This window comes from Uranotaenia lowii, chromosome 3 (assembly GCF_029784155.1).
Source record: "Uranotaenia lowii strain MFRU-FL chromosome 3, ASM2978415v1, whole genome shotgun sequence".
Lineage (NCBI taxonomy): Eukaryota > Metazoa > Arthropoda > Insecta > Diptera > Culicidae > Uranotaenia > Uranotaenia lowii.
The window spans coordinates 300,133,454-300,277,632 of record NC_073693.1 but is presented as its reverse complement, the minus strand read 5'-3'; the positions used below and the strand labels follow the sequence as shown (position 1 = coordinate 300,277,632).

The 144,179-nt window shown below is 37.0% G+C and overlaps 2 protein-coding genes across 3 annotated transcripts; one reads left to right on the top strand and one right to left on the bottom strand.

The window, feature by feature from the left end:
* Positions 1-16,146: 16,146 nt before the first annotated feature.
* Positions 16,147-60,507, bottom strand: LOC129757347 (mucin-2-like). Of its 2 annotated transcripts, none has more exons than XM_055754542.1 (5): positions 59,963-60,507; positions 20,722-23,395; positions 19,084-20,652; positions 17,602-18,436; positions 16,147-16,317 (listed from the first exon to the last, which is right to left on the bottom strand). In XM_055754542.1, the coding sequence occupies exons 1-5, from the start codon at positions 60,107-60,109 to the stop codon at positions 16,311-16,313; spliced, it is 5,232 nt and encodes a 1,743-aa protein (XP_055610517.1). In that variant the 5' UTR covers positions 60,110-60,507; the 3' UTR covers positions 16,147-16,310. The 2 variants fall into 2 exon arrangements, with proteins under 2 accessions (XP_055610517.1, XP_055610518.1); XM_055754543.1 differs by lacking the exon at positions 59,963-60,507 and adding an exon at positions 30,710-31,144.
* A 20,233-nt stretch (positions 60,508-80,740) lies between these two features.
* Positions 80,741-138,580, top strand: LOC129754149 (uncharacterized). Its single transcript, XM_055750033.1, has 2 exons — positions 80,741-81,028; positions 137,684-138,580. The coding sequence occupies exons 1-2, from the start codon at positions 80,923-80,925 to the stop codon at positions 138,313-138,315; spliced, it is 738 nt and encodes a 245-aa protein (XP_055606008.1). The 5' UTR covers positions 80,741-80,922; the 3' UTR covers positions 138,316-138,580.
* Positions 138,581-144,179: the final 5,599 nt, after the last annotated feature.

The following is a 144,179-nucleotide window of genomic DNA, read 5'->3' as shown; positions in this document are numbered from 1 at the left end:
CAGCCGGTGGTCTCTCTGGTCGATACTTTCAAGAAGCCAGCGGAGAAATCAGGGCGATCGAAGAGCAAAACCAACAATGGCAACGAAACCGACGACTCCACTGCCTCCACGGGCAGCAGAACGAGCCAACGAATAAGAAATAAAAAATCTCGACCGAATCCCACCGGGGACGGCATGGCTCTCCGAACCTTCATCAGCAGCCAAAACCTCGACATAGTGTGCCTGCAAGAAGTGGAAAACGAACAGCTCTCCTTGCCTGGCTTCACCGTTTTTTTCAACGTAGACCACACGAGAAGAGGCACAGCTATCGCACTTAAGCAGCACATCCAGGTCACTCACGTCGAGCGTTTCGAGGAGATTTTCTTCAAGGAAACACTCCCCTACTATCTCCGTCACCGCACTTCGCACGTCATCCTGACCGGCGACTTCAATTGTGTGCTTCGAGCATGCGATTCAAGCAGCCCAAACACCAGTCCCGCTCTCAAAACAGCCATCCAACAACCTAAATTATCCGACACAATTTACGAATACGATTTTATAGATTCACTTATAAAAAATCGTAAAAGAATTTTGATGAACCGTAACTTCATTTTAAGAAATGGAAGTAACATATTTGAAATCAACCAACCTTGTATAAAAGACAAACCCTTCTACATTTGTGACGACCGTCAGTTATCTACACCCAATAATTGCATACAGCATCTGGTTCAAGGAAAACATACAAATTGCACGTATGAAAAAGTTTATCTCCAAGGAACCGTCAAGAGAATAAACGACGTTTCGGTCTTGATTAACGATGCCATCGTAGATATTTCATCCAACTGCTCCGATACCAATAGAGTATTAAATGGATCTTATTTGATACAATTTGAAGATTGCGACTTAAAAATAGATGGAGAAGTTTATACCAATTCCCAGATTTCAATTCCAGGAAGACCAGAATTCCCAGCCATAGGACTCACCGTCAACCCGACAGAGTTAATCGACCAACCGCCCATGGAATACCTAAATAATCTAACACTCCAACATCGCGAACACTTGAAATACTTGAATCTACAAACGGACTCACTAGCATTCAAGTTACATCTGTTTGGCGCATTTGGATCTCTATCCATCATAATATCTATCGCATTAATATTGTACATTCTAAAACCATTCACATGTCTCCATAGAAGAAATACAGTCGAAGTTCTCTACACAGCGAAGAAATCTACAAGCGAGCCAACCGTCGAGATAAAATCAACAATCAACAAATCTTCAAGCGAATTATCACTCGAGAGGAAACGCAGCATAGACGCCTACCTCAACTTGCCAACGCAGTACCGACCAAGAAACAAAGTCTAAGAAGGTCATCAACTAACATCAACGAGAGAAGCTGAAGACGATATCCATTTTCCATGAGCCCATCAGTGTCATCTTGGGACAAGATGAATTTAAGAGGAGAGGAGTTAGGAAACCAAAGCTAGGAAACTAAAATAGAATACCGTTATAACCAAAACACTATAAAGTTAGTCACTAGGTCATTAATCAAAGAAACATAAACTATTCCATCATTCCTCTTAATTAAACAGTGCCGATCCGTCGCGCTATATTAGATAAGGAAAGTAAAACATCCCAGAGTAATCAGCATAAGGAGGAATGATTCATTGTCAAGAACGCACGGCCTCATCCAGTGCCGTCGCATCTTATCAGTTAGGAAAAACAATCCTTCATCCATCGGAGAGATGCTTCTTCGATAGCATCGAATTTTATAAACAATTTCCTTTCACGGTAGGATGGCAATAACATGCCCCAGTGAGTTTACGACTTTCTCGCGTGACGATGTCACCCTGGCGCGTTTACGACTTTGTCGCGTGGCGATGTCCACCCTGGCGCGTGCCATCAAATCTTAATCAGAAATCAGATGACTTCGTCATCTTGATTATCTGTATAAATACTCGTCCGAAAGATTAAGGATTGTTCAGTTCAGTTCAGTTCAGTACAGATAGTCCAGTCCAGTTCAGTTCCGCAGTTCTACTCGATAGTTCAAATTGTTCATATGTAAAACATAAATAAAGGAACACACTAGGTGTTCAAATAAAGTTAAGTGCAAGTGAAAGATCTGTGTTGTGAAAAATAGAATAAAAAGAAAAGTCCCTCGGAAAACTCCATCAACTTCATTAACTGAAATACGCGAGTGAAACTGATCCGCTTGCACAAAGGCGAAACAACTTTGCATTTGGCTGTGAATGAGATCTGGTAAAATGGACCTCCGTAACCAACATCAATAAGATAAGACTGTATGTAGGTATGGTTTTCTTGAGAAGCCATCTGGATCAAGTTCAGAAGGCCTACAGCCATTGAAACTCCCTAACAAAATTTTCAGTTTAAGGCGCTTCTCTTTGGCTTCAGCATCAGTCCTAACAGCCTTCGCCGGATGATGACTGCGAGTTTGAGAGAATGATCACAAGTAAATAGCTTAATCAAGACTGAGACATAGATAAAGTTTCGGAACATGCCAGCAGTTACTAAAGAAAACATTCTTCGAGTAAACGAGTTTTAAGTTCCACCAAACCTTCGGAGCTGAAAGAATGTTGGCCTCTGCCATTCTTGTCAGGTCATTTGCTGTTTCAAGTTTGCCGGTTTTGTACATAAAAACCCTGTAGACTTGACAGGCAGTTACATTTTCTCGGGAGAGCTAGTAGAAATATCGTCAGGAACATTTCCTAAGGAGACTTAGAAGAAGTATCTACAAGTTCTATTTTGTCAGTAATCGCAGATAAGTAAACATAATTCCCTCTGGCTTCTCCAGAGGACTTGTTGTAGTATAATAAATATCCCTAGACCTTAACTTTCATCTTAACATTCATTTGCATCCTTAAAATCTCATTCCGAGCACTAATGACATAAAACATGTACGCGAACTCAGAACTTCAAAGATCAGCATTTTCCCACAATATAACCCTTGTCTCATCACACTTACAAACCAGACATTCCCACATTTCAAAAATCCATGTTCCCATACTTGAAACCACACCGTCATTAAAATCAATAATTAATTGCCTTATGCACAAATGTGAATTCCACTTCAAGCGAAATCACTACAAGTACTTTTTCCATAGAACCTCTTAGAACGATGACCCATGTCATCGTCCCCTTAAAAAAAACAAGTCCTAACGTAATTCGAGTCTTTCTTCACATTCCCACACAAGACAGTTAGACACAACCGATATTTCTCGCTTACACATTGTAACCATTCATTTAATGGTTACAATAAAAATTGTAATTTTTGGGCCAGTTTGGATGAAAACTTTGTAAATATTGTAAATAAAAATTATTGTTCGTAAATGTCTAAAATTAGGATAAGATATCTACATGTTGGTGTGGTGTCTTGTCCTAATTTTAATAGCAATCGGCTGGTGTCACTTAGGGATTAAGTTTTTGTTTATTTATTTATTTGTTAAATTTGTTAAAAAGAGAAGATCACTCACCGCTCGTCAGTTCATTTTAAAAACAAAATAAATCATGGCCAGAAGGCACAGATTTAAGGTTTTTAAAGTTGGTGGCATTTAGTGAGCTGTAATCCGTTGGGAGTGGTGGGTCCCGAGTTTAGGTAAAGATGACTTCTCTGATAATAATCTATTTGACTATAGCTGGGTTTATCCCTGGAGTATATCCGTTTATTGCTTATGACTGTGCCCATAAGCGCACGAACTTTACAGCATTATCGATATGGTCGGTAGGAGAGTGCCCCGGTATCCCTGACAACGTATCAACCAGTACGAAACAAGTTCAGCTGCTGCAGATTAATGAGCATTCTCTACACGTACCTATATCAATGTAAAGCGTCTGTTATACGAACAATCTACCATTGCGGGAGCTTCTCTCATTCGTCACTCGTGTCGCGAGGAATAACACAATATGTAGAAGATGTGTCTCGAACTGCCTGTATAGGGATGCATGTTACTAAATCTTGGAATCTTTATGGCACTGTAGTTGACCGTCTGCGAATGAACTCCACGCAAACGTTTCACAAAGTTATAGCAGGTGACAACGACTTCAGGGGTAGATGTACAGGAGGGACATATACAGCAGAGGGAGCAGTGTATAACGATGTAGTGGTTGAACTATCCATCACCTTAACTTTATATGATTACGAGACGACCGTCAAAAAGGATGACGGACTCGTGTCTTTGCGTGGGGGTTATACGTGCCCTTACAATAAGGATGGATGCATGGACTCTGAAGGCGGAAACACTTATTGGGAGTATACCCCACAAGACGATTGTCTACAAAACCAATATAATGTCCTCTATTCGGGAGAGGCGACAGAAACTATTGCACTGGTAAATGGACTGACCCAGAGGATGTACTCTGTAAAAACAGGCGAGGTTATCTTTAGTCTCATGACAACCGTGGCTGCACCATTGTGCTATCTTAGGGGCTTTTCCACCGAACACCCAAGCTTGTTTATATATGTCTCCAAAGATGGCGAAAAACCATTTTCTAGGAAAATAAAATCCGCCAAAAACATGGATATGTTTACGTATGTGAATAGCAAATTTGTTCACGTGGAGAGACATCTTAGGTCAAGCATAGAAAGCCTTTATCGAGATGTGGTTAGGCATCGATGTGACCTAGAAAGAACGGTCCTGGAGACTCGACTCGGACTAGCAAGCTCTAACCCAATAGAGTTTGCTTATCTCGTTATGGGGGGTCCTGGCTATACGGCTCTTCAAATGGGAGAGGTGGTATATATTATCCAATGTCAGCCCGTCGATGTTCAGTTAAGAGAAACTCCATCCTGTTACCAAGAGATCCCTACGTACTATCAGAACAGATCGGTATTTGTGACCCCTAGGTCTCGTCTAATCCAGCAATATGGAACCCAAGTAGACTGTAATGCATTGATGTACCCTACTTATTTCCTGAATGAAGATTGGTATAAGGTCCATTCTGGCCCACATCTAGTGAAAGCCCCCGGGGCATTGAATCCACGAGTCAGAGACACCTGGAAATACACTGACCCAGGGTCGCTGATACAGGCTGGCCTCTACACTAAGGATGCACTAGATAAACTGCGCCACGAGGTGATGTTTCCATCAGAACGATCTGCAATTACTAATATCTTGACTAGGATTACAACTCAGACGGGAACCATCCCTCAGGGAGTCTCCATCCACGGCTTACTGGATGATGAAACATTAGAACACTTGGCTGAGTCACTTACAGGGAAAATGTGGGGTTGGTTTTCGTGGCTTGGAAACGTAGTATCTGGTCTCATCGGGTTCTGGATTACAGCAAAAGTACTAAAGTATTTGATAGACACAGCTGTTCATGCCTACTCCCTCCGCGAAGTGTTCGGGTGTTCATGGTATCTCTGCGGAATGTTTTGGGATGCTTGTACATGGTTCTTGCTTCGTCAAAAACCTGGGGCGGAAAAGAACAAAGATGAACAGGAGCCTATGACACTACGATACTTGACAACCTCTCGGGAATACACTGTGACCGATGAGCCCAAAGAGGCAACCCCTTCGGCTCCTAAGTCTCCCTATATATACCCGGTTCTCCCTAGTAACTAAGAGAGAATCTCATCGTAGTATAGCTAAAGCATTTATCATGCATTTATGTGTTAAGCATTACAGTGTAAGAATATTAGAGAATAAGCAGACATATATTATCATATACTTACGATAGAGATATGGCTACATATATTAGGATCCGCATTACAATATACTAACCTCTATAGTTAAGATCATTATATAATCAACAACCTTGTATCGCTAAGATTAAGGGCTTCTTATGCAAGTTCCGGTCCGTGGTTGAGCTGCAACAGCGACGTCACACACTCAACGTGACCCTTACGTTTCAACCCGTAATTAGGCGGCTTTGACCCCTTTCCCCGTTAAAAGTGTTCCGGCAGTGACCCGGAAGAAAATCAACGGCTAGTTGGAAGACTACACTTCGTTTTTCCCCAGCTAGTCGGTCGAGGTGGCTTCCGTGTAGTGAACCTCGGAACAATTGGATTCCCCCAGTGCTGCTAATCATCATCAGCAACTCTGTGAACACACCGGTGTCCCGTGAGTGCGTCAGGTCGTGCCAGTGAAAGTGCCCCAACCCGTTACAACCCCCTTCGGGGCACTCCGCGCTGTGGTGAGGCCTGGTGGGAATTCCGTCCGTGTGTTCTAGGGCCGACCGAAAAGCTAAAGCCCCTCGATAGAGTGAGACACTCGCGTGGTGATAGTGCACACAGAACGCTCCCCGGACCGTGTAGTGAAACGTAGGCCTACGCTCCACAGGCCGAGTTGTTGCTCGAATTGCTCACTGAGCATTTCGACCTGGTTCCTGAAATCGCCCTGTTCCTGCTTTCGCCATTGATCCCGTTTGACGTCCTAGCCAGTCCCCCAACGAGTCGACCACCGAGAACGGCCGCAACGAGACCCGTGTCAACGATCGAGCTCAGAATAAATGCGCAAGTACTAAAATTAAAACTCCAAAATTTTTCCTTAGTTTTGCCTGGGTCATTGACCCCCCCCCCCCTTAAAATTGCAAGAAATCGTGCATTAAAAAGAAACACGATATTCGAAAATTTTAATAAATTTTGTATGGTCTTTTCTTTATCCAAATTGTAGAGTATTTTTAATTAAATGTGCATTCCCTGAATTTTCCGAATAAGTCTTGATTTTCCTGTTGAAAATTTGGTTAGGTTGTAAAGTCCGCTCAATAATCACAGTTTTCCTAAGTGTTGTTCAATGTTTCTCCAGTGATCAATTATATTTCCCCTGTTGAGCTAGCGCAGGGAAGTAGGGTCTAAACGAACCTAACAACATAGATAAACAGAACCATCGCCAAGCGCATCGTGTTACATGGCTTGGCGCCGTACTCTCTTTATCTATTTGCTTTGGCGTCGATTTCTCTCTTCTAGAATCGATCGCTGATTGGTTAATTAGCAACTCCAAACATCTCCCACCTAATTGTAGAGTTGAGAAAAATGTGTAGAGTTTAAGTAACAAGTTAGGAAACTAAAGCTAGGAAACCAAAGTAAAATACCACTATAACCAAAATATTATAAAGTTAGTCACTAGGTCATTAATCAGAGAAACAGAAACTATTCCATCATTCCTCCCAATTAAACAGTGCCGATCCGTCGCGCTATATTAGATAAGGAAAGTAAAACATCCCAGAGTAATCAGCATACGGAGGAATGATTCATTGTCAAGTACGCACGGCCTCATCCAATGCCGTCGCATCTTATCAGTTAGGAAAAACAATCCTTCATCCATCGAGAGAGATGCTTCTTCGATAGCATCGAATTTTATAAACAATTTCCTTTCACGGTAGGATGGCAATAACATGCCCCGGTGAGTTTACGACTTTCTCGCGTGACGATGTCACCCTGGCGCGTTTACGACTTTCTCGCGTGGCGATGTCCACCCTGGCGCGTGCCATCAAATCTTAATCAGAAATCAGATGACTTCGTCATCTTGATTATCTGTATAAATACTTGTCCGAAGGATTAAGGATGGCTCAGTCCAATAAAGATGGTTCAGTTCAGTTCAGTTCAGTACAGATAGTCCAGTCCAGTTCAGTTCCGCAGTTCTACTCGATAGTTCAAATTGTTCATATGTAAAACATAAATAAAGGAACACACTAGGTGTTCAAATAAAGTTAAGTGCAAGTGAAAAATCTGTGTTGTGAAAAATAGAATAAAAAGAAAACTCCATCAACTCATTAACTACAGATTCGGTTTAACCTTCGACGTGATAAGTGGTTTATCTAACGTATGTGAATATCACGTCGGTAAACACCAGCAGATGTTAAATCTTATTACATTGTCAAACAACTTTGCATTTGGCTGTGAATGAGATCTGGTAAAATGGACCTCCGTAACCAACATCAATAAGATAAGACTGTATGTAGGTATGGTTTTCTTCAGACGCCATCTCGATCAAGTTCAGAAGGCCTACAGCCATTGAAACTCCCTAACAAAATTTTCAGTTTAAGGCGCTTCTCTTTGGCTTCAGCATCAGTCCTAACAGCCTTCGCCGGATGATGACTGCGAGTTTGAGAGAATGATCACAAGTAAATAGCTTAATCAAGACTGAGACATAGATAAAGTTTCGGAACATGCCAGCAGTTACTAAAGAAAACATTCTTCGAGTAAACGAGTTTTAAGTTCCACCAAACCTTCGGAGCTGAAAGAATGTTGGCCTCTGCCATTCTTGTCAGGTCATTTGCTGTTTCAAGTTTGCCGGTTTTGTACATAAAAACCCTGTAGACTTGACAGGCAGTTACATTTTCTCGGGAGAGCTAGTAGAAATATCGTCAGGAACATTTCCTAAGGAGACTTAGAAGAAGTATCTACAAGTTCTATTTTCTCAGTAATCGCAGATAAGTAAACATAATTCCCTCTGGCTTCTCCAGAGGACTTGTTGTAGTATAATAAATATCCCTAGACCTTAACTTTCATCGTAACATTCATTTGCATCCTTAAAATCTCATTCCGAGCACTAATGACATAAAACATGCACGCGAACTCAGAACTTCAAAGATCAGCATTTTCCCACAATATAACCCTTGTCTCATCACACTTACAAACCAGACATTCCCACATTTCAAAAATCCATGTTCCCATACTTGAAACCACACCGTCATTAAAATCAATAATTAATTGCCTTATGCACAAATGTGAATTCCACTTCAAGCGAAATCACTACAAATACTTTTTCCATAGAACCTCTTAGAACGATGACCCATGTCATCGTCCCCTTAAAAAAAACAAGTCCTAACGTAATTCGAGTCTTTCTTCACATTCCCACACAAGACAGTTAGACCCAACCGATATTTCTCGCTTACACATAGATAAACAGAACCATCGCCAAGCGCATCGTGTTACATGGCTTGGCGCCGTACTCTCTTTCTCTATTTGCTTTGGCGTCGATTCCTCTCTTCTAGAATCGATCGCTGATTGGTTAATTAGCAACTCCAAACATCTCCCACCTAATTGTAGAGTTAAGAAAAATGTGTAGAGTTTTAGTAACATGCAACCAAAACATTTCAACAATAAACAGATTCGGTTTAACCTTCGACGTGATAAGTGGTTTATCTAATGTATGTGAATATCACGTCGGTAAACACCAGCAGATGTTAAATCTTATTACATGGTCAAACAACTTTGCATTTGGCTGTAAATGAGATCTGGTAAAATGGACCTCCGTAACCAATATCAATAAGATAAGACTGTATGTAGGTATGGTTTTCTTCAGACGCCATCTCGATCAAGTTCAGAAGGCCTACAGCCATTGAAACTCCCTAACAAAATTTTCAGTTTAAGGCGCTTCTCTTTGGCTTCAACATCAGTCCTAACAGCTTTCGCCGGATGATGACTACGAGTTTGAGAGAATGATCACAAGTAAATAGCTTAATCAAGACTGAGACATAGATAAAGTTTCGGAACAGGCCAGCAGTTACTAAAGGAAACATTCTTCGAGGATACGAGGAGCACCAGAATGACCATATCAGCAAAATGATCCAATAAATCGAATTGATCACTCGATTTATTGGTCAGTTATTTTATATCCGGACAAAGCATGTGGCCATTCGGAGGCGACACCAACGTGGAGAGTTCGATAACGATGCACGATGTGGCATCGTATTCGATGGACGGGGCCTTCATTGTGGCCCTAATAATTGCAGCGATCATCTTTCATTGGCGGCGCAGCGCAGGAGCAGGCCAAGCGTGTGAAGCTTGGCATTGCTCAAGTAGAAGGAGCCCGCGCACATTTAGTGCTGCCGCGGGCCGCATATTTACTGCTGATGTCAGCAGCAGTGAACTGTGAGAAAAGTATAATATGTATGGAATTATTTTTGGAAATATAGTTCAGTTAGTTATTAGAAGCGAGTGAGTTCGGACCTGCCGAACGAAGATATCACATGTAGTAAAATAATTCATATCAAATTTCTATCCCAGCTTCTTTAATTTACGAGCTGTGAAAAACGTTTCTCCAGAACCAAACTTTCCAAATTCCACTCATGCTGACATACGAGAAATCAAACCATAACAATAAAACCATCAAGACCGTCTTCAATGCAGCAAGTGCCTGGCCAACCCCTTTAAAGGCGTTTATGATTCCGTATGGTCTACGGAAAATAACGAAATTGACTCTGACTATCAGAGCCTTGAAGATGGGAGATCACGTAGATATTTCCTAGAGTTAGGAAATTTCTGGGCTATGATCTCGCAACCAATTCTGGATACTCATCTATACAGTTTTCGCGTCTTAGTACGCATTTAGACTTCTGTTTGGGCATGCTACACACAGTACGAATCGCACGTCGATGCGATATGATAATTGAAATTATGATTACCATAATATTTGGTAAAAACATAGGCGACTATAATCATTATACTCGTGAAAATTATACAGAAAGCAACAACACTCAACACTCAAATTTATGTTTACCACTTACTTCTTTTCCGCTTGGCAAGAATGCAGGCCAAGAACAAAAAAAACTGATACTCGTATGACGGCTAAATACAAACCAGATGGTCTAGATTTTTGGTTTGACGAATGAGTAAAGCTCAAGAAGTTACCATTACTCGTGTAAACGAAGCGTGATCGGTTAACTTTGTTTGGAGACCAGTAAAGCCAACCCGCAGGTTTAAGTTAAGCAAGTGTAGACTTAAGGTTTCTAGTTTTAAGTTGAACTGAATAAAAATCATTCTTATTGGTACTGAGACACGAACTGGTAATGCCTCCTCCATCATCCGAAATCCCTTGGAGTTGGAATATTACATGGCGACCGTGATCAGTAAGAATAGTATATAGTTAAACTGTTAAACCGCGAAGTAAAAAAAAAAATGGGAACCGATAAATCAAAAATTGATTCGGCAAAGACAGTGTGTAGCGAATAGGAATGTAGGAAATAAGAAAACCCGAAGATTGCTCATATCAGTTGTTAGTATTTGGATAGGATGTTTTCATGGACATGTTTATTCAGCGATAAAGAATATTCTAGACTAAATTATAAACCTTCAAGTCAGATAATGCTGAATAAACAGTTTGTTTATTATCCCACGCCGACTGTCCGACGCATGGGAACGAAGAAAAGTATTGCGTCTTGTAAATGAAAGACTGTACTGGTCAATAGCTTAACTAAGAATGAATTTATTTCTAATGACATTGTTAGAAGTGAAAACCATGGATTGCCTAGATTTCCACAAACTCATCATGGATTGCTTGATCTCCAACATCTCCCCCTTAGAAAAGTTCGTAGTACTGGAAATAGGATGGTAATGGGCGCTTTCGGAATCAGCGGGTTGACCAACGTCTTCAGCTTCAAATGGTTACAACGATCAGTGATCGCCAAAACCAGATAAACCGCGCGTCACGGGCAAAACGGCCAGCAGCGAAATCGCCGAGGCAACAACCGCCCCCGTCAAGTCAGGGCAGAACAACCCGTTGCACAGGCAGATGCACCAGCAGAAGTTCTGAAACCGAATCGACAACAACCTGCACCAGCTAATCGTCAACGTATCGGTAACCCTCAGAACCGAGGCCTCGCAGCCTCCCTTGGTCCAAGATCCAATCCGGACTTCGCTCCCAAAGCCCTCAGCACCACCGCTACCGCCGAACGACGCGACGTATTGCTCACGGACGCCATCCTAGTGGAAGGCATCTCCGGAGGAGTCGCCATCGAGAGAGACCGACACCATCTACTCGATTTCTCCCAATTCATTCAGGTAGTTGAGTCTTCCTACCGAGTCATGACCCGACAGGATCGTGGCATGCAGAAGTACCTTTCGTTGTCCATGTACCAGTACTACTGCGTCACGTTACTATGGAAACGCCTCACTTATGTCCAAACTGCGCGAGGTGACAAAGTAAACGAGTTCGAGGCATTCAAAAGGAAGCTCCCCCCGATGTCCATCCCGGACGAAATCGGTTACTACCTTGACGGCGTAGGAAATGTATCCGACTTTAACGATCGGAAGTTCTTCCTCGCCCTCCAGGCTCATCTTCGCTGTTATAATCAAACATGAGTAAAAATCTGGTAAAGTGGACCTCCGTAACCAACATGAATAAGATAAGACTGCAAGTGCAGTATCCGACACAATTATTAACCGTTGGATTAAAAGTAGAGAATTTGTACACAGTCTTTTCAGCCTCTCAAAAATATTTTCAGTTTTAAGGGTTGCCGTTTGGCTCCAACAATAATCCTAGCAGCTTTCGGCGGATGATTACCCAACGTTACCCAAAAATACTCTCGAGCTATTTTCGGGGTATCTACACAGCCCGCTGTAACCACAAATGATTGGGGCTGTGAAATCTAAAATAATTGACGAAGCTAAAGAAATATTCATAGCTTCAGGAAACCTCAGCCTGACTACAGAACATCAGTATACCGGTGCTGCATCACTCAAGGCAGTGTTTGAAGGTATTACTGAGGCAGAGGCGTCAACATTTGAGCCTCAATCCAAGGCTTTACAAGATCTTAGTGTGAATACCAACAATGTAGCTGATTTAGCCATGAAGTCAATGACTATAAATGACATTGTGGCATTAATAGGCAGCCCTCAGTTAGATTACGACAAGCTTTTGCGCGAATTTGCAAAGCTTGTCCCTGATGTTTTTATCAATAGAGGAAAAGTCCTGCCATTTTTGTCACTTTTGTCATGTCATTTGCTGTATTAAATATAAGGATATACATGAGTAAAAATCTGGTAAAGTGGACCTCCGTAACCAACATCAATAAGAATTAGACTGCAAGTTCAGTTTCCGACACGATTATTAACCGTTGGATTTAAAGTAGAGAATTTGTACACAGTCTGGTCAGTCTCTTAAAAATATTTCTTGTTGAAGGGTTGCCGTTTGGCTCCAACAATAACCCTAGCAGCTTTCAGCGGATGATTACCCAACGTTACCCGAAAAAAAAACCACAAACAGTCAGATCTAGTACGGGATGTTCGTACTGAACTTAGTATGGGCTTCCAATCGACCTAAGCCTATCTCGACAACAGAGGTCAATAAGGTTGAACAACCGCATAGTGCAGTTCCGCATCAAGCATCAGCAGGATGGCAAAGTCGCACTTCGTCTCTGTCGAGACCAGTTCATTTCATTCAAGAAGTACCAGATTGTGATAAGACTTCTTATATCTGTTATACAAATAGTGGGTTGTGCCAACGTAAGAACTTAACCGCCCAAAACCGCTCGACAAAAAGGTAATTTTAGTTCCTTTTTTCCGTTAGTAAGAACGTGAAGTGTTGTGTCCTGTAATAAGTCGTGTCCTGTAATATGTCGTGTGTTATTAATCTAGACTGTCTTGAAGAATAAGATGCTCAATTACAAATAGATAATTTTCTTAATCTAAAATTGTAACGAAGTCTAAACTGTGTTTAAGAATAAGATACCCTATTATAAAACTAAACATTCTTTGGGCAGTTGTATATTTTGCTCAGAATGTTGAGAATATGTCATAATTTTATATAGCTCTCGAGTCTCGACTTCTTTTGCGAAAAGCAATCCAAACTGTGTTTAGGAATAAGATGCTCGATAACAAACTGATATTTTTTGGCATTTATCAATGCCGCTCAAAATGTTGAGAATATGATATAATTTGTTTATAGTTCTCTCCTTTCTTGCCAAAGGCAATCCAAACTGTGTTTAGGAATAAGATGCTCGATTACAATTAGATATTTTTTTCTGGCATTTACTCACCTCTCTGGGAATGGTGAGAATATGCTATATTTTTTATAACTTTGTCACACGTAATCTAGACTGTGCTTAGAAATAAGATGCTTGATTACAATTAGATATTTCTTCTGGCATTTACTCACCTTTCTGGGAATGGTGAGAATATGCCTTATTTTTTATAGCTTTGTCACACGTAATCTAGACTGTGCTTAGAAATAAGATGCTTGATTACAATTAGATATTTCTTCTGGCATTTACTCACCTCTCTGGGAATGGTGAGAATATGCTATATTTTTTATAGCTTTGTCACACGTAATCTAGACTGTGCTTAGGAATAAGATGCTTGATTACAATTAGATATTTCTTCTGGCATTTACTCACCTTTCTGGGAATGGTGAGAATATGCTATATTTTTTATAGCTTTGTCACACGTAATCTAGACTGTGCTTAGAAATAAGATGCTTGATTACAATTAGATATTTTTTCTGGCATTTATTCACCTCTCTGGGAATGGTGAGAATATGCTATACATTTTATAGCTTTGTCACACGTAATCTAGACTGTGCTTAGAAATAAGATGCTTAATTACAAATAGATATTTTACTGGCATTTGTCTATGCCGCTGAAATGAATAACATGCCAGAAGAAGGGTCTGGCATTTACTTCATTCAGAGAAGAGATCAGCGTCCAACGCCGCCGCTCAGGCCTCAACAAGCAACAAACAATGACTATGCTACGAATACGTGTTCTTGGCAACGGCCGAGATAAACATAAAAGGGGCATCCGATTGGTATCTAGTAAGTTGCCTGCTGGATTCGGGAAGCCTATAACGGAAGAAGCCGCAGAGACTCTAGGGCTGTCTTTTTTGAGAAACAACCTACTAATCAACGGAATTGGCGGAAGCGTCAGTGCTACAAGTAAGATTACGACTGTAATCTCATCTAGATGCGGTAAGTTTGAAATCGAGATAAGCTTAATCGTAGTTCCTCGACTCTATTGGAGCTGAACGCATCTAACTGACTGCATATTTTCGAGTGCTTTATGCTTTAACTACGATGAACTCCAAGCTCCTCCTCCAAATATATGTTTATGTAGAGTTAAGAATTGTGTGTAGAGTTAAGTTGATATAAGAACCGATAGTAACGGAATACACGTTGTTATTAAAGAGTAGACTTTTCACAGTGTTAGAATCATTGTGATGACAAGTCTTATAATAAGACGCTCCTTAAAAATGCCTGATTGAAAGCAACTCAAAATTCACGAAAACTCCTACTAGGTTTTCATTTCTGAGTTTTGCCGTTCTAATCAAAGTTTGAGTTTTCCTAGTTTTGGCGCATTTTGAATTGTTTCCCTTCAAATCAGTGTCAAGGAGAAATAGAGTGTGGATTGATGATTTTTAAACTGAAGATCTGGTCAAGTGGACCTCCGTAACCAACATCAATAAGATTTCACTCAATGTGTGAATGTGTTTGACTCCAAGTTGTCAGGGACCTTTCAGATTTTTTTTACTGCAAGGTTTAATCTAGACTGTCTTGAAGAATAAGATGCTTTATCACAAATAGATAATCTTCTTTATCTTCAATTGTAACGAAATCTAAACGGTATTTAAGAATAAGATGTTCGGAAACGAATAGATATTTCTTCTGGCATTTGACTATGAGACTGAGAATATTTTGAATATACTTCCCACTTTTTGCGGAAAGCAATCCAAACTGTGTTTAGGAATAAGATGCTTGATTACAATTAGATATTTCTCCTGGCATTTACTCACGTCTCTGAAAATGTTGAATATTTATAGCTCTCTTTGCTGTATTGTCACACGTAATCTAAACTGTGTTAAAGAATAAGATGGTTAATTACGAATAGATGGCATTCGTCTAGGCCGATCAAAATGTTGAGAAAATGCTATAATTTGTTTACTGTTTTCACCTTTCTTTGCGGAAAGCAATCCAAACTAAGAACAAAATAATAATTCTCTTATTCAAAATTAAACGTATTTCTGATGAAGCAGTTTTCAATGCTCTTAATAAGCAAGCGTCAGTCGCACCAGAAAAAAAATTCAAGTAGGTACTCCATTGCCCACTGGGTGGTCCAAGGATGAGTACAACTCGTATCTCGGGAAGACTCCAAATTTCGTCAGGCCCCCTATGGATCTAGCAGCCTTGTGTGCTAAAATATTTTTGTCCTGGTACTCAGGAGCCCAAATTCCGGCATCTGAGATATACCCAAAATTTCTCGGATCTCGCTTTCGTGTTCGAAATAGGAGAAGCTGGAGAAGAAATCCCTCTCTTATCTCAGACCCTAATAGGAACGGGTTATCACACCGAGAAATCGAATCGGGTGACCCTTAAAGCTTCAAATAGCATAACAGGTATTTGTAGAAGTGTTTATTTTAAAAAGAAAATTTTTATAGTCAAGCTCAGAGAGGAAGAAGCTAATAAACGGTCTAAAATACTGTGCTGTGATTGGGATCCATTGGTTTGAGTCACTTCTCCATTGTTTAAGACAATCATGTTGAAGTCGTTGCACAGCTCATAAACAATGTTAGCACGATCATTATCACGTGAGCTACCCAGCCTCAAAATATTGATCAAATAGTGATTTTGGACGGCAACTTGGTAGTAATCAAACGAAGTTCACCTCCTAAAAATTTTTGAACAACATTAAAAAAAAGAATGTCAAGTGATTGAACTTAATCGCAAAAATCATTAAAATGATCGAAATAGCAGACGCTGCCAAGTTGAAGTTTCCTAAACTGTATCAGAATAAGCTGCTAGATATAGTACGATATAGTATGGGAGAGTGGGGAATCATGGGCCACTTTTTGTCGTTGTTCCAAAACTTCTTTATTATAAAAGATAAAATGAAAATAAAAAATGGTATGGTTTTCTACATTTTCAAGGTATCATAAGGTATTTTTTCAAAATTTTTAATAAGTTATTTTCCCCAAATTCTAACTGTTTGAAAAAAAGCATTATTTTTTGGATTTTGAAAAATGGTGGGGAATCGTGGGCCACCAAATCCAAATTGACCAAATAACATGCAAAGTTTATGAATTGACCCAAAACTGTGATTTCCTAATTCATTTCGTTATTTTAAAGCAATTTCAGATGATGAAATAAAAAAGAGAGCTGTATATGATCGCATAGATTCCAAAACCTGACTCGTGAACGTTTTGGCAAAAATTCTTATATAGGATGGACAAAATATTTTTCATAACTCTTCATTTGGCAAAAGAAAACTTTGCAAATAGGTAAAACGTAGTTTAAGTTCTGAATGTGTATAAAAACATAAAAATATAGGTGATTCAAGATATGTGGCCCACAATTCCCCACAAGCTATGATTTGCAAGTTGGTTGCGTTTGTGTGACTTACTGATGTTTCATCAAAAATTCCTTTTCCACGTGAAAGATCATGACAAAACTAAGATCATAAGCGTATGAGCATATTTTTGTTATGCACTTTAGGCTCCCCATCGATGAAATTAGTGGGTGTTTTTTTAATTATGCAAGTAAATTTTTCTAACTTTTTTTAGCTTGATAAATAAAAGAAGCATATGATGTGTATTTCAGTCAACAACATATAGAAATATATGCTCACGCAAAGCGACGACGATGTCAGTTGGTTTGAGATTTTTATCTAAACACACATCTGAGATATTAAAAGTTGCCCACGTTTCCCCATGGCCCACGATACCCCACTCTCCCCTATAAAAAACGATGTCGTTTGTTCCAATGGCTCAAAATCGGCTGCGCACAATCTTATACAAGGCTTAGACATAATAACGCAAATCGGGTGAAAAACTTAGAACCTACTCTAGGAAATAAATGCTTTCGATGTTTGCGGAAACTACATTTCAACGTACGTTAAACCTAAATGACTAATCGCGTTCCGGGTTTCGTATCATCCGCTAGAAAAATAACTTACCAGCGCCGCTTCTTTCGCAGTTTACCGTAGCCTTTGCCGTACCAACCGGGCTTGACGCGAGACTTTTTCCCGATTGGACGATTTCGGAGAGTTTCCTTAATAGCAACAGCGGATGACGTTGTGGTGGTGATATCACAGGATAAGGGAACGACTGTCGCTGCTGCCTTCGGTGTCCGCCTTTGTTTCTTCGAATCGTCACTTTCCGATGCATCCTGCTGGGAGTCGGACTCCCGTTTGATCGACACCGCCAATGGTTTATCTTCGGAGCTGTCCGATTCCAGTTCGCACTTGATTTCCGGGTCCAGAGATTCTCTGGAGGTAGACGGTAGAACGATGGGAGAATTTGCTACCACTTCTTTCTTGATCTGGCTAAGGGGTTTGCAGTCATCGTCGTCATCATCGTCGGTGACGTTTTCTTCCTTCACTGTGGGCGGCTGTGCCAGTGCGGCGACTGTGATAACTGGTTCATCCTCCTCGTCCGAGAAATCGCAGCACTCGCACACTACCAGCTTCCCACGCCGATTTGATCTGATGGCAAACACGGCCGGTTGAGGAGCATAAAACTGACACGTGGTTTGGCGATAGTTCTCGTAGCAGAACTTACATTCGACCACGACGGTGCTCACCACGGTCGACGATTCCCGCTTGATCGGCGATCCCCAAAGATTAACGTTTGGTGGAGGTGGGTGTATAATGCTGTGCAGTCCGGAGTACGCATAGTTTACATCGTACCACTGGGGCAGATTTGGAGCACCGATAACGCCCGAATGGGATTGCTGCTGCAGAACCTTACAGTAGTTGAGAATTCGCTTCACTTTGTCCTGGGGTGATTCGGCTGCAAGAAGGAAAGTTTTTTTCTTCAATAAACCGGTTTTGTACCAAAACATTAATACCTATTTTGAGTCAAAAAGAAAGTTAATGTCGAGGGAGAAACCCGTATACACCCCAGATTTGTAACACTTCTTGGAGTGTTAATTTGACACTACTGATTAAAATTGTACCTCGTGTGCTTCTTAACCAATTTGAAAAAAAATTCCTAATTTTGAAAATATTGTAATTTAATCCAAATATGATTAGGCATTTGACAAAATTCTGCAATAAACAACACAACCGGGACTTAAAACCTTTTATTAGATCTCCCATCGGAATCAAACTTCAGTCGAAACTCCCATTACGATTGGAAAACTTAAGCCTTTGATTTGAATCCTTCTCGCATTAAAACCTCAAGCCTTCGATTGGATCTACCGTCAGCATCAAACTTCAGTCGGAAACTTATTTCGACCGGAAAACTCAAGCCTTTGACAAGAACACCTATCGCAATCAAACTCCAGTCGGAACTCCCATTATGATTCAAAAACTCAAGCCTTGGATTAAACCTCATACCGCAATCAAACTTCAACCGGAACTCCCCTCACAACTGGTAAACTGAAGCTAAGGGCGGAACATGTATCGCTTATTTGAACAAAATTGACTTTTACTTACGTCCTGAGGGCGCCGGAACCACCGGTGTCACGAGCTGCTGTAGGAAACCGCCCGGCGGAGTGAAGGCCAGAAAGCTCCTAACCGGAATCGTACCGGTAGAGGAAGCAACAGTATTGGTAGCAGTACTTGGAACTGCTGCTGCTGCTCCTGCTACTGTATGGTGGGGTGTTTTCAAAATGCTACTAGCAGCCCGTATCGACGCGGCTACGCCTGGGGACACTACCATAACCGTTTGCTGAGGGGTGGTAGGGTTCAGTGCGGTGATGTTGGTGGGTATCACCGGAACCGTGGATGTAATTGTGTCGGATACAGATACCTTCGCTGGTTGATCATTGATTGATGAAGATGTTTTCACTTTTGTTGCGGGAGTGTCGCGCCCATCGTCTTTTTTAACCTTTTTCTTTTCCGGGTGTTTGATGTTGAGAAATTCTGTCTTCTTGCGGATCCGCATACTTCGCGACCGGGCTCCACTGATAGGTGAGCTGGATTGTTCCTCGGATGATATGATGAGCGGGGAATCTAGCAGAGGTTGCCGAGGGGGTGTCTCTTCTAATCGCTTATCCGGAGATGCTTCCGGTGTCGTTGTAGGAGTATTTTCGTCAGTCTTATTCAGATCCCGACGTCGGGTTCTACGGACCGGTTTCCCGGGTGAGCTGTCTGGATCTGGTTCAGCAGAAGGGGGTGGAGTATCTAGAATTATGGTTTTATCGCTTTGCGGCGTCGATGCTGTTGGATCCAGAACTAGCAACTGCTTTGTAGGGGTTTTAAGGCTATCGACCTGGGTAGGAATATTTTGGGTAAGTATTTTGGCAGCCGTAACCGGTCGCGGTGGTGCTGTTAGTAGCACAATGTTCGCCGTTTGGTTAGCCAAACCGTTGTTCAGGACATATGCTATGGGAAACCGCTGGACGGGATTAACCGGTACTGCTTTTGAGTTAGTTCCAGCTCCCACTAGATTGTTAGTGATTATTGCTGGAATTCCGTTGATCATCAGTTGCGGTGGAATATTCCCATTTAGCACCATCGGGGGTCGAATCGAAATGCCATTCTGCGGAGTTGAGGAGGTTTTGGACACTTGAATCACAGGAGTACTTGGGGGACTTGTAGGACTGCTGGGTGTTTCCGTTGGAGACAGAGATCCATCCAGTTTGTTTCGATGCAACCGGAAGGTTTTCAAACTATCGATTTCCGATGATTTTGGAGGGCTCACTAATCGAGGGCTTATGGGCTGTTGCGTACCCAAAATAATTCGGCTGGCAGCGAGCAGCTTCCGTTCGGTTGGATTGGTAGGAACCTGCGGGACAGTTTTACTGTTGTAGTTTCCGAGCACTTTAGTTCCAGCTAGCAGCGGTGATTGTTGACATGCTGCAGAGTTAACATTGACATTGGCCACAGGCATAGTGTGGTGCGTCAGTGGAAGCTTCAGCGGGTTCAGCAGCGTCAGTGCCGGCGGGTACCCATCTACGAATTTCGGTGCACTTTCAAACAGATGATACACTGGACTGTGACTCAGGACAACTTTGACGGTGTTTTGAGGCGGGTTCGGATTGCTGTTGATCGATGTGGATTCTGGAAAAGTACACAAATGTAAATGATTGAGTAAGGTTTTCACTGTTGGGTCCATTAATTTATCTTTACCTTCCGCTGCTGTCTTGATGTGATCGACAGTTCCATTGCCAACATCGTCGTTGGACTTTTCAGCAACTGTCGGATCCTGGGACTCATTACACTTTCGCACCTGCTCCTCAGTAGCAGCAACGGTTTCGTTAATGGTTTCCCTTTTGTCACGAGCATCATCAGCAAAAGTTTGATCAGTAAGATCGTTAGAAATCTTTTTGTATTCTTCTTGTACCACACTAGAATCCGGTGACGGTTGCTTATCTTCAACCACCGAATCCTTCTTGTCAGGCACAACGGGTTCGACAATACTTTCTGTTAGGTTTTCCCCAGATTCCTCCTTCTTTTTTTCTGCAGCACCGCTTTCCTCCGTTCCGAGAGATGGTTGAGGACCGAAAGGAGACGCGTTGGATAACTTCGAATGAAGACTATCACATATCTCAAGATCAACTAAATTTTCCACCGCTGGCTTGTCGTCCCCAAAAACGCTCGACTTTTTCACGTCACTTTTGTTTGAAGAAGGACACAGAATGTCTCCTTCTTTTTCTGCTTCTGGTGTAGATTTTCCAGAAGTTGTTGCGCTGGCTTGAGCATTACCCTCCGTAGTGGAATCTGAATCAGTCATCAGTTGATTTTTTGCGTCCACGTCCGGCGAAGTTTCAGGTAAAGTCGTTGAAGGATGGTAAGCAGTTGGCAGTTGAGTGCAATCAGATGTCCGAACCGGCGTTTTAAAATCGCCTGATTGCACAGTTTGTTGTTCACTTTGATCGATAGTTTGCGCGTCAACTTGCTCATCATTCACACGGTTGGCACCATTGCCTTGTGATTCGAGCGAATCCGCCTGCAAAAATTGCTCCGGAAGGCTTTCACTAACGCATACGGGATTATCAACATCGCAGAGCGACGGAGAAGGAAGTTTTGTGTTAGGCTCTGCCTCCGAACTACATTTCGATTCGGTTCGGTTTGACAACGCTAATGAATCACAACCAGATTGAGGTTCTTCCAAGTAGGTTGAATCGGTTTTCAGAGGTTCAAGTGGTATTGGACCGGGGTCACTAACAAAATTTTCGTTGCTATGTTTTTCAGCTACTTCTTTGGTTGTTTTTTCGTTAACAGTAATGTTAGGATTCAGCGGGATCAGTTTGGGCAAATCTTCCGGTGCCGGTAGCACTGGCTTGCATCCCTGATCCGTAGGTCCTAAGTCAACATGACCAACACTATTGGATGGCGAAGTTTCGGTCGTCGTGTTGAACATGTTCTTCAGATTGCCGAACAAACTAGATTTGGTGTCTATTTTAATGACCTTCATCATTGAGGACGGAGGCGATGGTTGGGTTCCTATAGGTTTGGCTTGCACTGGCAAACGGATCCTCACAGTCGGACGGAGACCATTCGGCGGGCTGCAGGGCACCAGTGGAGGAACGGGAAGTTTCGAAATCGGCGACATTGGAACGCTACTGGATTCAGGTGGCCGAACATTGAACTGGTGCGATGCGTTGAGCACCAAGTTGTAGTTGTTGAGCTGCTGCTGCATGAGCAAATTGTTTATCAGTAGCTGTTGAGGCGATAGCAGGGTTTGGGGACCGATCAGCAGAGGAATTTGCTGAGGTGGTTCCCTTTTTACGATAGAATCTTCTTCCTTTGGTTCGATCTTTACTTCACTACCTGTTGAACTATTTTCGCCACCTTCATCTTTGTTGACCTTTTTCAACATCGGCTGCGAGGCTGTATGCTGTTCCTCCGGTAGCAGTAAGGTGGCGTGAGCAAAAATGGGATCCTTCAGTCGATTATAGTCGGACACCGGTATGTTCAGATGGTGCATTACCAGTCGCATAACTTCGTCACATTTGCCGTTGATTTTGAGATTAGATACTCGATCCTTCGGCGTCCACTGGAGATTGACGATGAACAGTTCCGGGCGTTTCTTGATTGGCCGATCGGTGGCCCACAACCAGGTGTATTTGCGCAGAACTTTTAGGCTAGAGCCCAGGCAAAGGATGGCATCAGTCTTTTCTGAGTGTGGCACGGCGCCTCCCCAATTTAGCGGCCACTTGAGGCAACCTCGCTCGCCAAAATGCACTATTGTATCCACTAACGGTTTCCCGCACTTCCGGCAGCGACGATTGGTTTTGTGCTTGTACAGTGCCGTTAGCTGCGTCGTATCGAACAACCGCCAGTATTCCACATTAGGTTTACAATTCTTACACACCTCAATGTACATGTTCCCGTGAACCTCGGACAGACTCATGCGAGGCAAGCCGGACCGCAAATGTAACCCGTCGCAGTTTTGTGACACGACGTGTTTCAAGATACCCCTCCGGTGTAGCTCGAACAGCGCCATATGGGTGTAGGTGGGGTCTGCCAGCGACAGATCGTAATCGCCGATCGTCTTGCCCTGGGCCAACAGCGTCCAGATACCCTGGCTGCCCCGATAGTCTGGGATTTTGGCTGACGTACTAATGCCCGCCCCGGTGTACACCACCAGATGTTTGGACCGGGCAATGGCCTGGGCGAGGCGCAACGCCTTTTCCCGGATCAACGCGGGATCATCTTCCGTTTCCAGCGTACGCTCCTTGTACTCTAGCCGACGTTTGCGCCGTTCCAGGATCTGCTTGACTAGCGTTTTGTGCGCGGCCAGCAGCCGTTCGTCATCGGGAGTCCGCTTCGATTCGGATTTGTTGAACACGGCCACCACCTGGGGATTGGAAGAACACAAAGACGAATCGTTAATGCAGGCCGGTTGTAATAATAGGTGGAGAAATACAATCCACAACCACCTGAGAATTCCATTATTAATTTTGGTTTAAAACCAGACCATATGAGATTATAAATGATAAAGGATTATTTCAGTGATAAGCCTGATTATGAGCTTGAACTTTGAATTTGGTCATACACCTGATTTTATTCAATATTCAATAACTTCAACTCGTCATGACCTCAATCAAAGGCTTAATTTGTTTTTTTTTCATTTTGCTGTCAAACCTGACCATGAGCTTTTACTCGGTTCATGTGCTTTTCTTTTGGTATCTCAACTCTATCAATTTCTTCATTGAGTTTCTTCATCTAACCATGATCTTGTATTCGGGTTCAGAAATTTGTGATAAAGTACTGTCTTGATTCGGGATTTAGCGATTTTTCTTTAATTTTTGGTTTTAATTTGACCATGAGTTTGAACTTGGGTTAAGGATTTTGTAATTCAGTAACTTTAACGCATCATGAATTCAGTCAAAGGATCATTTTTTTTACAGACCCCGTTCGATTTTGGCAACATGCCTGTACATTTTGTGTTGCCAAAATCGAACGGTTTTTTTTCTCATCTTGTTTTTTAGTTATTTTTTTAAATATCATGATTATTATCAAAAACGTTGTTTTCAGTAAATTTTCGACCATTTGTAGTAATTTTTGAATTTTTTCATCATGTTTTCGATGCATTTTGCACTTTTCTTGTTTTGTTTATATTTTTTTTTCTGTCATATTTGCAGTTTTTTTTATTCTTCATCATTTTTCAGTTGTTTTTTGTCATATTCAGTCTTTTATTTGAATTTGTTTTTTAACTTTTTGAATTTTTTATCTTTTTATCATTTTTGAGTACTTTATAAATTTTTTAAAATTCTTTGGTTTTTATTGTTGCATTTTATCACCATTTCAGAGCATAGAAACGTTTTTATGATGTTTGTCTGCAATAAATTGTTCCTGTTATAACAAAAAAATGGTCCTGTTATAACAAAAACTAAAAGGTAATGTTGTTTCTGAAAACCGTTCGATTTTGGCACATGTGCAAAATCGGATGTTGCCAAAATCGAATGTTGCCAAAAACGAACGGGGTCTGTATTTTGTTTTGCTCCTGATTATGAGCTTTTACTAGTTTCAGAATATGGGAACTAATTTTCATTTATTTCTTGTTCATTTTGGAGTTTATTGACCTAATCATAAGCTCATATTCGGGTTTTGGTTTTCTTCATCTTGCGTTTCATTTTTATTTTCATTTCATTTTCTAGGCACATTTTCCCGTGTATTTGGATAACGTGCTTGCCTACCCGTTTTCTGAAGCTTTTACTTGGTTCAGGATTCTGTCATTTATTATCTTTATCTGACCGTCAGCCCAAGGATCCGAAATTCGCTCATTTCTTTAATCATCAAGCGAGCCAACTCATCACAGGAACAAAAATTTTATTTTTCCTCCTGCTGCAATCAAGTTTGCCACTTTTCAGCCAAAGGGGAAGGCGTATGTTGCATCTATCTTCCTGTATGAGGCAGTCAAGCGAATGCAACAATATTGTATCAACAACGAAGACATTCAATGGTAATCTGCAACATTCAAAATTCTAGTTGTCGCTGATCATTGCTGAGACCAAACCCACCGGGCGTTGCTATTTCGGTCGGTATTTTAGATGTGTTGATTGGTTGCGTTTTATCTACTTAGAGCACCTGCAACGGTTCAGGCGTAAATATTGGTTTTAAGTATACCAGTTTTAGCACAACTTGAAATTTTAGAATCGGCTAAAACACCCACTCCCCACCGGTGTATGAGCAAATTTAAAACGGAAACACTTTCATTGCAGACACTCAATAATTGAGAAGAAAAAAACCCATTTTATTAGAAAAACTGCATAAGTTTTGAGTTTCACGGTTCATTGTCTCAAAATTAATTCTACGAATATTCTTTTTGACAGAACAATGATTTCAACTATTCTACCAGGATTTCATTAATTTAAAAGCAAAAATAACTACACAACGAGGAAAAAAGGTCAATTGAAACAATTCTTCAATTAATTCAATCAAATGGCTTTGAATCAATGTAATAAGGTTTTGTTAAAATGAAATGAAAAGCAATTTTTTTTTAAAGTTATTGCTGACATTGATAAAGGAAATGAGTAATGTTTATTCCAAAGTCAAAGGAAATTTTCCTTTGATTTGTCGACATTTTTGTTTGAGAAAAACTTTTTTCGCTTTGTAAATTTATGTATGGATACAGAAAAATATGCTGATATTGACGAAAACTCCGAGCACTCTACACGAAACTTAAAATCTCTCAATATCTGAAATAAAACAAAAATTATAGAACAAACAATAAACATTTATTTTGCCTCATCGAAAAAGTATTAAAATTTTCTTTACGTTTATTTTTTTTTTAATTCAAACTGGATTCACAATTCGTCGAGCCCAAATGAAAAGCATTTTATTTAATTATATTAAATCGAGAATAATGTGACATCTATTATTTATACTTGATATGGTTTTTATTAACATATTTTCTCAATTTATGTAGCGTATAGGCTGGTTGAAGCGGAAAAAAAACATTCAAATAATATCTCAAAAAGAAACTATTATCACACCCAATGTTACCCAAACATGTGTGAAAGAAATCATTGTTGGCTAAAATTTTCTCACCGTGAACTAAATCGGTCTGTCGTATAATTTGAAATCCTGTTCCAAATTTGCATGAATTTGGAACAAAGGCGTATAACTGTTGGGAATTTTGAAATCGATAACTGTGCTAAAACAGCAATTTACGCCACCGGTGCCAGCCGGATTGTTTTAGCGTGGTCGAAAACCGTGTTTTGCATCTACCGTTGGGACAGCCCTTACTGATTTTCGCACCCTTTGTTGCCATCCAGGTTGGTATTTCTGTTTGTTTATTTTCATATAGCGAAGACCGACTGCGTTGCTACCAGGTTGCTATATAAACGCATCCTGTAACAACCTACTGCTCGAATGCTATTTCTCGAATCAAGTTAGCGACTGTTGGTGCGATGATGGGTTGATAGATATGTTGCTAAACGTACCCGGTTCGTGGTTTAGCAACCATTGGTGGGCCTGGTCTGAGCGCATCGTTGGTGAACACGAAAAATAATAAAAAGGAAAAATTTACCGAGTTAGCAAAGGTGAACGCTCGTGAAAGCCAAAAAGGTAACTTCTACCTCTTCGAGGTGAAACTCACCTCACAGCGAGGTAAAATTTACCTGAATCGTGGTTGGAAAAAAGGTACAATTCACCGAGAAAAAAGGTGAATCCAAAAAAGGTAAACTCGCTAACTTTCAGCTACTCAGTTCAGAGTGACGGTTACTCAGTTGTCGCCAAAACCGCACCTACTCAGTTCTGACTAAACGGCCTTTACTCAGAACTGACTAACAGCCCTTTTCGCGACAACTGAGTCATGGTTACTCAGAATGCGCGAATAATTCTGAAGCGGTTTTTGGCCGCTTTTTTCATGCTAAAATACTTAAAACCTGTATTATTATTCAGACAAATGATGAATTGGTTGATTTTATGAATAACAAAAGTCAAAATATTGTTCATACACCTTTATTTAAAAAAAAAATCGACAAACTTATTGAATTTTATTTTCGCCCGTCGGGTTTCGTCTCCCGGGCTGGGACCCATAATGCCGTACCAGATTTAGCTATGGACCATCAGCACTTCGTCTCAGAACCCTGTAATATGAAGAAAATCGGATTAATATCTATAAATTAGCTTAAAAATGAATATTCACCCATGTAAATTCTGCTACACGAAAACAAACTAAGTCCGACCGCCTCGCACAAACTGATCAACATTTACTCAGTTGTCGCCTTCAAGCGCTCGAGTTCTCTGAGTGCCGAATTTTCTAACGTCTGAGTAATTTTTCCGCTGATATATGAGTTCATTAAGATCAGCCGTCGGCTGCTTCATACATGTGGCGACGTCTGAGTAAAAAGTAGCCGGGCTCTGAGTATTTCAAATTTAGCGAGAATCTTACCTCGTAGCGAGGTGAAGTTCACCTGAATTGAGCTCAATAAAAAAGTATAATTCACCTAGACAAATAGGTAAATCCAAATAAGATAAAACTTACCTCGTAGCGAGGTGAAATTGACCTGGATTGAGCTAAACAAAACGGTACAATCATCTCGAACAAAAGAACTATTTGCCGAATCCGTTTATTGAGGTTAAGCTGTTTTGTCGTTCAGAAGGGAAGTTTTGTTTCGTGCCAATATGCTTAGCTATTATTTAGTTGTGCTGGTTCTCATCATAATAATTTGCTTTTGTTTCAGATCGGCCCAGCTTCGAGGTGTATCCACGTCATCCTCCAGATATCATTCCGGAAAAGCCGGACCTGACTGGATAAGTCGCCATTATGGCGCGGAAGAACGAGAAGCCGAATTGCCACGAGCCTGGCGAAAAAAGGACTTACCTCAATAATTTTTAAGCAAGGTGATATATTTAAAAAATAATATAATGAATTGTTCATATTTATTTATAATATAATATAAATTTTTTAAATGAATTTTGTTTTCATTTTTATTGAAGAAACCAACCAAACCAACTAGCATTTACCTTTCAAATCAGTGAATGGGAAAACGATTAGAGATGTACCGAATAGTGGTATTCGGCGAACGGCCGAATAACGAATAGTGACCTTTTCAACTATTCGGCCAAACGAATATTCGGCCGAATATTCAGTCGAATATTCTGTTGAATTTTCAATACAAAACAATACAATAAATTCGTTTTTCTTCTATTTCTGCTATCTTAATGCCCCTCATGTTTTTAAGTCGATTATTTCCAACCAGATGTATAATTCATCAGATCTTTTTTTAAGTAGAGATCTCTTATATCTTCAAAATGTCGCCATTAGTTGGAAGGACATCAGATGACTTGTCGCTTCTAGGACGTTTATCACAAAAGAGATTGGGTTCCAGTGAAATCGTGGACAAAACATTTAAAAACAGGTGTCTAGCTATTTGAATTTTCTTTTTTCTATATCGAATTTGATGAATGTCTAATTTTTGATAGATGTCTTAAAAATAGTTTCAAAATAGACCGATGATCTTTAACCTTAAGCATACAACACTTTCTACGACACGTTTCCACACGGCTGGGTCGGGTCTTAACAATTCTTTGAAAAACTTGTAATAAAAAAGGAAAATCTGAACAGAAACTAGGCATCATTCTCAAACATACAAAAGCAAAAGAAATAAAACTACTTGAAATTTAAAGTTTTTATCGAATCACAACAGCAGTGTTCAAATCGTAACTAACGAATAAATTTACTCTAAACAATCGTTTTGTAAAGCAAACTTTAAAAATTTTCAAAGAGACATTTGAGTATTTTATTTGATTTAGCAAAAATCTTAATAAACCCGGGAAAAATCCGAAAAGTTTAAAAAAATATGTGTCTATTCCGGTCAGATTTAACTTTTCTCGAATTCTTTATTTGGTTTATGGACAAGCCTGAAAATATCAAAAAATATAATCGATATATAAAGCTATCTAAAGTGAAAAATACACGGGAACACCTAAAATGTTTTACTGAAATCATAACTTTTTGGTTATTTTAAAGCTTTTTCAACATTACTTTTGGATATCTTATAAATAATCCAACACCAGTGAAAAAATTGAAAAGTCTGTATTTGTTTAAATTTTTAAAAAATAAATATTCGGCCTATTCGGCCGAATACCTTGCTCAATTATTCGGTGAGCCGAATATTCGGCTTAACGGTTTTTTTGCGGTATTCGGCGCCGAATATTCGGCCGACCGAATATTCGGTACATCTCTAAAAACGATATTATTTAATATTTTGCTAGGTGAATGCGAAAAAGATAAAATTTACCATTTTGCTAGGTGAATTGAAAAAAGGTAAGATTTACCTTTTTGCTAGGTGAATGAAAAAAAGGTAAAATTTACCTCGAAAGAGGGGTGGAAAAAAATCACCTCGCAAAAAGGTAAATTTTACCTTTTTTTTATTTTCCGTGAACTGTTCACGAGCAGACTATCCGAGCTGTTTTTGTTTTCCTGATTGTCGCAGCAATCTTTGGTCCGAATTGCTTGTAGCTTTTAGCAGGAGTAGTATAAATTTTTTACCCCCCAAACATTCCCGCCTTACCCGGCGTCTACGATTGGTATATAAGCGATACATTTTGAGCAGTTCACTTCCGAATGTTTCACTGCTGAATAATACATAGAGACGATCGCGAGCGAATGCAACAAACGAAAAATTTCCCCTTCTAAGATCGCTTAGCAACTATGCATCAGACGGAAAATTCTGTTGTGAGTCGTCCATCAATTTGTATTTTGGGCAGAGCCTTCCCCTCATCCGTAAACAAGAAAACGGAAGGCCCGCTTTGATAATTTGAAAATGAAATGTCGCACAGCATTTTTTCGGTTCGTACAGCAAAGGCAGGGGCTAACCAACGCTGCCTGAGGGTGCTATGAGAAAAGTGTATAAATAGGAGCTATCGCGAGCGAATTTCGGAACCTTGCGTCAGCCTTTATGCGGTTAGGGATTTTCTCAATGTTGGTTGAGCTTGGACTCGGGTGTACGGTTTTGTCAGAGTGAGTCCTACCTGCCGCTGGTAGTGTTCGTGATGTTATGCTGGTTGCTTCACCAACACTTTCCAGTTTTAGGAAACACAACCTCCAAGTTTGCATAAGAGATGTCAAAACCAACTCTATTCAGTAATCCTAGCTCATCATAAACTCATTCAAAAGTTTAAATTTTATTATTTTGGAGGATTTTATATTTCTGGTCAGTTTTTCCTGTAAGTTTCTGCATTGTATATTAGTCATTTTGGCTACTCTTTTTCTAGACCATTACATAATATGCATTCGGTGTAGAATTTTCTCAACGTTCGTATGCACTTTTGAACTGTCTAACAATAGTAGATATTTTTTTGGCTTTAGCCTGTTCGTTTAAATTTTCGATATTTGTCAATCCGTGAAGTTGTAAATCCCAAGTATTTTCTGGTTAACTTATTTTGAATTGGATTTCTTGAGTTTTATCTCACGAACACGTGAGAAATTCCATACTTAATAAAGGAACCAATTCATCGCAGAATCAGTAGGATTCGAGTTTTTTTAATGTTGCTCATATAGAGTTCGATATTTTTTTTTTGAATAAGCCAATGCATTTTCTCGGATGAGAATGTCAAGGGTTTTTTTTTTCTGCCATTTCGAGTTTTTATTTTGTCTTGTTATCTTTCCAAATCGCATTATCGGTTTTCATTTTTCAATTTTCTACTCTTACATTACCTCCATCTTGGAACACGTTTAATCAGCATGTTGCAGCAATTTTCAATTAGCTACAGGATTCAACCAACTTTCGTTCAACATAGATTATTAGATGTTCAACCTCTCGGACTGCTCCTCACTTCAAGCCGATGATGGGGTCGTTCCGGATGAGGTACATTTCGGCCTGGATCTTCCAAGCCGGGTTTCAAATTATGTGCTCGCAAACGCCATTTTGGACTTGTGAAATGAACGATTGTCCAAACACGGTTAAAATTCGCAAAACACGCCATTTTTCTGGTCATGGACAAAATAAAGACCACCACTTTCACAGCACAGACTTCGGAACTCTTCCTGGCTTGGACCGGCCATTGGTTTCCGTCAAACAGCAGGAAACGATGCAAACTTTCCGTGGACTAAAACTTTTCACATGTTTTCTCGGCCGAAAACAGACTAGAAATAAAGTGATGGTGGCCCTGGCTCAGTCAGCCAGCAGATGTATATATGTATGGATTTCACTTTTGGCCAGAGTTTTATACTCTATCACAATTACGTGGCTGTGCTTTTACTTATGTGCCTTTGCCGGTATTTGGCTGTATATTTCCGAGTGTGTGAGTGAGTCTATACACCCTCAGCAAGTGTGCGTAAGAAATGTCAAAAACATCTCTATTTCGTAACATTAACTCATCATAAACTCAATTAAAAGTTGATTTGTTTATTTTGGTTTGAAATCTGACCATTAGCTTTGACTCGGTTCAGGATTTTAAATTTCTGGTATTTTCACCAGTTTTTTCTGTGAGTTATATTATACTCATGTTAAGGTTTTTGGCATTTTGGTAACTCTTTTTTTTTAGATCATTAGTTTGCATTCGGTGTAGAATTTTGCACCGTTCGTATGCACTTTTGAATTGTAATAATGAATATAGAAATTTTTAAATCCATGGAGTTGTAAATCCAAGTGTTTACTGGTTAACTTCTATTGAATTCAGGCTTCTTGAGCTTTATCTTACGAACACGTGAAAAAATCCATATTTGATACATGAACCAAGTCATCACGATTCCAATTTATTTCGTTTTGCTTAGTCAGCAAAATTCGAGTTTTTCTTTAATGTAGCTCATAAAGACTTCAATATTTTTTTAATGAACTTAATTTTTTTTCTTGTTTACCACACATTTCGAGTTTTTCTTTATCTTTTAATTGGTTATCTTTCCAAAGCGCATTATCGGTTTTCATTTTTCAATTTTCTACTCTTACATTACCTCCATCTTGGATCTCGTTCGATCAGCATGTTGCAGCAGTTTTCAATTAGCTACAGGATTCAACCAATTTTCGATCAACATAGATTATTGCACGTTCAATCTTCCGAACAGCACCTCACTTCAAGCCGATGATGGGGTCGCTGCGGGTGAGGTACATTTCGGCCTGGATTTTCCATGCCGGGTTTCAAATTATTTGCTCGCAAACGCCATTTTGGACTTGTCAAATGAACGATTGTCCTAACACGGTTAAAATTCCTCAAACACTCCATTTTTCGACAAAATAAAGACCACCACTTTTTCAGCACAGACACCGGAACTCTCCCTGGCTTGGACTCATATATGAGTGGAGAAATAATGGTTTCCGACAGGCAGCAGTAAAAGATGCAAACTTTCCGTGGACTAAAACTATTCACATGTTTTCTCGGAGAAAACCAGACTTGAAAAGACGTGGTGGTGGCTCTGGCTCAGCCAGCCGGCCAGCAGATGTATGTATGTATGTATGTATGTATGGATTCCACTTTCTGGCCAGAGTTTTTTTATACTCTACATCACAACTACGTGGATTTGCTTTTTCTTGTTTGCCGGTATTCGACTGTATATGTGCGAGTGAGTGCAGCAATGATGGTGTTCCTGTCGGCCGGCCTGCCTGCCTGCCTGCCTGCTGGTAATTAGTAGGTGTGTTCAATGAAGTTTGATCGAAATTAATCGAAATAGATTAACAGTTAATGAGCTGTTATTCCAATTGACTTGGATCGATTTCTGCAAGGAAATTTGGTATATTCCGAGATGGTCATACCACTGATCACACTGACATGACATTTAGAACAAAAATTCTCTAATTTATTTTGACAGATGTTGTAGGTTCACAATACCGACGGCAGGTGGCGAACCTGAAAAATGTGACAGATAATGCCCTGCCCGATAGGAAATTTGACAGCTGACAAATTTCGCCGTTCACATATTTAGTAGGGTGCCGATTTAGTCTGGCTACGAATCACCATACTAAATCAATGACCCTATTTAGTATGCCGATTAATCGGGCTACACTTGAATATGAAATAGGTGCCATACTAAATCGGCTGATGAGTAGGCTCATACATTAACGCATGATTTGGTAGCACGATAAGTTGATCAACGTTATCGAGGGGGATCGGTCAATTTAGTTGGTGTTCGTAGGACTCTATTTAGTTGGCAAACTTTAAGCGTATTTAGTATGGAATGGTCATAACTGAATTAGTTTCTATCGGTTCCGTCATGACGACGTCAACCTGACGAAGTTCCCGAAGTGCCTGAAGCCGTAATAATCGAAGGTGTACATGATTCAGATGGATGTTCTGTTGTGTGATGAGTTTGTTTTAGTGGCGAGCGCATTTCTATCGATTCCGCCATGACGAACAAGTTCCCGGACGTTTGCCGGGCATGCTTGAAGCCGTAATCGAAAGTGTTCGCTAACGACGCCCTCGCCGTGGGCCAGTTTCTGGATGAGGTGCCGCAGGTGAGTTGATGGAATAAAAAATTTGTTTGGAATTTAGTTTGATTGTTTTTTTTTATTTTAATAGAAAAACATTCAGCTCTCGAAATCCGTTTGTACCGGTTGGGTGGAGGAGCTGGAACGGATTTCCGCCTTGAGGTGCGAGCTGCTGTTAAATCTGAAGTTTACGGAAGCCTTGGTTCGTGCCTCTACCATCAGGCTACCGGCCAGAAATTTAATTCGCCAACCACTGGACATATTTGTAATAAAAATTAAAATAAAAATACCTCTACTGGACTCGCTCCGAGATACAAAAATGAACAACGTACCTAAATCGCCCTATTTAGGCGGATGATTCGATATTCTACGGTCTATCAATCCGGCTATTTAGTTGGTTTGGGTAGGGTGGTAGGAAAACATCGATTTTTGCGGTTATTCAATTCGGCTATTTAGTCGGTTTGAGTTGGGTGGTAGGAAGAAAAAACAATTTTTGCGATCAATTAATCCTGCTATTTAGTACGATTGGGTAGGGTGGTAGGAAAACAATCGATTTTTGAGGTCAATTAATTCTGCTATTTAGTCGGATTGAGTTGGATGGTAGGAAGAAAAATCAATTTTTGAGGTCAATCAATCCGGCTATTTAGTACGATTGGGTAGGGTGGTAGGTTTATTTAACTAGATCATGTGACTAATAAACCTATTTAGTCGGGTGGTTAATACTAAATAGCTCGTTTGATACCCCTATTAAATAGCCGAACGTTGAATTTCTCATCAACTTTATCGCCCTACTAATCAGGCGATTTAGTCGGTTCCTACACAATCAGGCTACTCATCATCCTATTTGATATGCCTACGAAATCGGCTTATTAATCGGTTGATGCCCAGCAAAAACTCCCATAAGCGACGTTGCAACAATAGGCCGATTAGTATGAACAAAAATCGGCCGACGCACCCTTCGCGAGCCGACTAAGTATGGTGAATAGTAGGGTGTATTTCCTATCGGGGTAGGAAAAATGTACCTGTTTAGCCCGATTTTATCGTAGAAATTGCCTGTTTTTTTAAAAGTTGGGTGGCATTTCCTAACTTGGATAGCATTTCTTCAAATCGATCGATGCGCACTCTGGAATCGATATTCTCGGCCATCATCGATGTCATATCCTGTGGAGGCGTCACTATCTGGTGATGGTGCACGGAAAATAATAAAAAGATAAAATTTACCGAAATAGCAAGGTGAACACTCATGGAAGCCAAAAAGGTAACTTCTACCTCTTCGAGGTGAACTCACCTCACAGCGAGGTAAAATTTACCTGAATCGAGGTTAGAAAAAAGGTACAATTCACCGAGAAAAAAGGTGAATCCAAAAAATCTTACCTCGTAGCGAGGTGAAGTTCACCTGAATTGAGCTGAATAGAAAAGTATAATTCACCTTGTAACCATTCATTTATTGGTTACAATAAAAATTGTGATTTTTGGGCCAGTTTGGATGAAAACTTTGTAAATATTGTAAATAAAAATTATTGTTCGTAAATGTCTAAAATTAGGATAAGATATCTACATGTTTGTGTGGTGTCTTGTCCTAATTTTAATAGCAATCGGCTGGTGTCACTTAGGGATTTAGTTTTTGTTTATTTATTTATTTGTTAAAATTTTTGTTATTTATTCATTTATTTATTCATTTATTTATTTATTTATTTATTTATTTATTTATTTTTGCCGTAATCATTCATTATTTATTTAGTTAGTTATTTGTTAGGAATTAGTTTTGTTAGTCTAGTATAATTTGTTCTGGAATGCACGCTATAAAAAGAGATGTTAGAAAATAAGACACCAGCCCTCTACATGTCAAGTTCCTGTTTCGTTCCTGTCATGTTGCTGTCATCGAAGGGGACGAGAACATCACAGACGGGAAATGGGAACAGGGCTAAAATGAGAGGCATGCCTTTCGGTGAAAAGTATAAATAGGAGGAGCTCGCAAGACGCGGGGCTTTTTATGCAAGTTCCGGTCCGAGGTGGAGCAGCAACTGCGCGGTCACACACCAAAACGTGACAATCGTTCGTATCCGCAATTGGGTGGCTCTGACCCCCTTCCCACGTTACATTAGATCCAGTTGTGATCTGGATAGTTTTTTCAACGGCCAGTTGGAAGACTTCACGCCGTTTTTCCCCAACTGGTCGGTCGAGGTGGCTTAGTGAAGGGAGCCCCAGTACATTAGTTTTCCCCCAGTGTCGCTAATCACCATCAGCCCTTTGTTAAAGAACACCGGTGACCCGTGAGTGCTTTAGGTCGTGCAAGTGACAGTGCCCCGACTACGTTACAACCCCCAAGGGGCACTTTAGGCTGTGGTGAGACCTGGTGGGAATTCCCTCTGGGAGTTCCAGTGCCGACCAACCGTTACAAGCCCCTCGATAGTCGTGAGACACTCGCGTGGTTTTATCGTGCACGAACTCTATAGCTCCCCGGACCGTGTAGTGAACGACAGGCCTACGCCCAACAGGCCGAGTAGTTGCTCGGATTGCCCGAAGTGCAATCCGACCTGTTCCTGAAACTGCCCTGTTCCTGTTTTCATCCGGATCCCGTTACGTCGTTCCTGCAGTAGTCCCCCAACGAGTCGACCACCGAGAAACGGCCGCAACGAGTTCGTCGAGTTTGAAAAATAAATGCGCAAGTACAAAATTAAACCCCAAAATCTTACCACATTTTCTCTTGGTTCATTAACCCCTAAAATTGAAGAACACTCACAAAGAAAAGTGAATTGAAAAGTTTTTAAAATAAAAGTTATGTATGGTCTTTCTTCATCCAAATTGTTGCGTCTTAATTAAAAGTGCATTCCCTAAAATTCAAAATTATACTTTCTTGTTGTTTGTTTCTGTAAAGTTCAAATTGGTTTTAAAAGTCCGCCCAAGAATCACAAATTTAATTGTTATTAGTGTCCAATTTCTCCGGTGATCATCCAAAGTTCCCCTGTTGAGCTAGCGCAGGGAAGTAGGGTCTAAACGATTCTAACAATTGGCGCCCAACGTAAAAAAATTTTTTTGATCAAATTTAAATTTTCATTATTAAAATAGAAAGAAAAAGTGGTCTACTTCCTAGACCAGAAGTAAATCCCTTTTTCTAATTGGTCTCCCGGAGAAATTCAGTTAAATTTAACCTCATTAAAATCGCGTAGTTGTTGAAGCAAGTTTTTCTAAAGTCATTTCACGAGGAAGTTTTGGGGATGAAAATTCACTGATTGCAGCGAATGATAATAACTATTATACAAACCATACTCTTCTCCCGAATTGTTGATCAATCTGAAATTGTTACTAACCATTCTAAAGTACCTTCTTATCCAACAGCAAAATTATAAGTTCATATTTGCCAAGACTAATCTTGCATTTAGTTGTGTTCATACCAGATATTGCTTACCTCTTGGCGTTTAAAAAAACCCCAAAGCCACCCACATAAGTAGCATATTTCTTTTTCAGCTCACATATCCAAAATTATCAGATTAGTTAATTTATTACTTACTAAGCTAGAGTTAGTCAATGATGGAGGACTTGAATTTCAATCAAGCGATAGATCGCTTGGTGAAGTGGTATCATGTCATGCGGGTGGAATTATTGGAGGAAGATGAACTTGAGCAAGAGCTCAAATGTCGCGACGTGATACTATCTGGGTTGGATTTATCTCGGAAAAGAAAATGTTTGCGAGATGCCTTAAAAAGGGAAAAAGAATCCGGTTTAAAGTTAAGTTCCTTAAGCCTAAGAACGGATCCCGAGAATGAGCGGGAACTTTGCCTAATTAAATTTAATCAATTAAAAACACTTTTGAAATCTAACAGTACGGATGAATCACAGAAAAGGATTTGCTTAGCCCGCCTAGCCCATGTGGGTACACGAGTGGCTACCCTTCTGTGTTCGTCGCGTGGTTCACCGAATCTTTTAACGCAGATGCAAAATGTGTTGGTGGAATTAGTCCAGCTCATGCAATCTGGATACGATCCGACGGGTATCGAAACTCAGGAAATCGTGGTCCAAAATCCATCGCAAGCTATCACCGAGGCTAACACCAACACGGAGGTCGAGCTTCCATCACCCTCTGTTCTGGGCCAGGACGACCTGGATTGGATCCACAGCTTGCAGGCGAGGATAGTTGGCCTAGAAGAAGAATTGGCAAAACGAAAAGAAGGAAGAGAAGTTGAGACTCAAACGGAACAAGAAGTGTTCAATGTTTCGAACCCACTGGAAAGGGATTCCAGAAATTACTCTGAAAACTTTTCTGCTATCTCCAGTTTTCAGAACAATTCTTTCCCTCAAATTTCCCTTAATCCTACTTATCCTCACCCACATTTATCTTACCATCAAACTACCAATCCTTATCCATACCTAACAGCAAATATTTCTCAGTCCCACAGTGAGAATAAACTTCCAAATATTCCGTCCAACCAGCCCACCATTTCAAATTTTCATCTGAATCACACTATCAATCCTCAAAACCCATATCCCACTCTTACCAATCAAATTCCTGTTAATCCTAGCAACCCGAATCAATCCCTTCCCAATGTGAATTTCTCACATAATGTCGGACAGCCAAATTCCTGGTCAAACAATTGTCCAAATCCAAATCCTTCTCAGTCTCAGCACCCTTATAACGCGTTTCCAGGTCAGTACCAGGGACCATCCGGTCTACCTCAAGGACTTTGGGGATCGCCGTACGGGAATCCCGGGTTTCCTCATCAGTTTCAGACCCCTTTTCATCCACGACATACCTTGCCAGTTTCCAAATGGAATTTGGCTAAGTACAGCGGAGATGACCAAGGATTGAAACTGAACGAATTCCTAGAGTTGGTCCATACTCTGTCATTGGCCGAAAAGGTTTCCGAGCAGGAGCTTTTTGAATCGGCCGTGCATTTATTTACCGGATCTGCCCTCAAATGGTATATGACCCAGCGATCCATGGGTCGTCTCGTCAGCTGGCAGCATCTTGTTTTTGAACTTCGCAGGACGTATATGCACCCAGATTTGGACGCTCTCATCAAAATGAAAGTGTACCAAAGGCGTCAACGACAGCAGGAGTCATTCTATGAGTTTTACAGCGAAGTCGAGAAGTTGATCCGAACGATGAGCGTACAGATTCCAGAATTTGAGAAAATCCAAATCATTCAGCAAAATATGCGAATGGATTACAAGAAGCTAATGGCTTTCATTCCTATTTTGAATTTGGAATCATTACTCTTGGCGGGTCAGAAGCTTGATGCGCTTAATTTTTCGGCGTACAGCAAGGTGTTCGGCTCCGATAAGGGGGTTCACGGGATTGAAGACCAAGATACGGAGCCTAGGTCGACGAAAACCAAAAAGCAGTCGTCAAACTCTGATTTCGTCGTACCGGTTCAGCAACATCCAAGGGGAAATTCAGCGGGTCCTAAAGCGAATGTTGTTCCGAAGAACCAGAACCAGTTCACGCAAAATTTACCTGGCCCATCACGGCAAATAGCCAGTAAGCCTACAGCAGTCGGGGAACCATCTGGCAGTCAGTCGCAACCTCAACTCACGTTGGAGATGGTGGTAAGCAACCACAAGCCTCCTCCATCAAATCGGTGCTACAACTGCAATCGGGAGGGACATCATGCAGCAATTTGCCGTCAACCACCAATCATTGTCTGCTTCAAGTGCGGGCTTCGTGGTTTTCCGACTGCTATGTGTCCGTACTGTTTAAAAAACCACGGTACTGCGAGCCAAAACCGCGGTTCGCAGGAACGCCAGGCGTAATTTCTTCTTCTGACGATTCGTCAGCTCCTCCGTGGTTCTGGGAAACGGTCCCGAATCATTATTATTCAGCAGATACTGAAATCTGTAACATTTCATATCCATTCCCAAATGATCACCGTCCGTTTGTAGATATCCAGATTCACGATATTCCCGTTTGTGCCCTACTAGACAGTGGCAGCAATTACACCTTGCTTAACCAGAGGGTTTTCCGCAAGACAAAGCACGAAAAATTGAGTCCACTGAACAAATCGCTGGATCTCCGTTCAGCTAGTGGTGACTCGATGGAAATTTTAGGCCAGGCCTTTCTGCCTATCCAGTTTGATGGACGAACCAAAGTCATCACCACTCTGGTGGTGGCTAATTTGTCTATCGACTGCATTTGTGGGATGGACTTTTGGACCAAATTTCAGATCGTTCCCACTATGTTGTCTGGAGATTCCGTGAATGCAGTGGTCCTGGAAAATGTTTCTTCGCCCTCTAACTGCTTGTCGCTAGAAGAAGAAGGAAAATTAGAGGAGATTAAATCGAGCTTTTTAGCAGCAGGTCACGGTAAACTCACCATTACTCCTATGGCCACTCATCGGATCGTCTTGAAGGAGGAATTCAGAGGCAAGCCACCAGTTCGTCAATTCCCTTACGTGATGTCTCCGAAAACCCAGGCGTTGGTAGCTGTCGAGCTGGAACGGTTGCTCGAGGCTGGCATCATTGAGCGTAGCGAGTCCGACTGGTCGTTGAATTGCGTGCCGGTCATTAAACCCAACAAAGTTCGGCTTTGCTTAGACGCACGGAAGATCAACGAAAGAACTGTCCGTGATGCTTACCCTCTACCCCACCCTGGAAGAATATTAAGTCAGTTACCAAAGGCAAAATATTTGTCTACAATAGACCTGTCCGAAGCATTCTTACAGGTTCCCTTAGAAAAAGAGTCCCGGAGGTACACAGCTTTCAGCGTGCAGGGTAAAGGGTTGTTCCAGTATACCCGGATGTGTTTCGGGTTGATCAACAGTCCTGCGTCATTGGCCAAAATCATGGATTCCGTACTGGGTCATGGTATACTGGAACCGAATGTTTTTGTATACCTCGACGACATCGTCGTGGTTACAGAAACATTCGAGCATCATGTACAGCTTCTTACGGAGATCTCCCGTCGTCTACGTGAAGCCAACCTAAGTATCAATCGGGAAAAATCACAATTTGGGGTATCCGAAGTACCTTTCCTCGGTTACCTTTTAGGAACGGAAGGTTTACGGGCGAATCCGGAAAAGGTGCGGCCGATTTTAGAATACGAACGGCCCTCAACTGTAACGAAGCTCAGAAGGTTTCTTGGAATGGCCAATTACTATCGGCGATTCATTCCAGACTTTAGTGGAACCACGGCAGCTCTGACTGATCTGCTGCAAACAAAATCTAAGCTGATTCGCTGGAATGAAGACGCCGAAAGTGCATTTGTCCGCATTAAGGAGCTTTTAATTTCCTCACCCATATTGGCCAGCCCGGATTTCAGCCGCCCTTTCACTATCCAGACAGACGCCAGCGATGTAGCCGTAGCCGGAGTGTTAACGCAGCAGCAGGAGAACGGAGAGTGCGTTATCGCGTACTACTCCCACAAACTAACCACTCCACAAAAAAACTACCATGCTGCCGAAAAGGAAGCATTGGCAGCTATGTTAACCATAGATGCTTTTAGAGGGTATATTGAGGGTTACCATTTTACTCTGATCACCGATTCATCCGCTCTTACTCACATACTTAATGCAAAGTGGAAAGTCGGATCTCGTTGTAGTCGGTGGGCGCTCATTCTGCAGCAATATGATATGAGAATAGTGCACAGGAAAGGCAAAGAAAACATCGTTCCTGATGCACTGTCTCGTAGCATTGCAGCAATTGACGGCTCACCTACAACGTGGTACGATTCCATGATGCATAAAGTTGTGAGTAAACCGGATGAATACGTCGATTTTAGGGTTGAAAATGGTAACCTTTTTAAGTATATCTCGGTACCTGACTTTCCGCACGATTCGAATTTTGAATGGAAGATGGTTCCACGAACGGAGGATATCCGAAAGATAATACAGGACTCCCACAACTCTGCATTCCATCCCGGATACGAACGAACGTTGGCGAGGGTAAGACAGAGGTTCTACTGGCCGCGAATGGCGGTGCAAATCCGAAATTTTGTCCGCCAATGCACTACTTGTAAGGAAGTGAAGCCGTCCCATGTAGCTATGGTACCCGAAATGGGAAAAATGCGATTGGCCGACCGTCCCTGGCAAATAATCTCTGTAGATTTCATTGGCCCTCTTCCGAGAAGTCGTAAAGGCAATCAGTATTTGTTGGTGGTTTCGGATTACTTCTCTAAATGGGTTTTAGTTCAGCCTGTGAAGAAAATCGCTAGTTCAACCCTGTGCGTTATTTTGAAAGATCAATGGTTCATGAAGAATTCTGTTCCTGAGATAATTATAACCGATAACGGTTCTAGTTTTCTCTCGAAAGAGTTCAAGTCATTGCTTGATCAATTCAAAATAACACACTGGTTGAACTCACGGTATCATTCGCAGGCGAATCCCGTGGAGAGAGTAAACCGAACCATCAACGCAGCAATACGCACATACGTGAAAGAGGATCAGCGCCAGTGGGATACAAAAATCGCGGAACTCGAAATGATTTTGAATACCAGCGTTCACTCCCCCACTGGATTTACCCCGTTCTTCATCATCCACGGACAGGAATATGCTGAGCAAGGAAACGATTATCGCCTTGCCCGCCACGGGGAAAGTCTAACTCCTGAACAGTTTGAGAAACGTCGCAAGGAACTGTTTCTTAACATCTACGAACTGGTAAAAAAGAACCTGGCCAAAGCATACTCCAATTCACAACGCACCTATAATTTACGTATTCGTCCAGCTGAACCTTTCAAGAAAGGGCAGTTGGTTTATCGGCGGAATATGAAACTTTCCAACGCGGTGGAAAGTTACAATTCCAAATATGGACCGCAATTCTTGCCCTGTCGAATTAAGAGCGTACGAGGCTCTTCTTCTTACGAGCTAGAGGATTTAAATGGCAAAGATTTAGGTATTTGGCCAGCAGCTCACATAAAGCCAGCCTAGATAATAGTTAACAGTATTTGTTGCCGAAGTAAAAAAATAAAATAGGAACAGTGAATAAAAAGACTCACCTCATCACAGTTCACCACGACGAAGCTATCTAGGCCAGAACTAGCAGTTTTTTTTTACCGTCCGCATTCTAATCCGGCCAATATCAAACCACCGACCTCATCGAGACGATTCCTTTTAGCTAGGTAACAGGGATCTCACTGTCCTGCACGGTGCAGGTGTACCAATTAACAATCTCGGTGGGTTTCGAGCAGAGGAACAATTGTGTTTCCGGGGTACCACGGCGGAAAGCAGGTCTCTACTGTTGAGCCTTTTCCTTATTCTCGAAAGCTATGGCTACTTTTGCTTCTCAAAATCGTAGTTTTGGGATGCTGCGCTCAGGGCATAACCCACCTTGATCTGCGGATTGATCGGTTCAACCAACCGGTTCACGACCTCACATTCGATGAATATGGCACAAGATGCCTTCATTGTTCACTGCGTTATCAACATATTGTTCGCTAGCTTCTCGAAGGAAGTAAACAGGAAATTATTCCCCGGTTTAGGCATCCTTCCAGACAACAAAGTCAGATTCCGGTCCGGGCATTGCCTTCGTGTACGTAGGAACTAGCAATCAGTTACCTTCGAGCTTGACTAATGAACCACCTAAAAACATAAGCACCACCTGATTTGAAGAAAATAGGAAATATTTCATTTCGTACCTGCTGTTCATGTGTCTCCTAAGGTACCAGCGAGCCATCCGTAGCGTTTTTAATAGCTGGTATCGGCTCTTGGAAAAAAAAATGTGGAACTGCGAGCCAGAACAGCACCAGTCAGGTTACCTCCTAGGTAGTCAATCCTTCCCGAACCAGCGAGCCGCTCAGGAGAAGCTATCATTTTGACGACTTTGTAACACCTGAAATCGAATTTTGATTAGCACAGGGCTCGTAAATTCACTTACTTTCTCAATTTACTCTAATCTTCCTGCCATCGTTTTCCACATGCCGAACTAAAATCAAAATAAAACCACGCAAGCATGACTGACGTTTAAATGCCACGTCATCATCCGTCCGTCATCATCAACCACCAGCAGTCATCATCAACGAAAGCGAGTTTCGTTCAGTTTGGCTCAGGACGCAGCCAGTTAATGCGATGTTTACACACGATGAAAGAATTAAACCCAATTCTGCGTTATTTCGCTATTTTGCACTCAAAATTGAGCGATAAATGAAATTACGTTTCGAGTTGGTAATTCTTCTAATAAAATCAATCGTTTCAGTTGCGTACGAACTGAAACTGATGAATAAGTTTAAGTTTTCTGTTAGTAATAATGTAATAAAGTGTTGGATGTTAGTTATAGGGATTGAAGGGTGAATGATAGCATGAATGGGAGTATGAATGATTAAAGGAACGAAAGATAATACTAGTCGGGTGAATGAAGAAAGAATGCGTGATTTAAGGTATCATTAATTTAGTTAATTATTTTTGGCTTATTTTGGGTAAATACGGAAATAAATCCGTCGTCACTGCAAATCTGGTATTGAAAAACATTTGATAAGAGGTGTTTTGGCAATTTATGATCTCTTAATTTTCTGAGAGCCTGCTGGATGAGATCGCACACTGAATGATTGGGGGGGACACTTTTGGTTTTGAGAAACGATTTGGATCAGAGGAGAGAAAGATGGAACTTTTTTGAGATGACGCAAAATGGTAGTCAGTGATCAGTAATTCCTATTATGGACTCGTAATTTGGTGGAGGGAAGACTTTGTTTTGGCGACTAGTTCGGGATGACTCCGTTGAGGAACGAACAGAAATGGGCGTCTTTCGGGAAAAATCTTGGGTCATTGTTACCGTGCTTTGTAACCCCGTCTTCAAATCGGCTACGTGAGAAGATTCCTCTGCAAGCATGAACAAATTAATGTAGCGATCCTAATGCTAAGGGAGCCGCGGTAGGTAAGGCGCAAATTCCTGCCGTGCATAGTGACCCGGCATTAGAATCGACGACATGAGGAGATTCCTCTGCTTGGATATGACTCAATTACTCTAGAATATGTTGCGAATTGAAGACCAAGGGAGCCACGGTATGTGAAGTGCTTGCACTCTTACTTCACAATGGCTACGAGGATATTCCGTTACATTTCTGTGAAGTTAATCAGCGGAGAACCCAAGGAAAAAACCCTCGTTCGAGACAGGAACTTTGCAACCGTGTCTAGTGACCCGGCCTTAAAATCGTCTACGTGAGAAGATTCCTCTGCAATGATGACCCAATTACCCTAGAATATGTTGCGATTCTAATGCTAAGGGAGCGGCGGTAGGTTACGCGATTACACATGGTGTGTTGTGACCCGGCATTAGAATCGACGACATGGGAAGATTCCTCTGGTTGGCTATGACTAAATTACTCTAGAATATGTTGCGATTTTAAGGCTAAGGGAGCCACCACGATGCATTGGTCCTCGGGTTTTTTCACCCCCGACTCCGGGAAGATTGTAACCATTCATTTATTGGTTACAATAAAAATTGTGATTTTTGGGCCAGTTTGGATGAAAACTTTGTAAATATTGTAAATAAAAATTATTGTTCGTAAATGTCTAAAATTAGGATAAGATATCTACATGTTTGTGTGGTGTCTTGTCCTAATTTTAATAGCAATCGGCTGGTGTCACTTAGGGATTTAGTTTTTGTTTATTTATTTATTTGTTAAAATTTTTGTTATTTATTCATTTATTTATTCATTTATTTATTTATTTATTTATTTATTTATTTATTTTTGCCGTAATCATTCATTATTTATTTAGTTAGTTATTTGTTAGGAATTAGTTTTGTTAGTCTAGTATAATTTGTTCTGGAATGCACGCTATAAAAAGAGATGTTAGAAAATAAGACACCAGCCCTCTACATGTCAAGTTCCTGTTTCGTTCCTGTCATGTTGCTGTCATCGAAGGGGACGAGAACATCACAGACGGGAAATGGGAACAGGGCTAAAATGAGAGGCATGCCTTTCGGTGAAAAGTATAAATAGGAGGAGCTCGCAAGACGCGGGGCTTTTTATGCAAGTTCCGGTCCGAGGTGGAGCAGCAACTGCGCGGTCACACACCAAAACGTGACAATCGTTCGTATCCGCAATTGGGTGGCTCTGACCCCCTTCCCACGTTACATTAGATCCAGTTGTGATCTGGATAGTTTTTTCAACGGCCAGTTGGAAGACTTCACGCCGTTTTTCCCCAACTGGTCGGTCGAGGTGGCTTAGTGAAGGGAGCCCCAGTACATTAGTTTTCCCCCAGTGTCGCTAATCACCATCAGCCCTTTGTTAAAGAACACCGGTGACCCGTGAGTGCTTTAGGTCGTGCAAGTGACAGTGCCCCGACTACGTTACAACCCCCAAGGGGCACTTTAGGCTGTGGTGAGACCTGGTGGGAATTCCCTCTGGGAGTTCCAGTGCCGACCAACCGTTACAAGCCCCTCGATAGTCGTGAGACACTCGCGTGGTTTTATCGTGCACGAACTCTATAGCTCCCCGGACCGTGTAGTGAACGACAGGCCTACGCCCAACAGGCCGAGTAGTTGCTCGGATTGCCCGAAGTGCAATCCGACCTGTTCCTGAAACTGCCCTGTTCCTGTTTTCATCCGGATCCCGTTACGTCGTTCCTGCAGTAGTCCCCCAACGAGTCGACCACCGAGAAACGGCCGCAACGAGTTCGTCGAGTTTGAAAAATAAATGCGCAAGTACAAAATTAAACCCCAAAATCTTACCACATTTTCTCTTGGTTCATTAACCCCTAAAATTGAAGAACACTCACAAAGAAAAGTGAATTGAAAAGTTTTTAAAATAAAAGTTATGTATGGTCTTTCTTCATCCAAATTGTTGCGTCTTAATTAAAAGTGCATTCCCTAAAATTCAAAATTATTCTTTCTTGTTGTTTGTTTCTGTAAAGTTCAAATTGGTTTTAAAAGTCCGCCCAAGAATCACAAATTTAATTGTTATTAGTGTCCAATTTCTCCGGTGATCATCCAAAGTTCCCCTGTTGAGCTAGCGCAGGGAAGTAGGGTCTAAACGATTCTAACAACCTAGAAAAAAAAGGTAAATCCAAATAAGGTAAAAATGATCTCGTAGCGAGGTGAAGTTGACCTGGATTTAGCTAAACAAAACGGTTCAATAATTCATCTAAAAAAGTAACAATTTTGCTGTTTTCGTTCCGGAAGGCTTTGTGCCCAATATGTGAAAATCGAATCAGAAGGGTAGGTGTTTTCATTGAGTTGTGCTGGTTCACGTCATAATACTTTGCTTTTGTTTCAGATCGGCTCACTGAGCTTCGAGGTGTTTTGCACATTATCTTCCAGATATCGTTTCGGAAAAACCGGATCAGACGCACCTGCAGGAGGATTCAGCGGCCATAGTGGCTCGGGAGAACGCGAAAGCCGAATTGCCGCACGAGTCTGACGAAGAAAGGACTTGCCTCAAAAAAAATTTTAAACACGGTGCATTTCAAAAATAAATATAAGGTAAAAGTCCCTATTTATTTGAAATAAATATCAATTTTTGAATGAATTTTGTTTTTATTTTTATTGAATCAAGCCAACAAGCATTTACCTCTGAATTCAGTGAATGGGAAAACGGTATTATTTACTATTTTTCTAGGTGAATGCGAAAAAGGTGGAATTTACCTTTTTGCTAGGTGAATTATAAAAAGGTAAAATGTAGGTAAAAGGTAAAATTTACCGTGAAAACTGGGTGGAAAAAAATCACCTCGTAAAAAGGTAAATTTTACCTTTTTTTTTATTTTCCGTGTGGAGGTGCGCTCTAAACTATCCGAAGCAGCCCTGCCGGCAGAGGGTGAGCTTGACGAAGCCCCTCTCGAGGACTGTTGGGACACCATCAAGACAGCATCAACGGTGCTGCGGAGAACGTCATCGGGCATGTGGAACGAACACGACGGAACGACTGGTTCGACGAGAAGTCTATTAGGGTGATAAACGCAGAGAACGCCGCGCGCGCGGCAGTAGTGCAAAGAAGCACCTGTCGAAATGTGGAAAATCACCGACAGCGGGAGAGGCAGCGAATTCGAATTTTCCAGGAGAAAAAGCGCCGCCTGGAGGAGGAGGAGCTCGAGGAACTGGAGCAGCTGCACCGTTCCCCGGAAACACGAAGGTTCTATCATAAGCTCAACGCATCCCGCAAAGGCTTCGTGCCGCAAGCCGAAATGTGCCGGGATAAGGACGGGGGCATCCTGACGGACAATCGTGAGGAGATCAAAAGGTGGAAGCAGCACTTCGATAAACACCTGAACGGCACACATGCAGGAAACCAAGACGGTGGGGAGAGGTACATCTCCGGCATAGCCAACGACGTAGAGGAGCAACTCCTAACGATGAGTGAAGTTAACCCATTCGAGACGGTGACTTTTTTCGAACGCGTCCCCCAGGAGCCAAAAATTTTTATTCTTTATTTCGATCAATTTTTATCTGAAAAACATGAATACAATGAAATTTTCAAAATAAAATCGTAAATTTACGAAAAACATCCATTGCACACCGTGTGTGCAGTCCGCTCCTCGAAATAAAATTATTTCGAGGAGCTACATTGCAATGGGCAGAAAAATGAAAATACACCATTTAAAACATGATCAACCTTCGTTTCAATTTTTGTTTGGTTATAAAAGAAAAAAATATAATGCAAAGAATATTATGTAATGTGGTATGAAAAAACAATTAGTGTTTTTAAAACTTTTTTCCAATAAAAATGTGAATACTCTTGTGATTTATGACGATGGTTTCTACTTTGTCGGTTTCTACCCATTTTTTTCTCCTGTGGATTTTTTTATATTCGAGAACTATTTAAGTAGTCTAACTATTAAACTCCGGTTAAATTATTCTTGTATTAATTTAGAACTATATTTCAGAAAAAATATGCAATGAAAAATTTAGTGTTCATCACAAAATCTTCCGTACATTTTTCTGAATAGCACCTTGGAATAAGGGTGATTTGTCCAACATTTCATGAAGGCACATCGAACGGAGTCTTAAAATTTTTAAAAATTTAATGCAATATAAAACTAGAATTTACTAGAAATTCATCAATTGATTGTTTGAATAAATTTCATGAAAAAAAAATAAAATTCAATGATGATGGTATTATGAGGAAACACTTACAGAGCTAAAGTTTATTCCATTTGTTTTTTTTTAAATAAATTGTTAAAAGTCACCAATAATTAAAATTTTATTTGATCATTCGATAGCTACCGTAAATAATATTTTCAACTATAAGACAGAAATTTCAAGAACACCTTTGTGAAAGTAGAATCTACTAAAACTCCCCGCCAAGGGCTAAAGAACCCGATAGCACACTCTAAATCTTGAGAATTTAAAATAAGACTTTACAATACGGAATTCACACAAACGCTATACACCAGGTCCAAGATGCATATCAATTTCAGTTATTCTCTCCACACCTAAACCTAAACAATCAACAACGCAAACTTCCACAACAACAGCACAAATAGCCTGCAAATGCCCTATTGTCTGTATCGACAATAGTCTGTACGAAACGAAATTCTGTCTGCGCTGAATAATTTTATGTCATTTTCATACCCAGATATTTTGAAAACATTTTCATTCACATTGAAACCATTGTCAAATTATGTTTACCTATGCTTTACAGATTCTATTGGTTCAAGAACCAATAAAATTTGTCCACTAGTTTCATCAAAATCATGAAAAAGTTAAAACCACTTCCATTGCACACACGGTGTGCAATCGGTCTTATAGCCTCGGAAAGTCATTGCACACACGGTGTGCAATCCGTCTCGAGTGGGTTAAAGAAGCCATTCGCCAGCTGAACAGCAACAAATCGGCTGGGAAGGATGGTATCGCAGCTGAACTCATCAAAATGGGCCCGGACAAGTTGACCGATTGCCTACACCGCTTGATGGTCCGGATCTGGGACACAGAACAGCTACCGGAGATCTTCACACTACGGCAAATCCTCCAAAAATGCCGTGAACAGCAAGTCCCTACTCATCAACTTCAAAGCCGCATACGACACGAACGAACGTGACAAGCTATGGAAAATCATGGACGAGAACGGCTTCTCCGGGAAGCTGACCAGACTGATCAAGGCGACGATGGATGGAACGCAGTGCTGTGTGCGAATTCTGGTGAATTGTCGAGTTCATTCGAATCGCGTGTTAGAGTAACCAAGTTAGCCTTGATCACTAACGAAGAAAGCAATGTTAGGAAAATAAAACTTTAGTTGTTAACAGATTACCAAACACTTCAGACGTCTTTTAATTACTGCGTTCATCAGGTTATAACTTGATATATGCGCCCAGCCTCTGACCTGTGAGTTCTGGTATAACGATGGAAAGCGAAGATTCCAAGAAATGGCTTTTCGATGGGACCAAACATTGACAATTGGTTGTTCCGGATGCAAATCCTGTTGGGAGAGAAGGGTCTCATGGACTGCGTGGAACGTTGCGCAAGTGAGGAACCGTATGTAAGGGATTTGACCACAGACACACCGGAAGTACGGACGGTGAAGTGTGCTAAAAGGTTGCAGCGAGATCGTCAATGCAAATTGGTGATTGTTCATGCCGAAAACCAGCTTGAGTACGTGAAGGACAAGCGTTCTGCCAAAGATATGTGGGACACCCTGAAGAACACGTTCCAACGGAAATGTTTCGGCAGCCAAATTTTTCTCCGCCGGAAATTGCTGACGATGAAGACATGAAGATGTCGAGATCGAAAGTCGCCTACTGGAATTCGACAAGTACAAGGTTTTGCAAGATTTGAAGGCGAGTGGAACAAAAATCGACGAACAAGTTGCAATTTGTTATTTGATGCTAACTCTCGCTCTATCCTCGCATTGGTGACCGCTCTGGATACTGAGGAACCTGTAAGACTTAACCTAGGATTCGTTAGAACAAGCTTGTTAGACGAGGAGACTAGGCGAGTCAACAAGAACATGGGCGAAGCATCTGGAGGAACCGTGTCGGCAAATGCTACAACTGTGGTCAGTCGGTCGGTACACAAGCGAGCTGACTGTAAGGAGAAACCTGCGGACTGGAAAGAGCGTTCAGTTTTCAAGAAAGACGCTGGTCGGAAGCAGAGAGGCAAAGCTCACGTTGGTGTGGAAACGGATACTACGGATATAGCGACGAACCATATGTTAAACTCCGAGGCCTGTTTTGAGTAACTGCACAAGTTACCGGAACCGATTCGAATCATCGTTGCCAAAAGCGGTCAATGTATGGAAGCGGATTAACGGGTGTTAAATAAAAAATGAGAATTTTTTCAATCACATATAAAAAAATTGTTATTTTTTTTTCATCGATTTCAGTATTTTTTATTAATAACATAATGTATTTTCTTAAAAAAAATGTCAGTGAATGAATTCTTGTAGTCAGTTGCTTCGTGTCCTTGGCCCTCCAATTGTTTTTATACACTAAGGCACTGAGTGAGCCAAAGAAATCCTCTATTGGGCGGCACTGGGGCAAGTTTGTTGGATTACGATCTTTCGGCACGAACGGTATCTTTTTCTCCTCAAGGTACGCTAGCCAGCCAGAACGAATGACGTCCCGCGGTATTTTTTGGTCATCCACCGACACTGTGATTTAACCGTCTCAATCTGCTCCTCCGTGTACTCCGGCGACCTCGTCTTCTTCCTGCAGACGATTCCTTCCATCTTGAGGGTACGATGGATCAATACGTGGGAGCAGCCATATTTCCGACCGGCGTCACGCAGGCTGGTTGCGTCCTTGTTGTCAAACAGCTTCTTTAACGATATCTTCCTCTGCTTCGTCATTATCGTCATCGGAAGACCACTTCCGACCTTCCGCTCTACGTTCAGGGAACCCAGGATACGATATACCGTACTGACAGCCCGAATAGAAAAACATTGTGAAAAGACCATGAATTTCATTTTCACGCAACCGTGAATTGTATAGTTGAAACTATGCGAATCATGGTACATGAAACCTTGAATATACTGTGAAATTCATATTTTTCGACAGTGTAACTTATGGTTTTAGCAAAATTTACCATGAAAAAAGGGGGTTGTTAGGCAACTTAACAATGAAAAAATCAACTTTTTTCCATACATTTCAAATCGCAAAACTATGAAGTGAATGGTTAATTCAGCTTCCAATTTTCCTAAAGGAAACTGTAAAATTCATCGTTTTATGTTGAATTCATATTGTTCTGACGATGATGAACATCAATGTTTATTCACAGTTTTTAGAAACCCTCGTGACCGTGAAATTTCATGGTTAAACTAGAATGTTTTTTAAATTTTCTTTCCGAATTTAATTAAAAAGAAACTATTTTACTGTCTTCCAAACAATTTATTAGATTTTTATTTTTTTTTATATTATACTGTGATACACTCACTGTGTCATTTTTTACCATTGGCACTTTGTTCCGACGCCTCAGAGAGCCTCCTTCTCCTCCTCCTTAATCTTTCTCCCGGAGACGGCTCCAGCATCTCTACCAGTACCAGGTCCCAAACTTGTGTATGTGGTCCAATTCATACATTTTATACGGCCTACGTTTGAAGCCTGCTATTTGCGTCTGCTTCTGAAAAACCATTTCCGATGAGTTTTTTACTCTAATACGTACACCAAAAGTACTCACCAGAGAAATCAACTCCATCCGAACGTCCTATTCTCGTACGCTGGACCAACTTTTTGCTCCTAAAAAAAAAAGAAACAAACATAGAAATTAAAAAAGGCAAATAAAGTCTTCAAAAGTACTCACCGTAAGAATTTTTGCTGGATATAAAATTGTCGACTAATTGCCGTCCGGCCGAGAAGCGATTACACGAAAAATTGGAAATAGGTTAAAAAAGCTAAAGCTTACCAATATTCGAATGGTTTGAATTGTCTTTTTACCATTAAGTTCACTGTTACAACAAAAATTATAGGATAATCGCTGTGATACCATGTTTCTGATATATTCGGCAACTGTGAAACATCATGAATTAACAATACATTTCGCAGTTACTTTAAAAACCATGGTAGTTTCAAAATTTAAGAAGGTTGATAAAGATCTTGAAATTAGGATGAAGTTTATTGTTAAATTGAAAATTACTGTTCTGTTATATTAATACCATGGTCTTTGCTATTCGGGAGGTACATTTTCTTCCTTAAAATGTGCCACCGTGAACTTTTTTCCTTGCTGGAAATGCGTTTCGTAGAACCGTACAATGCGTTTGCGGAGCACGTGCTGTTTCGACGCCATCTTTGCTTTGACTAAATTCAAACTAGCAAAACCAAACACGCCTACCAAAGTTCTTCGAAATAACAGGTTACCTCATCCGCCATATTGGTTGGGAGATTTCCAGAATGATGACGTAGTTGTTATGAAAAATAGCGAGCATTGTATTGAATTCTACAGTTTTTCCATAAAAAATATTTTTGATGCCAGTTATTTGTACGCCACTGTCCTCAAATACATAAATTCGACTTTCCAGATTTATGAGCTTCTTCAAAAAATACGATTTGGTTTGTGGTTCTCCATAAAATGCGAATTAACCTCGGAAATATCTAAATTTTGGTGGAAATTGTAATTACTGGAAACTATTTCCAAGCATATTGGCAGCTTAAAAATGGAAAATATTACAAGAAGACACATCTAATAATCCTAATAAATCATTTAACACGCAAATTTCGAGTTCATAACCAGTGAAATATTTTATTAATAAACCATCATTTCTCGTAACTATTTTCTTATTCGATTTTTGGAATGATTCCAAGCTCTTTATTCGATATATTTCATACCGAAATCAATTTTTTCAACACTAACTTTAGTTCCTTAACACTAATTACTGAACTTTTTTATGCAAATGACGAAAAACGTAGATTTATTTTTTTCCTATGGAGTTTAAGAAGAATTTCATAACAACTACGTCATCATGCTCGGCGTGGGGGTACGTTCACACATGTTTACGGTACCCTATAATTCAAATACTCTGCACGCCTACTGTTTCTAGGAAGCCCAAAGAGCAATTTTTTTGGAGAAAAAAAATTTACGCTCTTTATTAGAGTTACTGAAAGGTATTGAAAACATTCTCATTTTTTATTTAACACCCGTTATGCCGGTACTGTGCGAGCGGAAACCGTTGTCAGCAAAAGACGATACAGAGCTCTTCTGGAAGGGGTTCTGTACATTCCGAAACTCGGTTGCAATTTATTTTCTGTGCGACGAGTTGAGCAAGACGTATTCAAGGTGACGTATTTCAATGGCAAGGTCGAAATCGAGAAGATCGGGAATTTGTTTGCTACCGGAAGGTGAGGTCGATTGTTGTACAACCTGAACATCTACATGCCACAACCGAATTCGAATGCAATGTTTGCTTAAGCAGACAATAGGTGGTATGAAAAACCCCTAGCAATTGCTTTTGCTAAACTAAATCGAGCATTCGAGCAGTCGCAGAAAGCAATTGCTTCGGTTGATATGAATAAAGTTTTTTCTGACAGCTGTTTTCTCAGTCAGGAGCTTTTACTTTTAGAACAAGCTAGTTCGGTATGAATAAAGCCCAAATCTGAAGCAATCGCTCGAGAAATCTCCTAGCTATTACTTTATTTTCTAAGCATGCTTGGTAGCAGACTTTTCCAATAAACAAATTCTTCAACAACGTCATGAATTTATAAAATTAGCAATATTACACTTCAATACAATTTAAAAAGGCATTTTCAAAATAGATAAAGAACAGTCGAAGTGATAACCCAACTTTTTTCATATTCCTGTCGTTTTATGAAATGATTCGTCTAAGATGAAACAAAACAAATCAATTAGTAAATATTTCAAATTAAAAAAATCCGGCTACAGTGGAAGAAGTCCCAATCGGCTTGAAGTTGGAAGAAAGTTGTAATAATTTAAAACATAATTCAGATCTCCCAAATTTATATGATTTTTTTATAATTTAAAGATTAAAAAAAACATCTAAGTTAAGATGCGCGCCTATTGCCTATTTTTTATATATCGGATTATCCCGATCCGAAAACGTGTGGGAGAGCTTATGATAAAAGCTAGGCCATTTTATGTTTGACAATATTCAATTTTCTTTAAACATCAACATACGAGCATGTATTGACTTAAATTTTCCGATCGTTCTTACACCCACCACCCGCACCGTCGATTTCATGGCTATTTTAGCCGTACTTTTCAATTTTTTGATCGTCTTCTTTCATTTTACTTTAGAAAATTTAAGATTCTGCTGGTTGGATAGCTCTTTTTTTCGGAGCAAAAGCTATGTTCTAAGACTTTAGTACAAATCTGCTAAGCAAACGTTTATTCATACCAAACTAAGCAAATGCTTTGGGCTTTTGCTTTGCTTGATTTCGAGCAAAGTAAAAGCTACCGAAGCAATTGCTAAACCTTATTCATACCACTAAATATTGGCTTGTGGCATCGACGATTTGGGCACCTTGGTGTTGCGAATCTACAGAAGCTGTGGCGCAACGAGATGGTCATTTCGAAGGAGACGATACCCAAAGTGAAACTGGACACCGTTTGTGAAGCGTGCGTTGTTGGAAAATTTTCACGATTATCGTTTGTCAAGGTTGAAGAACCGAAATCTAGAAGACCGTTGGAATTGGTTCATACGGACCTATGCGGGCCATTCTACCTAACTACATGGAACCAAAAACGTTATTTTGTGTCGTTTGTGGATGATTTCACACACTTCACGGTGGTTTACCTGTTGGAAGCGAAAGACGAGGTTTTCGAAAAATTCCTGGAGTACTGAGCGAAATTGACGGCCTATTTTGGATTGGAAATTGTCAGCTTGAGGTGCGACAATGGCGATGAGTACGCTAGCAACAAGTTCCAGAAGATGAGTCGGCAAGAAGGCATCTCAATCGAATTCACCGTTCCCTACACCCCACAACAAAACGGTGTAGCAGAACGGATGAATAGGACGCTGCTGGATAAATCGAGGTCGCTGATTTTTGACACTGGATTGCCGAAAATGATGTGGGGTGAAGCTGTGCTGAACAGCTGCCTAGCTTGGAAACCGAAGTCCGACTTCAGCACTACGAGAAATGAAGACGCTCTACGAAATGTGGTACCAGAGGAAGCCGGATGTGGACAACTTGTAGGTCTTATACTCACGTTCCCAAGCAACATCGAGATAAGCTTGATCCGAGGGCCGAGAAGAATGTGATGATCGGTTACGCCACTAACGGTTATCGCATTTGGAACACAACGAAAAAGAAGCTCTTTGTTTCAAGAGATGTAATGTTTGATGAGAAGCCGAGGTCTAGAGCATGGATGAATCCGGAAGAGGAAACCTAAGAACCCGTGACAGAGGCACCATTTCCAACTGAATTGGAAGAACCTGCTGATGAAATAGTGTATCCTGAAAATAATTTCGTTGATACGTTGGTAGAAGAAGATAAATTGGACCCTCAGCGAAACGAAGCGGTGACAGCAGAAAGGCCGAAACGTAAAACTTGTGCTCCAGAGAAGTTCCAGGATTACCAGATGTCGTGCCATGCTGAAGCGTTGGTCGAGTACGGACTGAATGCTGAAAGTTTTGTGGAAGATTTGCCGAAAACTATCGAGGGCCTGAAAAAACGTGATGACTTGAAATTTTGGAAAACGGCGATCGAAAGCGAATTAGAATCTTTACGACGGAATGAAACTTGAGAATTGGTGCCAACGCCGCAGAACAGAAATGTTATCGACAGCAACGGTGACGTGGAAGGTTGCAAGGCCCGTCTAGTTGTGATAGGTTATTCCTCGCAGCGTAAAGATATGGATCACAACGAGATGTTTGCCCCTGTTGCTAAGGTTACGACGGTGAGTATATTATTAGCAATTGAGACACAACGGAACTACTTCATTCATCAAATGGACGTCAAGACGGCGTCTTTGAATGGTCGATTGAAGGAAGAGATCTTCATGAGCCAGCCGGAGGAATATGATTCTGGTGACCGGTATTTGATGTGCCGTCTTAAGAAATCTCTTAACGGATTAAAGCAAGCGACTAGAAGCTGGAATGAAGTCTTCAACTCCTATGTTCTCAAACTTGGATTCGAGAGGTCGGAACTGGACAGCTGCCTATACAAGTTTGAAGCTGGAAAGAATATCATCCATCTACTCCTTTATGTGGATGATATTCTATTGGTTTCCAACGATGTAGCTGAGCTGAAAAATTTGAAAAAGAAATTATCTAAGAAATTTGGAATGAAAGACATGGGTGAAACCAAGCAATTCTTTGGCCTGAAGATAGACCGTGAACCTGGAAAAACGGAAGTCAGTCAACCGAAGTACATCAGCAACCTATTGAGGCGATTTGGAATGCTGGAATGTAACCCCGTGTCAACTCCGATAGAAGCGAACTTGAAATTAGGACGCAACGGAAATGCTGAAACAAAAACCTACAAGGAACTCATCTCCAATCGAAATTCACTGGAATCATCCATTTGAGATATTTTAATATCCTACCAGTACTAAATTATATCTCATCTATATATATAAAAAGCAATTTCTGTATGTTTGTTTGTTTGTCCTCTATAGACTCAGCCGTCTTAAGAGCTAGAGGTCTGAAATTTGGCATGGATGCTCATTAGGACCAGGAAGGATGAAAAATGTTCTCAGATTTTTGGATGACCCCTTCTGTTGCTACGGCCCTGAGAGGGTGAAATTAGGGGGAACATCAAACCCATCTTGTGACAGATTAGCTTCGACAGGTGAGAAGAGAAAGGAGAAAAGAAAAAGTAGAAAAGTCGGAAAAAATTGAGAAACGTGTTTGATAGATTGGTGAAAATTATAGTTCTGCTTGAAATTGTATTCTCTCGTGCCGAAGTGCAGCATTTTCTTAGCTGAGTTTGATGCTATTCTAGCAAGGTTCCGATCAGTAGTTTGATTGAACGTAAGTTGTAATAATATTCTCCAAATATCAAATACGATTTGCTAATTGAAGAAATGTGTTCCGATTAGGTCGAATTCACTGCCGTAATTGTCGTTCCCGGATAAATATTGTATTTGCGAAATATTTTGCTCTATATTCTCCATGAGATCGTAAGTAACCTTCTTTGTTATAAAAACACCAGAAAGTAACTTTATCATAATTTAACAGGAATCCGAATCCGGAACTGGTTGTAGGATCTTCGGCAAACTCGTTTTGATCGAAGTAGAAGACTTATTTGTGTAGAGTTCCTCAATATAATAAAACACATCTACTTTACTCTAGACCTTAGTTCAAACTGATCTCACAATCAGCGACAGAGCCTTCGTTTATTAACTACTCGAAAGCTCATCAGGTTTGAGAGCACAGTAGCATAGATGCTAGAGTTACCATATAGTACATTACAATTTGTAAGTAATCTGGTCTCATATTTATCAACAACATTGTAAATTAACAAAAGAATAAATTTTCTAGTTGAGTCACGTCAAATACGGACTACAAAAAGTCTACACCTTCTGAAGGGGGTCGTTCATACAAGACAAATATTGTTTTCACGATATTGAAGTTACTTTTCGTCGGTCTGTGTTGGAAATTTGCACATGAGTGTTTTGAAAGACGAGCAATGGATTTCAAGTGTCAAATTTTGTGAAAGGGGTCGTCCATATTAACTGTTCGCTGTTTTTGCTATATTGACGTTATTATACATCGTATTCAGATGAAAATTGGTACACGATAGTTTTGAGTGACGTGCAATCGATGTAAGGTATCAAATTCCGAGTAAGGGGTCGGCAAAAGGGGTCGTCCGTTTTAACTATTCACTGTTAATGCGATATTGTCGTTATTGTACATCGGATTCAGATGGAAATTGGTACACGAGAGTTTTGAAGGACGAGCAATCGATTCCAGGTATTAAAATCAGTGTAAGGGGCCAGCAAAGGAGATCGTCCATATTAACCTTTCAATATTTTTGGAATATCGTCGTTATTATACATCGGATTGGGATAAAAATTTGCACACGGTAATTTTCAGGGACGGGCAATCGATTTCAGATATCAAATGTTTTGCCAGGGGTCGACAAAAGGGGTCATCCATATCAATGAATTTTTCAATGAATTCCTTTGAAAATTTGCACACGGGAGTTTTGAGGAAAAGGCAACCGATTTCAGATATCAAAGATTGTAGAAGAGGTCAACGAAAGAGATTTAACTTTTTGGCAATAATTGCGTTGTTATGCAAGATCGAGTCGAAATTTATACGAGTTGTTTTTTTGGCACGGTCAATTGATTCCTGTATCAGTATCAGACGACAGAAAAAGTGATCGTCCAATATTTTTGCAATCATTACTTAATAATGAATTCGGAACGGAAGTGCATCTGGAAAATGCTTGGCAATAGACTTTCATGCAAACTGTTCATGATATATTCCAAGTTGAAAGCGAAACGGAGTTCGTATGGGATCAGCTAGTTTTGATATAAAAAAACGACTATAAAAATATCTCATATTGATATAGGTAACTTTGTTTTTCTCTTCTGATCGGATTCTCATGAAACAACCAGTTTCTCAGAGAAAATTTTCTAAGCCCCATATGTACGGCTGCGTTCATACCGTGGTATCCCATTTGTGGAAAAAATATAAGTATTTAATCCAAAGGTTTACGGTGTGCTAAAAAATAAGGAATTTAAATCATCAACGCACGATTGCTGCTTGCATGTGAAGATTCAAGGAAAAGATTGATAACATGGCTGTTTATGTCGATGATTTTGTGATAGCCTGTGAATGCGATGATTATTACTAAGCTGTCATCGAAGAATTGGATCTCCATTTGAACGTTATTTCATTAGAGGATATGAAGTGATTCTCAGCGAAAATCACATGTCTGATGCAACATATCTGGTAAATGGTGTGATCTGAGATGATGTAGGTAGACCATCGTTTGCGATTGCAGACATGTTTAGCTAATCTTTCATCAGGAGTTCCAGATGGCTCCTGTGGCCAGACCAGAATAGTTACAAGATGGAGCCGAAATGATTTAAAGTTGTCTTAGAAATCTCCTGCAATTTAGAGACACTCGAAGTCTAACTTTCGGAATATTGACTGAAATACACATAGCAACAAGACGGGTTTAGAAAAAAGCTACAGCCCCGATCTTGATTATGTTAATTTGGGTGCATATAAAGTTTGAATTTTCGAAGAATTCATCGTCATTTTCAACCTTAAACCTTAAACCTTAAACTTCATTTATTCCCTTCCTTCGGGATTTTCAGGAAAATCTAGGGAAAGGAGGGTTACAAAAGAAGAATTTGATGTTTGTTCCGGCTTAATAAAACGTCGAGACAATCAGTAGATTTGACGAAAATGTTAATTTGATTTCCTTTGGTGGAACGATTGATAAAAAAAACCTTATTATTTTGTTTAATATTTTCATTGGAAACAAAAGAGAAAAAACAAAGAAACAAGTTTTTCAAAGTAAAGCAAAATAATGTCCTACTTCATTTTATTTGCTGCGCAAGAAATCTAAAATATTTCTATCGGATAATATCTCTCCGGTAACTTAACCCGGTAGCTAAATCGGATAGCAAATAGAAAAATATAGGCGTTACATCACCCTTATTATTAGATGCAAGTAGAACATGTTATTTGGTTAGCGTTTTTGTTGTTGATTTTTTCATCATCGCCCCCCTTTTCGATAGGAATTTTCGGGCGGTCAAATAAACACAAATTCAAACAAAACTTTGGGTACCCAAACAAAGAAAAAATGTGTCACCCATTATCGGAGCAACATTGGCCAACCTCTTACCTTTTTCCAGAGGTCCAGCTTCTTCTTTTTGGCGCACTCCTCTTGCTTCTTCGCCGCATCCGACCGGCGCTGCCTTTTGGCTCCCTGGTCGAGAATGGCCGAAGCCTTAATTCCGGCTTTGAGCCGCGTCATCGTTGCCCTTCCCATGGCTGGCACACAACGCGGATTAATGATCGTATTGGTATTCTTTTTTATTCTTCCGAAATTACTTCCCGTCACTGGTCATTATCCTTTCCTATTAACCGTGTGGGTATAAAATGAAATCTTGGTTCCTCCGCTCCTCTTTCCTCTACCCAAGGATAACCAACAAAAAAAAACTGATCAGGAACCAGTCGCACACAAGAATTAACAAATTCACTCGAAAAACGAGCACGCGGTCACACTTTACACTTCGCCAACATCCGCCGACGGTCACAAACGGGCGGAAGCAGACAAACGGACACTTTTCGACCGGGGACAACACGTTTCGAATCACTTTTGGGGCCACAAATTAGCACCGTAGATTTCAAACAAAAATGGAAGCCAACTTTTCTGACCAGCAGCGAGCGAGATCGACGAGTGATGGCTGATGTTTTTCGTTTGCTTTTGTTATTGTTTATTATCACGTTTTCCCTTTTGCGTCGCATTTTCTTTTGTCGACTCGCGAACGTCGCGTCGGCTGAGAAGAGTGTTGCCAGAACATTCGATTGTGCTTTTTTAAGATTTTATGCACGTAGAAAAAAAACTTATGTACATTTAAAAAATTCAACAACAAACTGGAGTACAAAACATTCAATGTCCTCATAATTTTGAAATTTAATCTGTGGCTTGATTACTTCTGTAGTTTTGTATCACTGGTCGGTGGTTCAATCAGATGAGTTTGAAATTTGAGCGTTTTTTTATTTTTATCCATTGTGTTTTCCAGTGCGGTAGAAATTTTTGGCACTCTCGGTCAAAATTACACACTTAGATTGCAGTTTTCTCGCTCGGGATAGTGACTCTTCGAATCACAGGGAAATAATGGCTTCATATTAACGAAATTCGAAAGGAAATCCGACTGTATTTTGTGACATTTATAGTTTTTCCTTCTGTCACTGATGAACTGATGTACAAGCTAAGCCTTGAAACGTGTGTAAAGTTCCAACGATCGTTTTCAATCAATTTTATGTGTTTTGGTTGAGCCACCAGATGTCTCCAAGGACACCAGAGAGAACTGTCAAGAAGAAAGTGAAATGCAAACAAAACAAAATAACAAACTATTAGTCAGTTATGAATATGTCGAATTACTATTTGACGAGTTTTGAAGATTCGCAACACATTTATGATTTGCGTAATGGAATTTTTTTAGCTTTAAGCTGTTTTTCTAATTGTTTCAAACTAGCATGAAGCACTAAATAGAAACAGATATAATACGATAAAATGCTCGCTCAGAATAGCCTAGAATCGGTATTGTTTCATGAGATTTTTAATTTTAAACTCAACTGGATAAAATAACTGGTTCGTCTGGCTTGTCCGAAGTTCTTAGTTAGTCTTTTTTAGTAAAAAGAATGAAGATAAAATGAAACAGGCAAATTTACCTTGCTGTGAATATATTGAAGCCGCCCATTCTACTACGATGTTAATTCATCAATTTTTGAGATCATGTACGATTGTGCTCTTCCAAGAATGAGGTACTTCAAAAGTTTAATCGGCTTGTTTAAATGATAGCATTCGAAAATTTGTACTGGTTTCTGGAATATAATAATTCAAGCTTGTTCATCTGTTTGTTATTTCGGCAGTCTCTGTAGTGAAAAAAATATGATAATGCTATTTTCCCCAGCTTCGTGGTTTATCTAATTGTATAGAATAATTCTAGAGTTAGTTTTGATTAAGTCGTATGAACCAATATAAACAAAATCAAGCTTTTGACTACAAACGATCGATAAACATGAATTCTATGTTATGTAAAAACTTGGTTTCATTTGATCAATTAATTACTTAAAAAACATGATTTGAATTTAGGACGTATATTGACTTTTTCATTTTCGAGTGCAATTTGGTTTTAACGACGTTTTGCGCAGCCCTGGATTGCCGTGATGCAAAAGGATGTTAAAAACATTTCGGCAAGTGCGGTTTATAGGTCTTTTTGCATCTTCGCAGCAAATGTTTATGAAAATAGTGAAAATAATTGAAAAATATGATTAATTTAGAAGAGCATTGTTTGTGAGAGTGACTTGAGCAATTTTATTAGAACAGCTGACTTAAACTGATTGCTGGGTAAGTTAAATTAGTATTTTATTTGATTGGTTGATTATTGCATTACATGTTTATCCTACAACAGATGTATCCAGCATTAAATGTTTCCGCACCGGTTAACGGAGTTAATGCCCGTGTCGTGAGAGTGTCAACAAGAAGTGCACAACAGTTCAGTTGAAACATTCCTGATGGATAGTCCCGGGCAACAGCAATTAGGAAAATTTGAACAGACAGCCCGAATAGAAAAACATTATGAAAACACCACGAATTTCATTTTCACTCTACCGTGGTTTTTATGGTTAACACCATGAATATCACGGTACATGGAACCATGATTTCACTGTCAAACTCATTGTTTTCAACCATGGTATTCATGGTTTTGGCCAAAATTACCATGAAAAAAGGGGGTTGTTAAGCAACTTAACAATGAAAAAATCAACTTTTTCCCATATACATTTGGAAACACAAAACGATAAAGTGTATGGTTTTTACAGCTTCCAACTTTCTCAACCACACTGTGAAATTCACTGTTATCCCTTGAATTTTAATCGTTCAAAGATTATGAATATCAACGTTGATTCATGGTTTATCAAGAATGTCGGGACCGTGAAATTTTATGGTTTTATTTGATGTACTCATTTGTTTTTTTTGTTTTTCCTCTTAAAATAAAAAATTAACTTGTTTCATTCGTTTGCTTTTTTTATTTAGATTTTTGGATTGTTTTACAAAAACACGTCACTTTTCCAGATGCTAAATTTTCTACATGCACTAAAACACAACACCGGTGGCTTTTACGCCTCTTCTGCACACCATTCCCTGTGACACGGATAATTCCGTTCGATTCGGGTTTCTCTTGGAAGTCCTGTCCATCAGCCATTTTGTTCTGCCACTGGGGAACTTCACTCTTTTCGCCAGCATCTAAAATAAAAGAAATTTCTATAAGTTCAGTTATCTAATTGTAAAATAAAAGCACTTACCTGCATTATCGTATAGGTAAATTGTCATCCTTATCCGATCCGGCCAGAATTATCGCGGAAATATCTAAATTTGCTGGTTCCAAACGCGCAAACCACGAACAAATTCAAAGATAAAATGGCGTTTGTGTGAACGAGAAAAAATTTCTCTTCACGAAAAATTATAAATGTGTAAAAGAAGCAAGTTTTTACCAATGCGTTATTGGTTTGGATCTGCATTTTACCATGGATCACACTGTAACAGTAATAATCACAAAAATATTACTGTGATACCGTGCTTCTGACATATTTAGCAACTATGAAATATTTTGGAAAAACGGTATAGTTCACGGTGACTTTGAATATTATGGTGATTTCATCATTAGAATTGGTAGATAGATATTTAGATTTTATAATAAAGTTTATTGTTCAATTGAATATCATTGTTCTGTTATATTATTACCACAGACAAACAGACAGGACACTCTTAGAAAAATCCGATCATTTTTTCGCAAAGCGATTAAACTGCCATCTGGTGCCGACATTGCCTACCAACATCGCGATTGTAAAATAAACCATAGTAGGATGCCATGATATCTTGGCATTTATAGCTCAAACGTAAACAAGGAATTGATAGTTTTTGTTGCCGTAACAATTTGATTGAAAAATTTTGACTTTCAATTTATCTTGATTGTTATCAAAACCGTAATAAAAGCAGCTTAACCGTCCCGGAAAACACAGGTAACGGACTCACTGCCGTACTACAACCACTAATCGATTGTTCTTTTTTAGAGTCAGAAAATAATGTGTCGAACAATATACATATATCAAATTGATTCGAACAGAGGGAAAGATGCCCAATCAGAGACCGCTGCAACAAACCAAAGGACAATCGAAAAATCTCCGAGCATCCAGTTAAGGAAGACAACGTTTGGTACCGAAGAGAACTTCTTGCATGGATCTGTTGTGATTTTTTTTGTGCATTGTTGTGTTGAAAATACAAAACGGTGTTTATGATTTCCGTAAATTCCCTTATTTGGTTTAAAATGCCGGTAAAAATTGCTATCAGGATCTGTGTTTCCATTTCAACAACAAAGGCGTTTTTAAACGAAGACGTTGTTTAAGAAGTAATTACGCAGGCCAAATATCTGGCAAATGTACTTGTAAAGTCCAAAGAGTTTTAGATTTAATAGTAAAAATTGACAAAATAAGCTGAGACTAAGGTTTGCGTCAAAGATTTTATAAGCTTAATACTTCAATGCTAGATAATTTTTTTTTCAAATTTGGTGAAAACTTTATAATAAAGACCTTTACAACTGTCCTTCTCATGAGTCAGCATATTTATTCTGGTAATTATTCCAGAACTGTGAACACATTATCGTCATTTCCGCTCGCTTTTCTCAATTTTGCTTCGGAATGATTCCCGTAATACGCATTCTTGCAGCGAGAGCGGCTATCAAATAAACTTTCTTGGTGGGGCTGGTATCGTTCTCAAATCGTATCTCCTAAAATAAAAATTTTTAGTTTGTGAGATTTTTGTTTTTTCACGACTTTTGGGAAATTATGGAGATTGCAGACATACCTAAACTAATTGCATGAATTTATGCACTGGATAGGCTTTCATTAGCACGGTTCGGTTCATTTTTGATCGTCGAATCTTGTGGTATTTGGTCTCAGTCAACACAATACGTGGTGTGTCTTTCCGGTCTAGAATACTATACAGAGATTTGATTAGACACGTCGCGAACTTGCCCAGTACCACATGTGTATTGGTGTACTGGTGTATACTGGAGCAAGGGGCTATCACAAATCTAAAAGCTAAATTCTTCAGGCTAAAATTATTTCCAAATCAACGGCAACCAAACTTTGTCGGACAACAACAAACGAAACTCAACAACAAATATGCACCATGGAGATGAACATAATTGCACTGCTACCATGATTAAAAGATCATATTTTCGTTTTAGTGATTCCAGTGCACTCTAGTGCCGACATTGCCTAGCTTCGACAGACTTTGCGAAAATCTAAAAGCGAGTGTCCTGTCTGTTTGTCTGTGTTATTACCATGGTCTTGGCTATTCGGGAGTTCCTTCTATAATTTGAGCTCGAATTGTTTTGACCTTCATTTCATGCAACATACGGAACGGAATGGAACAAATGGAACACACAATATCGAAGTTACGATCATATTGAAACAAGTTTTATGATAAAAACTTAACATTTTGCAAGACGACGTATGAGCAACGTAATCAATGCAATAGGACGTAAGTACATTTAAATCAATTAGAACTTACTAATGCCCGTATCACATGTTCAAACATATTTGTCGTCTATTTAAAGCATATGAGAACGAATTTCCAAACAATTCCGACTGATTTTTTTTAAATGAGAATTTAAAATTTGTTCCAAAACTTCCACACCGATTTTCTCGAAAGTCGTTGAGTGGCTCATGCGACCTAATCAAAAAAAACTCTAGAATTCGTCTTATTGTATTTAAATTTATTCATTTTTGAATTCAAATACCATTGCGTCCATTCGACAAATTGTTGCATTTAAAAGAGCTATCTAGAAACAGTGCCATCTATTGCGCCGTTCAAAAGTTAGAAATCTAGCAATAGATGGCACTGTTTTTCGTCATTGTTTAACGGCTTCTTTAAAATAGAGCACTGGAAATTTTACACAAGTTTCTGAAGATTTTTTGTTCGAGCTTGTACATCTGTTCATCTGTGCTTCTGTTCAGGATAAAATGTTAACGAGATCATATACAGACTCCGTTCGTTTTTGGCAACATGCCCGAACATTTTGTGTTGCCAAAATCGAATGTTGCCAAAATCGAACGGTTTTTTTTCTTAATTTTTTTTCTTTTATTTTTACAAAATAACTATTTTTATTAGCATAAACATTATTTTAAGTCAATTTCCGACCATTTTTAGTAATTTTTCATTATATTTTCTCATGTTTTTGATGCGTTTTGCGCTATTTTTGTTTTGTTTATTTATAATCTTTTTGTGTTTTGTCTCATTCACTGTTTTTGTCATTCTTCATCATTTTTCAGTCGTTTTTTGTCAGTTTTAGACTTTTGTTTGTATTTGTTTTTATTTTTTTTGAATTTTTAATCTTTTGTCCTTTTTAAGCACTTTAAAATAAAAAAAAAACTTTTGATTTTTTTGTTGTATATTATCATAATTTCAGAAGGTAAAAACGTATTTTCGGTGTTTGTCTAAATTATAATGGTGCTGTCTAAATTATAATGGTGTTAATCGCAGCGCACTAAATTGGACTGCGCACTGTTATAGAGAAAACTAAAAGGTGATGTTGTTTCTTAAAACCGATTTTGGCACATGTGACAAAATTGAATGTTTTTTTTTGTTTCGATTTTAGTCGTTTTACCATCTTTTATGGCATTCGCGACTTTATCAACGTTACAGTTGGCGGATCGTTATTGAAAAACTCATCCGGTACAACTGTGCTCGATGTTTACTCTTGGGCTCGAACTCGCGGACATCGGCTCAGAAGACAATAGACCTGCCAACTGAGCTATATCACAAGCCCATATAAAATCGAATGTTGCCAAAAACGAACAGGGTCTGTACCTATAGAATCAAGCTACTCGAATGATTGCCTTAACTCGAGTGATCAGGTTAAATATTTTTCGCCTGTATCACGCGCAAGACTCGTTTATGTTGCGCGCCTTCCGTGCCTATGTGCACGCAGAGAAATCTTGGTGTTTGAACCAAAAGAAAAAAGATTTTGATTCAAAAAAATATTCTATTGAAACAAACTCTTTTTCATTTGATCCAATGTATTATGAGTTTGATTCTAAAGAAAGAAAATTCAAAACAAACGTGGACAAATTTGAAATAGTTTTTTTTTGAAATACCTACCGAAGGTTATTCAAATACTATATACCCCCCTTGTACCTACCTATAATTTGACAGTTAGAAAACACCACTTTTTGCCTTTTTGTTATTGAAATGGCTGATTTTGAAAAAAAAAATGAATAAGAATTTCCTGATATAAAATAATTTTAAAATTTTTAAATTACTTACTTATCATATTTATCACATGCTTTGAAAGAGCTACTGATTGTTTAAACTTAAACTGGAAAGCTGTGATTTAAACATCTTAATATTTATTCGCCTTAAGAAAATATTTTGAAAGTAAAGGTGCCCGCACAATAGCACGTCGGACGTCGCGTCGCGTCAGCTGTCAACGCCGTTGTTGAGTACTAAAACGCTGACGCGACGCACTGGAGTTTATTTGCAGCACAATACAGCGTTCACTGACAAGGCTTTCAAGAATTTTTGAGACCAAACTCGGGGTGCCAAACATTACAAAACACAGAAAAAATGACGATAATTATATTTTTGAGTATATTTGAATCGAACTTTAGCAAAAAAGCATAAAAAATGAATATTCAAACTATGCTGACGCGCTGGAATTTTGATTTATTTCAAAACAAAAACGTCGACGCTGGAAAACGCTTCTGTTTAGAACGAGTTTTGCGTTTTAGTACAATGCTGTCACTGACGCGACGCACCATTGTGGTGGCTCAAACGGAAAATGGTATCCCCAAAATGAAATGTCAACGCGACGCGACGTCCGACGGGCTATTGTGCGGGCGCCTTAAGTTTGTCCACGTGGACATGACCCAAACCCCTACCCCCCTCTCCGTGGACAAGCTTGGACATTTCCATACCCCCTCCCCCCCTCAGTCGTCCACGGGTCCACGGGGTAACGGACCCCGAGGAGGAAAAAGGGAACTTAGTTTTAAGTTCATAAAATCGAACTTCTTTTTGAAGCTCCGTCAAACTTAATTTTTAGTTTGAGAAAAGGAGCGTGAGCCCTCCAGGTCTGAAATATTTCCTAAATGCGTTGAACGCATGAAGCAAACGAGTAAATTTTCATATTCGTGTATGTCGAGTGTCGACTTTTTGGTTCCGTTTTGTCTTTTTGTTTTCCTTCCCCTCCGTCGTTCGTTTCCCTTTGTTTTGCTTTTGCTGTTCACACAAGTTCCAAAATTTCTAGCAGTGGTTATAATTTTTTCAATAATTTTTCAGATTTAGGAAAATCTGTGCAAGGGAAGAACTTTTGGATGATCCACAATCCTTCAGCGATCAAGTGAAGTTGCGGCTAATAACTTGCAAGTGAAAATTGTCCTTCAGCCTGCGGACGATCTGGCGAACTGTCTGTGATCTCTCGTGCACGTCCTTTTGCTGTTCCGACCACGGTTCCGGGGTGTGAGTGTGATCAGATCAGCGATCTGCGGCAACAACCAACTCGTGTACTATCTCTGGCTGCGGCAAAGCGGAAGATTTACTAAAATTTTGCTGTGTGTTGGTGTGGTGCTACTCGTTGGACCGTACCAAACTAACGGGTTCTTTCCCGAGATTGCGAGGTCGGATAGGAAACGTTATTTTTGAGGTCTCGTTCGCGATTGCCCCCGGTCGTGTAGGTTTCGTTAGCCAGTGAAAACGGGTCAGGAAGGATTAATGTGTATTCTAAATCACCGCCGGAAGTGAAATCAATCCATAGACGTCGGGAAGGGTAGCCGTGGATTGGAAGAAAAATTCAAATAGTAAACCCCAAATGGTGAATTGAAATTGCACACTAGCTAGCGGTGAAGGTTGCGTGACTGAAGAGAGAGAGAGCAAAAAAAAGTGTGGTGCTTCCGGAAAAGTCGGTCACGGCAAATTAGATCAGCTCGGTTTATATCTAAATGCATTTTGGTGGTCAGAAAAAATCCAATATTGGAGTGTAGTTCCGTCGTTGTTAGATGTACTAATCCAGCGTTTGACTGGTCAGTGGAAGAAATCTGGAACCGTAATTTGTTCAATCCAGGAGTGAACAAACCAGAAGCTTTTCAAGCTGGATAACTTAATCGTGAATCGGTTCCTGAGCGTGGCTGATGACGAGTTCGTGTGGGTGGTGGATCAGGACATACGGGAATTCGTCAGGAAGAAGAACCGGAAGAGGTAGGTGAAATAAATGGTTCTTAAAAAATCTATCAATTATGATGATTCTGTACGTTTTTTTTTTGCAATTACCATTTTACGAAGAAGCTCAACGAGAAGTCCTTAGTTACAATTTCTGTTGTCAATGTAGGGAACATCCCCGGGAGAAAAATGTGACCGATTTCGTTTCAAGATTTCGCCACTCGCCAGAGAGGAAAGCGGCAGCTCTTGCCACTTCCTTCTTACTACTGCCTCATACATTTCTTTTGAAGTCCGTAAGACCGTAGATGTCACAACAAAAAAGTTTTTAATGTGTTTTTGTTCCAATATTCCTAATCAGTTTTTTTTTATCAGACCCAGGAGTATAGACTCAAACGTTTAGTCAGCGATCAGTTCCAGATTCAGCTAAATTCTCTTTGCAAAAAAATGTACAAAACATACAACTTCAGCTCACAACTCCAATTTTATTTTCCGAATTCCAGTGTGCTGGTGTTTCCTCCGGTTAGCAACTATCGCCGCTTCCTCATCCACAAGGTGTGTGAAAGTTTCGTTTCCGGTGGAAGTGGAGGTGACGGCGGTGGCGGCGAATTCTCCTTCCGATCCGGATCCGGAAATAATGAACCTACCTCGCAGCACCAGCACCAGCGACCCGATTTGGTAACGTTTTCGATCGGGGTTGGCTCGGAACGACGCACCGTCGTTTGCCACCGGCAACAATTGCTGCGGGACGTCAAGGCGACCACCAGTAAAAGGTAAATCTTTCAGAATTGTTATTACGTATTTTGCATCCAAACCGTAAACATATTTTCCAAATTTCAAAATTATTATTCAACTAGAGCAGACAGTAAAAATTAAATTAAAAACTGTTTCAAATGTGTCGTCAAAAGCCGGTCGTTTGTTTTTTTCTTCTATAATACGTATCTTGACCATGGCCCAGTGCTCTAGTCACCAACGTGATAAAAAAGCGCTGTGGTATTTTATTTCTCCCCTCAACAACATAAGTGAAAAACCATTCTCTGTGATGATCTCTTCTACAGATCGAGGCGATCTGCCAGCTGTTCGGTGTTGGGTGGCAGCAGATCAATTTCTGACCGTTTTTTCTCCTCTCAAGTCGCAAGCTAACTAGTTGTTGTATACCAACGTCATCATAGGATGACTCGAGCGGTTGAGAATTTCTTTTGATCAAATTCGAGCCGTGGCAGTTGGCCGCCGACGATTCGGAACACTAATGAGCGAAACGATGATCGAATTCGGCAGGAAAACTCCCTTAAAATATTGCCTTCTAGGTTTTTTTTTGCAATAAGTTAGTCGAAGTTTTTTGTGTAAGATTTGTATTCCTGTACCTAGTAAGATTTGTATTCCAATGTTGACTAATTTAACCTTGTTCGCAGCTGTGAGTTGTTTTGAGTGACATCCCTTCATGCACGTTAGAAACATTTTTTCTACGAGTTTCGTTGCATTGAATTTTTTTATTTTTGATAAAAATATTGATGTAAAATCTTTCTCCATAATTTAATAATTTTTTTTAAAGAGGTTTCTTCTAAATGGGAATCCGAGCTCGAACTAGCAAACCCTAATAATCAACTACGTAATCGACCGTAATGTGCCGAAACGCACCGCCAATTCTAATCCTCGGACTCCATGGGCTATACAGCAGCTTTACGACAACTGAAAGCGACAAAAAGGCGTGCCCTTCGAAATCACAACAAGCACAAATCTCCGCATACCAAGGAAAAATATCGCAAACTCAACTCCGCCTATAAAAAAGCCAGTCAACGTAGCTATCAAACCATCTTAGTCGAATTCAGCAAAACCTCAAGACTAGCCCAAAATCCTTCTGGAATCACGTCAAGAATCAGCGGAATGAACCTGGAACACCGTCCTGCATGTTCCTGGATGGCATCATGGTGAACTCTGACTCCGGAATCTGCGATCTCTTTGCCAATAAATTCTCGAGCATCTTTGATATATCTTCAATAACCAACGATCAACTGAATTGTGTCATCAGAAGTATTTCACCACTTGGCTTTTCTTTAAACGGTATTACAGTCGAGGATACAACCATCTCTAAAGCAGCCACTAAGCTCAAAAACTCCTTCTCTACGGGCCCGGAAGGGATACCAGCTACCTTCCTGAAGCGTTTTATGCCTTTTTTGCTGACTCCTATCAGGTTTATTTTCCAAGCTTCGCTTGACCAGGCCACCTTCCCCTCACGGTGGAAAGAAGCTTATATGTTCCCGGTTCATAAAAAGGGAGATAAGAAAGGTGTCAATAATTACCGAGGAATTTCAGCTCTGTGTGCCATAGCAAAACTTTTCGAATTGGTGGTTTTAGATCCCATTTTCAGCATGGATTTATGCCTCAACACTCAACTACTACTAACTTACTGACCTTTACCTCGTTTGTGCATGAAAGTTTTGCAAAGAAATCCCAAACTGATGCCATCTATACCGATCTGTCTGCCGCATTCGACAAGGGGAACCATGATATTGCAATCGGAAAGCTCGCGCGTTTAGGATTTTGGGGATCTCTTATTGGCTGGTTCCGCAGTGAGCTTACTGGACGTAAATTGATAGTTCGTACGGGTAACTGTTTTCCCAGGCAGTTTTCAGCTTCATCAGGCGTGCCTCAGGGAAGTCATTTAGGGCCGTTAGTATTCCTAATCTAATGGCTAGTGAACGGTAGACAATGTGCAACTCGAGACCCCATACACCCAACCTTCGGGTAGTGGTCATATCACCTCTTGTCTGCAACTCCGATTCTCTACCTCCCCGTGGTGCTAGCTGCGGTGCGAGCAACCTTAGCGGAGATCGGGTATCCAACCACGGCGGATGCTTCGGTCGCATACAAACTGAGTTAGAGGGCTTCGTACGCGTCTGTTCTCCATTTCAGGGGCGGCGTGCGGAGTGCAACAACGTCCTGGTGGTGTTCGGGACCCAAAACAGCAACATCACGACGGTCCTCCTGCGAGATAGTGGGGTTAGCTGCGGGCCTTGCGAGCCCGTGACTACAAAAAACATAAGCAACGAACAACGAACAACAAATTTCGGATGGAAATCGGCAAAGACCCACGCGACGAAAAGAGACTAGCGATTGGAAACTTGGAACATGGAACTGCCGGTCTCCAAATTTTGTGGGCAGTACCCACGTGCTCTCCAACGAATTGAAGAGCCGCAAATTCGACATCGTAGCGCTGCAGGAGGCAGGAGGTATGCTGGAAGGGCTCCACGGTACGAACGTACCCAGATGGTCGTGCCATCTACCAGAGCTGCGGCAAAACACACGAGCTTGGAACAGCTTTTATAGTGATGGGAAAGATGCAAAAGCGCGTGATAGGGTGGTGGCCGATCAACTCACGAATGTGCCGGTTGAGAATCAAGGGCCGGTTCTTCAACATCAGCATCATCAACGTACACAGCCCTCACCTCGGAAGTACCAGTGACGACAAAGACGAATTTTACGCGCAGCTGGAGCGTGAATACGACCGTTGCCCAAAACATGATATCAAGATCGTCATCGGGGATTTAAAAGCTCAGGTCGGCCAGGAGGAGGAATTCAAACCGACAATTGGAAGGTTCAGCGCGCACCAGCTGACCAACGAAAACGGCCTTAGACTTATTGATTTCGCCGCCTCCAAACGAATGGCCGTACCTTTTTCCAGCACCGCCTCCCACACAAGTACACCTGGAGATCACCGTACCAAACGCAATCACAGATCGACCACGTTTTGATTGACAGCCGGCACTTCTCGGACATCATCGACGTCAAATCCTGTCGAGGCGCCAACATCGAGTCAGACCACTATCTGGTGATGGTGAAGATGCGCCCAAAACTCTCCGTAGTGAACAACACACGAAACCGGCGCCCGCCTCGGTTAAATATCGCGCGACTGAAGCAATCTGAGGTCGCGGCAGACTACGCGCAATCGGTCGAAGCAGCGCTGCCCGCAGAGGGCGAGCTTGACGAAGCCCCTCTCGAGGACTGTTGGGATACCATCAAGACAGCCATCAACGGTGCTGCGGAGAACGTCATCGGCTATGTGGAGCGAACTCGACGGAACGACTGGTTCGACGAGAAGTGTAGGAATGTAATGGACAAAGAGAACGCCCCGCGGGTGGCAGTAGAGCAAAGAAGCACCAGTCGAAACGTGGAAAATCATCGACAACGGAAGAGGCAGCGAGTCCGAATTTTCCAGGAGAAAAAAGGGCCGCCTGAAGGAGTAGGTGCACGGGGAGCTGGAGCAGCTCCATCATTCCCAGGAAACACGAAAGTTCTATCAGAACCTCAACGCATCACGCATAGGCTTCGTGCCGCAAGCCGGAATGTGCCGGGATAAGGACGGAGGCATCCTGACGGACAATCGTGAGGTGGTCAAAAGGTGAAAGTAGCACTTCGATGAACACCTGAACGGCGAGGGATGCTACATCGCCAGCGTAGCCAACGACCTAGAGGAGCCTCTCCCTATACGATGATTGAAATTAAGGAAGCCATTTGCCAGTTGAATAGCAAAAAATGGGCTGGGAAGGATGCCATTGCAGCTGAACTTATAAAAATTGGCCCTGAAAGGGTTGGCCGATTGGCTACATCGATTGATGGTCCGGATCTGAGACAAGAAACAGCTACCGGAGGAGAGGAAGGAGGGGTTAAAATTCCCTATCTACTAGAAGGGCGGCAAATTGTACTGTGAGAACTACTGAGCGATCACTGTCCTCAATGTCGAATCGTACCCGCCACTTAACGCCACAAGCAAACAGATTCGTGGGAAGTCATAAGGCCGGCTTCATAGAGGCACGGTCTACGACAGACCAGATCTTCACACGAGGTCAGACTCTCCGGGATGCTGATCAGACTGATCAAGGTGACGATGGAAGGAACGCCATGCTGTGTGCGGATTTCGGGTGAATTATCGAGTTCATATGATTCGCGCAGGAGTTTCGACAAAGCTATGGTTTATCCTGCATGATGTTCGACGTGGCGCAAGAAGGTGTCATTCGACGAACGGTGAGCGAATTGCGGGGCCCGATTTTCAAGAGATTCAGTCAACTTGGCTGGTCTGCCGAGGACATTGACATAGTCGGTAGATCTAACGAGCCTATAGTAAACAAAGAGACGAAATGTCACGATTGGAATTTTTGGATTTTCTGTCAGTGTCATTCCAATCGAGCAAAACCAAGCAGTCTTAAAGGCAGACCTACAGCAGGGTTGCAATCACATTATTTCGAAAGGGATAAGATTGCGCTTCTTTGTTTACTATAGTTTCTTTAGGTAAATCATCTGCGGCGGTGTAGGGGATCTAACGCAAACTGAAACGCGAAGCAGGAAGGATTGGGTTGATTATTAATACGCCCAAAACAAAGTATATGCTGACCCGCGGATCCGAGACCGACCGAGCCCATTTGTCCTGTAATAACAAGGTGACGATCGACGGCGACGAGCTGGAGATAGTCGAAGACTTTGTCTATCTCGGCTCACTGGTGAGCGAAGACAATGACACCAGCCGAGAGATATGGAGGCGAATAAGCAGTGGAAGTCGTGCCGACTATAGGCTCCACAAGCAACTGCGGTCGAGAAGACTTAGCCCTCGTACGGAGTGTAACCAAGGTTGCCGAAATCACAGAAAAATCTGTAATTTCACAGAATTTTGATCAAATTTTCATTACAGAATCTGTGTCGCAGAACACAGAATTTTGGAAAATTCACAGATTTCACAGAATTTTTTAATTTTGAATGGATTTCTAAAATTATTATTTTTTTAACCAATAGAAAATTAAGATTTCTTACTTTACATTTTAATAAGTTTGGTAATGTTGATTGATTTTTCTCAACTAAAATGTAAAAAAGACTCAATTTATCATGAATTTTCAATGAAATTGAAGGAAATAGCATCACAGAAAACCATCACAGAATTTTTTGGTAAAATCACAGAATGTCAGAATTTTTTTTTCAAAAAAACACAGAATATTTTTCGGCAACCTTGAGTGTAACTTGTACACGACACTCATTAGACCAGTTGTCCTCGACGAGTATTACGAACCGTTTTTGGCGGCGTGCAGGAGAACGGGTGTGGATGCGAAGGATGAATAACGAGTTCGCGCGACTCTACGGCGAACCCAGTATCCAATAGGTGGCGGAGGCTGGACAGATACGTTGTGCAGGACATGGTGCAAGAATGCTTGACGACTGTCCTGCAAAACAGGTGTTCGCCGCGATTCCGGTAGGCAAGAGACAAGCAGCAGAGCAGCGAGTGAAGTGGAGCGTGATTTGGCGAATGTGAGATGCCCCAAAAATTGGAGAACGGTTTCCATGGCCCGAGTGTGAAAAAAGGGTTTATAACAATCTTAGAAACATATCTGCTACCCAAATGTCTTTCAATGTCATTTTTTTCCATTTGTTGATTAATTCTCAAGTTAAGCCAACAAAATTGTACTAGGGCCTATCCTCTTTCCTATAAACTTATTGGAAGAAGAGTTGTGTCTGAAATTCTAATAGAATCATTTCTCGTGATCTAATCCTTTTCCATGTGAAGTTTGGTATGGGAGCTACCCTATTCCCTTCCAATATCCCCAAAAAGAATGGAGGAGGTTCAAATAATCATATAACCATTTCTCGTATGATATGCTCTCCCAAGCTAACTTTGGTTCCATTTTCTGATAAATTCTCAAGTTATGCAAAAATTGTTAACCTATTTCCCCACTAGAAGGAGAGAGTTGTTCCAAATATCGATAGAAACCTTTTAGGTTCTCAAATACCTTTCCATGCTAAATTTGGTTCTATTTGCTTGAATTGTTCTCGAGATATGCAATAAAAATTGTATGGGGGCCTTACTCTCCTCCCTTCCTATCTTCTCAATGGAAGGGGTCTCAAATAATCATAAAAATATTTCTCGTATTCCAATTGGTTGAATAGTTTTCGGATTGTGCAAAAAATTGAACAGGAGCCCTCTCTCCCTCCCTATCTCTTTACTGGAGTAGAAGAAGGATAACAAAGATTATGGGAAATATTTATCATACCCTTATACCATCCCATGCTAAATTTGGTTCCATTTGCTCGTTTTGTTCTTCAGTTGTGTAAAAAATTGTAAGAAAGGTCATCTCCCGCTCTCCCTATTTCTCCATTGAAAGGATGGAGGGTTCTCATGATAAATTTGGTTCAATTAGTTCGATTAGTTTTCCGTTTATGTAAAAAAAACTTTATGGACGCCATCCTCCATTCTTCAAATCTCCCCACTGGAAGGAGTGATGAATGCCGTTTTTATATATGTACCTATATATGTACAGTTGCGTTCAAAAAAGAATGAAATTGCGCGAAGCTGCGCACCCACTTCCAACTTTGACATGCTGCCATTTCTCTCTCGGTTTATATTTTTTCATGAAAATTTCACACAATCTAGTTCAACTATCCAACTAACACTTAACAAAATTTGAAGTCTTTCCAATAACGGGAAATTAAGATACAGCTATTCCCGTAAAAAAGGGAAATTTGGAACTGCTTCACTAAAATCACTGTATCTTTGACAATTTTCATTGAAAAATCTTGAAATTTGGTCTAAAGATGTAAAAATGTTTGATCTAATACCAGGCCAAGTTCCGTCAAAATCGATGAACGTGATCAAAAATGGTGCCGGATTGAATATGAGGTTCATTATCGCCCAGCAGATGATTTCATTCTTTTTTGGACGGATGTTTGTATGGAAAACATCGTAATTCATGTATTCTTGGTTTTTTTCTTTCACAAAACAAAAATTTATCACAAAGAATGTTGTAAATAGCTAAAACATCATTCGTACTTTGTATCGGAAGAGAAAATGTTCCAACAGGGTTCAGAATAAAAAGAACAGAGTTTCAGTATTGACCTGCTAATTACACCGATAAACAAATTTGATCCACAATTAAGGCGAACATTCTATCCGCTCTTTTGTTTCAATACCAGCTCTGTTGGAATAATTTCTAATTCTAAACAAAGCAAGAATGAAGTTCCTATCAATTTACAACGTTCTTTGTAATAAATGTTGGTTTTGTGGAAGAAAAACCAAGAATACATAGATTACGATGTTTTCCATACAAACATCCGTCCAAAAAAGAATGAAATCGTCTGCTGGGCGATAATGAACCTCATTTTCAATCCGGCACCATTTTTGATCACGTTCATTGATTTCGACGAAACTTGGCCTGGTATTTGATCAAACATTTTTACATTTTTGGACCAAATTTCAAGATTTTTCAATAAAAATTGTCAAAGATACCGTGATTTTAGTGAAGCAGTTCCAAATTTCCCTTTTTTACGGGAATAGCTGTATCTTAATTTCCCGTCATTGAAAAGACTTCAAATTTTGTGGAGTGTTAGTTGGATAGTTGAACTAGATTGTGTGAAATTTTCATGAAAAAATATAAACCAAGAGAGAAATGGCAGCTTGTTAAAGCTGGAAGTGGGTGCGCAGCTTCGCGCGATTTCATTCTTTTTTGAACGCAACTGTATATGTATATACTAGCTGACACGGTGAACTTCGTTTTACCTTTTACTTAATAAATCGTTAGAGAATGTTTAACTTCATCTACACATCTTTAACTACTTCGTGCTCGTGAATAAGTTTTCAGGAAAATCGTCTTGTAGTTGTTCGAGTTGTGTCCCATTTCAAGTTGTTTTGTAACCCCCCCCCCCCCCCCCTCCATAAAAAGACTGATTCTCGAGGCTATTATACATACCATTACTGGCACGGAAAACCCACGGATACCATTCTCTCATTCATTCCGTCCGTCCGTTTATACATGATGGTTTATTATCAATGTTTATTAAATTGTGGTGTTGAATTCAATTTTTAGCGAATTGTTATTTGCATTGTGTAATTAATTAATTCATTTTTTTCTTTTCTCTGGTTTTTAGGTGAACCTTAACGTTAGTATTATAACATGCTGGATGCTGGATGTCTGTTCCCATATTTTGATTTTTTATTTTAGATTCCATATCTTATGACTTTTAATTTTGATTTATAGAAATCCTTTTTCAAAGTTTTTCTGAGTTGAAATCAAAAGAAAGGCATGGAAGAAGTAAGCGGGAGGTACTTATTTCTAAGCTGATTATTTATTGCAAAAACAATATACAGCAAATTTTCCCAGTCAAAAGTGATTCTAATTGAATTTATCTGACAAATTGAAGCTGTTCATTTTACTGAGGCATTGGTTTAGTATACGATAAGGCCTTTTCGTAAACTGGGCTCTTTGAAAGTTGATTTGTAACTTTTGAACAGCGCAATAGATGGCACTATTTCAAGCCTGTTATTATGTCTTTTTTGATGATAAATTTGAAATTTTACACATTTCTCTGAATTTTTTTTATTAGTGCTTGTTAAGCTGAGACTTAATTGTCTAAAAGAATGAAATAGTGGCAACATCAAATGGCTAGCTTCCCAGCCAACATGAAATCGTAAAAGAAATCATTGTCGAACTCGTATATAGATGCCATTCAAATCGGAATCGTAAATATGTACACTTACCATTCGATCATATCGTTTATTCATCGTAGAAGATGCAACATCCCAATGAAATACGACTTAGTTACGATATGTTGGATGAAGTCGTATTTAGTTCCACCGATGTCAAATGAAATCTTATAACGATGGCATAAGATTTCTTAAGAAGCATTTTATTGGTACACAAATTACTTTCGAATCGAAATCGTAAATGACTTCGAATAAATTCGTAAAGAATACTATGTAAGCATCGTCTTTCGTATCACGTTGTATGTTTACTAGAATGTCACATTAGTAGGCAAATTAACACCGTGTCTTTCCGATGTAGCTACAAATATTATAATCGTATAATCGGTCACTTTACCCACGATATAAATATATTTAATGCGATCAAATCACATTCGTATTAACAGATACTTAGCGTTCGCCCACATCTCATCATGATATTAAAACTTCATCGTGTTAAATCATGTTCAGTGGATGTGCAATTTTGCGATTGTGCTTGAAATTTTGTATCAGCATTTTAATTTTGTGAAAGTTGACGACTAAAGCAAACAAGCAAACGGATGAAGTAAACTAATAAAGGTAGGTGGAAAAACTACGTTGGACAGAAACCTCACTAACATTTTCCTTTCAAAAATAACAGGATTACTCTCCCCTACTAGGCTCAGATTAAAAAACCCCGCTGGATAATTACCCGGTGATTTGCATGTGCATACTACGAATCAAGGAATGTTCACGGACAGAATTGTGGCCCGGCAATTTTCGCAGTAATCCCGAAAGAAAGAGGCGTCAAAGATCCTGAGGGAGGCATGGAGGCGGTGGCAGTTAGGAAAGTAGCGAGCGGGACAATGCCCGCTTGCGGTACCTATGAAAATATATGTAATGCATTTCAATGTTAGTTATAATAAAAATCAGTTAAAATCATCAATTAATTTTATTTCTTCCTAGCGTCGTATTTCAATCATTACACATAACATGCTACATAATATGGTCCGCAAAATCGTTTTATGATACAAATCGTACATGAGTACATCCCAACTCACATAAAATATCGTTTAAAGAGTCCATCAAATGTCAAATTGCATCATATCGTACAAGCTTACAACACACATCTTATAAAATGTGACTTAAGTTGTCAATCGATGTTAAAATCTCTGAACATCGTATAAGACTGCAACTCATCTCGCATAAAGGGTGACATAAGTCGACATTCCATCGTCAGATTGCTTCGAGTCATACAAGAGTACAAAACATCTCGCATAAAGGGTGACTTAAATCGCCAATCCATCGACAGATTGCTTCAAGTCGTACAAGAGTTCGACACACCTCGCATAAAGGGTGACTTAGATCGCCAATTCATCGTCAGATTGCTTCAAGTCGTACAAGAGTTCAACACACCTCGCATTTGAGGGGACTTAAATCGCCAATTTATCATCAAATCGCTTCAAGTCGTAAAAGGGTAAAACACACATCGCATAAAGTGTGGATGGAACTGTCAATCCTCCCATCATCGTAAATGCACATGAATCGAATCCTTTAATGTAACGTACAAAACGACGCCAATGCGACATAAAGTACCAAAGTATTTCTAACATCGTAAATGACATCACATATGATGTTGTCGATGTCGTAAACCAGAAAATAACGAAAACATGTACGTATATTGCCTCCACTTTTGGTAGGTATATGCTTTTTTCTAACGTCATATACGATGATTTATGTCGACATAGACGTACGTATATCTTTTGATATACCTACCAAATTGTTGGCTGGGTTTCAACCCCTTTACTTTTGACACGTACTTTAAATTCACACCTTTCGTTTTCAAATCGGCAACGTCCTAGAAGTGCGAACGACTTGCCGCCAAAAGTGATTCACTTGAAGATTCGTTTTTTTCATCTCTGTTACACCTAATTCAAACCTATTTTTAAATAACGCCCGATGACATTTTGACTGATCGAACTCGTTTACCTATTTTTGTTTTCCTTCGCAGTTTCGAAGACAGCGAGGGAACTTCAACCGGCATTGGTGGCGCTGCTCCTTCCTCAGTTCCAATAGTGAGCTGGCGAAGTACAACGGTTGGCCCTTCCATAGTGCCATCAGCGGCCGCGACGTCCACGCGTCCTTCGATCGCATCCAAGGTGCCGCCGGCGTCGTCGTCGTCGTCCAGTGGTGATTGTGGTGGACAAGTGCAGATTGCGGGGGTGGTAAAAGTGGTCCCACAAGTTGTGATAGTGCTAGTGTAGGCAGTGTCCTTGGGGTGTCTTGGGGTAGCAAGAGACGAACGAAACGTGACCCGGGTACAATCGCGAGTGTCCAGCAACAGCAACTACTTAACCCACGTGCCGAAAATAACGGCGAACAAGGCAATATGATGGGAGTGGAAGCAACTGCCAGTGGGTATCATCATGGGTATCGCTTTGAGGAATCTGCCGGCGATTCGGACTTTAGCCCTGAGGATGGCCGATCTATGAAAGGTAAGTGGAGAGTCACATGATGGAGCGAAACTGATAATGATAGTATTTCAATCAAATTTTTGATCCGTAAAATTTAGAGATTGGGTATTTTATTTTTATTTTCATCATATCTTTTTGGAAAAAAATGCGAATCGGTGTCTTTTTCATTTTTCTGACAGCATGTAATATCAAGTTTATCTATATGCTGCAAAAGTTAGATCGATACATGAACCCGTAGATGAACTAGAAGCCTTTTCGTGGAACTAAAAAATAGTGAAATTTTGAAAGTTAAAGGAGATTTGATCCTTTAATCAGGGTGTCCTGAGCTTTGACATAAATCATGCAAAATCTAAAGATAAAATTTCAATTGAACCCCCTCACCATGTGGGTAAAAAACTTGAAATTTTTTAAATAATTAGTCAAATTTTTATGAACAACTAAAATTAGTCACGAGTAACAATCTGAATTCAGAACTTAGTCCAAAATCTCGAAATTCCATCCCAGGTCCCAAATTTTACAACCGTTTTTTAGAAAATTTATCACTTGTTGATAGTAATTTAGTCTAACAGACGCGCAGATTTTATCACTTTTATTGCCAAATTGAACAAAAATTTAAATAGAGTCCTTAGAATTATGTACATATCTTGCGTTCAAAAAAAATTGTTCAAACAATTTTTTTTTTTCAAAATAAACAAGAACGAATTTTTGGAACCCTTAAATATGATACGGCTGATTTGATTCTATAAAAAAATATTTTTTTTCAAATGTTTCCTTCATGATTGAATGAAATAATCCGAAATTTGCCCGAATATTGCCGGCTTCCTGGTTTATGTAAGGTTTTAACATGAAATAGCCCGGATTTGCCCGGCCCGGATACTTGCGGAAAAAATTCTTGGAAGTACCCAGTTTATTATTTTGCGATTTTCAGATTGGATCATCCTTGGGATAGAATCCTGATTCATCAAATTTACAAGTTGAATTATAACTAAATAATTGAAAAAAGTTGATATTGAAACCTATAAATTCATAACCAAGTAAGAGATTCCTGGTTAAGGCCTCTGATCGAATTTCGGTTTTTTGGTTTTAAATTCTAGGAATGTCTGCATTTTGAGCCTAAATTTAAAATCTGAATCCAAATTTTGATTCAAACGCGGAATTAAATTTTAAAATTCGTATTCAGATTCAGCTCAAATTTAAGATTAAAATATCAAGATGAGAACTACATTCAGGATTCAAATTGAAAGAGATCGCAGTTTCATAACTTTGATTCTTGATTCAAACTTGAAATTTTAAATTCAATCAGAGTCAGTTTAGAAACAAACCTTGCTGAAAATCACAAATATAGAAAAAAAAACTGGATTAATTTCAAATATATAATCATCATGGGAAATTCAGCTGGGAATTTTATTTAACACTAGCTGACCCGGTGTGCTTTGCTGCACCTTTTAAAAATTAATTAATTGTGTGAACATAGTTTCATTATAAATAAATTTTCGTTATCTTTACAATGAGAGTTTTAACATCACATGTCTTTCAATGATTGTTTTGAAATCTGATAATAAGTACTCGATTTTATTTGCTTTTCTCCCCAGCAATGTAAGGAGGGTCCACGAACTGCCATAACAACATTTCTCGTAATCAAATAACATCACATTTCACATATGGCTCTATTTGCTTGATAAGTTTTCAAGCTTTACATACTTTCCTTTTCCCGTTTCTCCTCTAAAAAAAGAGGGGTCATGAATCTTAAAAAAAACCTCTCATGTAAAATATGGTTTCTATTGCTTGAAAAGTTTTTAAAACTATGCGATAAAAGCTCCCCCATATCTGGCTCTGTACTGTATGGAATTTTTCTTTAAAAATAGAAAAAAAATTTGTACTCGAATACTTTTTCTTTCAAATTTGGTTCCATTTGTTGGATAAGTTCTCAAGTAATACAAAAAATTATGCGAAACTATTTTCCCATCTTTTAACCCCTACTGGTAGGTGAAAAGGATTTTTTAATAACCGTAGAATCATTTCTCGTATTCTTATACTTTCCCCTGCAAAATTTAGTAAAAATTATTTGCTGAGCTCTGGAATTTGTCAAAACAAGCGTACGGCACCTCTCTTCTTTTTACATCCCGTGAGGGGAACCAAATCATCAAGAATTCATCATCTTGAATTTAACTACTCTTCCCAATTTGTTGCCATTTGCTAGATTAGCAATTGAATTATTAAAAAAATTGTATGAGAGCACCCCTTCCCCCTCCCTATCGAATCAGTGAATGAAGGTAGAAGCTTTAAACAATCACAGAAAAAAAATTCTACTCAAATACCCTTTGCTATTAAATTTGAATAATAAGTTCTCGAGTGATCCAAAAATATTGTATGAAAACCTCCCTCCTCTTTCCCCTTTTCTCATTGGAGAGTAATGTAACTGTAAGACCATTTTTCCACATCTTATCCCCCCAGTGAAAGGACAGATGGGCCTCAAATATAGTAGAAACTTGACTCGTAACCTTATACCTTGCGATGTATTTCGATGTAATTCATCCTATCACGAAAAACATTTTTTACATCCATCATTTTTTAGGAAGCTAGAATAGATTTGGCCCTAATTTTTTTTCTTCAAAAGATGAAACTGTTTTTTTTATCTTTCTTATCCCCTATCTAATGAAAATCTCTATTGGAGATTATCCCACTTTTTAAGATGGATAATCTTCTTGTACATTGGTTTGTTTTAATTTTATTTATTCAGACATCTCTAAAAAGACTTCCAAACTTTGTTGAACCATGATAAAAACTTACTTGGCATATTTTCAATTGTATGTGTGTATTTTTTTTGCTTTTTTAATTTACACTGTTATTTCTGAATATTTGATTCATTTTCAACAATACTTAAAATGGTTATGCTTGTGGTTGAAAAGAATAACTTGCTTATTTAAGTAGATAATAGGTACTAAGAGTTTTTCTTTCAAATGAAAGCCTCCAAAATCCATAATTTATTTGTTTTATTTTTTGTTTCGATTATAAGGAGTGTTCATTTTATAAAACGGACACTTTGTTTTAACGATATCTTATTCATTTATTGACCAAATTACATAGAGTTTTCTGTAAAACATTGCAAACCTAATCCAGAACAAGAAGTAAGTGAGAAATTTAACCAACAGTTTTCAACGATAAAATTGGTGCACTTTTCCTCGAACTCCCTTCATGAGCCTCTTTACAGTTTCCGGCCTGACTTTTCGGCTGGCTTTTGTCCACATTTTCTTGAACTCGTCGATGGACTGTGCTTCTCGTCCCGAAGTTTACGCTTGATGATTGCCCAGTAACGCTCTACCGGGCGCAGCTCAGGACAATTTGGCGGATTGTCCTCTTTCTCAATAAAACATATTTTGAAGGATTTCAGTAGTTTGAGAGCAACTGAAGCGTAGTGTGCGGAAGCAAGATCAGGCCAGAACAATGGTGGGCTTGTATGATTACGATAAAGAGGAACAAAGCATTTTTCGATGCATTCCTTACGATTATTTTCACCATTGATGGTACCTGTTGTGAAATATGGCGAACTTCTTTCTCCGCAAGAGCAGATAGCTTGCCAAACAAGCACTTTTTGCCAAACTTTTCGATTTTAATGGATTGCTTATCATGAGTTACCTCCTTACTAACAATTACGTTGAAAAATTGCGGCCTAGGAAGAGCTGCTGTGTTCAGTTTGCAATAAGTTTCATCGTCCTTAAAAATGCAACGGTTACTTTGCTTCTTCAAAATCGTATTCAGTATCCGACATCGCTGCTTCGCTCGTTCGTGCTGTTCCACATTTTGTTTAGGATGTCTCTGCTTCCTGTAGGTCTCAATTTGATTCCTTCGTTTTATGTTTTGGACGGTCCCTACGGAAATTTTCAGTTTCTTGGCAATTCTTCGAACAGAGTTGTGTTCATGTGACAACAAAAGCTTAACACATTTTTTTCTCGATTTGTGGATTCACTGTACCTTTTCTGGTTTCGGATCTAAGTAAATCTTCAAAAGTATGGTGCTCTCCAAACTTCCTGATGATTTGATAAACCGCAGACTTTGATCGTTTCACAAGCTTTGCAATATTTATTTCTAAACGATAGTCCATCTGAGCAGTTCTTTTGAATTATAAAAACACGGGTTTCTTTATCAATTCGTCCCATTTTACAAAATCCAGTCGCTTTCTAACAAAATAATATGTCAGTGCTTTGCCATCAAACTTTTATACACGATGAAACCATTTTCATCAAATTTGGCTTAAACGTCAACTTTTTATCGTAACATCTAGGTGTCCGTTTTATAAAATGAACACTCCTTAGTCGTTGTAGCATCTTTATGTCATTCAAAACTTTTATCAACGATGCATTTGGCGGACAGTTCTTAAAAAATTATCCGGTACAACTGTGTTCGATGTTCACTTTTGGGTTCGAACTCAAGGACATCAGCTCAGGAGGCAACTGATATGTTAATACCACAAGTCCCCATATTTGTGAAAAAAAATGGGCATCTCCTAGGACTTCACTAATAACTTTCAATGTTAAATGGCTTTAACCTGAATAATTAGGTAGTACCTAAACTTTTATCACTATTCTTTGTGTATAAAAAATACAAAAATGTTATAGGAAAAAAAAATCATCAACCCCCACCCACCCATGAGCAGGCCTGAAGGTACGTAAGGCTATGATCATTTAGTATCCGGGCAGTTACAAACGTGTGTATTTTTAAAACTATCCATTTGATCGAAAAACTTTCTGTGAAGGAAATGAAGGTAATAATATGACATTTAATATAAAAATATTAAAAAAAAATATTTATCAATAATTTCAAGAAATACTTTTACTTTTTCATAAAATCTCTTTATAACTTTGCACACTTTTTCAGTCATGTTTTGATCTATTTTTTTCACCACAGAAGCAAAACCTTTGCAAAATCATGATATTTTACACAAACTCACCTGTAAAAAGCAATAAGAATCTTATTGGAACATTTTCATGAGTAGGCATCTCGAATAATATGATCTCTTAAATCCGGTTTTAACATAAATGTCTATGTCCATCAGAACACATCTGTCACAATGCGTAAAAACCGGTTGCACAGATTGCGATGTAAGGAACTGCTCACAATTAGTTATTTACTTGGTGTCTACTAGTCAGACAACACTTTTGACTGCCGAAATGGATTAATTGCATTATTCAGAGGGGTCTGCATTCAGTTATCCGCAATAACCATAGACTTTTTACCATATTTAAGATCAGGGTTCACTCTGATGATTGATTTGAACTTCGTGTGGATCCTAGAGTGGTCCACTACAAGCGCGGTCCTATGAGGGGGTGATCGGGGTGATCATGTGCTTTAAAATTTTCAAAATTTTCCACTCCGTGGGGGTGTTTATTCTACACAAAAAAGGTTAATTTATCACTTAAAAGGGCTCAATATTGGAAAAAAGTCGGTCCACCTGATTCAAGCAGCTGTAACTTGTGATTCCCTGGACTGAATTATACTAAATAACTTTTGTTGATAGGTAACTCAACAAAAGTGTGTTGTTGAGTGTTGATTTTGAATTTGCTTATAATGAAATGTAAGGACAACTTTTCTTTAAATTGTCACTAATTTCCCAGATATGTCTAAATTAACACGAGCAAATCGTAATAAATTTTACATTTGTTTCAAATTCAGAGCTTCTTAATTCTTGATTTTGTTTGAATTTTAATGAAATGGAAAAATAGAAAAAGTCACATAGGGGTGAATATGGTTATAATACTAAAATACTTGAAATATTTGTTCTAATGTCGTCATACATTAATTACCTTCAATATACAGTTTCTTTATTATTTGCTCAGATTCAGAAGGAAACAAAACAAAATCATTAAACTATAAACGTACGGAATCATGTGATTTCAATTTTCTTCATTTTTTAGAAATCTCTACCATGTTTAATGGATTAACAGATCTTGATCGTTCTAAGAAGTAAAAGAAATCCTTTGGCCTTTAGGGGTCTTTCTTTTTGTCTTTTAGTCGCCAATATTTCATTCAACAAATTCAATCGTAATAAACAACAAGTGTTGATGCTGCATTAAATTAATTTTTAATGAAGTTTTGAGCAGCGAAAAGCTTCCATTAGGATTTTTTTTGTATTCAAAAATATTTTTTTTAAACGATGGAAAATTATCAATTCAGAATAAGGAAAATCATTCTTATAAAACTTTACTTAAGAATAAAAAGCTAATACATAACTGAAATTTAAATATAAATTTGAATTTCAAATTTTTTTTTCTTCTTTTGTTTACAACTGGTTTATTGAGAATTTGTAAACTTTATTATATTAGATGTCTAATGCTAACCTCATTTTAAAATCTAAAGTAGTGCTATTTTCACTTGCGTTTACAAGGAATGCATGACTTATTGCAAAATAAGAATTCAGGTTTTGAATCACAGTAAAGATTCTCTTCGCGAGTTTTTTTCACCCTTAATTTTCCCACCATTCAAAAATTATTTCTTAACTTAAAATTAATAACTTTCATTATGAAATTCAAAAAACAAAAATTTCAATTTCAGATCTTATTTTATTTAATTCTGTTTGAAATGTATCACATCAAACATTCATATTATGGATGACCATGAAAAAATACAAGTACTGCCAAACAGAAATCGAATATAAAATATTCAAAGTAAGAGTTTAAATTTAAAAAATCTTCTTAAGAGATTTCAGCAACAATGAATCGAAAAAAAAGAGATAAGGTGTTATGATTTCCACGTTCCCTCTGAGTTTTTAGAGCCAAAAGGAACAAGAAAGTATTTTAAAAGCTGTTTCAGTATGAAGGAATTGATGTTGGCAATAGAGATTCAAATTCATCTCCAGAACCCAAAATCTACATTCTATAAAACTATAACACAAGGAAATAAAATTCACATTTTGCGAGGTCCAAAGAATTTGACAACTGATTTCGACTTATTTAGGAGCACTAAATGCAAAATTTGTATTTTTTTTTTATCAGCTCTTGCTTTCGGTATAAATTTGAAAATATAAGGTTCATTAACAAATTTTTTTTGCACTTTTAAGCAAAAGTGTAAATATCAAAAAGATTAGAAAAAAAGTGTTTGCCTTAATGATCAATTTTCATGAAGACTGTAAGTATGATGAGAAAAATATAGAAGTAAGTATCTTTCCCCATTTTGTAAAATATGAAGATTATCTAGACGAAATCTGTATTGGTTTTTTGGCATTATTCCCTCTAATCTGTATCGTTGAATAAATAAAGGGTGATGAAAAGATTTTACATATTTTTTGTTGTTCATGTAGGTAAGTTACTTCATCAATTATCACTGCTTAGTTTTAAAATTATTAAATGTCAGAAAGAAAAAATCTGACAAAAAAATCGAGTTTGCGACGCAAAATCTTCCAAAACCAGTTTGCCCTCGGTTTCAATTTTTCCTTGTGAATCCCCTTATCATTCCACTATTTTTTCGGCAATAAGGCAATCTATCATGCTTAACAGTCAGAAGATCTTTTATTGATTTTTAACCAACACTCCTGAATTTCAAGACCTACAGCAATTATGTCAGCGATACTGCTTTCAGCTCATCTACACAATAATATTGAAATTTTAAATAAAAAATTTAGCATAAGGTTTGATATTCTGAATCTGAAAAGCCTGGCTATTTCAATTGCAAATAATTGAGAGTCTTTACATAAGAAATGTATTAATTTTCGAATTAATCCTTCATTTCATAATTTTTTATTATAATTCAAAATTATTTTAAAAAAATGGGAATTAGGGTAAGTGAGCATTATTTTGGCATGGTCCTTTTCTTGGCATGCCAACATGTCTTTTCATGTTTTTCAGGTCCAAATTGAGCTTAAAAAATTTTGAATATATTTTCATTGTGAAGAGAATAATTTGTTTCAAATCTGTGCATACCGAATTTTTTGATTGGTTGTACTTTAATAAAGAAGTTAATTTTTTTCGATCTGCATCCGAGGAAATTATGTTGGAAATCACCGTATGAAAATCAGATGAACTCATCTTTCTAGTGCAACTGTTAAATTCATATGCGCTTTCAAACGCGGACATTCATTTGAAAAATTTGCAATAAATACTCATGCTCATGCTTTAACTCATGCTTACAGTTAAACTCGGCAAAAAATCAAAAAATACAAGAAAGACTAAAGAATGAATATTTATTTAGGTTTTGAATAAAAATTTAAAACTAATTTTGTTCCTTTTCTTGGCATGCAACTTCAATCGAAATACACCACCAGTGTTGGAAGCTGGAAAAAATACATGTTCATTAAAGAGGTATTTTTGGGCTGATGTTTTCCCTAAAACTTCATTTAAAACTACGCACAAAAGTTTTCATACTAATTGGGTTGTATGATAAGACCGTTTCTATCAACTTAAGCTTCGAAATAAGTTGGAGAAAAAGTCATATCCAGGCATTGAAAATGCAAAAATCGCTATTTGGGAACCATGAATCAAAGGTACATTGGTATGCGTGCGAACAGCATTGCAGTCTGCCAAGCAAATGCCACGTGGTCTCCTACAGCAAATAATAAAAATAAAACTAAGTGAAATTAAGCAACTCACAAGACTTAAGATGTTTTTCTTATCTAAAAACTGTTAGATCGATGGCAATTTATGACTTTAGTATATTAAATACATAATTGAGTTTTGGAATTGTTTTCTATTGCTTGGGAACCATATGCTCAGATTTAATTTTTTGGATTTTTGTTCTAATTTTTTCTTCTTTGATACAGAAGTTGAAAGTTCAGGAAAATATCGTTTTCTTTCCAATTATTCCTTAAAATATTAGATGTGAGTCGAATTAAAAAAATGTTTTAGCAAGGTTTACATTCTAACATCTATTTGGCGTATCAAACCACTGCGCAACGCCCCGGGCATTAAAGATGGCTCTTGTTAGAAGCTCATAATCTCAGCTGTCAAATTCAAAAGGGCAAAATTTTAAAATACGATTCAAGGAATTTTTCAATTTCTTACTTTATGAAGCCAAACTCCACAATATGAAGATAGTTCTTTGGTAGTGAAAATAACCCTATGTGTCGCAATCGCAAATCCCCTAAAGTATTTTACTATCAACTTATGGTCTATAAAAACTCAAAAGGAATAATTTAAACAATGATTTATAAATGACAACACACCATGTTGCACAGAACCATAGAAATGTCGTTGATGAATCTGTCGTTAGGTTTAGCATTTCTGAATTTGTCCAGTTAGCATTCAAGTCAGGAAATTCTCAAAAAAAAAAAAAAAAACTGAGAAAATCTAAGCAATTTTTGCCAATATTTGGAAAAATCTAATCGATGAGAAAAGTTCAAAATAAGATATTTCAATTCAATGTTACAATACCACTTTCACAACAACCACGTTCAAGTCGTTTTTTATAGTTCGTTTATTAAACACGGCTTAAACCTTTCAGTATTACTCCCGTTCAAGCCGTATTTGATTTTTATTTCGATGAAATTGTCTCAAAAAACTTCGCAAAAATGATGAACTGTGAAATATCTTTAAAAAATTTCGAAGAATGTGAATCAATCGGGGCCAGATACGGATATTTTACCTCAATATTCTGGCAGCTGGACCACACCAACTTTTTTTTAAACTCTACGTTGAAAACCTAGAGTCTAGATAAGCCCATGCCATCTGAAACACTTTTCCTAGATTGATTGGCTTTATTCAGATTTCATCAGTCCTTCATAAGTAACTTACTGTATACATATTGGAGAAATTTTTGGAAGTGTCCAGTTAAAAAGTTAGCTTACAAAATATGTTAGTTTAGATTTCATCAAAGGGATTTAATGTTCATAAAAAAGAGAAAGTTCAAACCACTCGCGGACATAATTCGTTTCTGAATCGGCCCCCCTGATGAAGGTTTGGTTTTCATTCATAAACCGATGATTCATTTTTCGTAAAAGGCGTATCTTTATGGAACTCATTACCTAATAGTGTGACGATAGAAAAAAAGTTAAGAAGTTTTTAGAAAAAGATGTCTTGAGCATTTTAGTGTTTAACTAGTTGAAAAATTATAAATTGTGAAAATTGTATTATATTCAATAACTCTCATTCTATGTACCGCAAACAAACTGTTGTAACAATTAAAAAAGATGTTAGTCTTAAGTTACAGAAATAAACAAATAAAATTAAAAAAAAAAATAAATAAAATTATTCTTGTTCATGCACAAATATTCTGAAACAACCTGAGATGTTTATAATCATTACTTTGTTAAATGAGTAAAAAGTTTCAAGTTTTAAAAAATTAAAAAAAAATTGCGGAAATTCTGGACTTCCGAATTTTTTAAATGAAAGCTTATTTTGTGCTTCCCTTCCACCAACCAAATTTCATCAATGTTTTCAAAAGCCTTTTTGTTGTATGAGTGAAGCCCGGTGTTCCATCGTCGCATAGAACTTTACGCTCAGCTGACGTCATTCTGTCAGTGGCCTTATAGACAATGACTCTGTTAACGATTCTACGATACAACGATTCTGTTAACTGTCAATTGAGCGTCGTTGGTAAAGATCTATTGCACATTGCTGGTGGCCAAGAATCGGATCATCGAAACGGCAAACAATTGGTACGGAGGCCAAGTAATTGGAGCACCGCAGTGAATACTTGCATGCATTTTGCTCACATTAATGAAAGTTCCATAGAGAAAACATATTTTTGTTGAATTCTAAGCAAGTTAGCAAGTAAATTCTTCAAACAATGTTCTAAGGTGCACTCAACAGGAAGGTTGGAATGTGGAAAAAAAGGGTAAACCATACCTTAGGTGCCAAGGTCGGGTACATTTACCCTACTATTCTTATTTCGCACCCCTTTTTTCATATTTTTGGTCCTCAACGCCAATTACTACGTCCAGAAAAAGAAAACATATGCTTGATTTATCCGTAAAATAATTGAAAACAAATTGTAGAAGAAAATTTTAGTGAGTTACAATCATTCATATTTTAACAAGCAAAAACACATAGTGGTGCTATTCTTATTTCGCTCACTGTATTGGGAAGGTATGCTCTCGATTCAGATCTCGTCTGGAGAGAGTAGTTGAGAACGAAAGTGTACACTAGACCGCTGCAAAAAATGACTTTTTGCTCCCATATGTTTTTTCGATGCCTTTTGGGTCACCAAGCATCAGTGTAAAATTTAAGATAATTTGGTTGATTCCTGAGTTAGCGCAACGCGTTTCAATTTTGTATGGAAATTTGTATGGAAGTAGAAATTTTTGTACATTAAATTAACCAAAAAACTCAAATAAGCTTGAAATGAAGTCGGTCTTTAATTTTTGGTTTTGACTATTCTAAGCCTCCATTTTTGCTTACCTGACAAGCAGCTGAGAATTTCATGAAAAAAGTTATATCCATTTCAAAATAAAAATCTGAATCCATTGAAAATTACTCGAAAATGGCAGACTTTGGTTGCTGGAGCTGTTAATAATTGCATTAAATGTTTTTGCAAAAGCTTTAAAAATCAATAAATTCTCTGGCAATGCAAAGCATTTTTTTGAGATTTTTTATTTCCATCCTACTGTTACACAGCTTTCAAACAAGCAATCAAAAACGATAGAATTAAAAAAATGAATTTTGAAAACAAAAATTTTATATAACATTGAATATCTTGTCTGGGGTACAATTTAGGTTCGTACTTTGTTCACATGAAATGTACTGCAAGAATTAAGGAATATTTTTCACCAAAGTTATATTTTTTGGAACTTTCAGAACATCTCTAGCGATTTTTGAATGAAAAATTTCGTTTCCTATACAAATTTCCATACAAAATTAAAACTCGTTGCGCTAATTCAGGACTGGATGGATCGCTTTCAAAATTTTTATTGCTATTTCTGGCAGCAAAAACAACCAAAAAAAGTTATGGGAGGTGTAAAATTTAAGAATTTGAAATTTCCATACAAAGCTTGCAGCGGTCTAGTGTACACATCGAGTTAATGTTTCTTAATATGTTTATTTACATGCCTGAATGAATATGAAAGTTTTTAATTCATGTTTATACAAAGAAAAGTGTTTTTGAACCTTGATGAGAGATTTTCGCATTTTTTATAGGCATACTGTATGTGCTAAATCGAAAGGGGGTAAGTATGTTCTCGCTGGGGCGCTTGTCGAAACTTCTACCTTCTACTAGAAACCGGCTTTTCTGGCCCCGGCCAGATGTTAAGCTTATTGAGATTATTGAATTGGCTGCAGTGGATTCGGTATCACATGGTTCGGCTATTCGTTCTTTTTTAATTTTTGGAGTTGCGGCAAAGTTGTTTGACCGTACCCCCTTCTGTACCTAAGTGATGCAATGCAAACTTAACTCAACTCAGCCCAGCTCAGCTCCGCTCAATCGTTTGTTGCTTGCTGCACTTTCCCAACTTTAGGGCGATGGTGTGCGATTGCAGAACGAAAAACCTATCTTCTTTATGAACCTAAAGTTGGAAGCCCAATGCTGGTTCGATTCAGAGAGGTATTGCTGCGTTAAGCGTGTTTCTTAGCCATTACGCGACCTTGCCTCCTTGTAGCGGTGGATACCTCACCTTTTAATTTTCAATATTAAACATAAGTATCGATGTCGGATCGAATTTCCGTAAGACATTTCTGAATAACCCCATTAAATTTGATTCCTGGCCACCAACCAAGGGCATAAAATCATATGATTTATGTTATCACATTTTCATTCTCATTTAAAAAACTAATGTTCTAATTTTGGTTAACGTTCTGACGATAATCATTTGTGATATATTTTTTGAGCTAAGCCTTAAAAATTAAGTTCAATTTATAAGCTAGCAAATATGCCAATCCGATCTGCAATAACTTGTAAGACAACTTAATTATGGTCAAACAAGTTTGCAGTTTGACTATTCAGTGGAAACTATCAGAAAATGATGAAACTTTGGCTAAAGTTCTAAAGAAGTAAGTCTTCAAAAATATTTCAACTAAATATCCATAAGGCCAGTTCAACTCATAAGCTTCCAAATCAGCTTACCAGTTAAACAAAACGTTGCTTGATAATAGAGATACGCGTGAAATAAAAATGTATGTTTCAGAAGACTGATCCCAAACAACGGGGTGATCCCAAACTTTTGGACGACGACTAGAGTAGCTATTTTATATATTTTAAGTACATTGCAAATTTTTCGCCGCGTAAAATTTAACAAATGTATTTTAATAAGTATGAAAAAAGGATTCCAATGCAACTCGAATTTGGCAATTTGGTCTACCCCATCCTGAGATGATCGGTTTGAATTTTAAGTTCGGTTTTTGAAAATGTCCCAACTTTAAGCTGAATTTAAGTCATATAAACTCAATATTAACATTTTGTCAAATACATATAAAGAAGGTTTTCTTCACGATCTCTTGAATGAGATTAAAAGAATTCCAACATGTAATAAGATGGCTGAGATATCAAAATCAATCAAAATTTTCAAGTTTTGAAGGGTGATCCCAAACTTTTGGCCGGCAGTGTACCTACCTATAAATAGCCATTGAAAAACAATATTAATCGCCATCGATACCTTAGCGAAGCAGCGCAGTTGTCGGTCAGTATTTACCTATTTGAAGGTGTTTTGGTCATTGCAAAAAAAAGAAGGAGTAGGTATGGCGTGAAATGATGGCAAAAAAACTGCAAACAGAAGCACACGAAAAAAAAAACCTTAACCACATCGCTGCCACTAGCTGGCTGACTACTGACTGACTGGTGGTGCGTTTGCTGGAACCAATATAAAAATGACATAATATTTAGTGGGTACACGCTCGACTCAAGACGCAAAAATTCCCTCCCGAATGTGTTGCCCTCGATACGGGAAAATGGAATCCATTTGTGGCCCAATAGTAGGTTAACTCGAAGCTAATCCATTATTGCAATATTACTTAAGATAATTCCCTTCAATTGATCAAAAATCTTATTCTAACCTTTCACACAATGAAGGACTTTCATTCACATTCACATTCACAAAAATTGTTTTTGTTAAATTTCGATGCCGATCGAGAATTGTGCATAGTTACCTACTCATTCTTTCAGCTTTGTATGTCTAATGACCGAGCTGTGAGTTTCCAAAATCAGCTTTAACTCTTACTTTTTTTTCGAAACAAAGTACTTTGAAGCAAACTAGCCGGCTTAAAAAATTTCATAATGTTGTGTGAAGCGTTCAGGGGAGTCAGCGCCAACCAACGCCAATCCAAATGCATCAAATCGGAGGAAAGAATCGAATGCAGTTAAGAAAATTTCGATATTGGGTGGGAACTTTGCGGTACCCCATTCGTTTCGTGAAGCCACATTCAGTCAGTACATTTTGAATATTGTTCTGCCTTAAATACCTACCCATTCATAAGCTCTCAACTAAATTCGCAACTCTCAGTTTCGTTTACAGCTTTTTTTTTAATGCTATGTACATACTTGAAATTTTTATACCTATCTCACGCACAGGCAGATACGTCGTTTGGCACACCAACCAACAAAAAAAAAAGATCGTTTAGTGCGCCTTCACTTTGTGGTGTCTTGCAAATCAAAATGGAAATAAAATATCAACGTTTCAACTCATCATCTGATGAGATTTATATCTTTTAATCTAACGACCGAAGCCGTGAACGCTTTGCAACCGAAATCGTGATGATGTACCGTTTTTTTATAACTAAATTTAAGCTCAGTGTTTAAAACCTGAACGCTGAAAATAACGACTTGAGTTTTTTTTAATTCAGAATATGAATCATGAAATATTCTCCTAAAAATTTTGTAGATTTAAAAAATTACAAAACGAAGAAAAAATGTGTAAGTTGAACTTTTTGTAAAATTTCACCATAAAATAATGAAAAGTTTTTTAAATTTAAACATAGAAAAACCTGAATAAAAATTCAATTCAAAATAAACCAAAATAACCATACAGAAATAAAAAATACATTTTTGAGAAAAAACTGAGAAATTCCATCTAAAAACAACTACTTAAATGTCCCTAAAGTTAAAAAAAACCATATGTTTTTTTTGTAAATTTTTTACTTGACATATCATTTTTTGTTTATTTTTATGAAATAACGCTTCAAAACAAAAGTAGAAAAATAAAAAATGAGAAGAAAAATATAAAAATGAGAAGAAAAATAAAAAATGAGAAGAAAAATTAAAAATGAGAAGAAAAATAAAAAATGAGAAAAAAAAGAAATATAAAAAAAGAGAAAAAATATAAAAAAAATAAGAAAAAAATGAAAAGAAAAATAAAAAAATGAGAAGAAAAATAAACAATTGAGAAGAAAAATAAATAAAAATGAGATGAAAAATAAAAAAATTAGAAGAAAAATAAAAAAAGAGAAGAAAAATATAAAAATGAGGAGAAAAATAAGAAAATGAGAAGAAAACTGAAAAATGAGTATAAAAAAAATAGAAGAAATGAGAAGAAAAATTATAAAATTGAGAAGAAAAATAAAAAAATTAAAAGAAAAATTAAAAAAATGAGAAGAAATAAAAAGAGAACATAAGTAAGAAAATTGGAAATTTTTTTTCAAAAATTAGATGAAAAATAAAAATGAGAAGAATAATAAAAAAATGAGAGGAAAAATAAAAGAAGAAAAAACTAAGAAAAAAAGTAAAGGAAATAAGGACGGAAAAAATATCTAATTCTTATTTTGTCAAAAATAAACAAAAAAAAAATTAAAAAAAGTAAAGAAAAAAAATTTAAAATGAAAGAAAAAAAAATAATAATAAAATAAAAAAAAAATATGTATAATAAAAAACAAATAAAAAAAAATAATAAAATCAAAAAAAAAAAAAAATAAAATTAACAAAAAGTTTAAAAAATAATAATAATAAAATAAAAAAAAAATTATGTATGTAATTAAAAAAAATTAAATAAAAAAAATAATATCTAAAATAATATCTAAAATAATAAAAAAAAATAAAATTTAATAAAAATAACAAAATGAAAAATGTAATAAAAAAAGAATAAAAATTAAAAAAATAAAAGAATAAAAAATTAAAAAATAAAACAATTAAAAAATTAAAAAATACAAAAGGAAAAAAAATTAAAAAATGAAAGAATAAAAATATTAGAAAAATTAGAGAACAAAAATAGAAAAAATAGAAAAAAAATGAATTTAAAAAAAAATGAGCAAAATAAAAAAAAATGAGAAAAAATATGAGAAAAAATATGAGAAAAAATATGAGAAAAAAAATGAGAAAAAAAATGAGAAAAAAAATGAGAAAAAAAATGAGAAAAATAAAAAAAATGAGAAAAACAAAAAAAATTAGAAAAACAAAAAAAATTAGAAAAACAAAAAAAATGAGAAAAACAAAAAAAATGAGAAAAACAAAAAAAATGAGAAAAACAAAAAAAATGAGAAAAACAAAAAAAATGAGAAAAACAAAAAAAATGAGAAAAATAAAAAAAATGAGAAAAATAAAAAAATGAGAAAAATAAAAAAATGAGAAAAATAAAAAAAAAAGTGGGAAAAATAAAAAAAATGAGAAAAATAAAAAAAATAAGAAAAATAAAAAAAATGAGAAAAATAAAAAAAATGAGAAAAATAAAAAAAATGAGAAAAATAAAAAAAATTAGAAAAATAAAAAAAATGAAAAAAAAATAAAAAAAATGAGAAAAATAAAAAAAATGAGAAAAATAAAAAAACGAGAAAAATAAAAAAAAATGAGATAAATCAAAAAAATCAGAAAAATAAAAAAAACGAGAAAAATAAAAAAATGAGAAAAATAAAGAAATGAGTAAAATAAAAAAAATGAGAAAAAATAAAAAAAAATGAGAAAAAATAAAAAAAATGAGAAAAAATAAAAAAAATGAGAAAAAATAAAAAAAATGAGAAAAAATAAAAAAAATGAGAAAAAATAAAAAAAATGAGAAAAAATAAAAAAAAATGAGAAAAAATAAAAAAAATGAGAAAAAATAAAAAAAATGAGAAAAAATAAAAAAAATGAGAAAAAATAAAAAAAATGAGAAAAAATAAAAAAAATGAGAAAAAATAAAAAAAATGAGAAAAAATAAAAAAAATGAGAAAAAATAAAAAAAATGAGAAAAAATAAAAAAAATGAGAAAAAATAAAAAAAATGAGAAAAAATAAAAAAAAATGAGAAAAAATAAAAAAAATGAGAAAAAATAAAAAAATGAGAAAAAATAAAAAAAATGAGAAAAAATAAAAAAAATGAGAAAAAATAAAAAAAATGAGAAAAAATAAAAAAAATGAGAAAAAATAAAAAAAATGAGAAAAAATAAAAAAAATGAGAAAAAATAAAAAAAATGAGAAAAAATAAAAAAAATGAGAAAAAATTAAAAAAATGAGAAAAAATAAAAAAAATGAGAAAAAATAAAAAAAATGAGAAAAAATAGAAAAAATGAGAAAAAAATGAGAAAAAATAAAAAAAATGAGAAAAAATAAAAAAAATGAGAAAAAATAAAAAAATATGAAAAAAAATAAAAAAAATAAGAAAAAATAAAAAAAAATGAGAAAAAATAAAAAAAATGAGAAAAAATAAAAAAAATGAGAAAAAATAAAAAAACTGAGAAAAAATAAAAAAAATGAGAAAAAATAAAAAAATGAGAAAAATAAAGAAAACATGAGAAATAATAATAAAAGAGAAATAATTAAAAAAAATGGAAAAAATTAAAATAAATGTATGTATGTATGTAGATAATCCACCATGGGTGCACGGATTCACCGCAGTTTCGCCAACGTATGCGTTAACTTGCATCCTTTAGATTTTTAGTTCGGCCAGTCTTCAATGCAAATCATCACATACCCGACACCATGGCTTCGTGTGAACTGTCATGTAATGAATGAATTTCGTGTATGTGTATGTCTTATTTGTAGAACGAGCAAACTGTTTCGCAGCCGTATAAAATTCATAACATATTTAGAGTTAAGAATCTACGACAGGTATTCCGCATCCGTGTAGATACCTGTCCAGCTGGCAACTTTTTGTACGTTCTTATATCATATATTCAATCAATAACATATTTGTATGGTACAATAATCTTACCATTTTACCTGTCTTACCTCTAGACACTCTCAGCTTACCTGTAGCTGGAACCCACCTTGTTTAATTCCATAACTTTCCGTCCGATCTAAAATAAACAATTTTCAAATTATTACAAATCATCATCCCTCTATTCAATAAAACCAAAAAATGCTAGTAAACTATTGACTTATAATTTGAATGCGTGTTTCTGTATGTGTGTGTGTGTTTTGTACTTGGTAAGAAATCGTTAGATTGTTTTCAAATTTTCAATTTTTCGGTCCTAATAATGTATGAAGTGAAATCAATAACGGCACCAACAATGATGGTCATCATTCTTTAACCTTCTGAACTATTTTTTTTTTCTTCTTACCTTGTTTTACCTACCTGATCCAACTTTCGCTACCAAAGAGTATTCATTCTCTCTTGCATCCGGGTTAGTTTCAGGGTTTTTTTTTGGTTTTTTTTTTTCGTTTTTTTTTTGTTTTTTTTTTTTAAAGGTTTTATGATGTGTGTGTGTGTGTGTGTGTGTGTGTGTGTGTGTGTGTGTGTGTGTGTGTGTGTGTGTGTGTGTGTGTGTGTGTGTGTGTGTGTGTGTGTGTGTGTGTATGTGTGCAGTATATCGTTTGTGTATGTAATGTAGAATATTTATGATTGAGTTAGAGGATTTTTATGAGAATATAAATTAAAAAAAAAAACTAATTCTAAAGAAATTAAGATGTAGTAAAGGAATATGTTCTATATAGTAAGGAGGAGGTGAATGGTGCAGCGAAAGATTAGCATAGAAAGTGAAAGTTGTTCTTAGTGTTGATTTTTAGATGTTTGTGTGTTTAGGTAATGTTTGAAACTGTAAAAATAAAAACTGTAAAAATAAAAACTGTAAATATAAGAAAGGTTAGTAACTATGGTATGCAAAACAAACTTATTCTAAAATTCAGTCACAGAGGTCTTACTGCTGTCTTTTCGCCCACCTTTTCTTCAGTCGCTTGGATTTTTACGTTTCCATTTCCCAACCTTCCATGACAAATATTTTCCTCATGAGTTTTTTTTCTGTTTTATCAAGGTTCACGCAATAACTATATTATTAAACAATTAAAAATGAAAAACCTTTTTTTTTTATTAATTTATCTATTTTGAATTTCGTTCTAAATACTTTTTATTTTATTCTATACAGGCTTCATCGAGTTAACGATTGAGTACTTTCCTATATTATATTTCCTCTTCTCCATCTGATATTTCACTTCCGCTTCTACTGAAGATCTCCTCCACTTTTTTCTTAAGTTTTGCTCTATCCTTTACTAGATTTGACCAGTCAACTTCTGTCATATCTGGGTATTTTGTTAAATCCTGTTCTAGTGAGCTTCTCCATGTGTACCTTGGCCGCCCTCTTTTTTTGCTAGGAAGTTTGTATTTAAACGCTAGCTTAAGTGGATGGTTTGGCTCTCTCCTTTTTATGTGACCAAAATAATTAATTCTATTTATCCTCACTCTTCTATTCACCGTTTTTCCTCCGAGTACCTTTCTAATGTTAAGTACCTTGTTCTTTGTGTCCCTACAAGTTTCCCAAATTTCTTTGACTATCATCTTCTCATATCGCGAAATCTGATTCCTACTTCTCTTGGTCAATGTAGCTACTTTGGTACCATAAAGAAGACTTGGTTGTAGAACTGTTTTGTATATTAGCAAACCTATTTCCCAAGATGGATTGAATTTTTTACAAAATTGTACTACAGACTTTGCTGCTTTAAGTGCATTTGTGCATCTTTTTTTTGTAGTTGCTGGCCTATCTAGTGTATCCGTTAGTGTTATACCTAAGTACTTGATATTTTCACTCACTTTAAACTCTTTTCCATTCAATATTATGTTGTTCTTTCGTGTTTCTTTCCTATTAGGAGTTCTTATCATCACTTGACTTTTTCTATTGTTTATGGTTAGGCCTACTACTTCTAATTGTTTTTCTAGTTCTTTAATAATTTTTTCTAAGTCTTTCCTGTTATCTGTGATGACAAGCAAATCATCGGCATATGCTAATATCATCGGTATTCCTATTTGTCCGATCTTCAGCAGTTTAAGTCCAGTAACGTTTCTTGCTAGCCTTTTCATTACATGGTCCATCACTAAATTAAAAATGTAGGGTGATAGTGGACATCCTTGTTTTACTCCTGAAGCTCGAACCCCCTCCTCTGTCGTCTGTCCCTGCCATTTTATCCTGATCCTATCTGTTTTTATGCAAAGCAATACTCTATCTATTAAAAGGCTTGGCACGTGTAAATCTTCAAAGATTTCCTTTAGTTTGTTTAGTCTTATATGATCGAAGGCTTTTTGAATGTCGATACTAGCTACATACATAGATCTTCCCGCATTCCAACTTTCTTCTAGGATTCTCCTTGCTATGAAAATATTATCATCTGTGGATCTGTCCTCAGTAAAACCTGCCTGATATAATCCTGGCTTGCCCGCAAATGTTATCAATTTGTCCCTTATCCATCTAGCATATGGTTTGTAGGTTACGTTACATAAGCTTATAAGTCTATAGTCGTCCACTTTTCCTGGTCTTGTTATCTTCGGAATCGGAATCTGTATCGATTTTTCAAATTCTTCTGGGAATATATTTTCTATCCATATTTGCTGCCATAGCCTTACTACCTCGTTCCATGTTTCTTCGTCTGCATATTTTATATATTCTACTCTTATTCCGTCTGGTCCAGCTGATTTTCCATTACAGGATTTCTGAACAATACTTCGCATCTCTTCTTCTCTTGGTGGTTCTAGTAGAGGACACGTATCATGACTTTCACAAAACTTGACTTCCTCTACCAGTTCCAAGTTAATAAGTTTACTCCATTCCGCCTTCGGAATATATGGAGAGCTCTTCCTATTTGCACCAAATTTTTTCAGAAATTTATATGATTTTTGTATTCTTACTGCTGTATTATAGTCGTTCAAATTCTTGTAAAAATCTTTTATTATTTTTTCTTCGTGTTCCTTATTTGCTATTTGCAGTTCTTCCTTCCTGTTTTTTAGCAACCGTTTGAATGATTCCACATTTGGTCTTTTATTACTCTTTTTTATGGCATCTTTAACCCTCATCAACGCTCTCTTTCTTTTCGGTGTCAAAGGTTGTTTATTAGTTTTAAGAGCTTTTGCTGCGGCTTTTCTCATATATTCACTAATTCTTTCATATTTCATTCCAATGTTCTCATTTTCAGAAGTTATGCTGTTCTTTTTAATGTTTTTCAAATTGTCTTGGTATTTTTTTGTGATTACTTCATATTTAAGCGCTGACGCATCCATTTCTTTTTGTTTTTTCTTGTCTATTCCTCCTAATCGTTCAATTCTTAGTGATATCTCAGTAATTATTAATTTGTGGTCTGTTTTGATGGGTGTCCAATATCCTTTAATAATCCTACAATTTAATCCTTTCCTTTCTTTAAGAACATGATCAATCTGACTTTGTCTATTTCCGTTCTTCCATGTTACTTGTATATTTTTCCCTATCTTTGATGATATTAGCTGTAGATTATTCAAGTGTAAGAAGCTTTTAAAATCTTCTCCATTTTCGTTATTTTCTTCAAAAATCATCTGGTCTCCCACTATTTCTTTATCCTCCTCCTGTATATAATTCAAACCTATCTGCGAATTGAAGTCCCCCTTTATTAGTAGTTTTCCTTTCCAATTTGGTTTAGCTATGTCTGTCCCTAGTTTTGCGAAGAAGTGGTATGCCTTTTTATTGGGTGCGTGTACATTTACTAAAACTAGCCTGAAGTGTCCCTTTATAAATACTTTTGCCGCATACGCGTATTTATTCAATTCCTCAAGCTCTTTTATTTCTACCCCTCCATTGTTTCTCAGTAAGATAGCAAGTCCTCTTATCTTATTTTGGCTTTTCTTTGATATGTACCATTGGTAGTCTTTTGTCCTTGTCTGTTCTCCTAACGCATTGACTTCCTGCAATAACGCAATATCCACCTCATAATATTTAAGCGTGTCATTTATGGTTTCCATCTTTTCCTTCATTGTACATCCTCTTACATTCAGTGAGCCTATTTTAAGAATTGTTTTGCCATCCGCGTTTTCGTTTACTTTCTTCTGTGTTAATCTTTTTCCTACCTCTACCGCATTTTCCCTATTCCTATTATCTTTGGTCATGCTGCTTTGTTCCTCTCCGGATTCTGATGCCGTTACTTCTTTCCTACTTGTGTTTCCTTTTCTATCCTTAACTTTTTCACCGCTTGAATCCCCTGGAATTCTTTCTGTGTTGTCCTGTTTTGACCTTTCCCTGCCTTCCTTATTAAGATTTCTGGCCTTCTGATTTTTTCTGAACTTTTGTACCACCATCTCTAATTCAAAGCCATTTATCCTTTCGTTGATAACTTCTCTCACGCTATCATAGTGGTTTTTTTTGCCCTGCTCCTGTATATAGTACTCTTATAGAATCCTCTAGCTCTCCCCCTATAATGATTTCTGGTTCATCTTCTTGGTGAACGATTACCTTCCTGTTGAACATTGCCGATACTGCGACCAAAGCTTCATGCCCCAACCATTCCCCCATTCTTCTAATGTATTCAATGAAACGCTCAAATCCTCTGTCCTCCAATGCCTCTATAAGAAAAGGTTCAAACTGCCGTTGATTCTCAGCTATATGATCTGCTATATCACTTCTAAGCCTATGTATTTCCTCTATTGTGCTGACATAGTTTACCGTTTCTTTGTTCAGTTGATCCAAAATCGCTTCTAATAAACAATTTCCTTCCATTCCCATTCTTTTTATTTTCAATTTGTGTGCGTTCTGATCCCTAATTAGATATATTTCCCCTTTTTTACCTGTACCTTTGTTTGTGGCCGATCCGTTCTCTTTTCCCTCATTTATCCTAAGCGGTGTTATTCTGCGTCCTTCTTCAATCACACTTCCAAACACCTCCTTCCCTTGCGCCCCTGACCACCAAATTTTTATTCTCCCTTTTCCGTTATTAGAATACTGACCCACCTTTATGAATTCCTCCTCTCTATAAATGACTATTTCTACGTTTAACCTCTTAGCAATTTCTTTAATATCGTTTATTCTTATTGCTTTTTGTGCATTGCCCTTTCTTTCCAGTCCCGCTTTCTTTAACTTCTCATCTACCTCTCTTCTTTCCATACCTATCCAAAACAGCTGATGTTCAACTGCATCTGCTAATTCTGTTCCGTTAAACCTCACCAACAGAACTCTATCCCAGCTCCAAATTTCCTTAAAATGCTCCCCTTTTTGCTCTATCAACAGTCCTGCGTCCTTAGCTATGTCTAGTATGCTTGAATAGCACCAATTTCCTTCACCATTTTCTCCGTAAATGATAATGTCCCTACCTTCCTTATAAACTCGTGGGTGGGCCATTTTTACTTCCCTCAAGCTATTGACTACGCATATTTTAACTTCATAGATATCTGCTGTTGCTTCTATTATCTCCCACTCTATACCTTTACAGCCTTGTTCCAGAGCCTTTTCAACCTGTCTTATTCTTCCACCCCATTTTCCTGCAAAGTACTCCTTGTTAATCTCGATGAATCCTGACAGCATTGCTCTAAAACCGTTCTCATCCAAGTTTATATTTCCGTTAATATTATTATCCAATATTGCTAATTGATGAATTAGCGAGAAAACAAGAGTATGTTCAGTAAATTGAACGAGGTCCATAAAGTAATCTTGAAACTTACGAGTTTTGATAAAAAAATACATTAGGGATTTGTAGTTTCAAAGAGGAATTATCAGTCATGAAAAATTTTTGAAATACAAAGTAGCGACTTACCAGGAAGTTATTTCCTCCTTTCCTTCGCCCCAAAATTCCGTCTCACCTTCTGTGCCTTCACTTAATCACCCCTTAACACTACTTATTTTTTATAATAACTACTTTAAATGAAGTCTCCCCGCTTTTCTTTCTGCCAGCCGAAAATATTTCCACTTTCACTTTACTTTCTCCAACCTCAAACACCCGCTTTCTTTCTTATTCTCTTTCTCCTTCTTAGTCACTCAAGAAAATCGCCAAGATATCCAACTCCAACGATTGCCGCCAAAGTATTCAAATGGAAAAAATTAAAATAAATGAGAAAAAAAAAAAAAAAAAAAAGAAAAAATAAAAAAAATGAGAAAAAATAAAAAAAAATAGAAAAACTAAAAAGAAATAAGAAAAAATTATAAAAATGAGAAAAAAAATGAGATAAAAAGAGAAAATAGAAAAAATGATTAAAAATAAAACAAATAGGAAAAAATTAAAAAAATTAAAAAGATAAAAATATGAGAAAAATTTAAAAAAAAAAAAAAAAAAAAAAAAAAAAAAAAAAAAAAAATAAAATAAAAAATAAAAACAAAAGAGAAAAAACAAAAAAATATTTAAAAAAAAAAATTAAAAAGAAATAAAAAAAATAAAAATTAACAAATTTAAATGAAAAAAGGAAAAAAATAAAAAGTATAACAATTAAAATAAATAAATAAAAAAGACATAAAATTAAACAAAATGAAAAAAAAATATTTAAAAAAAAACAGATTTAACCGATTTTACCGATGAGCAAACTAGCCGGCTTAAAAAATTTCATAATGTTGTGTGAAGCGTTCAGGGGAGTCAGCGCCAACCAACACCAATCCAAATGCATCAAATCGGAGGAAAGAATCGAATGCAGTTAAGAAAATTTCGATATTGGGTGGGAACTTTGCGGTACCCCATTCGTTTCGTGAAGCCACATTCAGTCAGTACATTTTGAATATTGTTCTGCCTTAAATACCTACCCATTCATAAGCTCTCAACTAAATTCGCAACTCTCAGTTTCGTTTACAGCTTTTTTTTTAATGCTATGTACATACTTGAAATTTTTATACCTATCTCACGCACAGGCAGATACGTCGTTTGGCACACCAACCAACAAAAAAAAAAGATCGTTTAGTGCGCCTTCACTTTGTGGTGTCTTGCAAATCAAAATGGAAATAAAATATCAACGTTTCAACTCATCATCTGATGAGATTTATATCTTTTAATCTAACGACCGAAGCCGTGAACGCTTTGCAACCGAAATCGTGATGATGTACCGTTTTTTTATAACTAAATTTAAGCTCAGTGTTTAAAACCTGAACGCTGAAAATAACGACTTGAGTTTTTTTTAATTCAGAATATGAATCATGAAATATTCTCCTAAAAATTTTGTAGATTTAAAAAATTACAAAACGAAGAAAAAATGTGTAAGTTGAACTTTTTGTAAAATTTCACCATAAAATAATGAAAAGTTTTTTAAATTTAAACATAGAAAAACCTGAATAAAAATTCAATTCAAAATAAACCAAAATAACCATACAGAAATAAAAAATACATTTTTGAGAAAAAACTGAGAAATTCCATCTAAAAACAACTACTTAAATGTCCCTAAAGTTAAAAAAAACCATATGTTTTTTTTGTAAATTTTTTACTTGACATATCATTTTTTGTTTATTTTTATGAAATAACGCTTCAAAACAAAAGTAGAAAAATAAAAAATGAGAAGAAAAATATAAAAATGAGAAGAAAAATAAAAAATGAGAAGAAAAATTAAAAATGAGAAGAAAAATATAAAATGAGAAAAAAAAGAAATATAAAAAAAGAGAAAAAATATAAAAAAAATAAGAAAAAAATGAAAAGAAAAATAAAAAAATGAGAAGAAAAATAAACAAGTGAGAAGAAAAATAAATAAAAATGAGATGAAAAATAAAAAAATTAGAAGAAAAATAAAAAAAGAGAAGAAAAATATAAAAATGAGGAGAAAAATAAGAAAATGAGAAGAAAACTGAAAAATGAGTATAAAAAAAATAGAAGAAATGAGAAGAAAAATTATAAAATTGAGAAGAAAAATAAAAAAATTAAAAGAAAAATTAAAAAAATGAGAAGAAATAAAAAGAGAACATAAGTAAGAAAATTGGAAATTTTTTTTCAAAAATTAGATGAAAAATAAAAATGAGAAGAATAATAAAAAAATGAGAGGAAAAATAAAAGAAGAAAAAACTAAGAAAAAAAGTAAAGGAAATAAGGACGGAAAAAATATCTAATTCTTATTTTGTCAAAAATAAACAAAAAAAAAAATTAAAAAAAGTAAAGAAAAAAATTTAAAATGAAAGAAAAAAAAATAATAATAAAATAAAAAAAAAATATAATAAAAAACAAATAAAAAAAAAATAATAAAATCAAAAAAAAAAAAATAAAATTAACAAAAAGTTTAAAAAATAATAATAATAAAATAAAAAAAAAATTATGTATGTAATTAAAAAAAATTAAATAAAAAAAATAATATCTAAAATAATATCTAAAATAATAAAAAAAAATAAAATTTAATAAAAATAACAAAATGAAAAATGTAATAAAAAAAGAATAAAAATTAAAAAAATAAAAGAATAAAAAATTAAAAAATAAAACAATTAAAAAATTAAAAAATACAAAAGGAAAAAAAAATTAAAAAATGAAAGAATAAAAATATTAGAAAAATTAGAGAACAAAAATAGAAAAAATAGAAAAAAAATGAATTTAAAAAAAAATGAGCAAAATAAAAAAAAATGAGAAAAAATATGAGAAAAAATATGAGAAAAAAAATGAGAAAAAAATGAGAAAAAAAATGAGAAAAATAAAAAAAATGAGAAAAACAAAAAAAATGAGAAAAACAAAAAAAAATGAGAAAAACAAAAAAAATGAGAAAAACAAAAAAAATGAGAAAAACAAAAAAAATGAGAAAAACAAAAAAAAATGAGAAAAATAAAAAAAATGAGAAAAATAAAAAAATGAGAAAAATAAAAAAAAAAGTGGGAAAAATAAAAAAAATGAGAAAAATAAAAAAAATAAGAAAAATAAAAAAAATGAGAAAAATAAAAAAAATGAGAAAAATAAAAAAAATGAGAAAAATAAAAAAAATGAGAAAAATAAAAAAAATGAGAAAAATAAAAAAAATGAGAAAAATAAAAAAAATTAGAAAAATAAAAAAAATGAAAAAAAATAAAAAAAATGAGAAAAATAAAAAAAATGAGAAAAATAAAAAAACGAGAAAAATAAAAAAAAATGAGATAAATCAAAAAAATCAGAAAAATAAAAAAAACGAGAAAAATAAAAAAAATGAGAAAAATAAAGAAATGAGTAAAATAAAAAAAATGAGAAAAAATAAAAAAAAATGAGAAAAAATAAAAAAAATGAGAAAAAATAAAAAAAATGAGAAAAAATAAAAAAAATGAGAAAAAATAAAAAAAATGAGAAAAAATAAAAAAAATGAGAAAAAATAAAAAAAATGAGAAAAAATAAAAAAAATGAGAAAAAATAAAAAAAATGAGAAAAAATAAAAAAAATGAGAAAAAATAAAAAAAATGAGAAAAAATAAAAAAAATGAGAAAAAATAAAAAAAATGAGAAAAAATAAAAAAAATGAGAAAAAATAAAAAAAATGAGAAAAAATAAAAAAAATGAGAAAAAATAAAAAAAATGAGAAAAAATAAAAAAAATGAGAAAAAATAAAAAAAATGAGAAAAAATAAAAAAAATGAGAAAAAATAAAAAAAATGAGAAAAAATAAAAAAAATGAGAAAAAATAAAAAAAAATGAGAAAAAATAAAAAAAATGAGAAAAAATAAAAAAATGAGAAAAAATAAAAAAAATGAGAAAAAATAAAAAAAATGAGAAAAAATAAAAAAAATGAGAAAAAATAAAAAAAATGAGAAAAAATAAAAAAAATGAGAAAAAATAAAAAAAATGAGAAAAAATAAAAAAAATGAGAAAAAATAAAAAAAATGAGAAAAAATAAAAAAAATGAGAAAAAATAAAAAAAATGAGAAAAAATAGAAAAAATGAGAAAAAAATGAGAAAAAATAAAAAAAATGAGAAAAAATCAAAAAAATGAGAAAAAATAAAAAAAATGAGAAAAAATAAAAAAATATGAAAAAAAATAAAAAAAAATAAAAAAAAATAAAAAAAAATAAAAAAAAATAAGAAAAAATAAAAAAAAATGAGAAAAAATAAAAAAAATGAGAAAAAATAAAAAAAATGAGAAAAAATAAAAAAACTGAGAAAAAATAAAAAAAATGAGAAAAAATAAAAAAATGAGAAAAATAAAAAAAACATGAGAAATAATAATAAAAGAGAAATAATTAAAAAAAAATGGAAAAAATTAAAATAAATGAGAAAAAATAAAAAAAAAGAAAAAATAAAAAAAATGAGAAAAAATAAAAAAAATAGAAAAACTAAAAAGAAATAAGAAAAAATTATAAAAATGAGAAAAAAAATGAGATAAAAAGAGAAAATAGAAAAAATGATTAAAAATAAAACAAATAGGAAAAAATTTAAAAAATTAAAAAGATAAAAATATGAGAAAAATTTAAAAAAATAAAAAATAAAAACAAAAGAGAAAAAACAAAAAAATATTTAAAAAAAAAATTAAAAAGAAATAAAAAAAATAAAAAATATGAGAAAAATATTAAAAAAGAGAAAAATGAGAAAATATCAAAAAATAAAAACATGAGAAAAAATAAAGAAAATGAGAAAAAATATAAAATTAAAAATAAATGAAAAAAAATTAAAAATCAAAAAAAATATTAAAAAATAAAAATAAATTTAAATTAATCAAAAAATAAATAAGAAAAGAATCAAAAATAATAAAATTTTTAAAAAACTCAAAAATATTAAAAATAAAAAATAAAAAAATCAAAAAATTAAAAAAAAAAAATAAAAAAAAACAAAAAAAAATAAATAATAAAAAATAAAAAAAACAAAAAAAAATTAAAGAAAAAAATAAAAAAAAAATTCAAATTAAAAAAAATTGTAACAAAAAACAAAAAAATAAAACAAAAAAAAATAAAAAAATAAGAAAAATAAAACAAAAAAAAATAAAAAAAATAGAAAAAAGTAAATAAATGAAAAAAAAAATAAAAAAAAATTGGCAAAAAAATTTAAAAATGAAAAAAGAAATTGAAATAAAAAAAAATAAGAAAATGAAAAAAAAATAAAACAAATTAAAAAAATTTTAAAATTAACAAATTTAAATGAAAAAAGGAAAAAAATAAAAAGTATAACAATTAAAATAAATAAATAAAAAAGACATAAAATTAAACAAAATGAAAAAAAAATATTTAAAAAAAAAACAGATTTAACCGATTTTACCGATGAGAAGTAAAAAAGACAAAAATTAACAGAATTAAATGAAAAAGAAATTAAACTTTTTTTTTTAATTAATAAATTAAAAAAAAAAGAAACAAGAAACTATAGAATATCGAACTTCTGATTTCAACAGCTTAGATTTCAATCTATCTCATACATACACGGATTTATTTATTGAATGGCTTCGTTTAAACTGATCAGTGTAAGCTAGACCCAAACAGCAGAGGAAAAAAATCTAGAGAGGCGCTAAGCCTCTCCAACAACCGAGCAACACCTCGTCGAGAGCTGTCGCAAGAACTTTGTGTTCGAATCTGATACCTTCTTACCATCACCTTCATCTCGCCATACATTCGCCAAGGTGCTGGAAACTTTTTTTTTACTAGCTGACATTTGCTGTATGGAGCTGATACGACTTATTTGATTTGGTTGGCACACCAGCAGCACCAGCAGCAGTAGGCCATTGCTAACCGAAAAAAAAACCAACCAAGCAACCAGTCAGCGAGCCGGTGCAAGAGATTGAGCCATCGACGCACCACCCCGTTCAAGTTTGTTTTTTTTTTTCTCCCTCGTCTACCTCCTACTTGTATATCTTTCGATTGCTGCATTTACTGATACAGCCTATTCTGCGCTTCTATACAACTTCTAATGCAGTTTGTTTCTTCGTTCTTTAGACGGGGTGGCGTAGCGGGGCCCGAGGAGAAGTTTTGGCCGATGAACACGAACCAACCTGTGATGATGTTGTTGTTGTTGTTGTTGTTATTTGCCCTCGTCGTCGTCGACCGAACGCAGTCGTCGTCGTCGTCGTTGTCGAACGACGCTTGTTTTTAGCTTTTTTTTCCTTCTATCTACTGGTTTGTGTGTATCAGCTTACGGTGTTGCTCTGCTCGCTAGTTGCTGCTTGGTATGATTGTAAAGACCGTATCGTGAAGGAATCAAGCTCGTTTAGAAGTTATAGGCTTCAGACTTCAGTTAGCAAGTGTTTGTTGGTCGGTTCGGTTACGTTCTATACTCGTGTGTTCAGTTCTCGCTGTGTTCTAGGTAGCTTTTTTTTTTTAATTTTTTCTAATTTTACTGGGTTGATTAATAACCAATAAGGTTCTAGTAATGTGCTCAAACGTTTAGAATGATTGGTGTAGTTACACCATGAAATTACGTTTGGTGTAGTATGCTAGAAATTGCGTTTTTCCATACGGTCGCTGCGTATTACCCTTTGTTCTAATCGAAGTGTTATTCTCGTAATGCTTCCAAATCTTAACATATTTGCTTCCAGAGTGCATTTAAAAGTAAATCTAGTAGCCACAAAGTTTTTGTAATTAAAAAAAATCATTTAGAGTGATTGTGTCAACAGGAAACTCGTGCAAAAAACTTTTTTGTCACTGAATTGGTGTGTTAGTGTTTGTGTGTTCCGTTCGGAGAACGAAGAATTTTGTAGCATCTGCGCACTAGCTTTGTTGTGTCCAACTTGCGTCTCACCTTGCTTCATCAGATAACAACGTGCCCAAAGTTCTCCTTGTATGGGTGCGTCATTTCCTGTCCTGCTGTGATGTTCTGAGTGTATTTCTTTTTGACAGGAATCATCTGTTCCGAGGAGATAGTCGTTCATATTTTCACCATTTCCAAAACAAAACAGCGTTGTGTTTGAAGTGTTTCAAATTCTAAAGTTGAGAAAATTGGTACAGGGAAATAAGGCCACATTACTCAATATATTATTTACTGCCCTAAAAGGGTGGAAAATCGCGAAAAAAGGCGAGCCACCATCGATGCCGGTAACGGAAAAAAGCAGTGACCAGCAACAGGCTAGGCTCTTGAAGTAGGAGGTAGACAGGCCTCTAATATAATCATAGCGCAAATCGCGGTGCACCTGCTGCTGCTTAATGAAAGCAGTCAAAGCGAGGCAGAAAGTGAACCAAAAAGGCCGGTATACCTTAATTATCAGTGCAAAAAGTGTAACCAGCTCGCAGCGCCTTGGTGCGTTACTTCCTCCCAACTTTCTGAAGAAGGCTCTGCACCTAAATAAATATAACTAAATATATCGGGCACCGCATCGGGGACTTGAGCTTAGGAGCCGAGAATTTGCGGAGGCATTTCCTCGAGACGGAGACACGGAGTAGTGGGTGGTAAACAAACATTTTTAGTTACGCTAACTCCTAATAAACAACTGAGTGGAGCTGCCTCCGTATTGAAGTCAAAGGGAGCCGAGCGTAATTGCAGTTTGTCACTGTCACCTGTGGAGTTCCTCAGCCGGTTGGTGTTTTTGTCTTAACGAGGTAAGCTTTCAGGAAACCGGAAAAGGTGATGCATTTTTCCGTGAAACTTTTTATTTGCATAGGGAAGGTTATTTAAGCTTCTTGGTTTTAAAAAAGGAAGAAAAGTTTTGATTTGTTCTCGTAGGATGTTAAAATATCTGAAAAATATGAAAAAATTCTATACAATTTTTAATTAGACCCTGTTATAGGGATGAGATGAAAGAAAGTATAGAAAATAAATAAAGTTTTTCAATAAATGATATAAAATAAAAGTTTAAATTTGGCAACACAAGACAAAACAAACAAAACAAAGTTGGTCATTAATCTATTCTTGTAAACGACAGACTTTTCTGAGTGAAATTTTGAACTGAGATTCGTAAGAATCGTAAAATCACGACACAAGCGTAGTTGGTAGAATAAGCACAACGAGCGTAGCAGTCTTGCTACGGTTATTTCTTTATGATTTGGTCTCCGGTGAAACGACCGATTGGCTTAGGGAGCACGGATTTTCTAGGCAGTTGCTACGAAAAAAATATTTCTGATTCATTCGGTCAACGGTGAACAGAAGGGAGCGCAGATTTTTAAGGCTATTGCTACGATTATTTGTTTATGTTCCGGCTCTGATAAACAAAGACAGAGCGGCAGGAAAAGCACATATTGGAACGGCATGAAGTTTTTGGCCACGAGAGCGTAATTCATCATTAAAATAATCAGTAAAATTTCAGTTCTTAACGAGCCTGGGAACAGTTTCGAATTGGAAAACCAAATAAACTGAAGTTTATTTTGTACAAAATCAATGCTCTTGACCAAAACGTGCCTTTTATCTTTTCCTTTAAGGTGGCTCTCAGTCAGCTTTAGCGCAACGCATTTTTGCTATTTTCAGTGCCTGCAACATATATTTTTTTCTATAAAATCTTAAAATATAGGAAAGATTTTTATAGGCAAGGTTGTTTATCATGTTTCGCATCCACTGCAATAAATAACTCATTTTTTCAATTTGGCGTTCAGTTCTGTGCGGATTATTTGGTGTAGAATCACTGTAACGGTAGTTGATAATGTTATAAAAGATCACTTAAACTGTACTATTTCTTACATTTTAAATACTAAATTTAAATTTATCTCCAAATTTTCTATGAAGGAGTCCAAGGAGTCTTAGAGAAGCTAACAGTAAGCTAAAATTTGAATAAAAGTGAAGATGATTGATAAAGTTATGGATTGTGAGAGGCTTTATCAAGCGCAATTCGGATTCCATTTTTCCCTCAGAAGAAATAACAACGCAAACATATACTGAATTTGATTCTATCTTTGTAAAAGCATCATTGCCAAAGGAAGTGCTCGTTTTTGCTTCCGTATACTTTCCACCTGAATTTGCCACTTCACATTATTTTGAATTATTTTCCCAAAATCTTTAAAATACATTAGCTGAACAACCGGAAGCAAAATTGCACATTTATGACGATTTCGATCAACGCAGCGCTGACTTTTTTTTGGATGATGATAATGAAGCAATTCTACTTTCAGTCGTAGGCAAGAACGAAACGTTATAATTAATCTTCGTCAAAGCTTCCATTTTAGACTTAAATCACGTGAATGATGTTAAGAATTCTAACAATAATTATCTCGATCTACTATTTACTAACTGCACAGAAGACTTTTGCGTAAACGAATCGGTTGATCCACTATGGAAAAATGAAGCATTTCACAAAGCGATAGAATACTCGCTCTTTATCCATAACTGTGCCGAACCTCGCTACTGGAAGTACGAGGAGATGCCAGACTATCAGAATTTGAACTTCGGACTTTTGAAACTGGTAGAACTCATTAATATAGAGTGGTCAAGTGTATTGAAGAATGAAGGAAATGTTGATACAACAGGAGAAACCTTAATGATTAATGTAATAAACAGTTATGTACTTTTAAAATTTAAAAGACGATCCTACAGCTCTAAACAATCTACAAAATAGGAAGCAAAAAGCTACAAATCATCAAAATTATAAAAAACTATGCAATCAGCTTAATTCGTGTATAAAAAATTCTTTTGAAAAATACAATCAGAAAATTGGAAAAGGAATTAAACAAAACCCAAAATCTTTTTTGGCTATACTAGAACGCAGATGAAAAATTCAAACTAACCTACTCAGTTGACACTTGACGGAAGCATTGCAAATAATCCACTGGAAATTTCTAACTTATTTGTAACTTTTTTTCAAGAAGTGTACACTTCATTTACTAAGATTGACCGAGATAGAGAATATTTTTCAGTCATTCCAGATTTAGCGTGTGACATTCAAGTCAATGAAATTGATTACAATAATGTTTTCGAAGGACTTTGAAAACTTGATGCTTCTGAAGGAGCAGGGCCTGATGGACTTCCCCCATGTTTTCTTAAAAACTTGCCGACCGAATTGACCGAACCTCTTCTGATTCTTTTTAATATGTCGTTAATTTTTGGAAAAAAATCTTTGTTAATTCCAAAATTCAGATTTAGCTTGAAATAATAACTATGTATACCAAAAATGCTCAATACACAAGAAAAACTAATTTTTAGCACCATTGTCTTACTCATGACCATCTCACAAAGTCCAATAAATTTTGATAATCAGATACAAAATCAGAATTTGAAACTTTTTCCAAATCAAATATTCAAAGTGATGATCCTTAATCTGAACTATAAATTCTAAGTCAATATTTTCACCAGAAACCGACGCGAATTATAAAATCGAATAATACAAGAATTTAAACCTTTTAACATAGAAATCAGTGCACAGAAAATATAGAAAACACAAAATATAACACTGGATTTAAAAAATTATTGTTTTTAAAGTTATTTTCTGATAAGGTTAGAAATTACACATGATGAAAATTTTTGAGCAAAATAATAGCAATAATAAATTTATCAATATTATTAATTCACATTTCTTTTCTTCATTTTCAAACGAAAATTGATTGAAAAATTCCTATATAATATCTTAAGTTTGAAAAAGTATTTGATGTTTGAAATTATCACGATTTGAAATGTGAATTAAAGAATTGGACAAAAATATCTATTTGAACTAAAGAGAGTTCATTCAAAAGAACCAAAAAAAAAATGCCAGTGATCAAGGTCAGAGATAAAATTTTTATCTATGACTTTGATTAGCACTCCTGACAAAAAAATATTAATAAAAGGATTTAATCCTATTTTATAATCAAGTTTTTCCAAATATCACAATAAAAGGCTAAACAAGTTTATATTTGACTAGCTGACCCGGTGTGCTTTGTTACACCTTCCGAAAATCATTGAATTTGTGGTCCCTAGTAATTTAACTTTTCCTTTATTAGCACAAAATTATAAATTCAATTTCAATGTCAATAAAATTGCTACGTTTTTTATTTTGGAATCTTAATTAATTTTTTTTAATCCGTGTTTTAATCCTTTTAATGACTTTGGATTTCTTTGCTTCATAAGTTTATAGCTTATGTCAATTTTTTATATACGGAATCTTCGCTATCCCTTTATTTGTAGAGGGGGTCTCAAACTATCCTATAAAAAAATTCTTTAACAAAATAACATCACTGGACACTCATTTAACCTATTCGTTCTAGAATTATTATACAAATTGTGAGAGTGACCCCCTCCATCATTTCTTTAACAATGGAAGGAATGGGGTCTCGTAAAATCAGAAAAACACGTCTTATATACAAATACGATTCCATATCATATATGGATTCATTCTCGATAAGCTCTCGAGCTATTCAAAAAATGGGTGAATCTCTCCCCACTTTATATCTCCCTTCTGGCAGGAGAAGGGGGTCTCAAACCATCGAAGCAACATTACCCGTACACAAATATGCTTCCATGCAAATTTGGTTCCATTTTCTCGATTAGTTATCAAAATATTTAAAAAAAAAATGTATGAGTGACCCTCTTCCTATTATATCGTTCAACTGAATGGAGAGAGGCTGACCACTGAAAAAACATTTCTTGTACTCGAAATTCGATTCTCGAATACCCTACCATGTCAAATTTGGTCTGGTTTGCTTTACTAGTTGTCGAGTTGTGCCATAAAATTTGTATCGGACCCTGTCTTGCTACCTATCATCCTCTACCTGGAAGGAGGGGATCAAGATCAAACATTTCGTGTATTCAAATACATTCCCATGCCCAATTCTGATCCATTTGCTCGATTTTTAGATTGTTTCCATGTCATATTTGGTTCCATTTGTTAGATAAGTTCTTGGTTTATGGAAGATAATCGTATATGAGATCCCGTCCTCTCTAACTGTATCCCCAACTGAAGGAGAAAGAAGTCTCAAATAAGCTAATAACCTTTTTACATATCCAAATGCTATCCCATGCCAAAATTGTTTCCATTTGCTCATGTTATGCAAAAATTGTAAAGGAGCCCCCTCTCTCTTCTCTATCACGCAACTGGAAGGAGGCAGTAGTACCAAATATTCATAGAAACATTCCCTGTGCTCAAATACCCTTACAAACCAAATTTCGTTTCATTTGCTGGGTAAGTTTCCGAGAGATATAAAAATTGTATGGAAGCACCCTCCTCCCTTAAGATTCTACAACTTGAAGAACGGAGGGTTCTCAAAATATCATAGAAACATTTTTCGTTATCAAATTCCTTCCCACACCAAATTTGGTTCCATTTGCTTGATTAGCTATCCAATCATGCTGAAAATTGTAAAGGAACCTCCCACACTTTCTATCTTCTCACTGGAAGGAGGGAAGGGTAGCAAATATTCAAAGAACTATTTATCGTACCCAAATAAACTTCCAAGCCAAATTTGGTTTCATTTGATCGAATAGTTTTCAAGTTATGCAATTAAAGAGGCATGAAAACCCCGTCCTTGCTTCCTGTATCTTCACTGGAAGGAAGGAGGGGTCTGAAATAATCATGGAACCATTCCTCGTACTTCCCTACCCTCCCATGCAAAATTTGGTTCCATTAGCTTGATCAGTTCTCCAGTTATGTAAAAAATTGTAAGGTAGGCCCCCTCCCTCTTTTCTATCTCCTCACTGAAAGGAGGGAGGGGTACCAAATATTCTTAGAAATATATCTCGTACCAAAGTACCCTCCCATGCCAAGTTTGGTTTGATTTGCTTGATCAGTTCTCGAGTTATAAAGACTTATTACTTTTATATGAAAGACCCCCTACCCCCTTCCTGTTAGAGTGAGGGGTCTCAAACCATAATAGGAACCTTCCCCGGCCTCCAATACCCCCACCAGCCAAGTTTCAGGTAAATCGGTTCAGTAGTTTTCGAGTCTATAGGAAACAGACAGACAGAAATTCATTTTTATATAGATTAGACTAGATTAAAGTTTACAAATATATTTTCGAAATTTAAATTAAAACATGTTAAATTTATCACCACTGACAAAAAACTGGTAGGAAAATGGGTGGTTTCTTGAATAACCAAATGCGAAACTGATACAATTAATTCTTTCCAAGATTTGTTGTAAACATTAAAAGCACAAAACAAATACTAGTAATGTTAACATCGCGCATTAAAATCTGTTCACATTTTTCGATCTTTTTATAGATTATATTTAAAAAAAAGAATTGATTTAAATAAATGATACATTTAAAAAAATTATGCGCAGTTATGGTTTAAAATTGATTTATTCGTAACAAATTGATAATATGTTATGAAAATGCTTAAATTCAACTTGCTCATTTTCGATTTTCATCCATTTCTTCTAACTTTCTAGCTACCTAAAGTTTTCATAATCTTGGAAAGTTCTTACTAAAGGAACATAACTTTCACCGATGAGGTCTATAAATTAAATGAACAAACATAACTAATGGTGATTAAACTCATCAAAATTCACATATAATATGAAGATGAAAAAGATAAGTTTTAAACAGTTTAGATATAAAAAAAAAGTTTAATTAAAAGGTCTTACAATTTAGAAAACTTATCAATAGAATTTAATTGATAATTTAAGGGACAGAATTTTTATGCCTAGGTTTATGTTAAATGATTGATTTGGTAGATTTTGGCGTCCTGAGCTCGAATCATTTGTCAGACTTTGTCTACCACCTCTCGTTTTGGGGATATGGAGTTTATAAGTTTAAAAATTAATCAATATTGAGTAAAACCAATGATTGATAACTGATGTGCTAAAAAATCTACATCAATAAAACTGAAGCTGAACATGTTTATTTTACTTTATTCAATTGAAGAATAATATTTTTATTATGATTGATGGTGATAATGATATATGTTTTTTTTTGTGTAAATTCTTAATTTGAAATGGCTCATCTTGAATGAATGATCTTAGCAAGTTAAATTACACAGTTTAAAAAAAATGATAAATTTTAATGAAATATTGCTGAGATCAGTTAAAAAATGCTTCAATTCCTTTAACAAATTTGTTGAAGTCTGCAAAACTATTTGATTTTTTGATTAAAAAATATCTTGAATTCAATTCAATCAATAATTCTTTTAAAAAATCGTTAAAAATCTATTATCTCACAGAATAAGAAAAGTAAACTCTTAGAAAACTTCTTTAACTTTTTTCGCACCAAAATTAATCAAAATCAGCTCTTGAATTCTTTAAAATGATAATGCGTTCTTGTGTAATTTATCAAAACCCTTTTTAACGCAGAGTTGGGCTTTAAAAAGATCGAGAAACACTAAAAAAATGGAAACTAAAAATGGTTTCTTGAAGAATATTCCATATAATGATGTAACGATTTTTTTTATTACCGAATTTATTAGTAATAAAAATAAGGATACATTTTTAGGATGTACTTTTGGATAAAAAAAAAACAATGTTAAAGACGAGTTAAGGTTTTTGTGTGTCAATATTTGAGTTTCAGCACAAAAGGTGAACGTCATAAAGTGTCGTAGAATGTCTTCTGCCTTGAGTGATATAGGTTTAAATACCGCCGGACACGAAAAATTTTTTTTTACATGTTGGTTAACACTTATTTTTAAACACCTTTTGGGATCAAATAGTTTTAAAATACTACAGTAAATTCATTTCTTTCATTTTCTTGAGATAAACAAGAAGAAATAATTTAAAAAATGAGGATGCTAGGGATCTTTTGAGGCTGCCATTCAGACAGTTTTTCATAACGATTGACAGGTGAATTGCAAAATATAGAAAGAACACTCTAAAGGCGACAGTTTTCCTAGAATAGCACTTGAATAGGTCCTTCATAGTTTATACTCTGTTTTGACTAGATATGGAATGGTGTCGGCTAGATGTGTCAAAACTTCTACCAAATTCAAAATTTTGTGTTATTTCAAAAGTCATGCTTCAGCAAACAGAAAACGTTATCTAAAATAGCCTTGATTAGGAAAAAGGGTGGTTCATAGTGTACATTATGGATGGCGCACGTGGTGCCCAAAAATTAATGTTTAAAAACTTCTTTATTGGACGCTATTTCAGAAACCACTTGAAACAACGTTACAGAAATTTGCACATGAAAACATCACACTTGGTTCTAAGCCGGGCCGTGATTATGGGGGAAAATTCGTAACCAAGTTGAGAGCGATTGGTGGAAAAATTATGTTCTGCTATTAAAAAATCCTAACTAAAATTTTTCAAGTTATTTAAAGACAAACCATCTTATAGAATGTCAGTTGTGAAAACTTAGTCGAGAAAACTTTTTGGCCGATAAAACTTTTTATGAAATAAGATTTTAATGTTTGTCATAAATTTAACTATACAAAGTAGTTAAAATCTTTTTTTTTTTAATAAAAAATCTGAACGCAAATTTAAAATTAAATAGAAACCAAAAGTTCCAATCATATTCCTAACAAAACCGAATCTAGTTTTGTTTTGTGATCAATCAAGGTTTGCAAATCATCTTTTGATCATGATTATTGCGTCCATGTTTTGGTTGAAATCTAAAATGGAATGCATATTGATACTTTTTTTTTCATTTCTGCGCTCTGATCTCACTATTGAGCCTTTCGGATTTCTGCTCCGTCATTCATGTTGGACAAATTACTCCGCGTCATGTTGACGATGGTTGAGCAAAGTTGCCTTAATTTGCAAATAATGGCATCGTTTACCTTGACCTTGACAGGTTTCGACATAGACTTGAAATGAGTTGCAATGCTTTGGAATTCCATCCGTTTTAATTTTTTTGGAACTATCAGAATTCATTCTAGAATTGAATGGAGCGTTTTTGCAACATCAATCATCGTTTTTGATTTTTTTTCTAAACGGTTGCCGCATTTTTGTTTCATTCGTTGAAGTCTTCCTTTCTCTTGTGTTTATTTTTCTTTTTTGTTTCTATGGTTTTCAAAACTAATCATAAATTGAGCGGCGGTGATTTTTGGTGCATGCACTGTTAATCTTTTTATTGTTTCATTGTCGCCAATTGGAGTGCTCTGTCTTCACGGCCTTAATCTGTGGATAGGAAAAGCCACGCCGTCTGGTGGGTGACATAAAGTAGTTAGTTCATTGATTGTTTTTGTTTAGAAAAAAATGGCGAACAATTTTGTACATTACTTTGTTGTGTGTTAAAGTTGTTTATTGTGTTGTGGTTTTCCAACTGTGTCAAACTGTCATTCTTCAAATTTGCTCGTGAAGGAATCACGAAACTCGAACTTTTTTACACTGAATAACTTTTCGTTGGTTGTATTTGGATCAATAGATTCCTTATAAATTAATTTACCTTTTTGAGTAGGTATTGAATTAATTTTATATATTTTAGCTAATGAGTTTCATGAACTAATTTCACTTAGTAAAAATTATAAAACGACTCGTTGCAAAGAATTTCAATTCAAATGCTTGCAATTACCTCTGTAGAAGTTTTCTCATAACATCGCATAGGATAATTGTTTTTTAAGCTTGGCTTAATTGGAGCCAAGCTACCACGAGTTGCGTTTAAATGCCACTTAACGGTTCTAATTGCATGTGGCACATTAAATATACATGCACTGGTTATTACTTATGCGAACTGGAAAGAACTGGTGTCCCCGACAGATGACGTCAGCTGTTTTGTTTCTGAATTTGTAAATTGCAACACTCTTTTTCACAATTATAGTCAATAGTCAAAGAATCCAGTACATGAGACGATCAATTTAAACAGTCAGTTCACAGTTAATGTTTCACACGAAGAATCAACCTTGAAACAACTAAATTGCTGCCATTGCAAGCCCTTTTGAGCTGCGCCGAAACCTGTTAATAAATCTTCGATCGTACCGATCTGTCTGAAAGTAATGACCTTTCCACGCATCGTCCAAAACAAGTCTCCAAAAAGCTGCGGCTCATAAAATCTGAACTTGAACTAGATCCATCGGGAAACGACCGAGGCACACCAACCAAACGCCGATCGATGGCACGTCCGATGGCATTCAGTCGCGATAATCATAGCTTGAGACACCCCTCGACATCACATCGACGACGACGACGTGGGGGTCTGCCGCGCATCTAATCATTATTATGCGTATCCAAATGTGTTGGCCGAAACGCGCACGTCGGGCTTCATGGGCGCATGCCATCAGTTGAACTTGATCCATCGGGGAGTTCGAAATCCCCACACCAAATCGAACATCGATCATCACGATGAATCAGTCGGAAGAGGGCTCGGACCGCAAAGATGTTACACTCCGAACATAAAAAAACGTAACTAACACAAACAATATCAAAAAACTACTTCACCGATTCTTTTCAAATTTGGAACATATTTTCTACATATAAAATACCAAACCCCAACGATTTTCTTTTTTTTTTTCACTTTGGGGAGATTTTACAGATAAAAAATGGAGGATTTTTTCGTGAAAAATCTTATTTTTTACTCCAAACAGCCACAAAATTTCATTATTTTTTTTAAGTTAAATAAAATCGTTGGGGTCGAGAAAAGCATCTATTTAAAATATTTTGACTTCAGATGATTCTGTGCTGAGATACAGTGTCCACCGCAAATCCTGTTTTCTAAAAGGCATCCTCGAAAGTGCTCCGTCACCGGCTCATTTTTCAATATTTTTCTACGAAAAAATTACTAAATGTTCTTTCAACAATGCTTTGTATAATGCAAAAAATTTTAATACATTTGTTTGAACGATAGCTGTAAAAAAATTCGTGAAAATGGTGTTTTTTTTACCCGTTAGACCCTACTCCCCCCTTAAGAAGGGCACAAATTTAACCATAGAAAACAGTTATAATTTACTTCACTCTTACTTCACTGTTTCGTGCTCAGGTACTAAAAAGTCTATTTCCTAGCTGTCTGAAACTTAAAAATGTAGATAAAAACGTTAAAAATGCATTTTAATTTTTTGCCAAAAGCGGAAAATCAGTCACTGTAGGGGCATAATGAGAACCCCCACTTGGGCAGTATAAGCACCTTTAATCGGGGCACGATGAGCATTTTCTGCCGTAGAATCTAGCAGCGGATGTAACTCGATCAAGTCAACTGAATTATAGATCTACAGCTTGACTTTTTTCATCTGACGATTTCGCCTATCGGTAAGGTGTTGGAAAGGTAAACAGTGGATTCGAGTTCGTTTCTTGGTCGAAGTGATTTTTTTTTTCATTTACTAATCATGATCGATGCATTTTGCACTAAACGGTGCGTGGAAGATCCACCAAACAAAGCAATAACAAAATAATGTATGTCTGTTTGGAGAGTACAAACAATTAACACACACTCATACATTATGTTTCTGGTGCTATATTCGGTGGATGGTGCTCCTATCCGTATAATGCAACAATCAAAATAATCGATCATGAATGAACGGTAAATGAAAAAAATATCACCTCAACCGAGAATCGAACTCGAGTCTTTTGATTATCTCTCTGAAACCTAACCAATAGACTAAATCGTCAGATGTAAACTAGTCAAGCTGTGGCTCTATAATTCAGTTGACTTCACCGAGTTGAAGTCGCTGCTAGAAGCTATGGCAGAAAATGCTCATCATGCCCCAATTATTTTATTTATTTCGTCTTTGGTTTTAATTACCGTACAGACTGATAACTTAAAAACTACGAAATTCTGCTTAAACCTAATTTAAAACGACGATTGCACATATCAAAATAAAACAAATGATATACTAAATTAAAATGTTCACAACACTTGTCAGTAGGGTGGTTTTGGCCATAAGCAGTACGGTGGTGAGGTATTGAAAGAAACTGACGTTGTCGGAATGTTCTCGTTGGTACATAAATATTAACACGTTGTAGAATTTAAGCACAGTCAATACGGCTGGTCAATGTGTCAAATATAAAACCTTGCTGCATTTCGATGCGACGCTTTTCGAGTGAGGATAGGCATATCACTGCACACCTTTCCACATACGGCGGTAGTTGGATCGGATCGATCCAGGGAAGACGCCGTAGAGCGTATCTTAAGAAACAGCGTTGAATTCGTTCAAGACGGTGGCATTGTGTCCTCTGAGCTGGAGCCCACACCTGGACGGCGTACTCCATGATGCTACGTACTGATGCACAGTATATATATGGCTTTCAATGCGTACACGTCATCAAAATCCTTGGTGTTGCGACGCAAGAATACGAGAGCAGCGAATCCTTTTGCAGAAGTAATGTTCAGCAAATGTGATCTTCACTCCTAGGTCGAGAATAGACTTCACGCTTTCCAGCCTTACTCCGGTTGGGGGCCGGACATTCGGCCGAAGGCCGATAGGCCGATTGTTAGGCCGAAGGTCGCTAGGCCGAATGGGTTAAAAGGCCGACGGATGTTCGGCCGAATAGGACAATAGGCCGAATGGGACATTAGGCCGAAGGTTATTTGGCCGAATATTATTTGGCCGAATGGTCATTAGGCCGAATGGTCATTAGCCCAAATGGTCATCAGGCCGAATGGACGATAGGCCGAATGGTCACTAGGCCGAATGGTCATTAGGCCGAATGGTCATTTGGCCGAATGGTCATTTGGCCGAATGGTTATTTGGCCGAATGGTCATTTGGCCGAATGGTCGTAAGGCCGAAAGGTCGTAAGGCCGAATGTACGTAAGGCCGAATGATCGTAAGGCCGAATGGTGGCTTGAAGGTCGTTAGGCCGAATGGCCAATCGGCCGAATGGTTGTTCGGCTGAATTTATGCTAGACCTATAAGACATATTATCGCTTACCCTTACGACCATTTGGCGTAATGATATTTCGGCCTAACGACATTTCAGCCTAACATCCATTCGGCCTTACGAACATTCGGCCTTACGAAAATTTGGCCTTACGAACATTCGGCCTTACGAACATTCGGCCTTACGAACATTCGGCCTTAAGAGCTTTCGGCCTAACGACCTTCTAGCATCCATTTGGCATTACGACCATTCAGCATTATGACCATTCGGTCATGCCACCACTCGGCCTTACGACCATTCGGCCTAATGATCATTCGGCCTAGTGACCATTCGGCCAAATGACCATTCGACCAAATGACCATTCGGCCTAATGGCTATTCGGCCTAATGACAATTCGGCCTAATGACCATTCCGCCTAATGACTATTCGGCCTAATGACCATTCGGCCTTATGACCATTCGGCTTAGTGACCATTCGGCCGAACATCCTTTCGGCCTTGCGGCCTTTCGGCCTAACAACCTTCGACTGGATAACCGTCGGCCCAATAACCCGTTCGGCCTAGTGACCTATTCGGCCAGATAGCCCATTCGGCCTAACGTCCATCGGCCGAATGACCTTCGGCCGAATGGCTTTCGGCTTCATGACTTTCGGCCGAATGACCCAGCCTCACTCCGGTTAGTTGGTAGTCAAAAAGGATCGTTTTTCTTGCACGAGTAAAGTTTATAACCTCGCACTTCTTCACGTTTGCTAGCATTCCGTTTAATCGGCACCACTCATCTAGTCTAACAATGTCAGCTTGAAGGCCAAACAGTCAACAGTGTTATGGATCTTCCGGAAAATCTTCAGATCATCGGCGTAGAAGAGTGTATCGGACTGCATCGATATGAACAGAACAGTGCACATTTTGGAAAAAAGTTTTGTTTTCTACCTTTAAAATGCTCCCAAAATTAAAAGTGCTCTATATGCCCCGAGTCAACAAGTTAAAGTAAAAACGCGTTTTCAATTGATTATATGTAGTGAAAAATCAAAAATTTAATGATAGTGAAAATTGAGAAACAAGGTGTACATCACGTTGCAGTGCGTATCTTATAGATTATGATGATTTAACGATCATAAGAGCGTTTTTTCCGGTTCTCAAAAATTATAATATTTTCGTCTCTTGAGAACCTTGTTGGTTTTTTTAATATTTCTGTAAAGATGATAAGGGGATTTTATTTTTACTGAAAAATTTATACTATATAGGAACTACAAAACTGCTCCTCATGAAAATTTATTCGAGAAAATTCGTACTTTCGTTGAAAAGAGTAGTGCTTACTATGTCCCGGATGCTCGTTATGCCCTTATCTCCCCTATTGTTTATGCATCGCATGTCATCAGTTAAATATCAAAAGTTTGAGTAAACGTTTTCACAAATAAGTAAAAAATTGCTTTAAGCTTTGAACGCAAAAAATTTATAAATCACCACCTCAACCACCTTGAATCCTGCTCCCCTTATGAAAACACCGAAAGACTGTTCTTACGACGTCTGGCAACACCTATTTGGCACTAACGTCGTTTTAAAAAAAAATACTCAAAATTTCACCTTATCTTTAAGGAGCCTTAAGTAGTGAAAAATTCATTTCAACGGGAGTACCACAGGGAAGCAACTCGGGCCCGCTGATGTTCTTGGTAATCATCAACGATCTTCCCCTGTTGAACTTGCTCGGCAAAGTTCGGCTCTTTGCCCACGACACCTTAGTATCGTACAGCAATACCAATTCCCTCCAGTGAACGAGTTCAAATATCTAGGAATACTCATGGACGATACCTTAAGCTGGACACCCATATAGAGCAACTTAAACGAAAACTCGTTCCGGTAGTTGGTGCCATATGAAAAATGTCTGCGTTCGTTCTTACTAACTGGTTCAAAAAATTATATTTTACGCTGTTTCACTCAAGGCTGCAATATCTGTTGTCACTTTGGGGTAAACTTATAAAAGCCGCCTAAGGGAGTCACAGTATTTGTACCCTTCCGTACTTCTATATAGTATGGACAAGTGGACAATTCAGTGCTTCCCATACGAGGTGCCCAGCAATTCCAAACTTTGTTATATACCCACTAACTCCCAACAAGCAAGGACTACCACAAAACATGCGCCCTACGAATAGTCCCAAGCATTCCCTTAAAAAGCGATAATTCGCCCACTTGAATGTTTTTACATTTTGGAAAAAAAATCATTCAAGACAGAATAATGTAGTAAGATTAATTTCGATCTGAAACTTTTCTTCCAGAATCGTTTTCTCAGATAGGTGCAGGTCGACTTCTTTGTTCAAGAAATTGCTAAGCTTTCTCCGAAATCTATTTTTCAACCATTCGATCAACTTTATGACGATAATATGAGCTCTGAGACAAAATAACCATCAGCAGCGTGACTGCTAAAAGTTTTGACCTTAAAACATTTTCGTTACTTGATGCGATGGTGGTGTTGGTGTTTTCGCGTCTGGTTTCTGTTACTTGTTTTTATTTTTATTTTTCGTCTTCTTAATGTCATTCACCGTTCACCGGTCAGGCTTTTTTATTGTCCGTTCGTTTCGTTCGATGTGATGAGATCGCGCGCCTCCATTCCAATCTTGCATCATTTTCGAGTTCAGAACTGCAGCACATTGACCTTCAATTTTTGTCCAGACAAGGGATCAACTCATTTGGTTGAAATAAAAACATTTAAATCAGTTTCTGTTGGGAGCACTGGTGGATGTAACGCCTAGCAGAACTCTGGCGAGAATGACCAGCAACGATGAACTGTCAAACATCCATTATCATAAAAACCGAACGGAAGTGATAGGAAAAACGAAGAGAAAACTTAGTCGACTACCACGCAGTTAATTACGCCGATTTGGCCTCAAAATTTATAATTCTGTCTATCTGACATCTGCTGAAAACTAATTTGAACACTGGTTTCTCCTAACACCTGAGAATTACATAAATGAAAGATTGTACTGGTACAATATTGTAATTGGATAATGTTATTTAGCAGATATTAGCGTAAACTGTATACACATTACTCGCCAGTTGAGCAAAGCAAATACATTGAATCGTGGGAAGTAGACCAAATGTAAGCCTTACGTTTTCCCGTACCATTTATAAATAATGCTAAATAAAACTATATTTCTAGCTTTAAGCTGTTCAAACCAAAGACTGCTATAAGGATTTTATTTCCCCCAACAGTTTCAATACTGATTTTTTAATCGAAATCCGAATTCTTATTTTTGATATCTGTATTCTAGAGATTTCCAGCTTTCCGCTGGTTCAAAATTGGATTCGGAATTTAATTGATGTGTTAGCAGTTGAACTTTGAAAAGCTTGAAATATGTTTTCCTGATTTTCTTATAAAAATTCCTTAAACAGAATTAAATTTAGAAAAATAATAGACAATTTTTTTTACATACTTATAATAATATTTTACGATCCAATTTACAGTGCGAAAATACGTGCAAATAAAAATAGAGAGGATTAAAAAAAAAATAGAAAAAAAATATGCAAATCTGCAACGCCAAACCAAAACAGTCAAGGTTAGGTGAACCAGAGCGCGTGCTTGAGAAGCCAAGCTGAAAAGAAACAAAATAAAAAAGGAAAGAAGCGAAAAACAAGTTTTTAAGACGTGAGCTGAGAGCAAAACAAGCAAAATACCAAACTCAACAAAAACAAAAACGACAGCCAGCCGAATCCACAAGGTAAAAGACCACAGATGCTTGACCTAAATTGCGTTCATTGGTCGCTTGCTCTGGCTTGGCTTGTTGAGTTTTGCCGGTTGGTCAGCGAGAATGATTCAGTTAGAGTTAATTATGGTTTCCTTTTTCTTTTTTGTTGTTGTTTTCGTTTTTCGGCACTTATTTGTCCAAAGCAAGCTGAACATGAATTTATAAATTTCAAAAAACAGTTTAGCAGTTGAGTGGGCAGAGCGGTTCATTGAATGCTCATTTGAATTGGTTTTGTTCGGCTTATTATGAAATTGTGGTATTATAACTCATTGATTTAAGGGTGATGAAAGAAAGACATAATAGAGGAAAAATCGGGAATTTATGGAAAGGAACCTCTTTTCTAATTCTCCGTAAATATTCACGTCAGAAATTTTTTTGTGACTTAAGATACAGTGGTTCTACGTAAGTTTGAGTTTTCTAACTTTTTTCTACCAAACTGCTATGTATATCTTAGTAATTAGGCAACTTCTATTGTCAAAACGTTTGCACTTTTGCTGTATGTATGTATGTATGTAGATAATCCACCATGAGTGCACAGATTCACCGCAGTTTCGCCAACGTATGCGCTGAATTGCATTCTTTAGATCATGAGTTCGGCTAATCTTCATGCAAATCACCACATACCCGACATCATGACTTCGTGTGAACTGTCATGTAATGAATGTGTTTTGTGTATGTGTGTGAGTCTTATATGGAGAACGAGACAATCAGTTTCGCATTCGTATGAAATTCATCACATTTTCTGTGTTATGAATCTACGACAGGTATTCCGCACTCGTGTATATACCTGCCTTGCTGGCAACGGATTGAACATTCTTATTATATAGTCAGTTAAGAGGAAACACATCTTACCTGTCGGCCACTTATAGGATTCGAACCCAAAAGTTTTCTTACCAATACCGGTAATCGAACCCAGTACGCCTGGCATACATAAACCAGACTCGCGCCAGCCTATCATCGGCGCTACTATCAAAACTTTTGCACTTTTGCTGTAGATTATTACGCGTCAAATTAGCCATATGCAACAGCACAAAGATAAGCGAAACACTTGACAAAGATTATTCCGACAGGCAATAATTTTTGCCTGCCGGAAACGGATTTACTGCATAGTTAAGGTTCTGAATTAAGTTATCACCAATAACCATAGACTTTTTACCATAGTTGAGATCATGAGATTCGTGAGCATCCTAGAGTCAGGGTGGCCACTCATTCGGGAAAAGCGGGAAAAAGACGGGATTTGAAATCTAACGGGAAAATAGCGGGAAAAAGCCGGAAATTCTTCCGAAAGGTCGGGAATTTTTGGCTTAGTGAAAGTCTGTTATATGAAGTTTGGTCGAAATAGATCGAAACAAGTAGAAATAGATTGACAGTTGATCAGCAGTCTCTTTTCAATTGACTTCGACGAATTCTACCAGGTCGAAACGGATCTTCCTGCCGAGTTGGATCGGTTTCGACTAGTTTCAACTTACTTTATTGAACAACGGGAATAACCGTAACGAAATCGTCAATGCAGTATGCTCGCAATTCTCATTCGAGGTATGTCGAGTCCTTAAAAGCAAAATATCAGAAATAAACTATTGCAAAACGGAAGCGAGGGGCAGAAAATAAGGCAAAGGAACTGGAGGCGAAAAAATTGAAGGTGTTATCTGAAGCTCAGAGACGTTATCTGACGCTGCACAGTGGTCCAAAAGGGCCTGAAATGGAACTTTTTTCCTGGTGACTTTGTCTTTCATTTTAGCTATTAGATGTCTTCAGAACATTTACTAGTAAGATGGTTTCCCATAACGTGAAAGTATCAAAAATAAGTCACAGCCTACTACGATAAAAATAAAAACACTAACTTTTTTGTTTGAAGAGATAGAGACTAAATTTGTTCTACAAAGTTGTAGATATCATCAAAATATGAAACTTTGCTGAAACAACAAGAGCTTTATCTCTATTCAGTGCAGAGTTATAAAGCTTTTAGTTCAAAACATACTTAAAATTTGTTTTTTGTACTTAACTATTGTTAATTTTGAACTTACATAAATATGATGTTCACAACATTTATTGCGATACTCAATACGCACATTTTGCACTAGATCTTAAGTCTCTACGACCTTGTCTTCCGAAGTTATCGCAATTTCAAGTTTTATTTTTCCTTAATTTCACGAATTTCTAGGGTAAAATGGGGCAAGTGGATCCAAAAACTAAATACCACATCTTGAAGTATAATTCAAGTACTACAAACTTAGCCAAAAACTACTTGTCTCCACGCGCCCGTTTTTGAGTACGGTCGGCATAAATTTGTTGAATTCTTAGATTTTAACGAGCAAATAGAGTTTTATTGTCATTGTTGAAATAAAAACATGCTTAAAATGCACATAACTTTATCCGTTTTCAACTGAAATCATCAAATAGCACATCAAAACGCATTGAAATTTTATCACCTTTTCAAATTTAATATTTAAAAAAAAAATTAACAAGAAGCATTTCCAGTTAAAACCGTAAAAACGCTTTAAAACTGTTAAAAGGTACAAACGGTATCATCAAAAATTCTCTAAAAAATACCATTCAATAGCTCGTTTGTTGTTGCAACTTTCATTTGAAGACATCAAAACAGATAGTTCATTCCTTGAGAAGATATGACAGAATTATTAACAATCAATCTCTATTTTCTCGTTAAAATCTAAGAATTCAACAAATTTATGCCGACCGTACTCAAAAACGGGCGCGTGGAGACAAGTAGTTTTTGGCTAAGTTTGTAGTACTTGAATTATACTTCAAGATGTGGTATTTAGTTTTTGGATCCACTTGCCCTATTTTACCCTAGAAATTCGTGAAATTAAGGAAAAATAAAACTTGAAATTGCGATAACTTCGGAAGACAAGGTCGTAGAGACTTAAGATCTAGTGCAAAATGTGCGTATTGAGTATCGCAATAAATGTTGTGAACATCATATTTATGTAAGTTCAAAATTAACAATAGTTAAGTACAAAAAACAAATTTTAAGTATGTTTTGAACTAAAAGCTTTATAACTCTGCACTGAATAGAGATAAAGCTCTTGTTGTTTCAGCAAAGTTTCATATTTTGATGATATCTACAACTTTGTAGAACAAATTTAGTCTCTATCTCTTCAAACAAAAAAGTTAGTGTTTTTATTTTTATCGTAGTAGGCTGTGACTTATTTTTGATACTTTCACGTTATGGGAAACAATCTTACTAGTAAATGTTCTGAAGACATCTAATAGCTAAAATGAAAGACAAAGTCACCAGGAAAAAACTTCCATTTCAGGCCCTTTTGGATCACTGTGCGCTGATGGACGAAAAAATTAAAACACTTAAAAATATCTGAGAAACAAATACAGCAAAAAAAACGATTATTACACAATATTTTAATTAATACAAGGTCCACTGGGGTAAGTGTGGACGGTTTTTCGTATAGTTCAACTTGAAAAACCATTAAAAAATCAGCAGTGGTTCAATTTTGATAAAATTACGTTCAATTTGATGCAGAACATGTTGATTACAAACGCTGAAGAGATGGGCTTGATAGACGCAAAGCAGGAAAAGTTACCTCGTAAATTGTTGCTGGTGTCTTCACTTACCCCGCTTTATGGGGTAACTGGGGACGGTATATTTTCCTTTTGATTTCTCAGGAAATTTTCAACAAATTTTCGTTTTCTTGGTTTAATACGTTACTTTATTGCTCGAACAGTCAAAACTTTTAAAAAAGTTCATGGTTCTATTAGTAAGATATCTTTCAACGATTATTATGATTAATTTATGTTGCAACACACGATTTTATCGGAAATATACCTATACTTATTCCAGAACAAACAAGTATTTTACAGAACTTTTCATGATCCGAATCTAATATATAAAGATGAGTTGGACTATATATGTTTGTATGCACCTTATACAAATCCACACCGCTTAACCGATCAGCCTGAAATTTGGTACAGTTATGTGTTTGGACCATGGTAAGGTTTTAGTAATAGTTTTGAGCACCTCCCACCTAAGAAAAGGGACCCTCCCATACAACTTTCGTTTTTATTCACACGAATCAAAAGTCATGGCACCCATTTTGCCAACCGTTTTTCGTTTCCTTTGGCGGGGTTGTTTTCACCATCACCATGGGCTGGGCATTAGAAACGACCATCCAGAGTTCACGTGTACTGGATAGCAAATCAAAGCCTGCCAGCGATTTAAAAATTCATAGCGAAGTTTTTGGCGGGTTTTTTTCCTTCTACTGTTCAAAGCACGTGGTACTGGTTCGAGGTATTTGATTGCAATAATGAGCCTTAATTAAGGATTGAAAAATACAATTACCCTGTTAGGAATATATTGACTAGAATTTCAGTGGTTTTCAAAGTGCTCCCTATAGCCGCCCGAGGGCTTTGAGAGCCAACAAGGATACACAGTGAACTGAGAAGTGAACAGTGAATAACTATTTGGACTGGAGGCTGAAAAACTAATGAACAGCATTTTCATAGACTCCAGCTTTTAAGAACCAACCATTTTCATATTTTTAGGATTCCTTATAAAGAAAGAAAAATTAATAAGATACAGAGTTATACGTTGAAGGCTGCAATTTCAATGCGATTTTTGATAGCCGCCGGGAAATTTAAACGGGGGAGTAGAAATTTTATTAGATAATTAAATCTGAGGTTTTAAGCTTTATACAATTCTTTTTCATTGACCAATTTATAACTTTTGATTTATTTTTGGCCATCAATGTGTTTAATTCTACCATCCAATTTGAAAAAAAATTGGTTGGTAATGCGAGTTCAGACAAATGATATCAAAGAGTTTTAACATTGATTACTCTTCAAAATAATTAATAGAATGATTGTGTCCGAAGATAAAAAACTTAAATAGAACTCAAATAAGACCATTTCTATAACATTTAAATGGTGATTTCGGTTCAGAGATGTGTAACAAGGGTTTCTTATGGTCGTCGCCACAATAAAAAAAAAACGAAAACATTAATTAAATTTAACAATTGGCCACTTTTATTTTGACCCACCCAAGCTCCCGACTATTCTGGTCATTTTAGTTTTGGAGTGTATTTTCCACTTACGGTTCTTGTCCGTCTGGCGCCTTCCTGGGAACCATGCATGGTCCCACTTTCGGCCTCGTACTTGCCTCCGAGACGCTCGACCGCCTGGCCATGCTGCTGCTGGTCTTGTTGCTCTGCTGCTTGCATCGATTGTGACGCACCGAATTGCCGTACCGGATGTTGTTGTTGTTCTGCTGCTGGTGCAGCACTTTCCACACAGCCGGAGGTGTAGCTGGTATCGCTCCGATGGCCTGCATGACCTTGCCGTGCCGGATGTTGTTGCTGAAGTTGTTGTTGTTCTGCTGCGGGTGCAGCATCTCCAAAACAGCCGGAGGTGTGGCTGGTATCGAACCGATAGAGCGCACGACATTGCCGTGTCGGATATTGTTGCGGAAGTCGTTTTCCTGGTGCAGCATTTCCTCGGCTGGCGGAGGTATGGGCGTTCCATGTTGCTGTAGTGTTTTTGAGGGAGCTGTTGATGTGCTGGCTCCGAAGTCGACGATGATGGAGTGGCCATCTGTGCCACGATTGCCGCTTCTGTTCTCCGTGGGGATGCGGATCAAAAGCCCCGAATCTTTCCGCAGACTCGCGGGCAAAAAAAAAGCCTCCGCACTAACGACTCAGCACCACACTTTTTTTTTCCTTTTCCAAGACTGACGTCCGGAAATATTGTTGTTGTTGGTTTTATGGCCTGAGGAACGGTGCCTCATATAGCCATTTCGTCTTGTTTTTGTCATTTGACGGCTCTATCCGTCCGGAAATATTGATGACAATTCACCAGTCTTTTTTTTTTTAGTTTTTCGGGAACTATGGGCTGTCGGGTTTTTTTCAAAAATAAGTTCGATACAGTGGGCCAAATCTGGTCGAACAAGTTGGTTTATTTTTGATGAGGGTTGGGTTTTTTAACTGTATTTTTGCTCAAATCACACCATAATAAAATTTCTAAAAATCAACTGTAACAGATGATTTATTTTCAATAACTCCAAGAAACTTTTAGTAAAACTTTCTACATTTAACAAAAACTAATCATAAAACAGTGTTCAATTAAAAAGCGAAAAAAGCACACATGCAATTAAAAACATGCAAATGAGTCTTAAACATAGTTCAACAAGGTTCGGAAGTGTTTTCTGGAAATTTTTATGTGAATAAAACTTAAATATACCATTGTACAAGTAGATCATCCATCTTGAAAAGTGGGATAATCTCCAAAAGAGATTTTCATCGAATGGAGGATGGGAAAGATAGAAAATTATTTTATCATTTGCATTTAAAAAATTAAATGCCAAATCTATTCGAGCTTCTTAGAAAAAAGGTGGGTTAAAAAAAATTTTCGTGATAGGGAAAGGGAAAGAAAATTATTTTGAAATTCTATTGATAATCCTCAAAACTATATGCTTCTTCAAAAAAAAAAAATCAAATCGATAAACACAGTGAATAATCTCAATAAAAACTTTCAAAAGACTTACAAAACATACGTGGCCAAACATGAGCCAAATTTGTTAAAATGATGAATATAAAGCTTCCAACATTTCGAAAAATCAAACGACTCATTTTGATTTATATTTTTCGTGTACCCGAGCAAGGCCGGGTAAAATAAGCTAGTGCTAAATATAGCTAAATTGTATTGGATAGAGGAGAGAAAATTTAAAAAAATGTGTAAAAATATAAATTGAAAATTAATAAAAAGTCGCTGTAAACATCCGCTATTTTTGGAATCGTATTTTTTTACAGGTTTTGGAAAGACTACAAGTAAATTCAACATTCTGCATTTAAAGTTTGAAAAAATAGTTCACAGTATTGTTTTTACATCCATCGTCCCCACTTACCCCTCGTCCATACTTACCCCCTTACCCTTTTTCTTTTATCAACAATCTTATTTGTCTAGCATTTGCGACTCGAGTTACATAGTTTTAAAAATTTAAAAAAAAATCCCTGCGTATCAATCTAATGATTTGTAGTTGAATTGGTAAAAATAACTGAAAAAATCCTTTAAAATATCATTTACCACCATAGTAATAAATATTTAAAAAAAAATTTTGGAATTTTGCTTGGTTTTCTGTTTTACAAAATCGGGAATTTCGTGAGACCATGCGGGAAAAAGACGGGAAAAATGCGGGAAAAATACAGGAAAAATGCGGGAAATCAAAAAATCAAGAATTACAGGTTATGTTAATTAAAGATTGATTTATTTTAAAGGTTGCAGTTTCAGTGGCACGCAATAGTCAAAAAAAAATTTCTGTGTACATATGAATTGAATATGGTAAACCGGTAGGATAAAAATCATGACAATCAGTTGAACACTCAATAACTACCAGCTAGACATTTCTAAAGCTGACTTTTCCTGTATTTTTGCACGATTTACTTTCAAGATAACATTGCATTCATCAATAAAATAAGAAAATAAAACATAATGCAATCTTCAATGGGCCAAAAAATTTCATAACATAAATAAATAAATAAATAGAGGCCTTACAACACAATCAGAATAAAATTGGAATTCATTTTCGTTCTAAAACGTGTTTATATTTGAAATTTCTGCCATTCGCTTATAAATTTTCGATATATTCGTTATTGTGACGTAACAAAAAAATCCAATATGGCTCTCGACACTACATAGTAAACGAAAATTACCGAGTTCGGTAATTTTTTTTACCGAAATCCTAACATGTGTAAATCGTTAAACTGTTCGGTAATTTTTTCGGTAAAAAATAAACGAACATCGGTAAATCGATTCTTCATTTACTGATGTTCGTTTATTTTTTATCGAAAAAAATACCGAACAGTTTAACGATTTACACATGTTAGGATTTCGGTAAAAAAATTACCGAACTCGGTAATTTTCGTTTACTGTGTACGTTCTTTAAATATTCCTTGATTGTATGTAGATGGGAGCCGAGAGGAGACAAAAAATTCTGCACATCCACATGCAATTAAACGTGATCTACAATAAAAGTCACATAAAAAGGGTAATTTTGACTTATAATATGATTTTTAGGTAATTTAACGTCCAAAATTCGAACGTTCTTTTAGATTTCATCCATGAAGTCTAGTTTTGGTGTTATGGTGATTCAAAGATGAAAATTACGTTCATTTGAAGGAAAATTAGCAAGTAAAAACAAATGATCGATAACAAAAACTGTTTATGAATGAGTTAATTATTCTTGAAGTAAATCACGTGGTAGATTAAGATTTGATGTTCTGGCAACAGAGATTTAACGTTTAGAAATGAAAAAATCATTTCAAAATTCAATAGACGACCTCTAATAATTTCTGGCATCACTGGAAATCATTTTTGAGTTTTCAGCAACTTTGTTGAAGACCGCAAAACGTTTTGACTTATGTTTGAAAGATATAGAGTTGTTTTTTGACATAAATTGCTTAGTTAGAGGTCAATAAATTTGTTTTTCTTAACGAATTCATAGTACGTAATCAGTAGAGGGTTGAAAAGGAAATTCTACACTATTCTCTTGAGTGAATTATATGTACTCAATAACAAACATTAGAGTTGCAAAAGGGATCCTAATGTGCGCTATATGTGACTTTAAAAAGTAAATCTTAAGTTAGTTTTGACTACGTCGTATGAATCAATATGAACAAAATTGAGTTATTGGCTTCAAACCAGGCATGCCAATGTGCCTGATTTTTCAGGATTTGCCTGATGATAGTCCATTAAATTTCCCTGGATTTTGAAAATATGCCTGATTTTGCCTGATTTTTGCGAATGTGATGAAAAATGGGTAGTAAGGAACTGGATTAGGTACCATTGCTGAAGTTGAAAAAATTAAAAAGTGAATGAATCAAAGCAGTCGAAAGATTCCTTTGAATTCTTATTTAAAAAAGGGAATCTTTGGATTGCTTTGATTCAGTAGAATTATTCAACCAAGTAGGCTCACAACACATATTTGAGTGAAAATGATAAAAAAAGGCCATCACTTTGAGCGAAATTTTCGTTACTTTAACGTAGCTTGATTTTGCCTGATTTTTATTTCTAATGATATGAATTTAGGGCGTATGCTTTTCTCATTTTTGAGTGCAATTTGGTTTTTGCGACGTTTTGCACTGCACTGGATTGGCGTACAAAATAAAGGTCGCAAAATAACTGTTCGGTGTGTTGCATTTTCCAAAAAGTGAAGTGAGTGAATCTTATGTACTCATCAATGCACTTAAAAGTTGCAAAAATGATTCATATGTGCGTTTTACGTTAAGTTTTGAATGAGGTATTGGTATTGTAGCGCGCTAAGCTCAGTGCCTAAGGTTTAGGACTATCGCCCTGACGTTCCATGGCTCGAATAACACTATGAGTTTATTTAGGCTAATGCTTGGGTAAATCAAAACCCAATCATTTTTAAAGGGCCAGAGTTGATTTTCAAAGATATTTCAATGTTTATTGTTTGTTTTTTTTTTCAAAGAAGTTCCACGATTTCTTGAGTATATTCTATGAGGGCTGGAAAGAGTTCTCTTCAGCTTGATTTTGAAACTTTAAAGTATCGATAAGAACTAAAATCATGGCACATCAGCACATTTAATGGGCTGATTAAGCTCTCACGCAACTTTCATTAAAATATACTTTTTTTCTCTAATTCTTCTCACAGGTCTCACGCTACTAGCGTCCTCGCCTCCGACCAAACTCACTGGCGCAACCGGTGGAATCTACCGACCTCCGGCTGCCCGCAAGGCGCTGAAACTGGTCGAGAGTGCCATCCAACTAGCACCGGCAGCAGCCAGCGAAAATCCCAACGAATATCACCATCATTCGTTAGGGGGGAAAGAACATTCTGCTTTCCTCACGATCACCCCGCGTTCTTCCGCTGCTAGGAGTGGTAGTGAAGTGTCAACAACAACCTTAGAAACCAACAACGGTTCTACTAGTGAAGAAATTTGTACTGACCCCAGTAATAGCAACAGCGGCACCTCAACAACAACATCAACAGTTAATAGTACTAACACGCTGATAAGTGATGTAAAGTCAGACACCACAGTCAATAGGACGCCGCCGAATCTATTACCGGACGATAACAACAACGAATGCAGCGGCGTAACTACAGGTGCTATTTATAGTAGTAGTTGCGGTGTCATTACTACCAGTGCAAGTTGCATTTCCAGCAACGATCAGCAGCAGCAGCAGCCGGCAATCGGTGCTGATCAAGGAAATCACACCGCCATCGGTGGCAGCAATAGGTATGCAGAATTGCACGAAGATGAAAAAAAACCCATTCATATCTAACAAGCTTGTCAAGTGGATGCCGACCATATGAGCCTTATGAGGCGCACATACCGGCAATGTTGCGTTAAGCTTAGCTAGTAGGTACATAAGTAAATGCCTCATTACTTACTTGCGTTCGAGTACGACTGGTGCGGTGAGAAATGGGGTTATTGGTTTAGTCGAGCGAGTCGGCGATAAATGGGGCGGACGCTAGGTTTTCCCTTCTGTTTATGGAAGGTAGCTACCCATCATAACCGCACCATATCAAACGACACGTGGGAAATAAAAAAAAAACCTCGAGTAACGAGTTACACTACAAGAAGCCGTCCCCGCGTACAACAACTGGATGGTACAAGGTCTTGTTATGACTGGCCTGGCCGAGATGAATGGCGTAGCTTCATTGCTGAGAGGAAGATATTTCTTTGCCGATGCAGTTTTTTCCTAATAAGTTCAGTAAGGGTAGTCTATTGCCCCTACCGGTAGTTATCCGGATGTAAGCGATAGCTGAAATTGTTGGTCACTGTGTCATTTGTGCATCGCGACGCGCATCTGATGGTCATTTGTTCCGCAGTAGTTGATTTGCAGTTTATGGCACCATTGGTACAGACTCGGTGATCCATTATGTTTAAGGGTTGTCTTCGCCGTGCCTTGTGGAAATTATTCAGCTCATTTGTGGAGCAGCTCTGCAATTATCGAACTGCTTCCTGAAGTCTTGACTTGAAATTAATCTTATTTTGATTGACATGGATTTTGTTACTTTTCCCTGGGGACAATTTAGGCGTAACTACTAAAATTTAACCTGTGTTAATTTTTTAAACTAGCTGATACTATTTTTGACGGTCGCCATAGAAGAGAGGAAGTTAGCAATTTTCTCCTAAAGATATTTTTTTTTTAATTCTTGAAATACCAGACCTTTTGTGATAAAATTAAATTGAAGATAGCATGACTTTCTAACGGTTCAAACTAAACAAAGTAAAGCAGTGAAACTTTTTGCCTCCTATAATCGCTTTAGCCAGTGTACTCAGGATAAGTCTACGTCAAGTCCTTTCGTATGCCTTCTCGATGTCAAGGAAGAGATATTCGACGTGATGTTTTCTTTCAATAGCCCATTTTTTGAGGTTTCCTAATTTGGTCAGTTCTTCTAATGTTTGTCTTACGCGACAAACGCTGCTGAAGCTCCTAGCTCCAGATTATTCTTCAACCGGTGAGTCTGTAATAGTTTGTGGCCATCATAATCAACCCCGACTGATATGGGAAGCGAATGACATGGAAGCCAAACTGTCGAATGTAACATCTCTTAGTGTAGCTGCTGCCACCTTGATTGATGGAACAAATTCGCTTGGTTTGGTTCAATTTAACGTTATCAAGAATCATCTTGAACTTATGTTCGATTCAGTTTTCGGTTTTAGTGAAGATTAAATCTTCGTGAATGCTTCTCCTGATGCCTTGGTTCCAGTAGATGTTCATCACCCACCCATTGTTTTCGATCTGCCCGCTGATTTGTCCGCCGAAGTTGCTCCGCCATACGTTTCAAGAGATAATAGCAGACCTCTGAATTTCCGAAAGACAGACTTTTTGCTACTTTCATATTACCTAGATAGCATTGAATGGGATGTAGTTTTCAGTAACTCACAGGTTGACGACATGACAGTATCCTTTTGCGATATAATTAGCGACTGGTTAAATTCAAACGTTCCTAGGTTCAAACCACAATTTTCCCCCGCTTGGAGTACACCAACGCTGCGAAATCTACGCCGTGAGAGAAATGCCAGTCTACGCAGACTAAGGAAAAATCGAACTGATGATTTGCAACAACAATTTAAAATAGCTAGCACTACCTACCGAAGACTCAATGCTTTGCTATAGAAAAACCATGTTTTGCGTGTGCAATCTAGTTTCCGAAGAAATCCTCGTAGTTTTTGGACCTTCGTCAACTCAAAACGCAAGTCGAGCTCTGTGCCTTCGTCCGTTTTTTATCATGAAGCTGTTGGGAATACTCCAGACACTTGCTGTAATTTGTTTGCAGAACATTTTAGGTCTGTACTTTTAGATTCCGTTACACCCGAAAGCGATTGCAGCGAAGCGACTAATCACGTCCCAGAGTCCCAGCAGATGTGATAGACTTTAATCCTTCACAGTTCATGAAGAGCTCATCGTTTCTGCTGCTAGAAAATTGAAAACTACTTTCGCGCCTGGACCGGATGGGAGCTGTTTCATTGCCTTTAACTCGAATTTTTAAAAAGTAGTTCCAACAATGTAAGTTTCCTGACAAATGGAAAAGTTCGTATATGTTTCCGGTTTTTAAGAATGGCGGGCATCGTAGTGTAAAACATTACAGAGGCATATTTTCAATCAGTCTTCCAAAATGAAAATGAATTACCCTCGGATGTACCCTCTGCATTTTTACCGCCATATAACGTAAATATTCCTAGACTTAGACTATCTGTCACTGAAGTCTATGATGCATTGATAGCAGTGAACGCTTCAAAAGGACCTGGACCTGACAATCTGCCCCCGTTGTTTGTAAAAAACTGCGCAGCTGCCATAGCGATTCCTCTTACAAAAATTTTTAACTTGTCTCTGTCCTCTGGAATGTTCCCACAAGTGTGGGAAACGGCGTCGATTACGCCGGTTTATAAGAACGGAAGCACTCATAGTGTCGAAAATTATCGTCCTATTTCTATTCTTAACTGTTTGGCGAAAGTGTTAGAGACTTTAGTATACGATGCTGTTTACCCGTCCGTGAAACAATTAATTAGTGACGCCCAGCACCGTTTCATGGAATCAACTACCTCAAACCTGATGACATTTACTAATTTTTTGATGCCAAAAATCGAGAAACGTCAGCAGATAGATGTTGTATACATTGATTTCTCTAAAGCCTTTGATCGAGTGCCTCACAGGTTACTAATAAAGAAACTCCGATGCTTGGGACTACCTGAATGGATTACAACTTGGTTTGCGTCGTACTTGAAATCCCGCACAGCATATGTCAGAGTGAACTCCTACTGCTCTTCGAATTTTGAAATACCGTCTGGTATACCACAAGGTAGTCATCTTGGACCGTTACTATTCATTCTTTTCGTGAACGATTTGTGCGATCGAATGACTTCATATAAACTATTCTACGCAGATGATTTGAAACTTTTTCGGTCAATTACGTCACCGCTAGACTATATTTTACTACAGAATGATCTGAACGCTGTTACGAAATGGTGCATGACAAACGGTATGCTGGTGAATGTTGGAAAATGTAAAATAGTGAGTTTCTCAAGATCACACAACTTACTTCGCTAGGATTACTCTATGAGCAACCATTCCCTCGAAAGGATTGAAACAATCAAGGACCTAGGAGTTACATTTGATAGTCGGTTGAGATTCCACACGCACATTACTACCATAACTGCGAAGGCTTTTGCAATGCTTGGTTTCCTTCGTCGAAATACAATTCATTTCAACGATGTATACACCCACAAAACGCTTTATTGCTCGATCGTCAGAAACATTCTTGAGTACGCAGCTCCTGTTTGGGCCCCGTACCAATCGACACTAAGTCAACCCATTGAAGGTGTTCAACGAGCCTTTATCCGCTTCGCTCTTCGGAAACTTAGATGGAATCCTGAAATCGCTACTCCATACGAACATCGCTTCAATCTTATACATTTGGATACGCAGGAGAAGAAAATTTTTACAGTGTTTGTTCACATACGGCATATTGAGCGGAAACATCAACAATGACGAACTCTTACAAAATGTTAGTTTGTCCGTCCCTACACAGTCACTCCGACATCACCAGTTCCTCTGGATTCCCGGTCATCGGACTACTTATGGTTTCCTCAACCCTTTGGACACTTGCAACCGCTACTTCAATCAATGTGCTAGCATCTTCGATTTTGGAATCTCAAAACAGGTGTACAAAAATAGATTAAGGCAACTATCATTATAATAAGTCTGTGCGAAACATTTGTTCTCGAAGACAATAAATGAATAAATAAATAAATAAATTACAGAGGCATAACCAGTTTGTCTGCTGGTTCCAAACTTTTTAAAATCGTCGTTAGCCAAGCTCTTCTACGCGCGTCATCGCATTATATAGCCAATGAGCAGCACAGGTTCATGCCAGGGAAATCAGTTTATACTAATCTGCTTGAATATACATCATTCTGCATGAACCAGATAGAAAAAAAAATTATGCTGTGTATACCTATATAAAAGCTGTATTCGATACTGTCGACCATGGGATTTTGTTGACTAAGCTTGCTAAGCTTGGTATTCATAACATCATGGTTGTTTGGCTCAAATCCTTCTTAACTAACCGCTGTATTAGAATCGAGCTCGGCGACAGCGTATTCTTTCCATTTACGAATCGGTCAGGCGTCCCACAAGGAAGCAACTTGGGGCCCCTATTATTCGCTCTGTTCTTTAATGATCTGATGATAAGCTTAGAAGACGGAACCAAAATTGGATATGGCGATGATCTTAAAATAATTGTTCCTGTTATAGATATCGAAGATTGCGTTTGCTTGCAATCACCCTTCAATCACTTTGGCGAATGGTGCTCACTGAACAAATTATCAGTAAGTGTGTCGAAATGTTCCATCATCACTTTTCATCGAAACAAAACACCACTGCTCTACGAATATAAAATCGGCAACCAGCTTTTAAACAGGGTATCAGAAGTCGATGACCTTGGAGTCATCCTTGATGCTCACGTTTAACAGTCAACGTTCTCCAGCAGGGCTAGAAGTTGGTCACTTTTTAGTAACTTAGTCCCTTTTTTCAGGCTGGTCACTCAGAAGTTACTTTTTTGAAATTTGGTCCCTAAAGTCACTATTTTGTATATAATTTCCTTACAACTGAGCTCATTTTTTTTAACTTTTTCTGCTCATTATTAAAAACATTATATTGTTTCACGACAAGTGGTATGTATCTATTCATTAGTTTATTATTAGGTTATTCGTTTATTATTTGTTTGACGGGTTCCTTTTCTTTCCTTTCGAGTCCTGTGGGAATTCACACGACCTAAATTGAGAGAATGGCTCAGATTCAGTAAGGAAAATTATTGTTTTGTTTTGCTTTGATATATCGCTTACACTTAAACATTATATGGATGACAATTGGAATTTGAACAAAAATAGTTTTTCGCCTAAAAATATTTAGTTTTTTGTTAATTTGTGACACTTTACCAAAGTTTTGGCATTCGTGTCAAATATTTCCTAAAGTGACACTATTACAACATGTTTAACCAAGATTTGAAGTGTTATGACTTTTGATAAAAAAAAAATTAATCAAAATCTGTACAGTGCACTAAATCACATGCCATGCTTTCAATGCTCTTGGTTGTATTAAATGGAAGGTAAACTTGTGAAAAGTGACTCAATTGAATCGAAAAGAATCAGATATTTTATTTCTAAGTTCCCTTATTTCTAGACACTTTCGAATCATTTGTAAGATTGGTAGATAAGTAATTTTTGTACCTTTTTAGAGGTTTACTGATATATTTTCTACAATATTTCAATAGGTGTTTCTTGGATGGATAAAATATTTCTGAGGTGTTTCTTGGATCTGTTAATTTTTTAAAGAAATTGTGTTAAATCATTTATGAATTTTTTTTCACTCCTTCCTTTTTGAACATCAATTTTTTCTAGTAAATCTTTCTATTGCTTGATATGTGAATCATGCAATAAAGTCTGCAGTGAATCTCTTAGGAAATGTTCCATTTTTATAAGTAAATTCTCTTTGAGTTAGTTTTAAATTTGAAAAATAATATTCTACCTTGAAGATTAGTCTCGTAAAATTATTTAGCCTTTTTGTGTTATTATCATCTTAAGCTAATTTTTTCGCTAAGCTTCTTTAAGTCATTGTCAATCTTCTGTCAACATTTT

Coding starts and splice junctions, on each gene's coding strand:
- LOC129757347 (XM_055754542.1), bottom strand. CDS start 60,109: ATGGGAAGGGCAACGATGACGCGGCTCAAAGCCGGAATTAAGGCTTCG. Junction 23,396..59,962: donor AGCTGGACCTCTGGAAAAAG/GTAAGAGGTTGG, acceptor TCCAATCCCCAG/GTGGTGGCCGTGTTCAACAA. Junction 18,437..19,083: donor GGTTCCGGCGCCCTCAGGAC/GTAAGTAAAAGT, acceptor TCCTTCTTGCAG/CCGAATCACCCCAGGACAAA.
- LOC129754149 (XM_055750033.1), top strand. CDS start 80,923: ATGATGGGAGTGGAAGCAACTGCCAGTGGGTATCATCATGGGTATCGC. Junction 81,029..137,683: donor GGATGGCCGATCTATGAAAG/GTAAGTGGAGAG, acceptor TTCTTCTCACAG/GTCTCACGCTACTAGCGTCC.